This window comes from Thunnus thynnus, chromosome 8 (genome assembly GCF_963924715.1).
Source record: "Thunnus thynnus chromosome 8, fThuThy2.1, whole genome shotgun sequence".
Lineage (NCBI taxonomy): Eukaryota > Metazoa > Chordata > Actinopteri > Scombriformes > Scombridae > Thunnus > Thunnus thynnus.
Genome location: NC_089524.1, coordinates 5,864,920 through 5,970,767, shown reverse-complemented (window position 1 = coordinate 5,970,767; position 105,848 = coordinate 5,864,920). Strand labels below are relative to the sequence as shown.

At 39.9% G+C, this 105,848-nt stretch overlaps 6 protein-coding genes across 9 annotated transcripts; 3 read left to right on the top strand and 3 right to left on the bottom strand.

Annotated features, from left to right (window-relative positions):
* Window positions 1-2,014: 2,014 nt before the first annotated feature.
* Window positions 2,015-29,662, bottom strand: LOC137187377 (desmoplakin-A-like). 2 transcript variants are annotated; one of them, XM_067596223.1, is made up of 24 exons: window positions 29,418-29,662; window positions 26,626-26,710; window positions 25,383-25,504; window positions 25,120-25,270; window positions 23,408-23,533; window positions 22,956-23,015; window positions 22,692-22,859; window positions 22,251-22,355; window positions 22,044-22,139; window positions 20,308-20,433; window positions 19,480-19,632; window positions 19,145-19,299; window positions 18,858-18,984; window positions 18,185-18,371; window positions 16,824-17,176; window positions 16,518-16,696; window positions 14,909-15,047; window positions 13,925-14,118; window positions 13,338-13,500; window positions 13,149-13,232; window positions 12,949-13,056; window positions 12,632-12,730; window positions 10,488-12,314; window positions 2,015-8,920 (listed from the first exon to the last, which is right to left on the bottom strand). In XM_067596223.1, exons 1-24 carry the CDS (start codon window positions 29,660-29,662, stop codon window positions 2,594-2,596), a joined length of 11,379 nt encoding a protein of 3,792 aa, XP_067452324.1. In that variant the 3' UTR covers window positions 2,015-2,593. The 2 variants fall into 2 exon arrangements, with proteins under 2 accessions (XP_067452324.1, XP_067452325.1); XM_067596224.1 differs by having other exon boundaries at window positions 11,817-12,314.
* A 10,421-nt stretch (window positions 29,663-40,083) lies between these two features.
* LOC137187372 (solute carrier family 22 member 23) lies at window positions 40,084-64,695 on the top strand. Its single transcript, XM_067596215.1, has 10 exons — window positions 40,084-41,778; window positions 44,233-44,336; window positions 45,442-45,596; window positions 58,463-58,649; window positions 58,932-59,059; window positions 59,907-60,009; window positions 60,185-60,411; window positions 61,715-61,747; window positions 61,887-62,010; window positions 62,535-64,695. The coding sequence occupies exons 1-10, from the start codon at window positions 41,350-41,352 to the stop codon at window positions 62,953-62,955; spliced, it is 1,911 nt and encodes a 636-aa protein (XP_067452316.1). The 5' UTR covers window positions 40,084-41,349; the 3' UTR covers window positions 62,956-64,695.
* Window positions 64,447-67,796, bottom strand: psmg4 (proteasome (prosome, macropain) assembly chaperone 4). Its single transcript, XM_067596222.1, has 3 exons — window positions 67,497-67,796; window positions 65,585-65,660; window positions 64,447-64,826 (listed from the first exon to the last, which is right to left on the bottom strand). Exons 1-3 carry the CDS (start codon window positions 67,671-67,673, stop codon window positions 64,705-64,707), a joined length of 375 nt encoding a protein of 124 aa, XP_067452323.1. The 5' UTR covers window positions 67,674-67,796; the 3' UTR covers window positions 64,447-64,704.
* A 1,584-nt stretch (window positions 67,797-69,380) lies between these two features.
* Window positions 69,381-72,694, bottom strand: bphl (biphenyl hydrolase like). The gene is made up of 7 exons (XM_067596220.1): window positions 72,435-72,694; window positions 71,102-71,205; window positions 70,849-71,015; window positions 70,367-70,520; window positions 70,088-70,219; window positions 69,663-69,786; window positions 69,381-69,570 (listed from the first exon to the last, which is right to left on the bottom strand). The coding sequence occupies exons 1-7, from the start codon at window positions 72,515-72,517 to the stop codon at window positions 69,480-69,482; spliced, it is 855 nt and encodes a 284-aa protein (XP_067452321.1). The 5' UTR covers window positions 72,518-72,694; the 3' UTR covers window positions 69,381-69,479.
* A 3,591-nt stretch (window positions 72,695-76,285) lies between these two features.
* LOC137187375 (dual specificity protein phosphatase 22-B-like) lies at window positions 76,286-85,819 on the top strand. The gene is made up of 7 exons (XM_067596221.1): window positions 76,286-76,533; window positions 76,682-76,715; window positions 78,663-78,745; window positions 81,589-81,638; window positions 82,214-82,288; window positions 83,256-83,427; window positions 85,004-85,819. Exons 1-7 carry the CDS (start codon window positions 76,513-76,515, stop codon window positions 85,142-85,144), a joined length of 576 nt encoding a protein of 191 aa, XP_067452322.1. The 5' UTR covers window positions 76,286-76,512; the 3' UTR covers window positions 85,145-85,819.
* Window positions 85,820-87,399: 1,580 nt separating this feature from the next.
* On the top strand, window positions 87,400-101,210 carry LOC137187373 (interferon regulatory factor 4-like). 3 transcript variants are annotated; one of them, XM_067596216.1, is made up of 9 exons: window positions 87,400-87,559; window positions 87,771-87,970; window positions 88,736-88,922; window positions 89,278-89,354; window positions 90,600-90,744; window positions 90,868-90,969; window positions 95,983-96,360; window positions 97,467-97,579; window positions 100,246-101,210. In XM_067596216.1, the coding sequence occupies exons 2-9, from the start codon at window positions 87,773-87,775 to the stop codon at window positions 100,396-100,398; spliced, it is 1,353 nt and encodes a 450-aa protein (XP_067452317.1). In that variant the 5' UTR covers window positions 87,400-87,559; window positions 87,771-87,772; the 3' UTR covers window positions 100,399-101,210. The 3 variants fall into 3 exon arrangements, with proteins under 3 accessions (XP_067452317.1, XP_067452318.1, XP_067452320.1); XM_067596217.1 differs by having other exon boundaries at window positions 87,731-87,970; XM_067596219.1 differs by having other exon boundaries at window positions 87,400-87,634.
* The last annotated feature ends 4,638 nt before the right edge of the window (window positions 101,211-105,848 follow it).

The following is a 105,848-nucleotide window of genomic DNA, read 5'->3' as shown; positions in this document are numbered from 1 at the left end:
TATTCTGTACTGAAGATCTATACAAGGTGACACACATAGGCCTATAAACTTGCAAAAAATACTCAAAGATGTGTTGGCTATTTTAAATAGACTATTTAACTGTAGTATTAAGAGGTTGCCTATAATTTCAGTTAACACCTGACCAATACTGGATTTTTTGGGGCCCATACCAATATTAGTGAGTAAAAAAATTCCGATATCAATATATTGGCTGATAATCTTATATATACATAATATATACATGAATACACATTTATTGTAATGATGCCTCAAATGTGGTTATCAAACACTTGATATGTAATGGAGGCATGACATTTTTACAGTTTAACAATAAACTTTACTGTATAAAATGACATCAGTGAACTGAAACAGTAAACTTCACTGGGATTTTGGGATTTTAATAATTATAAATTATTATAAATAAAACACACATAGAACAAAAAAAAAACATATGTACGTATATATTAAACTTGAATTAAGTAAAAGCCTCAAATATACATGAAATGCTGCCTATATAACTTTAAAATATTTGAAAAATATCAGCAAATATTGGACAACATATATGCCGACACCAATATATCTGTAATAGGCCAATATCCGCCAACAGGGCTCTAATTTCAGTATTATTTAAAACCAGCTTAGCTACAATATTCCACCTCTGAAATGTCTTTCCCATGGCATACACAATAAAACTGGTGTACACCATAGATCAGGGGTCAGCAATAATGTAATAAATATTTTGGTTTATTTTTTATTTCTGTTAATTCATTTAAGAATACAATTGATAAATGAAGCTGTTTTATGGCTTTATCGAACAGCAAGTGTCATTTTTCCCATTAGTAGATGAGAACCAACAGAATAAGTAACTGTATAACTTATATTAATACAAATTTGAAAAAAAATCTCATATATGAAAATGTTTCCTCTATGTTGCACTACCAGACTAGAAATGTAATACTGTAGTAGATTTGCTTTCTATTCATAGTTAATTAATGAAAAATAACAGAAGTTGTGATGTAAACTACGAAAGTGAAAAGATTTCTTCAGGGGTCAAATGTTTTTGCTGGAGGGCCAGATTTGGCCCACGGCCCCATTTGGCATACCATCGCCATAGAATGTGCACTCACCAAGCACTTTATTAGGAACACCTCTGCAGTCTAATACAATCCAATACGACAGCTCTACCATAAATTTTACTTTTACAAAGTTAATACATTTTCAATTTTTGTTGACATTGTCAGAAATGTGATAGTTTATGTTTATTATTGAGGTTGTAGTGGGTGGTGATGGTTGTGTACTGGAGTGCATTATATTGAAAAGTGTTCCTAATACTGTATATTTGTCACCCTAATGTATATTAATGGGGTGGACAAAATATTAACACTTTTTACATTAGGAACCTCCAGACTTTTTATGTTACATACTAGAACTTTGATAATACCAACTATTCAGAAGAATGTCTGCTTTCTGAGGAAGCTGCCTTTACAACAACAATTATTTTAACGTATTCTTAACTCTCTTATTTTAATCTGCTCTGGTATTTGTCCTCAAGGAAGACTTATTGAATTTGCATAGAAAGTATTGGATGTTGAGCAAATTGTAAACAATTTGGTAATATCAATAATGAAAACCATAACATCAATAACAATAACAATTTGGTAACAACAATAGCATCATACCAATGGAGGTATTTTTTCAAGCAATTGGTATTTAGATTTTATTACAGGATTATTACTTGTCTTTAATAGTTGATTTGATCATTTATAACTCAAACAATCTGAAATAATATTTTCCCCACAATATCTTTATATGCGATTATGGGCTATATACCTTTTAGCCTATACTTTCATCAGTATTTCATAGTATTGTAGAATGAAGATCACCTTCAAGAGTTGAGCTGTTAAAACTACTACACAAATTAATGAATATCTTCTTATATGTTGTATCAATTCAAAGTGTTATGATTCTGTGTGACCGTGAATATATGAACAGTCATGAATCAATATGAGCAAAAGACTTAAAGGTTAGCCTTTATTTTGAGTTATTGAGAAACTTACAAAATTGGAAGCAAAAAACCATTGATAAACAACAAATTCGGTACGAAATTACAGTTATGCCAATATATGTAATCCAAGCTTGCACCCCTCCCCACACAAAATAGGCACATAGGCTATTTTAGATGTAAAATAAATGCAAACATAACACCATTATGTTACCAAAGCAAAGCTTAAAAATGAGATTTTGGAAAATATATTTGAAATATGTGTATGCAAACAAACAATATGGCAATCATTTTTAAGCCTATTCTAGGAGCAACAATTAGATTAACATACACTTGATTTTCAATCCAAATACCTTAAGATGGCTGCCGTTAAAATTTAAGTTCATTTTCACAAAAAAATATCTTTGAAGTGTTCATTATCATGATCCTTTGAACTATAGCATTTTTAAAAGCCTAGAAAGAATTGAAAACATCAAACTTGCATTTTTCACCTTGTACACAAAACACTCTTTCAAAAGCTCTTTTCAGAACATTCAAAATACCCCGACAGGTTCTGATTCATTAACAATGTGCAGGGCTTTTTTTTTTGGTTTATTTAATGGATCTGGAGGAGAAGGTGGGGCGGCTGTTGTGACTGTAGCGACTGGTTACTAAGGAGGTGGGGGAGCCTAAGTCCACGCTGCTCCTGCGAGAGCTTAGTCTTGAGCTACTCCTTGAGCCTGTGGTGGATCCTGGGGCAGAGGAGACGTTGTAGGGACTGCTGATGCCTCTGGAAGATACAGATGATGCCTGTAGCATTTTCACCCCAGTGTTTTCCTCCACCAGGCAATTGTCGAGAGCTTCCTTGTAAGAGATCTTAAGTTTGGTTTTGGGGCATGTTAGGTTCTTTGTGTGATGTCTGATATCATGGAGCTTCTGGGCTGCTCTCTCATCTAACCAGCCCATTTTTAAAGCATCTTCTATGGTTCTTCTACGGTTCAGTTCTGGGTCATAAAGCCCCCCTGTTACAATCTGGAACTCCATGAACCTCTGGCCTGCCTCATATGGCAGCCACATCTCCTTCATAGCCTCAGCAGCAGACATTTTCTTCCTGGTTTTTACATCCTCAAAGCCAATGTAGGCTTTCTGGGCGGGCTTGAGCTTAGTAACCATGTTGTCGTTTATTAAACCCATACGGGAGGCCTCTTGAATGCTGAATCTACGGCCATTTGTGGGATTGACAATTCCTCCAGTGCAGGCCTGGGCCTCCAGCAGTCTCTGGGCAGTGATGGAATCCACAAGACCACGATTTAGACCCTCAGTGATGGTTATCTTCTCCAAAGTCTCTGTGTCAAAGATGGCACCCACAGGTTCTTTGTCACCCACTGTTTCAACAGGGGAGGCCAGAGTAATAGAAACACTGGATATTTGCTTAAGGGAATCAGGTGAGTCTCGATCTACACTGCCGATTGCGGTGCTTCGCTCTGTGACAGTGGTAGTTTTTGTAGTGGTCATCTTGGCAAGTGTAGGTGATAGAGATCTTGACATGACTGATGATGATGATGTGATTGAAGATGGAACTGAGGCCTCTGATGTTCTTAAAGTTGATGATGATGTCACAGAAGATGTAACTGAAGATGTTGATGTTCTTGAAGTTAAAGATGATGATGTCACTGAAGATGCACCTGAGGCTGCTGATAGTCTTGAAGATGATGATGTTGATGATCCATGTTTGGTCTTATTGGTGATGATATCTGCAAATTGAGTAAGGGAAATGGTACGCGAGCGGTACTGATCAAAAAGTGATTGATCAATTACTCGCTTTTCAAGCAGATCAGAAATGTCATACTGCCTCCCAGTCTTCCTGTCAAGGATCAAAAACCGGGTGGAGCCATCAGGAGCAGTGATAGTGGTCTCTTCCCACTCACACTCCTGCTCAGACAGCTCCAAGAAGGTTTCGTAGTCAATATACCCTTTGTCATAGGCTTCACGTATTGTCATCTCTTTGTTAGTGTCTGGGTCCACAATTACCACTCTCCTCTTTCTCAGAGTGTTCTTCGAAGTTGACTCTTGCTTTTTCTTGTCTATGATTGGCAAAAGGATAAGGCCAGTCTTATCTGTGATACAGCGCTTCTTAAGCTCCAGATAGGTTAGGTTTTCCTCTGTGTTAGGGTCAAAGAAGCCCTTAGTATCATCACCCGGATCAGTCAGGATCTTGTTCATTTCCTCATCAAAGTAACCTCTCTTGTAGGCTACATTTACATCAATACGGTGACTATGTTGAGGATCAATAATACCACCGCTGGCAATCTGAGCCTCTAGCAGACGGATGCCATGACCTTTCTCCACTAAACCTCTCTCTATGGCCTGGAAGAGGGAAATAATGTTTTCTGTACCAAGCAGTTTGTAACCAGTCACAGCCCTCTCTGCTGATAGCAGTTTGTCCTTGAACTCTGGCCCAAACAGTTTTTTATTGTAGGCATCACCTACACTCAGGTAAAGGTTGTTGACAGGATCAACTATAAAACCTGAGGCAGCTTGTGCTTCAAGCAGTTCCAGAGTGGTCCCAGGTCGCAACAGTCCATCTTTCATGGCCTGATAGATGGGCATCACCTTATCACTGGCTTCATCATAAACTCCTGCTATGCAGGTGGAACCTTTCAGGTAGGGGCGCAGGCGGTCTTCAATGTCCTGGCTTGTTAATCTACCCTCCCTCAGTTGGTCGATATCAGACTGTTCGAGCAGGTTTGCATCCACCAGATCTATGACCGACACCTGGTCCCTGAGCCCTGAGACAGTTATTGGCTTTTTTGGTTCAGGGAGAAGCAAAAGACCGGTGCTTGGGTCTGCTTTGCATTTTCTCTTCAGAGACACATAGCTAGCTGTTTGTTGGGTGTCTGGGTCCAGATAGCACTCAGGACTCTGATTCAGGGTCTGGTATAGGTCCTCATCAATGAGATCCCGATCCATTGCAATGTCTTTGGGTAGGAATACACTGAGGGCAGGGTCCAAAATACCCCCTACAGACTCTTGAGCCTGAAGTATTCGTAGAACAGTTTCCTTGTCAATTAATCCCTTCTTCATGGCCTGGCCAGCTGACAGGAGCTTGGCAGTATTTGGGTCTCGGTAACCTATAGCAGCAGCCTCAGCTGCAAACAACTTTGATTCATCCTTCTTATCCACTACTCCTCTGGCACATGCTTCCTTTACTGTCAGTTTCTGATTAGTTTTGGGGTCAATAATGTAACCTGTGGCTGCCTGAGCATCCAGTAGCATGTCAGCACTATCGGAAGACATAATTTTTTGTTTCTTTGCCTCTGTAAAGGACATTTTCTTCAGAGGTCCAGCTGCAATCCCAGCAATTGACCCGGTTCCCTTCAGGAAAACCTGTTTATCCAAGGATACCTCTGGGACAGTTTTCTCGCCCTTCATTAGTTGGTTAAATGTTGGTTTGTCCAGAACCCCACAATCAAGCAACTGTTGTGCTGTGACTGGCTTACGGACACCATCAAAGGTCATTATGGAGGGGTCAAACTTCTCAGAGATTTGCAGAATTTGCAGACCTGTATGAGGCTCTGACTTGCACCTTACCTTCAAAGCCCCATAACTGACATCACGCTCAGTATCTGGGTCAAGGTAACATTCAGGACTTTGGTTTAGAGCTTGACGGAGGTTTTCATCCAAAAGGTTATGGTTGATCGCTGTGTCTTTAGGGAGGAACACACTGAGGTTTGGATCTAGAATGCCTCCCACAGAGTCCTGGGCCTGCAGCAGGCGTAACCCAGTCTTCCTGTCAATTAGTCCCTTCTTCATGGCCTCAAACACTGAAAGAGGTTTGGCTGTGCTAGGATCCTTGTAGCCCACAGCAGCAGACTCTGCTTTCAATAATTTGTCTCGATCGTTAACGTCAACCAATCCTCTGGCACATGCCTCCTCAACTGTCAGCTTCTCATTGGTTCTGGGGTCAATGATGTGGCCTGTGGCAGCCTGGGCTTCCAGTAGCAAATCTGCACTATGGGAGAGCAGGAGATTATGTTTCTTGGCCTCTGAAAAAGACATTTTTCCTTGACGTCCAGCTGCCACCCCAGCAATAGGTCCAGTTCCTTTCAGATAGACCACCTTTTCTGCAGACACCTCAGTAACAGTTTTCTCACCTTTCACTAACTGGTTAAATGTAGGCTTGTCAAGGACTCCACACTCAAACAACTGCTGTGCTGAGACAGGCTTGCGGACACCATCAAACATCAGTTTGGAAGGGTCTTTCCTCTCAGTGATTGGTAGAAGCATCAGACCTGTGTGAGATTCTGTTTTGCATCTTTTCTTTAAAGCCCCATAGCTGACATTACGATCAGTATCTGGGTCAAGGTAACACACAGGACTCTGGTTTAGAGCATGACAGAGGTCTTGATCCAAAAGGTTGTGCTTTATAGCTGTGTCTTTAGGGAGGAACACACTGAGGTTGGGATCTAGAATGCCCCCTGCAGACTCCTGGGCCTGCAGCAGGCGTAGCCCAGTTTTCCTGTTGATTATTCCCTTCTTCATGGCTCCAAACACTGAGAGACGCATTGCTGAGCTAGGATCCTGGTAGCCCACTGCAGCAGCTTCTGCTGCTAATAGTCTATCTCGATCACTAATGTCCACCACTCCTCTTTCACATGCCTCCTCTACTGTGAGCTTCTGATTGGTGCTGGGGTCAATGATATGGCCAGTTGCCGCCTGGGCATCCAGCAGCAAATCTGCACTGTGTAGGGGCATGCACATCTGTTTCTTGGCTTCTGATAAGGACATTTTCCCTAAAGGTCCAGCTGCTACACCATCAATTGATCCTGTCCCCTTCAGAAAGATCTTCTTATCCACTGATACCTCTGGGACAGTTTTCTCCCCTTTCACTAACTGGTTAAATGTAGGCTTGTCAAGGACCCCACACTCAAGCAACTGCTGTGCTGAGACTGGTTTGCGGACACCATCAAACATCAGTTTGGAAGGGTCTTTCCTCTCAGTGATTGGCAAAAGTAGCAGACCTGTGTGAGGCTCTGTCTTGCATCTTTTTTTCAAAGCCCCATAGCTCACATGATGCTCAGTTTCTGGGTCAAGATAACACACAGGACTCTGGTTTAGAGCTTGACGGAGGTTTTCATCCAAAAGATTGTGCTTGATAGCTGTGTTTTTAGAGAGGAACACACTGAGATTGGGATCTAGAATGCCTCCCACACAGTCCTGGGCCTGCAGCAGACGTAGCCCAGTCTTCCTGTCAATTAGTCCCTTCATCATAGCCTCAAATACTGAAAGAGGCTTGGCTGTGCTAGGATCTTTGTAGCCCACAGCAGCAGCCTCTGCTGCCAATAGTCTGTCTCGATCCCTAATGTCCACCACCCCTCTGGCACATGCCTCCTCTACTGTCAGCTTCTGATTGTTTCTGGGGTCAATGATGTGGCCTGTTGCAGCCTGGGCTTCCAGTAGCAAATCTGCACTGTCTAGGGGCAGGAGATTTTGTTTTTTTGCTTCTGACAAAGACATTTTGCCTTGAATCCCAGCTACAACCCCAGCAATCGGCCCAGTCCCCTTAAGATTGACTTTTTTGTCTACAGATACCTCCAGGACAGTTTTCTTCCCCTTTTCTAGGTCTTTAAATGTTGGCTTGTCCAGGATACCACAATCAAGCAACTGCTTGGCTGCGACAGGTTTCCGAACACCATCAAAGATGAGTTTGGAGGGGTCTAGCTTCTCGGGTACAGGAAGAAGCAGAAGGCCTGTGTATGGATCTACCTTGCATCTCCTCTTCATTGACATATAGGTTACACCATCCTCAATTTCTGGGTCCAGGTAGAGCTCAGGCCTCAGATTGAGAGCACGATATATGTCATCATCAATTAGATTACGCTCAATGGCTGTGTCTTTGGGAAGGAACACACTGAGTATGGGATCTAAAATGCCCCCCACAGACTCCTGGGCCTGTAGCAGGCGCAGTGTTGTGTTCTTGTCAATCATTCCATTCTTCATGGCCTGAAATACTGAAAGAGGTTTGCTTGAACCAGGACTACTATATCCAACAGCTGCAGCCTCTGCTGCTAGCAACCTCTCTCGATCCTCTTCATCAACCACACCTTGATTACATGCCTCTTCAACTGTAAACTTCTGATTAGTTCTGGGGTCAATGATGTGGCCTGTGGCAGCCTGAGCATCCAGTAGCAGGTCAACGCTATCTGATGGCAGGAGATTTTCTTTCTTGGCTTCAGTGAGAGTCATTTTGCATAGGGGTCCAGTAAAGGACCCTGGACCCTTTGGACTTTCAATTATCACTCCAGCTATTGGGCCTGTCCCCTTTAGATTGACCTTTTTCTCAACAGACACCTCAGGAACAGTCTTATGCCCCTTCAAAAGCTGGCTGAGTGTTGGTTCATCCAAAACACCACAGTCAAGCAACTGGTTTGCTGTGACTGGCTTGCGGACGCCATCAAAAATCACAGCGGAGCCATCTAAGGTCGGAGGCTCTTTAGCAATCTTCAGCTCATTCTCAATTGTTTGTCTGACAATGTTCAGCTCTCTCAGTTCTTCCTGGAGGAGTGTCAACTTACTTCTGTATGTCTCCTCAAGCTCCATTAGTTCCCTCATCAACCTTTCTATCTCACTTTTCAAAGAGTTCTTTTCCCTCTCCAGACATTCCTTGTCTGTTTCATATTGCGTGATCAGGCCCTGCTTACAATCATGCTGGTCCTTCCAGTAACTTAAATCTTTCTTCACTCTCTCATTCTCCTCCTGTATACATTGCTTGTTGCAAAGCTCAGACTCTAAGGATAGTTTAATGCGACTGAGTTCCTCCTCTAGCATTTGGAAGCGATCTTTGTCCTTTTCTAACAACTGCAGCCTCAGCAACAGAGCATCTCTCTCCTCCACAATCTCACTGTATTGGATCTGAATGGATTGCATGGTAGCTGTTGTCTGCAGAAAAATAGAGGGGAAAAAAGAGAGCAGAGAGACAAAAGGTTAGTCAACTTAAAAATACTTTAAATCTACAGTATATTGAGAACCATAATTTTTCTCAGCATTTTACATCACAGTATACAATCATACAATCAAAGGCAATGGGATAGAACAAGTCAGAATTGAAATAAAATTCAAACCACTATCAGACATTATCATAATACTAACATCATAAGCTACACCTCAACCCTAGTAAATTTGCACTGGTACTAGTAAACCTTAATGGTAAAATTTAATTCTATCAAGGAGGACAGCACACATACTTTCTCTGTTCTCTGTTTTTTTCTAGCAACAGAATACTGAGAGGAGATCCAACATTTGGCTCACAACTTGATTAGGAGCAACAGATGTGACATAACAAATTGAATGTTTCTGCTCTTGCTGATGTGGCTCCAGCCTTTTTGTGACCTGCATTTGTATCAATTTAAATTTTGAAAAAATAGGCTTAACCACAAGATGGCACAGTGTGTGTTAAATGTATGATAATTGAATAGACCAAAAGCTATAAGGGATAATAATTATGATGCATTGATGTAATCAACCTAATTCGAATCAATTATATTATGCTTTTCAGAACAGATACCCTTTTTGCTTAAATGTGGGTCAAAAGACCTAAAGAGGAAGTGTGTGTGCTTTTGGCCATAATACTATTGGCTTTGTTAAGTTAGCAATGTAATATGTGAATTGTTAATTCTCTCAGAAAACTAAAAATAAAAATAAGACAATGTATGCAAGATGGGGAAGTAACAGTATACTGACAAGAAATTACAAATATCTATAAGTTTTCATTAAATCAACCTCCCTTACACTAGCAACTACAACCACAACTACAAAGAAATGAAAAAGCAAAGAGCTTAGAGAACTATTAAAACTATTACTTCTTTCAAACTGTAATAGTCTACATTCTGTAAATGTGAAAAACAGCACAGATAGATAATGCAAATAGATGGTTGCCAATCTTGATCAGCTTGGTCTCAAAAGGCAAGAAAAGGTGCCTCAATTTTTTAAGCCATGGTGGATATTTTTAAGCGGACATTAATAAAAAATGTGCTGTTTTTACATGTTTGCAGATTGTATCTAGATAGTGGAAGATGCAACAAGATCATGAACAATAATCAAGATGATGAACAATAGTCAAACTGTATAAGACCAGAGGACCGGTGGTATTGATGTCATTGACTGTGTTGATAATTCTGGGAAAAAGAAGCAAAGGCAAAAAAGCAAGCAGGCTGCACATTTTTGCACAAATTGAGCAGGGAGACAGTAGGTTGGGGAGGTCGGCAGGCAGAGAGGCAGAGATTATACTTGCATACGAGTGATTGACATGCAAGGTCATTTAGACACATACAGATGTATGTGTTCAAATCAGAGTTACCAAGTGGGAGGTAACTACAAGCGATCTATAGGTGTTCAGCATGCAAGCAAAGGTTTGGCTACAGACAGTTATAACTACTTGATTGTTCCAAAGTAGGACTCTGATTTGAAAAGATGAGAACAGTCCAGGAGAAAGTGTTCTTCCATGTACCTCAGTGGCTTTCTTTCGTATTTTCTCAGTCTCCAGCCTGAGTTTCTCCTTCTCCAAGGAGAGCTCAGAGACCAGGTTGCGGTAGTCTACATTGCGGCGCTCACTGGCCTGCAGCTGTAGCTCCAGAGCAGTGATTTGGGAGGAGAGATCATCATCATTTTCCTTTTTGGATGTCATGATCTCCTCTTTATCATGTCGTGTTGCCCTTAGCTCCTCCTCCAGCCTCAGCCTCTCTTTGGTCTGGGTTTCTGTCATCTCTTTCAGCCTTTGGAGCTCAACAGAGTTCTCATTCAGTGCCTTACTTTTCTCCTCTATAGTTCTGTAAAGACCCTCGTTTCGGAGGTTTGCCTCTTTGACTCTTGTCTGCTCCTGGAGGAGTTGTTGCTGCAGGGTCTTCAGCTCAGCGCTCAGCTGTGTCATGTGTTCTGCAGAGGTCTTGTTTTGTTTCAGGCTTCTCTCCAGCTCCTCCTGCAACCTGAGACGTTCTCCTTCACCTCTCTTTTCTGACATGCTGGCTTGTTCTTGGCTCTGGCGTAGTACAGCAATGGTGCTGCTGTACTCTTTCATGGTCATAGTGGTGGTTTCAAGTTCTGTTTCCAGCTGCCTTCTTCTGGCAACTTCCTCTTGGTTGGCTTTCCTCAGATTCTCCAATTGGCTCTCCAGCCCATCTCTCACAGCTTGAAGGTCCTTGATGCGCCCCTGTACCCTGCTCATGTTCTGTTCTACTCTGCTTCGATCCCTGCTCTCTCTCTCCAGCTCCGAACGCACCTTCTGAAGCTCATCCTCGCAATCCCTCAGCTGGGTCACAGCCACTGATGAACTAGTTAGCTTCACTTGCAGCTGGGACAAACTCCGTTCAAGCACATCCTGCCCTTCCTCTGTGGTTCTTCTCCTGCGGGTCTCCTCATCTAGACTGTGTGTGACATAGGCCAGCTGCTCACTCTTCTCCTGCAGGCTCTTCATGACCTCAGCCAGCTCCTCCCTGTACTGGCTGCTTTCCTCGTCTCTCTGCCTAATCAGCAACTCCACCTGACTTTCTAGTTCTCTCCTCCTGCGTGCTTCCTCTGTGATAACCAAGCATTGACTGTGAGTTTCTTCCTCTGCCCTCTTCCTTTGTTCCTCAGTCTGGTCGAAAGACATCCTGAGCCTCCTGAGCTCCTCCTCCAGATTCTTCCTCTCTGTCTCCATCTTGTCATACTGGAGTTGGAGCTCAGCTGTATCCTCCTCCCTCTGAGTTGTCAGCTTCTGGATGTTCATGCGACTGACATGGATCTGGGATTCATAACTGAGTTTTATGTTATTGATCTCCGCACTGCATTGGCTCCTTACCTTTGAAATCTCCTTTTGCAGCTCCTCGATCCTCGCTGCTTCCTCATCCAGCTGCCGCCGCAGCTGTTCAATCTCATGGTCCTTACTTGCCACACTCTTCTCCACCTCTATCTTGGACCAGCTGACAGTCTCCAGCTCTGTCTCCCTCTTCTTCAGCACTGACTCATACTCCTCCTGCTGCTGAGTGTAGCGCTCCTCTGCCAACCTCTTCTTCCTCTTTTCCTCCTCGAGCAAGTAGTTGACATGTGTCACCTGATCGCTGAGTTCTGCCAGCTGGTCCTGAGTGCTGTCTAGGGTGCTCTTGGTGGCACTGCACTGCAGAACCGTGGTTTGCTTCACTTCCTCCATTGACAGCAGCTTTTCCTGTGACTGGGACAGCTGCAGCTGGTATCGTACAACGTCGTCTTCCAGCGATTTGTTCTTGGCATTGTAGTCTTGGATATCCTCTTTCAACAGGCGAAGTTCTTCCTCTAACAGGTCAATCCGGGTGTTACGAATCTGGAAGCAAGATAGAGTAAAGATGAATGTAGAGGTAGTTTTAACATCTTGAATCAAGTACATTTCAATGTACTTGTGTAATGAAAGCATTACACTTCACCATCAAATTCACCACCATTGAATTACCCAACACCTACAGAATATCCATGGGTTCTGTAAACCTGCATTATTGATTTTTTTGGCCACTTGGTGGCAGCGCAAAAAGCTGTAAAAACAGTACTGAAATATTATCACCTTTTAAAATTGATATGGTGCAAATCTTTGCCTATTTACATATCCACAAATATTTATAGAATTACAAAATACAACTTTAGTACCTTGAGCTCCTCCATGTTTTTGAGCAGCTCTCCCAGGAATTTGTAGTAGTCACCAGACAGGGTAAGCAACTCCATGTAACGGGTCTGCATATGAGTAGCCTGAGACAAAAACACAACAAACTCAAGGATTAATTTAGACATAACATCACTTAAATTCACAGATTTAGAGTAATTTAATCGCCCCACATCTAATGCCCTCCTTTTACCTACAAAAATTCAAAATGAAAAAATGCTTTATGATACTGGTGGGTCACCACATACCAAGAGTTGCTTCAGTGTTTTAATGAAAGGCAACATTTCCTCTTTTGTTTTATTACCTCTTGATTAAGATCCATTACTGGTGATTTCAGCATTGTCCTCTTGATGGGGATGTTGAGCAAAGTCTCTAAACCAGAGGTGTAAGAGGCAAGGTCCGTTTCATAGTCCTGTAAAGAAATATTGAGATGGATGTGGGAAAATAAAAAGAAATGCATTTGTTTGATGTGTTTGAAGTCTGTATACATGTAGGCCTCCTTACCTTGATGGAGTTCACACAGGCCTCATTGTCCTTCAGCACACTTTCTAATGTCTCCCTCTTCACTTTGATTTCTGAGTTCAGTGCCTTGAGAATAAAAATATAAAGATGTCAGGTCTCTGATGGCTTAACACACATGGGCACAGACTCTCAACAAGTTAATTAAGAGTAATAGAGGGCTGAGCAGGAGACCTTCTGGTTGTTTATATGGTCTTTCAGAGCTTCAACGCTGTCTATTTTGGTGGCCTGCAAGATGTCCTGTTTTTTCCGTGTGACATCAATCCAGTCAACGAAGGAGGTACTGGTTTGCTGGTAGTGCTGCAGCTGAGGAAGATACAACTGCAAATCCTGGAGTCTGAGCAAGAGAAGGAAAGAAAACAGAGAGCACCATGACTTCTGTAACTTTCTCAAGAAACACTTTGATACCCGTTGCTGATTGTGAGATACTGAGAAAAAGACTGAGAGTGGGATTTTCCTTTAAAAAAAAAAGCTCTAATTTGATGCAGGCTGGTGTAAATGAGTTCTCCTGTGTCTAGGGTTGTAGGCTATAGTCCCTGTTATTTTTTCAATTAATCAATTACCTGTTTAATCTATAAATTTTCAGGAAATAATGAAAAATTTCCATCACAAGTTCCCAGAAGCAGAAGCAGAACCCAAGCTAGTGCCAGCTTTGTTTCAAAATATCAAAAATTATTATAGACGATACAATCATGTAGAAGTCTGAAGTCTACCACTTCATTATTAGGGATGGACCAATACATGCAATAAAAGAGACATACCTGGTGTCAATCTGTCCCTGGATGCGTCTCCAGCGGTCTGACAGCAAGCCCACCTGCTCAGTGTATTTGGACAGCATCATGTCACACCTGTGGAAGGGCCCGCCCACCTGGTCATTCCAGTGGCTCACCTTAGTGAGCTCTGCCTCCATGGAGGTCAGGGTATCCTTCTTCTCATCCAACTCTGCCTTAATATTCTACATGTAAACACACAACATGCAGGAAAACACCAGTCAGATGTGGATGTGGTATGAACAGCATGATGGAACTGGCATGTACCTTAAGGGGAACTGCACTTATTCTATACATCACATCTGTTTACAGGTGTTGGGGGGTACTACTGTATATGTAAAAAAGATTGTACAAAGCCTTTTGTGGCTCCAGAGGGAGCTGCACAAAGTCTGATTAATTGCCTCAAGTGTTGTCATGGTTGGGGCTGAAGACTACAAGTTTGAAAATGAATGAGTGTGTGGAGTTAGAAAGAAGTCTGATCCTCATCTCTGCTTGAGGCTAGCCACTTGTGGCTACATTATCTGCTACTAGCATAGCACAACCGGTTCATCTGTACTGTAAAGTCAAGTGAATTGTATCAATGTGCATTGTGGGTAATGTAGGCACAACATTTTGACAAGGACGAAAAATGTGTGGAGCAAAAAAAGATGATTATCTCTGGTTCTGCTGCATCGATTTTGATCCTTTTTTAAAAACTGTCCATCGTGAGTCCAACAATGTTATAGGAGTGCAATGTTAAGTCAGTAGAGTGCTCTTTAAAAGCCACAGAATGCAACTCCCTGGCTTTCTCACACCAGCTTCTCTAATTCAACCTGATGGGTGATCACTGAGTCATGCACAAATATGCACTGGTATTCTGTCTCAGCTGCAGCTTGCCAAAGCTGCAGTATTCACAAGAGATTCTTTTTTTACTTCTGAAAAACCATATTAATTTTTGCACAAAGTGTAAAGTATATAATGTTTCTTATAAAATACCTGCAGAGTCAACATATAGTCGTCCACTTCACTTGGCAACAGAGAAGTGGTCTCTTTCTCTGTCAGTCTCGCCTCATGAACCTTCACTATGTCTTCAGCCTGTGCCACACTCTCCAGCAGGTCCCTCAGAGCCTGCAGTCTGATAAGAGAGAGAGAGAGAGAGAGAGACAGAGAGATGAAATTAAATAAAAGTCAGCTTCATAGAGATGAAGTTCAATACATTTCTTTCTCTAAATGATGTGTGAGAGCTGCATGTCAGAGTAGCTTCCTTATGATTTGGTGGTTTAACAGTGTGTGAGAAAGGAGAGGATAAGTCATAGCACCACGTTTCGCTCAAAGACATTTTCAGAAGTCTATAATGTACTAATTTAAGCATAAGAAAATCTGCTGGAAAAGACAACTTTGATCTACTCCTTTTTATGTTGCAGTGCTCCTGCTATTACAGAATAACTTTAACACTTTTTAATTCAACGTCTGCTAAAATTCCCTCATATAAATCAGCTCAAATTGTTCCACTGCATAAAAGTGATGAGAATGGGGACCTAAATAACTATCCGCCCGTATCTAAGCAGTCCTGTCTGTCTAAGATCCTAAAATTAGTGCTACTCTGTGCCTCCCTGGAGGTTGATAATGTGATGATAACTGCAGCCACTACTGTTGCAGATGACATTGTTAACTGGCTTAATATAAACACTGTGCTACACTCTTTGTGGATCTATTTAAGGCTTTTGATACTACTGATCACATGGTAACACACAGTCCTCCTATTTAGCATTTTTAAGGAGTATATAAACAGTTATTAAATATAACACACTTGTGGGCACCAATAACTGGAGGCTGAGGTATAAACAGAAAATGAATTACAAGATAGTAAAACACAGTTGTAATAACATAAAATACATGTTCATAGGGGAAATTATAATTACTGACAAATACCGTTTGTTAATAAACACTTAAAATATCCTGATATCTCATAACTACATTATAGTGTGTTATAAACCACTTGTTAAATGTTTGTATACTTCTTATAAATGCAAAATAAGGGAACACGAAGTGTTACAGATCATATTTTGTTAGATAAGTTGTGTTCCATGGATTTGATTGTTCTGCTTTCAGCTGCTTTAACTCTGTTGTTAATGGTGTCCCACAAGGATCAATATTGTGCCCTCTGCAATTTACCTAAAACATACAGCTTATTTATTTCCTAACTCAGAATTGTAATGTTCGTCTCTATGCCGATGATATCATCCTGTATATACCCCCCCTTGTCATTGCAAATCAGGCCAAATGACCAAATCAATACATTTTTACAAGAGTTTAAATTGTTGTTGCTCTAATACTGTACATGCACTCAGTGGTAATGTAAATTATATAGTAATGATACAGCATTATAATAGCAATGATGAACTGTAACACAACTTGAGGTTAAAGACATTTTTAATAATACTACTGATTAGTTTAAATAGTGTTGATTGTTTTGTGTGAGTGAATCATCTTAGCTGTGATTTTGTGTATGTATCTTTCCAAAAAGATCTTGATCTTAATGAGACTTCCTAAATGAACAAAGCTAAAAAAACCCAACAGTTTGAGTTTGTTCGTGTAGGTTTACCGCTGCAGGTAAGCTGATAAGCTGCTCTCCAGACTGGCGAGTCGTTGGTCGATGACCCCAACCTCACTGCGGAGGAACTGGGCTTTATCCGAATCGTTCATGCCTTCCAGCTCCTTCAAAATTCGCTCCTTCAGACGCAAGTACTCCTCACGTATCAAGTCTACATCACGTTGCACGGTCTACAAAAAAAAAACACACACACACACATACAGTTGTTGCAATGGATATGTAGACAGCGCATGAGATATGATGTGTTTTTAAAGCCACATGTCTGTTTATCTTGTATTTCTGAGTTTGTGTGTCTACCTCTAGCTGTGTAATCTTGAGGCCACAGTCGTGCATCCCGTCATCTCCAAGGCAGATGTGAACATGCTGACTCAGCGTGCCCTCAGCGGCCTCCAGCCTCAATCTGAGTGCATGCAGCTCTGACAAACTGCGGGAGGATGAGGACACCACCACCTTCTTCTTCTTCACGGGCTCCGTCTTGGTCACTTTCACTACATCCTTCTTGATCACCTGCTCTTTCTTCACTTCGGTTTTTCTTTTCAGCTCTGCTTTCTGTCTTTCGGCTTCCTCTTGCTGCTGCTGTATTACAATCAGCTGATATTGCTGTTGCTGCTCGGCTGCTTGCTGTGCTTCTATTTGTTCTTGACGTGCAACTGTGAGGGGTCACAAGGTATGCTTTTGTTATTTGAAGAAGAAATCAACTAATTCTTCCATATGTTGACTCAAGAATATAGAGACCTTTACTTGTTGCATTCTCACACACTTAAGCAATACTTTCTCTCACATCACAAAAAGTTTGGATTGTTAGAGGACTTGATATTGAAAGATTGAGTCCAGAACATAGAATTGGTTTTACTAAACTATATTAACATGAAAAAAGAACAATTTCTGAAATACAAAGGAAATCTCATAAACATGTTAATAGATTTCTTTTTTAAAAAAAAAAAAAGTCTACAAAACAAACAACAAAAGTCTTACAAAAGAATTAGAGATGTGGCCTGAATTTCTGCACTAATCCCAAAAAATCAGTTTTATTGATAGAGAACCAAGACTGAGATAACACTACAAATTTAGATCTCAACCCACAAATTGCAAAATATGATAAAATCAATATATAGTAAGTATATATCTAAGTAGAATATTAGTCACCAGAAATCTATTATTTTCTCAGGAACACTGTTCTTTTGTCCTTTGCTTTAAAAGCATTATTATTATTATAAAATAATAAATCAAAATATTATGATTTTTCTTTTCAAAAACATTCAGAGGGGGATAAGTAGATTTTTAGTCCTGAGTAGTGTCTGCAGCGCTTCCTGTGAGGTTTTGTATAGCCTCAACAAGCTCCACGAGAGATTGTAGTGAGTAAATCAAATTGAAACTGTAAAAGTATAGCTCTGTGCTTGCTTTGTAGTGCAAGAGTAAAAGAGTGCTTTCTGAGTACTTTATAGATTCAGTGCGATCCAGAGCTACTGCTTTTATCAAGCACTCAAAGCTTTTCCAAGTACCTGCGATGCAAATTAGGTGATAAAGGGTGGGTGTTTGCCCTAAAGAAAGTCTCTGCTGCTAAATCATTCTGCATGTTAGCCTTCAAAGAATCACAGGGCATGTACTAGACATTTTGAAAATACTTGTGGATATTGTATATTTGTTGTAATACTGACTATAAGTTGGCAGCTGCACCACCAGGTCCTCATAGTGAGCCTGGGCTTCGTTGAACTGTTTCTCAATGCCCCTCTTGTCCTCATCAGCAAACATCTGGGAGCCATGGCTGCTCAGTTTGAACTCCTCGTAGTGAGTCTCCAGGCTCTTGATCATTTGACGGTACTCCTCAGGACGCATCTTGGCCAGCTGAACACACACACAAACAATATGTATGACATCAGAAACTAAGAAGACAGAAGCTTTACCGTAACAGAAAGACTCCAATTTAAAGAATCCAAAATATTTGTTTGGAAAACATTCTCTTGGCTGTTTTGGATTCACATTTTTAAGACTTGCTGGGGATGGATTTATTAAATTATTGTGGATGGAAAATTACTGAATGGAGAGAAATTATTGTCAGGAAAGTGTAGACCGTGTTGCCCTGAAGTTTAGATGATGCTGAATTGTCACCAAACATAAATGTGGAATATGTTAATGTAAACAGGTCATGATAACCTGAAACACACCTGAGACATGTGATGTCTTCACTGCTTTGTTATGTTCAGATCTGATTTTTTACTTTTACATCAGATGATTCACATATTGCATGTTTTCTGCACTGTCTGCTTGGCTGAGTAAATAAATATATTCATCTAGCAGAGGCTGACTTCAGAGAGTTTATTCATAACTTACCATTGTTAGGGTGAGGGAGTTGGTGTGTTTGATATCAATGAGACAGTACTGCCAGGCGATGAGACTCTTCACGTTGATGTACAGCTGATTCCAGATTGACAGGATGGCCTCATAGTACTGGTCGTTCCTTTTGGAAACACAAAGAAAACAAAACTTTTCCTCAAAGCAGCCTTGTGTTCCTAATTTTCTTCTATTACAACAACTGCAAATAAATTGAATCTGCTCCTCAACCCAGAGTTATGAAATCACCACCATGTGTCAGGACCAAAAAACTTAGTGCATCTTACTTGCTGGCCATATTAATGCTGAGTGGATTGGGAGGTGGTACGATCAGGCACACGGAGGGCACCAACATATCCAGTCCTCCCGGGCCAGTAACCTCCCACTTGCTGCGCTGACTGTTGTCTTTCAGGATGGCCTCGTTGTCCTTACAGATCACCTTCTGTTGAGCCCAATAAAATGTATTTTATTAATAAACAGATACTTTTAAAGATCTGAAAATCTGACACACTAGACATGAAACAACAGTGCCCCTGCAGACTAGTTAAATGTGAATATATTAACTCACTGTGTGGCTCCAAACATGTATGTGAGAGACTGATATGATCATTAGGAAACTGACCTGGTCTTGTTTGAAGTCACACAGGGCCTTGACGATGACGGGGCTGCTGCTCTTCTCCTCTGGGTTTCTGGGTTTCAGTCTCACGATTTTCCTGGACTTGTTGACAAGATGCTGAACCTGCCTCTTGTTTTCCATAATCTTCTCCCTCTCTTTCTGGATATAAAAAAAACACAACTGGTTGACAGATCAATAATAATAATAATAATAAAATGAAAGTGTACCTTATTAAAGCAGAAAAAGAAGTGATGCGAGGAAAAATCCAATAAAAATCCCATAAAATATGGATGAAAGAGGATAAAACCTGACCATGGTCAGTCAGGAAGAATAAAATAGTGAGTAGACACATGACACAACAGAACAAAACACCTGAAGGTCATTAAGGTCACTGCCATTATATGAAAAGTTATTTCCATCCATATTTTAGGAGCTTTAGATGGGAGTTCTCTCCTTTAGTTTAATAAGTTGTCCACGACTTAAGGATATTCTTTATAAACTCTAATAGTGTTGAGATTTCTTTGTGTAATCGAGTGGATGTATTTAACTTTTTCCTCCTGTATTACTGCCTCACCGCAGATGAATGCAGTCATGCAGAATGACCTATTAAAAATTCCTGACCAAAACATTCTTGTGTGAACTCGGCCACTACTAATAGCTCATTTTGCATAACGAGACCATGAAAAGTAACCAGCTGTGTAAAGAGATCTTTATTGTCCAAGACCCATGGCGACGAATCTGTTGACTAATCGACTCATCGTTAAAAGGCCTCAAATGTGGTGTCTGCTAAATTTCAGTTTTACATTCGAGTTCTGCTGTCTGAAGCTGTCGTACCTCCAGTCCCTTGAGGAGCTCCAACAGATTCTCCAGTGACGTGTTCTTGTCGCAGGTGAACTTCTTACGGACCATCTCGTGTTCCTTCTGCAGGGAACTGTACGTCTCATTGGCCTCCTTAAAGAACTATTGAAAAACACACACTGTTACTTAAGTCTGAGATAAATAAGTATACAATATGTTATTTAGTGGAGGCAGTTTGACCACAAGAGATGAGAGACAGTACTAGTGTGAGGGGTGGGCTTGGTGGCTCCTACACAGTTTGTCAAGCCTGGGCTTTGTGTCAATCAGTGCCATACGCATGTCATTGTCCACATGTAGACATGCTCTGTGTTTTGTTTTAAGTACTTTTAAAGTTAAAAGTAGGTGGTTGCAAAAGGGAGAAGGCATTTCAGAGCCCTCTCAGGCAGGATTGGATAGTCATTTCTTACATGCAGCCAGTAGTTAAGGATGGAAAAATCAAATTTCATTTTTAAATCCTATGAGTCAAGTCCTGACTAGAACCTTCACCAGGGGCAAAGGGGTCCCTAACCCAGTTTAGATGGTTGTTTTCAAGGTTTTCAGGGAAATAGTCTCTGAAATATCCCTGGAGGGTGCTCCAGCTGGGACTGGATCAGTGGAGAATCAGTGGTGAATCAGTGGGAACATTTCTGTAACTCCCTCCTGGAGATTGTTTGACCATAGCTAATCTTCCTGGAAACAGCACGCACTTTGTCCTGCACACGCAACATGTACGTGTCATACCCTTGCATGCTTTGATTCAGTACATTTAGATGCTGGAAGATGTCTGACATGTATGCAAGTTGCAAATCCAGACACCATATGATAATTAAATGAATGTGATTATAGAGTTAGCTCTGTGGTCAGTTGGCACCATGAATTTCTGTCTTTTTTGATACTACCACTGGGGGGCGCCAAAGTCAGACTTTTTCAGGGTCTACAACAAGTGGCCTCAATTAGTGCAGCATGTCACCAAAAAAAAACCAGCAAAAAAATAAAAAAAAGCTGGGAAAAGTAGAAGCAAATGGTTCAGTTAACAGTCACCTATTTACACACTGAGCAGATAGGGAGCAACATTAGAATTTATATTGAGTTATTTTCTATCCATCCAGTGAGTGTAGGCCTAAGTCCAATATTCACCCTCCTTTTATCTCTATGTTTTCAATCTCGACTGACTCCTGAGAAAAATATCTGGCTATTCAGCTGTTAAATGCTCCACTATGTTCACCAGCTAGTCATCATCTTTATCTCTCTCCTGTCTGGTGCAGAGCAGGTAATGTACAGTTCGCTTTTAGAACTTGTTGGTGAAAACAGCTGCTAGAAACAAAGATAATGAGAGTGGTGGGAGTGAACCAACACAGAAAATATGCTGGAAAACCAAATCAAACAACTGAAAGTTGCTGTAAAGCTCTGTAGAACTAAGGGGAATTGCAGAGTCCCTTGATAATTATCTGTGGTTTTGTCACTAGGAATGAGCCCTTTTACATTATACGTAGTCATTTCATCCATTGTTAGTATAAAAATATTAATAAAAGCAGTGTAAAAACAGACTAAAAACAGTGCACTTGCAGAATAAACGATTTAAACAAACGTATCTACTAAAAATATAGGATTACTAAAAATATACTTATATATACTATAATATATATACTTGCACAAAGGTATAAAGGCCTTAAAATAGCAGCAAAGGTAAACATGAGTAGTGCAATGAGTTTGCAGCAGTTTTGTCGTGTTACCTGGCTGTATGCTGCATTCTCCTTTAGATGCACATCGATGCACTTGGTGATTTGAAGAAGCCAACTCCACTGAGTCTGCAGGGTGTCCATGTAGGCCTGAAAAAAAAATGTAAGAATGAGATGTTATAAAAGAAAAAGGCTCCCGGTAACACATGGATAAATACAGCTTTCTGAACAGATACACATAATAAAGGGATCAGTCCACACCTCAATCTTGTCTGAGGCCGGGTGGTTGTTCTTCAGCATGGAATCCGCTTTGGTTTTCAGTTTATTCAGGTCCTTCTCTTTGTCCTCCAGGGCACTCATCAGTTTCTGTTATATAAAGAGAGGTTTAATAATCACACGGGACAGAAAAACATGAGGATGCAGCTGGAGGAACGCTCTGTGGCTTCGCTTTAAGTGGATGACTGACTGCAGCTGCCAAAACCTAATCTACCAAAGATGATTGCTCCCTTATGAGATGCAGATTAACTTCATAAAGAAATGTTAGTGTAATTTAGGCTCACAGGATTGCCAAGAATGTTAATAGACTCTTAAAAATTTTAAATTAAACATGGATTTGTGTAGCGTCAAGGGATCAAAGCAAACCCAATCCTCTCCTGGTTCCTGTTGAACTTCTGATCTTTTAATCACGTGCATTTTACTAACCGAATAGCTCTCTTGCTTCCGTGGGATGTACTGGTCGATGTTCTTGTCTCCCCAGTCAAACATCAGCTCCTCCTCCTCCCTGTCGTTCACCCACATGATTTCTTTGGACATTTCCTGAATGATCTGCTCGAGGTCTCTCAGCTGCTGGGCCCGACTAAATGACATTTGCTGGCGAAGTAGAAGGAAGTAAGTTTAAAACACAAGCTCGAAAATTTACCTGAAAATACAAAACTCAAGTAGTGATGAGTTTTGTCTTTCTCTCACCTGCAGACTGTCCCACTCCTGGTCCAGAGCGTGAAGATTTCCTTTATCTCCTTTCTTAATCTGTGGGAAGAGAATCAAACCTTGATATCATGGAGCACTGAGATTCATTACAGACTGTACCAGGCCTTCACTCATCACTGCACGCTGCATGCTTGGGTTGGTCGGCCCTCTTTAATTTCTCAAAGACTTCTTGGGCTATTGCCAGCTATGTGTGTGCATGAAAAGGAAAGTTGCAAACAATTATACTTTGCTCACAGAGCTTCTTTTTGTTGACTGTACCTAAGGTTCGAACTGAGTTTGGTAAAAGAGCTTTAATGTATGCAGCCCACTATACGTGGAACCTTGTGCAAAATGAGTTAAAACTACAGTGAGTGGTTTCTCTGGGCAGATTTGCCAATGTCAGGGTGCTTGCTAGGAGGTTTTTAGTTGCTGCTGTTGTAAGCTGAACCCACCAGTTCGTCGCGGGCTCGGTCCACCTCGGAGCTCCTCTGGATGGAGCCGTGAAACTTCTGGTGGCTGATGAGCTGCTGCTCAATGGCTGCAGAATCATCTCCCCAGGGAGAAGTTTCAATCAGACGCTGAAACACACACACACACACACAAAAAATGTAATTCAATCAGCACACGGCGCTGCAGAGCAGAAATACACACTGAATGTGATGGTGGAGCTATAAACACACCTGACCCACAACCCATCATTATTAAACATTATATGCACTTCATTTCACCAGCAGGTGGCAGCAGAGAAACAAGTTAGATCAGGAGTGGAAACGTCTTATGAAAATTGGCCTGAGCATCAAAGGCAAATTTAAATTTCTCAAAAGTACGTGTGTGACATTGAATTATTTTTCTTTCCTTGTTGTTAATGTTAGATGTGGTTACCACAAGCATAACTGTCCAAACCCAGCGTCTCTGACAGCACACAGCAGGGGAACGCTTTCATGTCCAATCTCCTGCACAATGTTTGAGTTGTTCGTATGCAGATTATGGTACAGCTTGTGTGCACAGTATACTGGTTTAATGTGATCTGTCAATCAGTTTACTGACAGTGTTTACTTCATGTCGAGTTTTACTCCTTTTTTCCTTAAAGTGACTCTTCACCCTTAATCTAGTTTTTGAGTATCAAACAAGCCTCTGCAGGCTTGAAATGTGGCTGTAAAACGAAGCCTTTTTGATGTGAGGAGCTACATTCACAGTCCTTTTTATGACATCTGGGGTTTCATTTCTTGTCAGATGTCTGCAGTTTTCATACTTTTATTGCCAAAATTAAGAAAATAAGAACTTGAATTGATGAAAAATATCAGAAAATCTAAGAAAATGTTGAAAGAAAGAAAGTCTGGAGGCTGGTTTAAAGTCTCAGCAGGAAAACAGTCATTCATATTCAGTGTTTTGGTGTTGTCTTTGCTTCATGCTGTGTTTCTTGTATTGTTCTATTGCTGCACAAAAAATTGCCCTTTGGGGACTATTAAGTTGTTGACTCTTGTAATCTGAATTAATAAAGTTTTATGACGCTGTTAATGGTTTGTTTATTTCAGTTGTGCTCGTTAAACAGCAACAGATTTTGAATAGATTTTAGTAGAGAAAAAACACACTAATTTTACCTCTACAGCCTAAACTCTTCAATTATGCACATGAATATACTGTAACTCATGTACATACTGTATGGTCAAAAAAGTAACTATGTTATAGACAATTTAAGGCCTGGAATCTTAATTTCAGATATAAGACTTCCAGACGCCATGTTTTTATTTGTCCTCTGGGTTTGTTCAGTATTCAGCGTGAGTCACACCTCCTTCCTCCTGTTCTACACTGACTTGATGAACACTGATGACTTGTTTAGATGAAACACAAGAACACTTTGAATAAATTATGTTTTCAATTTTAACACTCCTTCTTATAAATGTGCTACGACATTAATAAACACTGGTGCTTGAAGTGATGTTCATAACTTTACAGTCTTTCTTTGGGCAGTACAGACTTACTACACTAAAGAGATATTTGAGGGTTTATACTTGGTTTTAGGTTTAAGGTTTAAGTATGACAGGGCTAGGGTTATTCATTAAGGTGTGTGTGTGTGTGTGTGTGTGTGTGTGTGTGTGTGTGTGTGTGTGTGTGTGTGTGTGTGTGTGTGTGTATGTGTGTGTGTGTATGTGTGTGTGAGCACCTTATGCTGTGCAATCCAGGCCATAGCATCATGGAAGCTCCTTCCCACCTCCTCCCAGGCTCCAGAGCTGCCTCTGGTGCTCCTTCTCCTCTGCATGGTGCCGTTGATGGCCATGTGGACGCCCTTCAGCTGGTCTTTACATATCTCCAAACTATAGATTAGGAAGATAGAAGGGACTTTTGGCAAGACTTGACTTTGTGGGTTAGAGACAAGAGACAAAAAATAAATGATAGAAATCACAAAAAGGAGGAAATAAAACTTACGTTCTGACTACGTTGTCATTCGGTTGTCCCATCTGTCTCAGGTCCATCGCACAGCTCTTCAGCTGCTCTATGATCTCTTTAGCCATCGCCATGTAGCGCTCTGCATCACCCGGGGCGGCGCCCTTCAAAGTAAAAGCACAACATTCAGAGAGCTGCACAGGAAAACTGATACAAGGAGGAAAATATATTAACTGGTCATGTCTGTGCTTGACTCCTTTCTGCCAAAATAACAATCCAGGAACTGACTATAGTTGAGTTCAATAACGTGATTGTAGTAATGTCAAACAGAGTGGTGAAGCTGCTGTGTTTTTGTGTGTTTTGTTAAGTTGTTTAAAATGAAAAAAGTGGTTCTGTATGTATTTTTGGCTGGATGGACACATGCAGATTGTTGATTATCAGAAACTCAATAAAGACAGAGAGAAAAAAAACAAAATATACATCTAGTTTTCTCAAGAAATATCAAACTCATTTTGTTAGATAAAGTGAAATCTTACCTGATAAAGGTCAACCAACTGGACCAAATAACCAAATAAAGTGAGTACAAGTGACTGACAGCGTGCAGGATTTTTGGTTTCTGTTTTGTTATGATGTTTTTCACTTTCTCTTTGAATCCTTTAGCAAGAACAGTTCTTTCATTTTACCCCAAATTTGTCAGATTTGAGTCGACATGCCAAAAAAAATTAAATCCTGAAGAAGAAATTCTGAGAAAGAGGATAATATTGGATAATTTTATTATTTTGGAAGTATGAGGAGGAGGCAAAGCTAACAATAATTAGTCAACAAGCTAATTAACTACACACTCAAGTCATTCAAGAATATGTCAATGAGTCTCACACTGCTGGTGAACTTTGCAGAAAAACAAATAATTCACAAGAAGCTGATCGACACGGAGCTCCGGAGGCGTGTGTGTTCTGTAACTTAAATGTTTGCAGAACTCACACTGACAACGTAAAACTATCAGCGGATTCAGTAACAGATGAAATATAGTCAGGGAGGTTTAGTTCCAGACACAGATAAATAAATTTAATTATCAGCTTAGTTTCTATTATGTTTGAATACACGTTGACTCATCCAGTTACTCAATGAACCACCCAACGACATCTCTGTCTTTTGTTGTTTTTTTTGGCATCAATTTTTCTCTCTCTGATAAAATCCTCCTGAATGACCCACACATGCTTTTATGTGCACCGGTTGTGGGAAAGAGCCCAAAAAAAGTAGCATTCCAAAGTCAACCTTGACTCACAGACTGAAGGGCGTATTCGGCTTTCTTCAGGTACTCCTGGCACTGGCCCTGCAGGATCATGGCCTTCTGGTGGAGGTTGGAGCCACTGCAGGAGGGGCGGCAGAGTAAACTGATCATCATCAAGTGTTTTACTATGAACATCTTCAGCTGCGTTATTAGAAAAACAGGCATTAGGACGTTGTCACTCGACTGAATGGGTGTTATCTGACACCTTGAAATGAAGCCATGTTTATTTCCCACACGTTGCACACATCAAAGAGTTGTAATTAGTTTCACCAAAGAGTGGTTTTCCCTTCTCAGATTGTTTCATTTGAATGTTTTTAGTGCCCTGAAGAAGTGAAACTGTTTAGTATTTTACAAAAAAGGCAAAATTTAGATAAAAGTCAGAAGAATTCATATAATTTTCTACAGCTGACCTGTGGTTTCTTATCCAGTTAATCATCTCGCAACCCTTAAAATTTAATGTCACCTCATGTAGTGGTGCTGACTAGAGCTGCAACAATAAGTCGCTTAATCCATTAGTCAATTGACAGAATATTTTTTAATTTCATTTTATTGTCAGTACCTATTTTGATAATCAAATAATTGGTTTTAGTCACTTTTTTTTTTTTGTCATATTTACTGACATTTTATAGATAAAGTGATTAATTGAGTAATAAAAATAATCATTAGTTGCAGTGTTGATTCTGATGTTTGGAGCCACTGATTTAAACCACACAGTTTGGATGAATGTCGTGGATCAAATACGGTGGTTTACGCCTTCTGGGTAACACTTCAGTTTCTGGATCACTGAGATTTTTGTTGTTTATATGTAACTGGATGCTTTTTTTCTTCTTTAAAAACAGACATGCAGTCAAAAACTTATAACAGTGAACATTGGATAAAAGAACAGTTGGCGTCGTTAATTTAATTAAGTCCTTCACAATTTATCTGACTGTCTAACAAAAAGCCATTTAATTATATATGATCAAAAATGAGAATGATTGTTTTGTTTGTTTACATTTGCTGAACTTGTCTTTGTGTTGTAGGTTACATTTCATGTATTTTATTGGTGGGAATTTGGTTTTTGACAGGATGGTTTAAAAATCTGATCATGTAAATTATTTAACTGGTATTTTTTTTATTTTTTTGAAAACTGTCATATAATTTCTAAATGTGTGTGATCTGGTTTATATTACAGTAATATGTGGTGTCATAAGCCTGGGGATGAAGGATGGGCACAGATGACATGTGACATAATCATCATCATCATCATCATCATCATCATCATACAGTTATAACATTGAAAAGAGAGAAGACAGGAGGTTAAATATGTGTCTAAGTTCCGTTCTTTCTCAAATTAATCATTAAAACTTAACAGCTACTGATGAACTCCATCAACATGATCTATTCCCCGTATGTAACTATGTAACTGATGTAACAATGGGAGTATTTATTATTATTAATGATAAGTATTGTGTTGCAGCACCGACCGATCAGAGAGTGACAGCACGTTGGACATGCAACATTTATTGTTCACCTGTTAATAAAGAGCCTGTTGATGAATTAATGGTTTAAATGTACATATTCTGTGGAGTCACAGAAGTCAGAAAAGAGCCGATACTGGATTTGATGCTGATTTAAATTTTGAGAGTTAAAGGAGAACCAATACTTTTTAAACATAAACACATCACAATCATAAACATTTTTGATCAAAATCTTTACCAAAAATGGTCTCTGGTGGACAAACTATACAATGGAGACTGTTTCCAAACCACATCAAACCAAACTGTCATCTCTGTATTACAATTCTTTATTATTTATCAGCCGACATACGAGCCGATACTGACAAATCCTCCACATGCTATATGGTATATGATAATAATAATTGCATGACTTCTCTCTGAGTTATTCTGCAGCTGCAACAACTCTACTTTCTCTCCATTTTCACTATAAACTGTACCTGTTAATAAAAATCTGAAACTCTTTAATATGAAGTAATAATGAAATTACTGGACCCAAAAACTAATCAGGAGCAACAAACTCTTGATGTCAAACAACTTCTATTCATGTCAGCCAGACGCTCGCTCTGCTCTTTCCTCAAGTACCACAGTGACATATTTTTCTCCGTGGGTGATACTGTGGAGGGTCTGAAACTGACACGCAGGTCTCTGGAATAAAGACTCAGTGTTAAGCTGCTGCAGCAGAGAGAACTTATCATTTCAATGTGAGCTATAAATCAAACCGAGCATTTCTCTCCGGAGGGGGAAGCTGCTGTGCAGGAAACATGAAAAACACAGAGGCTCGAATGCATTATAGGACGTTAAGACATTTATTATAATGGAGCTTTGTTTTATTATCACTGGGCTTTATCAGTTAATTTGGTAACTCCTTCAACAAACAAATTGAAATGATTAATCCACACTTGCCAAATTCTTTGTAAACAGTTAGAAAGTTCAAGCAAACTTACTTTAATTTGTGTGCAGATGATTGATGTAACTGGTTACAAAATTTGCACATTTGCACAAAAATCCCTGCAAATATGATCATGCATTTGCTTGGTAACTTAAGAGTTTGGTCTGCAAATGCCAGAGCTTTAGGCTTGTGTTTGCAGGGCTGAAATGAATACAGGGATAAAACAGGCTGAGTCATGATCAATATTTAATAGAAAGCAGCTTTTTAGACTGTCACGCATTACTCCCTGCAGTGAGGGCAACACAATGTCCTCTGGCTCGCAGAAACAGGCCACAGGTGGCAGCCAGGAGAGCGCACATTCAAATGTTGTAAACTTAACCCTTAAAATAAATATATACCTCATTCCACCTGACAATCCGCCTCCCATGCTGCCTGCCATCCCGCCTGCCATTCCACCCATAGACGTCCTCGAGATGGTGTAGGTGTTGTATCCGTCCATGAATTGTTCGTATCCATTACCGCCTCCACCACCGTGCACGACATCGCTCCGTGCGTACTGGTAGGTGCCACCGCCAGTCAGGTCGCCTTTGGACCCGATTCTACGGCTCATGTTCAGGGCGTTTTGGGACCCGTAATAACTCATTTTGACCAGGAAGCAACAGCTAAACCGACTCTGAGGAGGAAGCTATCGGGTGGGGAACTCCTGCGCGCAGACGAGAGGCGCATCAGTGACGCGGTCTGATCTCCACCTGTCCGCACCGGGCCCGCGGTCCCTCTGGTGCACACTGCAAACAAGCGGCAGCAGAGGAGAGTTTTTGGAGGCTGCTAACCACACCCTTCTCCAACCTACTGAGCCAAAAACACTTTTCTCTCTGTTCGGTGCCACTCCTATTCAAACTCAGCTGGAGGCAAAGTGTGTGTGTTTGTGTTCAGAACTTCTGCCTTTGTGGGGACATATTGAACTTTTGTACCAATAAGAACAATTTGTTACATGACAACATGTTTGAAAAGTTGTGGAGAAATTGGGGAAGACTTTCTTTGAAAACTATGTAATTATTGCAAAGTGAAAACTATTTGGAAGAGAGAACATTTAGGAAAAGTGGAGACCTTTTTGGAAAGTGGGAACTATTTGGGGAATGAGTAGCCAACATTTTGGAAAGTGAGGACATGTTTGGACAGTGAAGCGTATCAGGGATAATGAGGATATTTTTAGAAAGTGAGAATAACATTAAAAAGTGATGGGATGTTTTAACAAGTATGGACACTTATGTAACAAGTTTTGGAAAGTGATATGCACGTTTATTTGCCAATATATCCAAATGATACTTTGATCCTCCAAAATACATTTTCTCTAAATATATGTAAAGTATTTTAAAATGCACAAACACAGTTATTTGTTATTTTTATCAATATTAAGCAGACTCTTTCTCTAAGTGAAGGCTGTAAGTATCAAAGAGCTTTGAGGCAAACTGCTGAAAAGGCAGGTGATGCATCCACCTGACCAGGTGATCAATCCAGTGGAATTTACATTAGAAACAACTGACAGGTTGCATCTCACTGTTCTCCTCAAGTCATTTCAAACTTTCGCCTTAATCCTACACACGCCCAGCTCCTCCGCTGTCTTTCTGTCTCTTCTACTGACACTAAACTCACACAATCAAACACTCACACACTACTCGCCTCCAGCCAAAGGGTGAGACTCACAGGAAAAACGAGTTTGACAGCTCTTCTGCAGCTTTGGTTGAATTTTATTGTCGTTTTCTGAGATGCTCAAAATCACGTAGTCTGAAGATTGCACAATGTTCACATAAAATAGATGGATTAAGATGCAAGATTCTTGATTCATGCTTTATTTAGACATATTTTCACTCATTTTGTTCATATCTATTATCTTTGACGATTTGTTATCAGGATCAGCCAAGATGCCAGTTTGTGCTCAATTACAGTTACTAGAAGGATTTTAAAGGTCTGTTCTTACTAAAAGTCACTCAGAGTCACTGTTTTCCTCTAAATAAATCTCCAAATGTTATTCATTATGTCATTTATCATCCTGAAATAATGAAACGCAGCCAGGTGCAGATCAGTGAGAGTTACACAACTCTTCTGTAGTTTATGATACTTTATCTCGCTGTTGCCTGGGTGGTGCTTTATTATGGTCCCCATCACCCTGGTGAAGGTGAGATAGGCAACAATAATTGGTGAATACAACAGGGTTGCAAGTCAATTATTAAATGCTTCAATGTCTTTGAGCACCTGCAGAGTATTTCAGCATCATAAAGTACTCACAGTATCATTGTTTGATTCTTTGTCTGTCTGCAGGCAGTGCGGCCTTCTTGCAAGGATTGAAATTAGTTGTCATAGAAGAAAATTTCAGATGTACAGTGCTGAGAAATTGTCAAGTTGTCAAGTATGAAACTGCTGTAGACTTTTAATCATAGACAACTGAGATGAAATGGACCAACGCAAATTCAAAAACTTCCCTTTTCTAGTTTGTATTTGTACTGAGTAAACAGTATAACACAGCTGTGATCCTTCTTTTCAGCCACGCTAACAAAGTGGCCGTAGGGAAGTCAACATTGGACGGTCCGTCCACATCAACTGGATGGACTGACATGATGTACAGACATTACTGGCTTTGGTGACTTCATTGACTTTTCTTCTGGTGCCAACTAGAAAATAAACATTTGTCATTTTTAGTGAAATCTGTCCAATGAAGTATTGGATGGATTGGCAGGAAATGTTTCTATGTTCCCCTCATGATGAACTGTGATCACTTCCCTGACTTCATATCTTACACCATCATCAGGCCAAAAACATTTGGTTTATGATAAATACCTGCTAAACTAACGACTTTCCCATCAGCCTCAGCTGTACTTTGTCTTCAGTACTAATTAGCAAACGTTAGCATGCTAAACTAAGATGATGAACATGGTAAAAACATCAGCACGTTAATATGGTGACAGTAGCATTTACCTCAAAGTACAGCCTCATGGAGCTGCTGTGGTTGTAGATTCTTAGTCTTGTTATTTGTTTGACCTTTATTTCACCAGGATGTTGTAAGATGTCATAAGATCAAAACATTTTTTTCTTGGGGAAAAAAAAACCAGCAGCACAAATATGTGACAGAGAAGAAGCTGTTTGCACAAGGAAAAAGGAAGAAAAACAAAGAGTCAAATATCAGACAAACAGAATACAGACTAACGTTACCAGTTGGCATTTTTGCAGTTTTTGGGTCAAGACTCATAACAAACATTTCACAAGCATGCCTCTGCAGAAGACGCTCACTTGTAGGCCAGTATTTTCTTCTTATTTTGACCTGATAAAGTCCATAAATACTACTGTGATAACATTTAAAAGATGTTAAACTAAGAGCTGCAGTTCATGGACAGTCTCCCTACACCACCGTGTCACGCAATAAACTCTGCAACTATTGAGGAATGTAGCGTGTGCGTGTTTGTAAGTTTGTGGGATCAGGAGTTATGAACATGCATGCAAGAGTGAAAGTGTAAGGGAGCAGATATATAGTGGAGTGTTTTCTTGCAGTTTGTGATTTATTGCTCAAGCGTAATTGCAGACTCGGTGTGGATGACAGGGTGCAGAAGAATTTTTACCCATCATATTTTGGGGATATGATGATGAATCCAGCAGCTCTACACTTTTAATGGTATCAACGTAGTCTTGGAGTGTTGTGAGTGACTCATAAAGGTAATAAACTACACTGACATTTTTCTCGGGGGGAAAAACAAAAGTCCCACCTTAAAATCATGTCGTTCCCGCGGCAGATGGAATTCAAAAACACGCCTTTGCCTGCACATAAACCGCCACAGATATACACCTTCGGCCAAGACAGCATTCCAGCGCAGGTCTTCTTCTTCTTTAAAAGCTGCACTTTGCTTCCTAATATTCGGTTCTGAGAGCTCTGTTGACACTTGAGATGATAAAAGTTTTGACCTTGAACTCTTGAGTCTGTATGAGCATGTTAACTTTACCTCGGGGGGGTAAAATAATAAATTAAGTCCTCTGCACAAAAAAAAGTAAAAACTAATCATTGAATTCACTGAATTCTGTGTGTGTGTTTTTCTGTCCTCTGGCTGACTGAGTTAAATAACATCAGGGTGTGTATTCCAGGCGTAGTCCCAGCGTTCCCACCCTTTCCCATCTCCTTTCATTTGTGATTATTGGAGACAGGATAAGGCTTGCCCACGTTAATGGGTTTTCTATGATGGCCTGACATATCACGTTGTTTGTGTGCTGACAGCTCAGGGATAGGAAATGATAATATCATGTAGCATGAGAATTAAAGGTCTTGGAGTGGTATTTGATGAAGAATCAATGTAGAATCAAGTTATAATCTGGATCATTTCCCCACATCTGGCACTTCCTGTCAATCTCTGATCTGAGACAATCATTCATGCCCTCATATCTACTTTTAACTTTCTGTATTTAAGCATCACCGAACCATCTTTATCTGACCTTCAACTGGTCTAGAAAGCTGCAGCAAGACTAAAAGAGAGAGACCATGTTTTGTCCTGTCTCTCTCTCTCTCTGATTTTTGTCTATAAATGACAGCATGAACTTAACCCCGTCCATATTTCAGATGCTGTCCACATACCACAAGGCTAAAAAAAAACTGAGGTCATCTAAGCTTCTGTCTGTTCATCATTTTAAGAAAAACAGTCATGATTTGTGGTGACAGAGCTTTCTGAGTGTCCAAAACATACCTTTAAGCATCCTCTCTCTCCTTAAATTCAGTTATCTCAGCCCATAAAAAGCTCTACTAATCATTTATTTAAAATACTAACAAGGAATCACATCATTGCCTATAACATGAAAGGGTGACAAATCTATGCAGAATAATCTCCAACAGCTTTACTGAGCATTTTAGACTCTTTTAGCTTATCGTTTTGGTTTTGCTGCACATTTACTGTACTGCACTACTCATCAGTCCTGTTTCCAGCAGCATCAGTCAGCTGTTTTCAGTTGTTTTGCTGCCCAGAACTAAAATGAAATGGAAGATTTATCATCTAAAGAGGCAGATATTTTTCTCAGGAGTTGGTTGAGAGCTAAAAGTAAAGTGAATATTGGATTTAAAGTCATCAGGTGGACACGAGCACAACTCCAAATGAATGTTGCTCTGTGTCTGCTGTGTGTGTAACCGGTCACAACAACTTTATAAGGCAAGTCGGTATTTTTCACCTTGTTGTGATGTGTTTCTGCCCCTTGTTGCCAGAAAATCTATAAATGCAGATTCAAGAAGGAAGTTAAAACACTTCCTTTCCCAGATTTTTCAGATTTCCTCTTGTAGCTGTATGAATTCTGTTGCTAGTGTGACTTTCTATATATCTATAGGCGGCATGCTGGCTCAGTGGTTAGCAAGAAGGGCCTGGGTTTGAACCCCAGCTTTCCCAGGTCCTTTGTGTGTGTGGAGATTGCATGTTCCCTCTGTGTTTGTGTGAGCTGAGTGCTTCTGTTTCCTCCCACATTCAAAGACATGTATGTCAGGTTTAATACTCCTGTCAGTGACCAAGGCACCGGCAAAAAGAACTGGAGTGGGATCCCCCACAGGGATCAATAAAGCACTTCTTCCTCTTCTTCTTCTTCTTCTTCATATCTTTGTCTTTCACAATCCTGCAAACCAGTGGCTCCCAACCTGGGGGTCAGGCTCCCCCAAGGGATCCCAGGAAAAATGCTCGTTAAAGACAAAGGTAAGGAAATATATTTCTGTTACACAAAAATCTAATCACTAAGAGATGCATGTACAGCTATACAGTAAATTAAGTTAATATGACTTCATTAGTATTTTGGGGGTGTGCATGCTTTGATGCAGAAAACTGAAGGACATTTTCAAAGTACAATCATCTGTACTCATCCTGCTTGAGCTGTTTTAACCTTTAAAATGAATATTAATTTTATTCAACGCCCTGTGATCGCCTCCAACTTGGCTCCTGCAGGTGAGCTGAGAAGAAACTCCTGGATTAATACATGCTCCACACCCATGACCACACCTGGAATGAAGGGAGGAGTACTGCTCATTAATCCTGCTATCAAACGAACCCCCCCTATTCCAACACACACACACACACACACACACACACACACACACACACAGACACACACACACACACACACACAGATTCTTCTTCATGTGTTAGCAGTGCTGTGCTGACTCAGACTGTATCCCTGCATGTACAGACAGCTCTTTCACTTTTACACTCTGCAAGAGGAGGAGTGTTTTAATTGTTTTGTTTTGTTTTTTCACCGTCTGAGAGGCTGTCTCACCTTGTTACGTTCTTGGCATTTTCAGTCTGAACAATGTGTGTGTGTGTGTGTGTGTGTGTGTGTGTGTGTGTGTGTGTGTGTGTGTGTGTGTGTGTCAAGGGAAAGTTTTCAACCATAAAACAAAAGGATTAAATGTGGTGATGAGTGATGATAACAGCTTGTGTTCAGGGTGTGGCTGCTTCTATAACATTGTTCTCAGGGTTTAATAATATTAAATGAAACCAGGAACATGAAGACCATTTTTATGACTGCATTTCATTGTGTTGTGAGGTGCTTCAGTCACTCCATTGCTATTATATGCAAATCTCATCCTAATACAATTACCTTTTAACCAAATTTGGTCCAGTTGTAACCTTAAGTTCATCTTTTGATCTGCAAATCAGCAAATGAATGCGTGCCGGGATCTATTCAGGTGCGTCATGAGCGTAAGTAAGTTTATTTATTTAAAGTACAAAATTACAGCAGTAGAAACAATATTAAAAGAATCAAAGGAAAAATCAAAAGTGTGACTCCTGCACTAGGGAGACAGATTTAGTTGTTGTAGTTAAGTTCACACACATGAATCAAATAAGCATAAAAAAATCATTCATGCATTTATTACTACATTGTTGATTTAAGAGTTCACAGAATGAACATAGCAGAGCTGGTTTTGCACTCATGCATGGGCGTGGTGTTTTCTGTTCAACACCCTCAAGGCTAAAGGCCTGTCAGAATAAATTCCATGCCCGCACCCGCATAAGCAGGTGGTTCAGAGAGGACGAATGCAAAAATGAAATTATGTAACTAGCGGCTTAATTGCTTTAAAAATGTTAAATGTTTAGCAAAAACTAGCGCTAGCAAGAATTAGTTCAGTTTGCATTTAACTAAATCAGTCAATCTGAAATAATAAAGGCCTTGAAATGGTGCTGCAAGATTATGTAATAGCACAGGTGTTGCTGTAAAGGATGTGGCTATTCTGATGTGGATTTTCTATATTTTTTATTGGCAACAAATCAACAATGAACTGATCTAATTACAAGTATTGTGCGTGTATCCAAAGCCTGATACCGTAGACCTCCATTGTTGTCCAAAGACTAATAACAGCGCAGTTTCTAAACGGCTTAAAACTCTTTGAGATGAAGGAACATGTCACCCAGTGCAGCTGTTTGGGTCATTTCTGTGTTTTTAATAGTTTTTGGACAATAAAGTAGGTCTACGGCACAAAGGAATAAGATAGATAAGACAATGGTTTGGCTCTGCACATGAGATTTGTTGACAATAAGAAAAATATAGAAAATTGCAGCCAAAACCTTTAACAAACCTTTAACCTTTAATAAATAGACAAACAGCCAGAAATCATGAAGCCTACCAACAATACAACACCAAAACAACATCTCTACTGGCACAAAACGAAAGAAGCTTCTTAGAGACTCCATCAATATGACTCAGTTATTTGTTTTTTCTCCCTTATTGAAGCACCAGATGATTCTGTTTGCTTTGTATACACAGACGCTATTTGCACACATTTTAAATGTACTGATACAGTACAGTGCAGCGGAGGTTAGGGTGGAGCTGGGTACGTAGCAACCAGAAACCACAAGACATACTGACACACACACACAAACACAAACACACAAACACACTGGTATAAAGGGAAGAGTTGGGAGTTTTATTCTAGAGGCTTTTACAGCTGTAAATTTTTAATAAAGCGCACCGAATCCAGGTTGAATTGAAAAGACAATAGGGAGCGAGGAGAAAGAAAGAATGAGCTCTTATGCTTGTGTTTTGCACCTGCACAGGTGTGTGTATGTGTGTGTGTATGTGTGAGAGAGAGAATAAGACAAAGACAAGACTCATGCAGTGCCTGAAGGACTTTGCACCAAATGTGAAAGAGGTGACTGTGCAGGGAAACGGTGAGAACTGAGAGGAGCTGTGTTCACTCACAACATGGCTGCCCGGATCACCCATGTTTATTTTCACATGTGTTATCGCTGAAATTACAAGAAAACTTTAAATCCGAAGATTCTGAGCTGTTGTGAATGTGAGTTTTTGTCCGTTTCGTATCCGGCTGGCTGGACGGTGGAGCAGGCAGCTGTAACGCACCGATCCTGTGACAGTAGCGTACCTGTGCAGCAGGGTGACATGGATATGCCTCCTGGGGGTATGGAGACACAGCCAAGGGTGGGGAGGAGGGGGTGAATGGGAGGGAGGGGCTGTCAGATAGCTAGCTGTCACATGACACCTGAACCAATCTGGGTCACTGGTCTCATGGGAGACAAATGATGCTGCTCCACCTCCACGTACACAGAGGAATTCTTTCACTTCTGGCCTGACAGTGGAGATTGTCTTTGATGTAATGGCACTTTATTTGGACAGCTGAAGGACTACAGCAGTGTTTTTGCATGTTTGAGTTCACTAACAACAAATTATGTACAGCTTATGTTACATATCTGTTCTCCAATGCATGAAGACTTGAAAAATGAATGTCCAACAAAGTGAACATCATGTTCTCCTTCTACATTATCATTATCATTGCATGGCTGTGCAGCATTACCACACTATACCTACATAAAAATCAGAAGTACTGTAAGAGCAGACATGATGTTAATTGTAAAGCCAGTCTCCTGTGTGTGGAAGATGATTTCATTATTAATCATTAATAATTAAAAAGTAGTGAAAAATTGCATTTCCAGTTTCTCAGAGGCCATGGTGACGTCTTCAACTTGCCTGTTTTGTCTGACTAATAGTCCAAAAGCTTTTTATATGCAATTCACCATCAAATATGATGAATAAAAACAGCAAATCATCACATATAAGGAGGAAATGTTGGGTTCTTCTGCTTGAAAAATAACTAATGATTATAAAATGATTATCAGAATAGTTTGCAGATAAACTTTCTGATGGTCGACTAATAAATATATAAGATAAGAGTAAAAAATACATGCATGTACATATATTAAAACTACTTTAGGGTCAAACTTGATGGAAAGCAGTGGCTGCCTGTAGGGATTGTAAAACGCGTTCAAAGAGCAGTAATGTAAAATGAGTATTTTTTGCAATAAATGGGCTACAAACAACATGAGAAAACAGTAATATGGTCATTTAACAAGAGAAATAAGTTCAACATTATGGAAAAGTTCAAAAGTACAAACTACCAACACCTCTACAGCTCATATTGTTTCTCATTTGATATAAAAATGATCATTTATGGTTTTAGAAGTAGCTACATAACATTTCTTAACAAACTACAGTTTGCGTGCATGTCTTATTGTGGTTTTGCTTTTATTGTGTCAGACTAATTTATGTATTTTACATACTGTGCATGCTTTTTGTATCTGTGCTTCTGCTTTGCATGTTCTAGTTAGTGTCTAACAATGCAGCTCAGTGTGATCTTATGCAATCCACTTTTCTATTAACATTAATATCTTCATGTATTTATTGTGCATATCTTGTATCATGAGTCTCTGTGCGTTGCATGTTTTAAGGATGTCCTGAATGATGTTTTTATATTAATATTATATATGTTCTTCATTTTATTAATTGTTCCACATGCTCATAAAAGACTTCAGTAACTTTGTAATTTCAATCTCATTTTCATATTCTGTTTCTAGGGAGACTCTGTAACATCTGTCTAAGACTACAGATGAAAAATGGCCTCTTAGCTGACTCTGGCACATTTACAGCACTGTTTATTAATGTGCGCTGTCCCTGTTAAAATAAATAAAACAAATAAATCCATCCGCCTGGTGTATCTGTGCAGCTTCTCCGCTGATTACCTGGCAACCTCATCTGGCGACTGTCGGTATCAATCTTCTCATCTCACTGTCAGAAATAAAGTAAATATTTCCAAAATGTTGAAGGATTTCTTTTATAGTCGCACTTTATGATTGTGTCTTCACTGGCAAGTGCAGTATCATGTTGACGTTTTATAAGTTGTACTGGTTTTATTGTTTTCACTGGTCTTATTGTGTGTTTTTTAATGTATAAATGATTATAAGTATCTAAACATGTCTGGAGATGAATGTTCTGATGCAGGGAGGGTGAGACCTTCTAATCCTGAAGGGACAATAAAGTCTATTATATCTTATCTTTGAAGCTGCAACATGGAGCATCAACAAATCATTAACAAGTTGATGTAGACACATTACCATCATTACCATAAATTAATTAAACAATTACTGGAATTTAATCTAATAATTACTATTTTTTAAAACATTTTCATTAAGTGGTTTGTTTGTGTTTAGGGGGGTCACATTCTGTTCTGGGCCACAAGAATGCCTGAGCCACTTCTGGTATGTGCTATAATATGGGTGTGGTTGGCAGACTGTAACAGATGACACACACACACACACACACACACAGCCTCCTCAGCTTATTTTCAGCCTCCTCCTCCTGGATCTTAAAACTTATTAGGTCTCTAAGGAGGAGGAGAAGGAGGAGGAGGAGGAGGAGAAGGAGGAGGGCAGTGGTGGGGTGAGGAAGGAGGTGAGAGATGTGTGAGAGCTGAGCACCAGTTGTCACCTCTCTGTTACACTGTCAGCAGCACCATGAATACCAGCTCCATGTTATTCAGAGACATCAGGAGTAAACTGTTTGCTATCAGGTTAATACACACACACACACGCACACGCACACACACATACACACACACACATATACACTGACATTATCTTGGCTGCAGGCTTCTTCGGTGCCAGGGGAAAATCTGTCACTCACTTGAATCTCAAGGTCACTCACACTCAGTCATTTGGGACCAGCTGCAGTCACATCAACACCCACAACAATCTGATGCCTTTTCATACATTAAAATACGTCTTGCTTCGTAGCACCTGTGCTAATCCAGCAGAGATAGTTATTAATCATTTTTCTGTCTTGTTACAATGATGAAGGTTTAATTAATTGATGCAAGGACGCGCGTATTGTGATCGTTTAACGCCCCCGCGCGGCTAACAGGCAGCACATCATCCAAAAAACCCCCCTCTGACATCCCTCCATTGTCTCCTCAAACCAGTAACTAATACTGCCTATTTATATGACGCTCATGTAAAAAAAAATCATATGACGCACAACAGCCTCCGTGGGACGATCAGCAAACACACGAGCACAAACCGCGCAAAAAAAAAAAAAAAACAACCTAGGAGAACATCTTCACTTGATCGTCACATCATAAATCATCTGCAATCGATGGGAAAGGTGAATGATTGAGTAATTCTAACAAGCTTTATATTGAAGGGAGAGGGCAGAGGCTGCACAAAGGGGATCATTGTTGCCTGCAGATGCCCGTCAGTGGTGCAGTCGCCCTTTGAAGGCTCTCCAATCGCAGCGCATAGCGCGACCGGGGAGGGCGGGGTTTGTCCCCCCCCCCCCCTCCTCTTCCATCGCTGCTCCAAGCCCCGCTTTGGCACCGTGTCCCATTGACTAGACGGCGACAAACCAAGCAGCACACTCCACATTGTCTCTCAACTCAACAGACCCTCAGAGTGGACCGGCGATGAGAGGGGGCTCGGATATTCTGGACTTTAGAAACTAAGTGATGCGCACCTCCAGGACCAGGAGGTCACAGTTTGGACAGGTATGAGACCTGTGGCGCTCATGGATGAAGGACCAGCAGATGTTTAGATGATCCCAGTCTGGATGTAACTCCATAATCCACTTCCATACAACCTGCAGGCCTGGACCAGCTCAGCTCCACATGGATGGATCCCGCTGTGGGAGCTGTACTCATGGAATACAAAGCTCATGCTGGTGAGCATGCCTGCCTGTCCGAGTCCACTCCTCTCCGGGAGCTTCCCCACTGCCCTCTCCTCCTGACACTGCCTCTCTACTCGGACATCCCTTGGTCGCTTCGAGCCCCCTCGCCATGAGGGCGACTGCTCGGTGATTCGGTGCGCCTGCACGGACCGGAGACCCCCTTTTTTGGCTCATCTTTTGTTGGCTACACACAGGATTTATCTGCACTGTGGGCTTCCTTTGTGTCAAAGGGCTTAACGCAGAGTGCGCGGACGGCAACAGAGCGGGGGCTTTGCTTCACCCGCTGTTGCGCCCAGCTGCTCTCTTTGGGGCCGGGCCGTGATGGCAGCCGGCCGGCCGGAGGCGCAGGACCACCCGCCCGAGAACGGTTTCACCCCGCTGGAGCACCCAGTACCCCGGCTGCTACCGCACATCGACGGCTCGGTTCTGCCGTCTCTCGGGGGTTTCGGGAAACATCAGAAGCAGCTCGTGGTGCTGACCTGGATACCGGCATTGTTCATCGGCTTTAGTCAGTTTTCGGATTATTTCCTCCTGGCGCAGCCCAATGGCACGTGCGTGCAGCCCCTGGCTAACGAGAGTAACTGGACCGTGGCATCCCCGCCGGTGACCGTCACCAGCGGGGCGCCCGCGCTCCAACTCAAAGGCAACGGCACCGGGGAGGGATACGGCGACGGCAGCGGTATGCTGTGCGCCTGCAAGGAGTGGAGGCTGGAGCTGCAGACGGGACTTAGTCAGAATGTGGTTACCAAGGTAACGAGTGAGCAGCAGATAGGCCCACAGCACATCTCTTTGAGAGGGAAAAAAACCCCTCTCTGTTCACCATCATCATCATCATCCTCACCATCCTGTATCTTCATCATCACTGCCACTCAGTTTAGACCAGAGTCTGATTCAACTAACACAGCTGACTGACAACTTACCCACTGACCCCAATATGAGAGGATGTGTGTGTGTGTGTATGTGTGTGTGTGTGTGTGTGTGTGTGTGTGTGTGTGTGTGTGTGCAGTTGAGCTGCAGCGGGAGCATGTGTGTGTATGTGTTTGTGTTTTATCAGTGTATGTGTGTGTGTGTGTGTGTGTGTGCGTGTGTGTGAAGGCTGGACCATATGATTGAAATCAATATTACAATATAAAAATAGAGGTTTTCAACATTGGTAAAACACCGTGTGTGACACAAACATGAAATCTCACCTGAAATATTCAAATTGACGGTCAATGCACTGAAATGAACAATGAACTGTGTTCTACTGTGATATATTGCATCAGAGTAAACACTAGTTTGCGAAGCTGGATTACCAACTGGGAATATTTCCCAAGGGCCCCTGGGGGCTCTAGGGGTCCCTGAAAGCTGCAGGCTTAGTGTGTGTCAACTGGTTTGTGTTAATTTAACTGAAAATGTGACCGGGGATATGCGCTACTAAACCACAATAACTGACTTGATCTTGAAGCTCTGTGAAGAGAATCACTGAGTTGAAACCTTTCTTATTTCAGTTTTGTGCTAAAACTGTAGATGGACATCAGTATGAGCACCTCTTTCTACATATACAACAATGGACATTAATATGCTGCAGCCTTTACTCTTCTGTGAAGGTTTTCTATGATATTTGGCTCCCATTCAACCACAAGACAACTAGTGAAGTCCAACGATAAGGCCTGACCTGCAGTCTGTGTTCCAGTTCATCTGAAAGGTGTTAGACAGGGTTGAGATCAGGGTTCTGTGCAGACCAGTCAGGTTCTTCCAAACCAAACCGGACCTGGCTTTAGGAGCATTGTCATGTTAAAACAGGAAAGGACCTCCAAACTGTTGCCAAGTTAGAAGCATAACGTTGGAACATAAGGGCTGCAACTAATGATTATTTTTATTATTGACTACTCATATGGTCTATAAATCATCAGAAAACAGTGAAAAACGTCCATCACAGTATGCTAGAGCACAATGTGACGTCATTTAATGTGTTATTTGTCTGACCAACAGTCTAAAACACAAAAATATTCAAGTTACTATCATGTAAGACAAAGAAAAGCAGCACATTCTCACATTTGAGAACTTGTAATGATTAGATGTTTGGAATTTTTGCTTGAAAAAGCACTTAAACAATTAATCGATTCTCAAAATACTCGCAGATTAATTTTCTTTAATCGACTTATCGTTGCAGCTCTAATGGACTGGTTATGTATTCCTAAACTACCACACAGCAAATGCGGGACTAGGTTGTGGGCCTTTTCCTGCATAGACTAACCTTTTCTTTTGGTCACAGAGTGGAGAATCAGAGGGTTAGTGGGGTTAAGTTTTTCCCTGGAGGGCATCTAACAGGTTAATCCTGCCTTGCACTTGTGTAAAATTATATCAGATTTAATTGCAGTTTGCCAGGAATCTCCTGCATACAGCAGATTCTTAAAAAAAAATACTATAATTTTATCCAGTTAAAAATAGAAACGGTGTGTTTGATGTCTGTTTTCATAGCTAACGCCGGCGCTAACAGCCTGTACATAATAAACCCACACTGACTATGTTCCTTCGACACCACAGGCCATTTCACAACCAAAATCATCAGTCATAACCAATAATCATTCCCCTTCTATTCTCCCTCTCTGCTCCTCTGCACGGTCGGGGGCTCAGCGGGGTGTTCTGTAAATCATTGTTAAACACCAACACTATTTTCACTGCTGGGCTCTTGTAGATTTTTTCAGGGTCGTGCAACAAAATAGAGCACACATCGTGCTTCCACATGTGTCCTTGGCTGAGTTTCAGATGCTGAGAGCTGCAGCGGTGTGTTCACTGACCCGTGGGCTTAAAGGGAAGAGTGGAAAACTATTGATTTCTGTTATTATAGACACGCGCCCACATTCACACACACATGCTGCTTTCTCTCTTTCTCTCACACATGCATCCGAGCTCGAGTTTTCCCTTATTTTTCCCCTCAAAATGCACATCCGATTTGAATATTTCAGAAGCGCTCGTAGCATGTTTGCACACTCATCAGCCTTCATGAATTATCAAAACAGTGAGTCAGAGAGCATGAGTTTGACAGACTTCTGAAGGGAGATGCCCACGTTTCTTTTTTGTCTCAGTGCAGCTTTCAGATTAAAAAAAAATCAACTGCTGATGTTTAATTCCCTTTTATCTTGTTGTGGGTGGTTTTCTCTGAAAAGTTGACTAATCTTCTTCTTCTTCTTCTTCTCTCTGTCTCTGTCTGTGTTTCAGTGGAACCTGGTGTGTGACTCGGCCTGGAAGGTGCACATTGCCAAGTTCTCTTTGCTGGTGGGCTCCATATTTGGCTACCTGGTGATGGGTGTCATGGCTGACTGGTATGCTGCCTCCTCCATTTCTGTTTTGTGCCTCATACAGCTTGTGTTAGAAAGCCGAAAAGCGTTGTTTCATCCAAATTATGAAATACAAACAAATTATTTTTAATTTGCTTCTTGTTGTATCTATCCATGCAGATAATTTGGGTTTTATTCGGCCAAGTTTTCATCCGTTTTCGAGATTTCTGCTTCCACACAATACAGCCACGCCAGCAGCTCTACGACGCTGTATTTATGTCATGTTCACGTCATATAGTTATCGTAATTATGAGTTTCCGACTTTTAAATAGTGTTCTCGCCAACTTCCAAGTTCCAAATTACAACAGGGAAACTCTTATTCTGAAAGCACTGATGCCTCACATCAGCCAAAGTCCATTGTTCATGGTAATTAATTTTAACCATTACTCAGCCAACTCTGGAATCATGTCTGATGATATGAACATTTGCAAGCTGTAAACATGGGAATCTTTTCCGTCTTTCCCATCGATCCCATATGACGTGAATGCGGTGTCAGGCCCAGAGGTGCTCAGCTAAATGGTAACATGTTGGATTTTGCTCAAGAAAAACTTGTCCGTACAAGGTGTTGTCAGAGGGCAAAAGTGTTTACAGCCACACTGAAGGAAAAGCTGGCTGTACATTTTCAGACAGTCTCCCCTGGAAGGCATTCATAGTGTTGCACTTGTTTGTACACATCAAAAGCTGCGTAAATCCAACCAAAACTATTTGCATGGCTAAATACGACTGGCAGAAAATAAGAATATGTGTCTTTTTGTAATTGGGTGAACTGATCCTTTAAGTTACGCTGTTGTCCGCTCAGGTCATTGTGGTCACGTCTGCAGCCTGAGCTGCCTCGTGGGAAAAAAAGTCCATGTATTGTGTTTAGGATCAGTAACTATGGAAACAATGTAAAGAAATGTGCCGGCCAGTGAGGCCTCAGTTCTGACCTGACCCACTGACCTACTGACCCCCCCCTCAAACCAGGAAGTTCACAGAGTCCGAAGGAAAACAATGACGGGAATGATCCCTTTTGCCCCGACCACACATCTAAAGCTTCTGCTCTCAGTTTGTGACACATCTTTCTCTTTCTTCTTCTCTCTCTGTTTCTAAGGTTTGGTCGTCACCCAGTGTTGATTCTCTCAGTGCTGTTCATGCTGGTGTTTGGTCTGAGTGTTGCCTTCTCTGTAAACGTCACCATGTTCAGCACCTTGCGCTTCTTTGAGGGATTCTGCTTGGCGGGCCTCGCTCTCTCCCTCTATGTGCTCAGTAAGTACACGCCTGTCTGCCTTTCTTCTGCTTTCCCGCTACTCCTGTTTTCCCCATTCTCCCTCTGTCTTTGTGTTGAAGTCTGATGAGTGACACATTAAGAGTACAGAGCACTAGAAGGGACAAGGTGAAAAATCTTTTAGATGGGAGAAAAATACCGTTTTTTTTTGTCTCTTAAAATGCTTGCATTATCATGAGAAGGCTTTTATATTTCGCTCGTTGCCAGAAGCAACAACAATCCTCGCTGTTCAATATTTGTGCCTTGAATATCATCATTTAACTGTTTTCTTTTCTCCTTTTACCTTAACTGCTTCGTATGCCTTTTCTGCATGTTTTTTCTTTTCTTAGTTTCAAGTGTTTCTTTGGTTAGACATAGAATGCAAGTCTCCACCTTTATAAAGAGTAGCAGACTGTGAGACCAGGGACAACAGTTACCCAAAATCAAAACCAGTACAAGTAGCGAACATTCAATCTGTAGCAGTAGAGGAGAAAAAGCAGCCATAGTATCGTCTACAATGGTGACATTTTGAGACTAAAGTCCTTTTAATGTTAAACACAAGTCATGTGAAAATGGCAGAAGTGAAGTTCTACACGGGCCTTAAATTGAGACCCAAACCCAGACTGCACCCACATCTTTGGGACCTGATCCAACTGAAACTCCACTGGTCCTGCCAACTATGAGACCCAAACCCAACTCGAGACCTTAAGCTGCTGGACATAGATAGATGGATGGATGGATGGATGGATGAATAAATGATAAAAAACACAAAAACACACATAGCTTATAAAACCATGCACAATGAGGTGTGTGCGTGAATTACCAGAAATATACAAAAAGTACTATAATAGAAAAAGTTAGTAAAAGTAGAAAAAATAGAAAAAAAAAAAAGAATTTTATGCAAAATGTCCATTGTGCATTGAAAATTAAATGTAAAATGTCCATTGTGCATGTGGCACAGAGGGGAGTCATTGTAGATGCTGTTGCAGTGGGCAGGAATGGAGCAGAGCTGAAGGAGCCCCCGACTGAAGACACTCTGTTGTCTGACCAGAAGGTTGTGTAAGGGGGGTGTGTGTAGCGTTGTCCGTTATGTTGAGCAACTTGTGCAACATCCTTCTCTCCACAACCAACTCTAGGGGCTCCAGAGCAGTCCCCAGCACAGAGCCCACGTTCTGCAGATATGCAGCATCTTGCTGCGCACATCGAACAACCTAAGCTTCCTCTAGAAGTACAGTCTCAGCGTTATATTTCCAGTCTGCTCTGTTGTCAAGGTGAACAGCCAGGAATCTTTAAACCCTCCACCTCACAACTGCAGAGTCATCTGAAAATTTCTGCAGATGACAGGAGCTGTATTGGAGGTGTGAGGTATACAGGATGAAGAGAAAAGGTGAGAGTACAGTTCCCTGCGGTATTCCTGTGCTGCTTACCACCTGCTCAGACACATCCGCACAAGCTGTGGTCTGTCAATAATCCAGGAGGTTGTGGAGGTTTTTACCCGCATCTTTTGGAGCTTGTGTATGATTGGCTCAGGCAGAGAGATAAAGAGAGACAAAATTATAGAGCTGCAACTAATAATTATTTTAACTAATCTAATCTAAATGTCAAAAAATAGTCATAAATGTCCATCACAACTTCCCACAACTCAAAGTGACATCTTCAACCTACTTGTTTAGTCAGATTAACAGTCCAAACGACAGATATTTAATGTGTTTACATAAAACAAAGCAAAAAGCAGAAAATCCTCATATAGGAGCAACATTATTTCAGTTTTTGCTTGGAAAACAACTGAATCAATCGATCTATTACATAGTCTGTTAAAGTAGTTGTCAACTGACTAACTGATTTATTGTCTAATCGTTTCAGTTACATTTGAAAATAACCAAACCTGAACCCGACATGACACCAGATACTTTGTCAGATCTGGTTTGGGTTAAGTATAGCAGAGCTCACCTCACGCTGTCCTTTCATTTGTATAATGTGTAGTTCATGTGTATATTATCAGTCTATCAGCCTTTGCAGTTTAAAATGATGCATATTGTAATATTTTAATTTTTTTGTTTTTGTGGCACCAACATGTAATCAGTGCTTCCGATTATCCAACTACTATATACACTTTTATTTTTAAAGCCTGTGGCGCCACAGCAGTTGATTTGTTTTTCCTGCCCCGTCTCTTCCGGGGCTCCGTGTTCAAAATGACACATTATAGCTGACAGCGTTTTCATTTCTCATGAGAACGTCTTCATCCCACATCACAGTTCCCCCTCTCCCTTCTGCTGCTGTCTCTCTCTCTCTTTCTCACCCTCTTCTAGGCCTCTCTTTTCTTACAGGCCAGTGAGAGATTAGTCATACATTATGCGTGGAGTGAGTGCAGACTTTGAGCCTGGGTGGTGTTGGTGGTGGTGGTGGTGGTGGGGGGTTTGTCCCTCTCTGCGGGGGTTCCTGATAAATCTTTGTTTAACTGCTTCTAAAAACAAACAAACAAAATGCATGTCTCTGCCGAGAGTCTTCTGAAAGTGGAATTTAATCTGTGATGTATACAAACAAAACACAGACCCTGTTCACGCCTGGCATTAACATGTGTCTTTGGTGATACAATCACAAGTGGACAGTACGTCAGTTCACACCTGGTGTTAGATCTCACTTTCCTGCTCTATATGCAAGTAAACATGTGCATCTTTGCAAATGCATTGTTTGTTTTTAACTGGTGGGAGGGAGTGATAGACTTTCTGTGCCTAGTCTGCCGGAAATTAAAAGAAGAAGAAGAGGTTTGCAAAGACCTCGGCACGCGGGTAAAATAAAAACTCTTCAGCCCGAATGGAAATCAGACAGCGTGTCTCATGTGTACTACATTCACAAGAATCCATTTTGCCTGTTGTTGTGGCCTTTTCTTGTTTCACACTTCAATACGACGCCGTTGGCGCACAAATGACTACGTTCTTCCATTTATGCAAACAATGTTAGTTGAGTAGGCGGTCCTTCAATGTGGCCCAAGACACATTTGCGTACACACTGCTACAAGAATGTGGCCATATGCCCAGACCACCTCCAAATGTGGTCTGAGCAATCGTATCTCAGTGTGTTTTGGGTGAATTCACACCTGCACGTAGAGCTGTACACTTGTCATCGGATCACCCAAGATGCTTTTTAACGCCAGGTGTGAACAAGGCCACAGATAATGTTGTAATTTGCGGTGTCTGCCCTTTAACTCACAGGGAGTTGTGAATGTAAGAGTGGAATGAGATTTATTCACACAGTGTGTGTTTGAGGAAGATGAAGAGAGAACTGTAACAGAAGAGTGGTGGGAGTGTTTTTTTACTCTTTACAAATACAAATAATAAAATCTGCAGTAGGTGATGAAAGCTCAAATGGCAAAAATAATTAAGATGACTGATAAAATTAGTGTATTTGTTAAGTAGAAACCCATTTAAAGCTCTCTGTTTTGCGTGTATGCTGAGTTGAAATCATATTTGGATGAATAAACATGACCTAAATAAAAAGAGAAAACATTAGCTCAAATTCTTGACTAAGAATCAACAGCCATGCGAGGATCTGTGAGGTTGTATTTAGGCTGTTTAGTGTGTTATCATGCTACAATTTGCTAATTAGCACTAAACACAAACTACAGGTGATGGGAATGTCATTAGTTTTACATGTATTTGCCCATAAACCAAAATATTGGATAAAATTTTGAAATTTGACACTAAATTCATCCTGTGGGGAACTTGAATGTTGAAACCTAATTCCAAGACAATCCATCATTATAACACATTTCACTCAAAATGGCAAATGTCAACCTCATGGTGGCGATAGAATAAAAGTCAGGATATATCATCTGGGAACCATGAATGTCTGTACAAAGTTTAGCACTAATCCATCTAATGTTGATGAGATATTTCACTGGATGAGTGAAAATCTTGACCTGATGTTGGTGTTATATGAAAAGTCAGGGGATCATCAAAATCATTAGGATATATCCTCTGGACACCATAGATTTATGTATAAAAATGAATGACAATCCTTCCAGTAATTGGCAAGACTTTACATTAAAAACCAAAAATGTCAACTTCATGTATTCAGGGATCAATGACAGTTGGGTTCATCCTCTGGAGAACATGAACGTCTGTACAAAATGTCATTAGAATCCATCCAATAGTTGTCGAGATATTTCAGTCTGGACCAAATTGGTGGACCGACCAACCAACAGACCATCATTAGCATCCCTGGAGACATGCTGCTAGCCTGACAAAACATTTATTTTTATTAATGACTACTAATGATGAGCATAATTTGAATTTTGAATAAATAACATGAGTCACCTGAAGATTAGTTGAAGATGATTGCAGAGTAGGTTGTGTGAGGGTGTAAAAAACTCAATTCAATTAGCATTTAATTACCTTGAAAGACAAAGGCATTCATGTCTGTTTGTATTATTTACTGACTATGTAATCTACATTAAAATCTCAGGTCAGCCATGAAAGGCATGTCTGGGCCTGAGTGTTGTACTCTGATGGGACAAATAGGAGGCTGACAAAAGCTCTTTTCACATTTTAGAGGTGGAAACTCAAGCTCGGCTAATTTATCTTGATGTCATTGATGAGTTTTTAAACAGTGGACATTCCCCCTGTATCTTCCTACGGTTTGCTCTTTTTTCTCTTAGTGTATGACAACAGTTAACATATATTTTGCATATACTTTTCTCCCTGCATAGATAGGAGAGTTTCTGAGGATCAAGGAGATGGATAAACCTCTCTCTCGGTAGGAAGCGAGATTCTGTATCAACCTTTGTTTTATGACAAAGTGAACTCAGCCGGGCCTCCCTGGGTTGCCTGTTCTGCCGGTGACATCCTGTTTCTCGATTTGATGATTTATTTGTGCCAGATTGTTTCGGTGTCCATCCTGAAACCCTGATGTGCGTGGGCAGAACCTCAGGACCAGCTGGCAGAGAGGAGACTCTTATCTTTGTTCAACTCTTCATTTTCTTCTCTCATTACAGTCAGTTTGCCAAACAACAAATACATACTGTATAATGGGAAGCAATTTCTCTACATTTCACTTGTGTGTGTGTGTGTGTGTGTGTGTTGACAGTGATAGGGAACTGTCTTGTGTTTTTTGCCATGTGTGTGAGAGAACAGATTGTATGCATGCACTTTGAAGTGAAACAAAAAAAAAAAAAGGTGTTTATGTGAGGTGTTTGCAGAGCATGTGAGGTGTAGATGCATACAGTAGGTGGAACAGTCAGCTCACTGCCACAGAATGACTCTCTTTGAAGTGAACTCTCACTATGATTGCAGATAATAGACGCTGCCATCCCATTAACAGTAAAAAAAAAACATGTAGCTTCCCAATAAACACATCCTCGAAAGGCTGAATACGTACCAACACACGAGCTGCAAGGAATAGAAACTTTATTATACCAAACCAAACCAACACAGATGGAGAGAAGACACTGAATATGAAATTTATCATTACTGTACCATGTTTGCCAATAGAGACTCAGCGCAGTCTCTCAGTATTTGGATTGTGACATATTAGTTAGTTGTGTTGGCTCTATACTCCCAGCACATTGGATTAGAAATGAAAACATTAGTATGCACTGACTTTTCAGCTTTAATTTGAAGGTGCTCACATCCATGAGACAGTGTAGGAAGTGTTTTTTTATATTCAGTCCCTCAAATCAGGGAGCCAAAAAGTAATTGGAAAAGAAAAACATACATAAAGTCAAAACCTTTAAAAGGAAATTCCAGTTTATCACAAACTACTGGGTCTTTTTTTTTTATTTATGTCGATTTGGCTATTATTCCTGCCGGTAATGATAATACTGTAATCACCGAGTTAATTGCTGAGATCTGAGGACATAATGACAACACTAGAAACAAACAACGTAATCAGACAGGTTGTAAGCAAACAGCTGTGTGGAAACAGTTTTCCAGTGCAATGAGGGATTATTACCGACATTTTGGGTGCACTCACTATCTCCAAATTCAGGGTTTTTTTTAGATAAAATGGAGTAACTGACAGCTTGTTTACAACCTTCCTGACCGTCTGACGGCTTGTGTTTGGACTTTGTTTTGGCAAAGTCACCATGTTCTCGGTTATTACTTACTTTGGTGAGTACAATGTTATTATAACCAACAGAAGTGGAAAAAAAAACAACATGTCAGACACAGTTTATTGTTCTAAGCAGAGTATTTTTTTATGTCTTTAAAAAACGTCTGGAGGAGATCTTTAATATTTAATGTCAAATCTTTGCAGTGAACATGTGAAGTCTTTTCCCCAGACCTATACTGCAGCCAGCTTCCCTTTCATGCTTGTTTCAGGGTTTTTTTTTTTTTGCCTTCAGTAGGTGAAATACATGATCAGATGGATTGAGGTCATGTGACTAATTTGGCCAGTCAAGAGCAATCCACTGTTTGGCTTCACAAACACTGTTTGGTTGCTTTGTCTTGTTGCATCGTGTTTAAACAAGGGGACTGTGTAAAAAACAACAACAGATGTTTACATTCATTATGGTTCAAATTAAGATTGAAAGTCAGCACTTTAATCCCAAAGTCCTGCTTCATTTTAAAGCAGAGATAAAACAACAGAAAATACTATACAGTTAAAAAAAACATGCTGAAACACAACAGAGAATAATTATTGTTACATCTGTTTGGCAGCTGAGTGCTAAATAGACTGCGGCAGGAAGCAGATCAGAATGAGAATCAAAAACATGCATGTAGCACACATGTGCTGTATTATGGATGATTATACATATATATATATATATGTGCATGTACGTGTTTCTGGTTGCAGTGTTCAATCTGCATACTTGTATATGATTCATTATGTGTGCTACAAAAATGCTGCTGCTTTTTTTTTTTCTTTCCTTTCACCCTCAGCCACCATAAAAGCAACGCTGAATTTCTATTTCTGAATCCAGCAGCTCTCTGGCACTTTCCATTTTCACTCCACGCTTCCCTCGGCTCTCCTCTGCCCCATTCATCCCCCTCTTTTCTCTGTCTCACTACCATTTTTATTACTAACAGCACTCACACCCTCACTTGCTCATATTCTCGAGGCTCATTTGAAATCTCTCATCGTTCTGTTATCTTGCTGCAGCACGCAGCGCATAATAAACTCCACTGGAGCTGCCAGCTGAAGCTTTAGTTTGTTCTGCTAATGTAAATGTGTTAATGTGTGTGTGTGTGTGTGTGTGTGTTCTGTGAATGTTTGGTTGTTGCACCAGTTCTGCACAGGTTTATTACTTTGTAATTTAGCACCTTCCTCAGGGCCATCCTGTGGGGGCTGTAAGGATTCCTTCTCATGCTTTTTTTTCCTGTTTTTCTTTTCATTTGATGATGTTATAATCTCAGTTTGTGGTCATGTCTGCTTATTACCCAGCGGACAGTGTTTGTGTTTTGTTTATGGTCATACAAGTATTCATTGAGATTTAAATGCATCTTTTCAGGATTAAAGCACTCACCAGGCTGGAGAGGTGGCTTTGAAAAGTTTGTAACCTACTTCTTAATGAAGGACAGCATGACTGTAGTCAGCTTGAATTAACAGCAGTTACATTAGATTTTAATTGCAACCCAGAGTCACAACAATAACAACACCCATCAAAACATCCATAGAGACGTTTCAAATCACACCTGCAGCATAATTTACGTCTCCACTGTTCGTAGGTTCAGTATCAGTAGAAGAAGTGTATTTAGCTATGTCAGTCAGTCTTAAAGCTTCTTTAAAGGGGGCCTATTCTGCTTTTTGTGATTTTTTTGTCATTTATATACTGTTATGATGTTGGATGTTTATGTTAAATATGGTCAAATTTCCAAAAACTTGAGGTGAAAAATGCTCCCATAACAACAAGAGTCCAGGTGTCAGCCTGCTCTGAACGCGTCATTTGCAATGTTTTTTTGTTTTTTTTTACTGTTGTTGTTCCACAGGCTGTTCACGTTATCCACTCGCATCAGATTCAGGCTCGAACATGTTCGGATATATCTGAGAAGTTGACATTTCGAGTAAAGAAATTCGTAAAAGACAGTAGTAAGAATTATTACTGTTATTGTTTGTTTACGTAGCTTCTGGAGCCGGTGGAAGCTGACCAATCAGAACAGAGTGGGCTCATTGGGATGGGGGGGGGGGGGGGGCCTTAAAGAGACAGTAGCCTGTTTCAGACAGAGGCTGAACTGAGGGGCTGCATAAAGAGCCAGTATAAGATAAATAAGTTTTTTGAACCGTAAATCATGCAAAGATATTCAAGTAGGGCCCCAGAATAAAAATATAGAAATATAAAAATATATTTATGTCATGAAAATGAGACTTGATCTAGACCTGACTACTGAGAGACTTTTTTTGAGACTGGAAAGTGCCCTAAACTACTTGAAAACATTTCTTGTTTGAGACATTCAACATCATAAAAGTGGATTATTCTGCAAGAATTATTTGAGAAGTTTCTGTGGACATTTTTGGTATGTTTTTTTTTCTGTCATGAAACTGGGTCAACATTGGAATCCGTTGTACATGCTGTGAATCCCAACTGACTACAGCCGCTGTTGCATGCTTCAAACTTTTTAGATCCACTTCTCAAGTCTACAGGGGGTGAGTGAGTATTTGGCACTCAAAGGATAAATTTTCAGTTGAGTATCTCTTTAATCATGACGTTTGCGTGGACCCAAAGGAATTAGGCTGCAGTCACTTTTCCAACAGTGAGCCAAGGTTAAAAACTTTGCTTCTTCCTCTGCTCCTTGGAGACTGTTAGATAGTGACAGAGACATGCAGTTTATGTGTGTGTGTGTGTGTGTCTGTGTGTTGTTTTGAGCTGGGGGGGATGACAACTGCTGACTCAGCTGGGGAAACGTACTGTTACACTGTGCCCTTGTCGAGCCTTTTGTTCTGTCTATTTCCTATTACTGCTTTTCTATGAAGTCATCCACCTAAGGCTGCGACTATGATTATTATGGCCAATTATTGTGATATAAAACAGAGGAAGCAGCAGTCTGGAACAAGGTATTTTTGGAGCAATTTGTCTCTATAAATTACTTTAACAATTACTTGCTCATCTAAGTTGATGGTAATTCACTAGTTTGGTTTGACTTTCAGCGCTACATCCCTCTTTTTTTCCGAAATGCATATCACCTATTATTACCATCTGCTACCTCTATACATTTACATCACACACACAAACACAGACGGTGGTTCTGACTCTGAACTCATGCTGTTACAAAGCCAATTGTCTCTTCACCCTGCTCTCATGCCCCAGGCAAGGTTAGCAAGGGTGCAAGCAGACAACAGAGAGTGTGTGTGTGGTGGTGCTGTCAGCCATTTGTCATCGTGGATCAGTATGGCCATTAGATCAGCTGCTTTTTGTTTGTTGCCTTCTCTTTGTTTTTAGTCTCCCTTTCTTCCATTATAGTTTTTTTTTTCTGCAACTGTTCACTTTCAGATGTAAAGGCAGTGGAGAAGCTGCTTGGTGAAAGGAGGAGGGAGGGAGGGAGGGAGGGAGGGAGGAGCAAGGGGGTAAGGAGGGTGGGTAGAGGTGGGGGATGGTGGCTTTACAGAGGGTGAGAGAGCCACTTCAGCCATGATGAGCAAGAGGGGAGAATGGGCAGGAGGGGGGTGAGGGGTGCGGGAGGATCAGCCTGGGGGGGGGGGGGGGGGGGGTGGAGGGGGCACAGTGAGATAATCAGCACAAGGAGAACCATTCTCCCACTCAGCTGGAACAAAAGGTCCTTGCCAGCATGTGTGTGTGAGTGTGTGTGTGTGTGTGTGTGTGTGTGAGTGTGTGTTGTTATCCCAGTAGAGTCGGCAGGATCAGACACCTCCCCAGAGAGTTGGGGAGTGGTTTTTGTTTTTTGCGAGGTTGATTTAGGCATGCATTGCCTTTGCCAAGGTACAGTTGATTTCTTTAGTCTGTCTTTTCTGTGTGTGTGTGTGTGTGTGTGTGTGTGTGTGTGTGTGTGTGTGTGTGTGTCCTGCTCAGTCTGATACATCCCTATTGACTGCTGTGGACAGAGGTACCACATACACACAACGCTGTGTTGTTTGTCAGAACAGACAGACGGGGTGTAGTAGAAGTATTTGAAAGAGTACATTTACTCAAGTACTGTTTTACACGTACACCATATTTTCAGGGGGCAATATTATACTTTTTTTCTCCACCTTTTTTATATTATTATTATAGATTTAGGTTTTACATTTAAAACATACTGTATATTCATTTTATAAAATATGACATGTTCTTAAACTGACAACCAGTGTATATCAGATAAAATTTGTTCCACCTTGACCAGCTGCAACATTAAAATACTGCTAAGTAATAATAATGCAATAATACATGTAGGATAATATAAGCTATATTATAAGCTGCATTTATGTAAATTTTGTCCACTTTGGGCAGCAGAACAAGCTGTAAACACAACATTCACATATTATCACCTTATGATGTTATGGTGAATGTGTTGCTCCACTATGTTCACGAGCTAGTCGCTAAGGTTGTCTATCTGTTGTTTGGTGCTGAGCAGTTAGTGTACAAACAATTTATCTGAGCTTTTTCACCGAAAACAGCAGCCTGAAACATCTGGAAACAGGGTTGATAGGTAATTACACATCTAAGTGGACAAAAATGACGTGGAGTTCCCCAAGGCTCCGCTGTGGGGCCTCTTCTGTTCAACATCTATATGCTTCTGCTGGCTCAGATTATGGAAAACAACAAAATATGTTACCATAATTATGCAGGTGACACACAAATTTACATAACCATATCACCAGGAGACTTTAGTCCAATACAAGCACTGAGTATGTGCATTGAACAAATCAATGATTGGATGCAGGAGAATTTTCTTCAATTAAACAAACACAAAACTGAAGTAATTAAGAGCCGAGGAAGAAAGATTAAAAGTCAGAGCCTATTAAACCAAATTTGAGAGTTAATGTCTTACAGTGCACTGTAATTTTTATTCTCCTCGTCTTTTATGTCTTATTCTATTCTAGCTTTTTTATTTCTAATGTAATTCTTTTTAAGCGTATTTAAATGTCTTTACTTATGGCCTTGTGTTTCTTTTATATTCTGTCTTGATGCCTTTCATGTGCTATACAAATATACTCGCCTTGATAAGCTTTACAGACTGGAAAACCAAAACAGTGAGCTAAAAGAGGCTAAAAAGCTCTCCAGAGCTGAGAAGAACTGTTGAGTTAGGTATTAATTCTCTGTGACTTAGTCATTTGATCCACTGTTTTATGAAAATGTTGCAACTTTAAAGGATAATTCCAGTTTTTTACAATTGTATTTTATTTTCTAAGTTTATGGGTGTGCGGCAATATAGCTAAAAAGAACGGACATGAGGCAAGAAACACGAGCAGTCAAGGGGAAACAAAACTGAACGGAAAAACATCCATCAAAGTTTATAGACCGACTTCCAAGGTCGACTTTGACCCAGGAGGTCGGTCTGTTTGAGCTTGCAGTTTTGCACCATTTTCCTGTTCAAATAGGGATTAATACAGACAGTTTGGGTGTGCTAAGTTTGATTTTGCCTCCAAATAAAATGGTTTACATAGTCTAAACTGTTAAAACTTGTAAACAAACCAGTGTTTTCATGTTTCTTGTTGGACTTGGTTGTAGCCATGTTGCCTTGTTTCCATATCCTAACAATAACTTGCTGAGACAAAACTATGTAAATAAGATCAAGTTGTAAATATCCTTTACATAATATACTGAATGCTGGAATTCTACTTTCATTGGAGTATTTTCACAATGTGGTTTTGCTTCTTCTACTTACTTAAAAGATCAGAATATTTATTCCACCACTGGATGACAGACAGACTCTCTCTTAATCCTGTGATACACGTAGTCAAGCTAGAGAGAAGCAGACAGGCAAGTTCAGGATTATGGGTCAATGTAATTTCCTCCATGTGTTTTGGTTCCTTCAGGAAAGGTTTGTGGAGATTAACTCCCAAAAAGTGAACATCTACAGAGAGGTTGGGGGGGACTTCCAGTAATACCTTTAATATTTTTCTTCCTCAGAACCTCTGTGTCACGCTCTAACTGAATCATTTCCTAATCTTTCTCTTATCTATGAATCTCTGTTTTTCTATCCTTCCCTCTTCCTTTTCCCTCCTTGCTTTTTCTCTGCCTCTCTCTTGCTAGTCTTTATTATCATTCTTTCGGTGATTCCACTGATGAATGGAGGGACTTTTCCGTGTCCTTCAGAGGGAAAAGTAATTGGTATTCTGCTCCTCTCTTCCTATTTTCCTCTCTCTCTCCTGTTCCCCTCTCTCCCTCTTTTTCTCTTCTTCTCTCTCATTTCCACAATAAGAAGTAATGGTACATGAGTCCAGGTTAGTGAGTCTACCCCCCCTCCTCCTCCTCCTCCTCATCCTCCTCATCCACCCACAATGGTCACCTTCAAAAAGACCTTGCCATATGGGCCAGGCCATCTGGACTGTACCATGTTACAAGCAGTAGGGGAGGGGATGGGAACCCAGTCAGGGGTGGAGTGGGCAGGGGTGGGGGTGGGGGGATTTACAGCAAAACACTCAAAGAGCAGTTGAACTCTCTCAAAAGGTTCAACGTGTTGTCCATCTTAAGTTTATAAAGAGGTCTAGTGTTAAACTAGTGCGTTCTCAGGGGAAGGAACAGTAGTAGGAGTCCTCAATTATTCAGACAGGAAAATCAGTACTGGTCCCACCATTAAACAAACACATATCACACTCTTTCAGGCCATTAAGGCTGCTGCTTTGTTTATAATGGTAACCACATCCACATGCACACAAATACAGCTTATATATTATTTACTTGTCTCCACTGGTGCACCAACACTACAAAAATCTATATTTTCTATCAAACTAAATGTTCCTTTTCTCTCTGCACCTCTTTGTGTCTTTATTTTAGGGATCGAGCTTTGTTTGCCAGGCTGGCGCTTCTCCATGACCATGGTGGCCAGTTTTTTGATGGTAGGCGGGCAGCTACTGATGCCAGGGGTGGCCGCACTATGCCGCAATTGGCCGGACCGCGATGACTGGCAGGTCCTGCAGATTGTCATAATCAGCCCCTTCGTTTTGATGCTGCCCTACGTTTGGTGAGTCCCACCCTCTCAGGAAACCCACTGCAGGGGGGGGGGGGCAGATTCTTTTTGCGCTGAGCCAGGCGACGGCTTGTACAGTACACACTGCGCTACACAGTACTGAGCACATTCGGCCAACAAACAATACTCTCTTTCTCTTATTGTCTTCTTTCCCCCTTTCTGTTCGTTTCTTCTTCTTGCTTTCACAACAAATTCTGTTCTCATCCTTCTTTGTCCGCTCTCTCCATGTCCTTCCCATCTATCTTTCTGTGTTTCTTTCTCTCTCTCTCTCTCCAGGATTTTTCCCGAGTCGTTGCGCTGGTTGCTGGCCACCCAGCACTACAGGCGGTCCAAAGCCATGATGCTGCGTATAGCCAGAAAGAACCAGGTTGACATGACAACCGAGCCCAGTGGAGTTCTTGCAGGTGAGAAAGATTTCACGGAGGGACAATAAACAAGACGAACGATCCGAAATCCATTTTGCTACAAATGTTATACTTTCTTTTGCTTTATTCACTTCATTTTGCAAATTATTTTAATTCCTCATACGTTGCAGCTGCTTCTTGTTATGTGATGAAATGAACATGCAACAAACGCACAGACTCGAGGTTGCCCTTTTGATGCGTGCAAACACGTTTGAGTTTTCAAGCAGCATTTTCCCCAGCTGTTGATATGATGAAATACATTTGCAATCAGATATACACATATGTGCCCCTATAGAAAGATCATAAGTGATTTCTCACTGGAAGATCAATAACGTCAGACCTCTTTCTAGGGCTGTCACTAGTGATCACTGGCTCAATTATTTTTATGTTACGTCTTCATGCCATGTGTCGTCCAATCAACAGTCCAAAACCCAAAGATAGTCAGTTAACAATTATAAGTCAATCCTCACATTTGACATTTTTGGAACTTTTCCTTGATAAACGACTTAAATGATCAATTAATAATCAAAATAGTTATGATTAAATGTCCCGTTATTGTCCAGTCCTTAAAGAATTGCCATACTGGTGATTTCCTTCACTTACACCTCTCCACTCTCTGCCACTGCCCCTTCCTCCTCTCCCGAATTACTCTTTGATTCATTGTTTCTGCCTGTCCCAGTGGCCGAGCAGACAGATAGATGATGAGAGTGGGCAAAGTGTGTCCTATATCTATCTAAAGGCCCCACAGCACATTGGGTTCTCTGAACTAAAAGTCCCTTAGCAGCCGGTCTCTCATTACCTTCTGAAAGGAAAGGTCTCAAGGTGTGCGTTTCATGTTTCCTACCAGAGCTGGAGCAGGAGCTGCACAAGAAACCCCAGAGGACCTGTATTGTCAAGATGATGAGCACCAGGAACCTGTGGAAAAACATTGTGGTGCTGTGTGTCAACTCGTAAGTGTGTCGTGTTTGTGGCTGAGCTTGTACAGTTCCTTTGCTAATCAAAGCCAACATCCGTTGTGTTGAGGGAACATGAATTACACATGAGCTCGTCACTCGCCCCGTGGCAGACGCATGTCTCAGGTATCACCTCCCTATCCTTACTGTATGTTTGTGTGTCTTTGTGCAGTCTGACAGGTTATGGGATCCACCACTGCTTCGCCCGCAGTATGATGGACCCTGAGGCCCAGCCCACTGCTTTGTGCCACACGGACTATTACACTATGGCTGGCATCGCCGTGGCAACCTGCCTGGCGCTTTGCCCCATGGTGGGGTTGATGGGTCGGCGTGGAGGGCTGCTCACCTTCATGATCATAACAGCTCTGGCGTCACTGCTACAGCTGGGTTTGCTCAACTGTGAGTAATCGCACAGAGAAATAAACCAGACAGTTAGTTAACTGTTCGGTAAGCTTTAGATCCTACCGATAAACCTGTCGAAGTTTGGATTGTAGCACAACACTTGTGCAGGTTAAAATGACAAAGTCGCAGATTTGATGATTAAAATTTGTCATTTGTGGTCTCTGACGTCAAACCGAAGCAAAACAGAAAGCAGGCTTCTCATTTTAGTCGGCCATTGTTGATCTTGTCTCAAGGTCTCTGGAAGATGTAGTCAGCTGTTGCTGGCTAGATAACAAATATTAATTCTGTGAGTGGTTCGGAAAATAAATCTCTGGCTGACTTTTCAATGTTTTTGGCTGACTCATCTGAAAACGAGAACCCTATAAAAGTATGCACTTGATGGCTCCAAATTTGAGATTATGCTTACTCAGTAGTGCAGTGATGATGAAAAAAAAAAAAAAAGGACGAGGCAAGTTCCAGATGAAAAGTCAGCATCTTCACCAGCTGCTGACCCATGTAGAAGTCTGATAAAAGAAAGTAAAAGAGCAGCTATTATTCTTCTTTTGTGGTGTAAATCTAGATGCTGCTAGTATTATAGTATGGCATTATAAGGAAAATGGGCCAAATAATAGATGTTATGTCTTGCTAACAGCCCCATTTGGATACTTGCTGCAGAAAAACACACTTGACCAAGCTACAATAATGTGAGATTTATGTTACAATGTCGGATGTTCATATTAAATGTGGCTTAAGTGTCAAATAATGAGGTAAATGTATGTAGAAGTAATCCCTGTGAGCAAAAAGTACCAGCTTCAGACTGCTCTGAATGAACGAACTGTTGAATTCATTCCTTGCACTTGTGGTTGGGCTTTCTGACCTCCCATGCCAAGTGAGTCAGGGTTGTTAAGCTATAATTGGACAATTGCTGTTCGGGGGGAGAAGTTTAACAAAGGTTCAAGTCAGTGGAGAAAATCAGCGTTTAGAGTTTAGAAAGTTATATAACACTATCTCGGACATATAGAACAGAAAACTGAAATTAATCAGCAAACTGAGTCGTACTTACAGACATTGTGCGCTGCCCCTTGTGCCATTAAAACAGTACAGACAGCAGTTCAACTCCTGGCTAATAGGAGCCTCCTCTCATTTTCCTGTTTCTGACCTACATCCGCAGTTTGTGGTCATTATTTCAGGCTTCATTGGAGAACTCTTCGGAGTTCTCCTGAAGGCTGTTCTGCTTGTTTGTGTCAGCACCGAGCAGCCTGTTGTGCTTACTCATGTCATGTTTTCTCCTCTTCCTCCGATGCTCGCTAATGGAATCCAGTAATTGGGAAGTACAGCCTTCGCCATGACACAGGTACAGCTGTCCACCTCTTAGTGTTATTGTAACCTTATGATGCCTTTGGGAATTTGTCAGATTAGATATAAACTAAAGGATGTTGTTGTATGCTGGGTGTTGTTTGGTTGCTTACATGTTCTTGTCATCTTCTCGATAGTTCTGCGAGACACTCTGAACAGGAAGTTCTCAGTGGCCTTCTCCATCATTGGCATGTTCTCGTCTCATGCCGTCAGCACCCTCAGCATATTCTTTTGTGCTGAAATCACTCCGACTGTTATCAGGTGAGCCTGGATGATCATAAACACACGTTGAGACACTTACAGGAGCCTCTTGACTTACATTTCATGATCACTGTCAAGCAAAATGCCAAGAATTTGCTAGTTTTAGCTTCTCAAATTAGAAAATTTGTGGCTTTTATTTGTCTTATATGATATTTTTCTGAATATATTTGGGTTTTAGATTGTTGGTTACACTAAACAAGCAATTTGAATATGTCACCTCAGGCTCTAGGAAAGTAAAAACATCACTTTTCCCTATTCTTATGTTTTATAGACAAAATAATTGAATGTTTAATTGATTAATCAAGTTTGTAATCATGAAAGTAATTGATAATGACAGTTGTTTGATGGAGCTGTGGATAAACTACTAAAATCTATGAAATGTTGGGTCACAGCTCCAGTTCTCAAGTTGCCGTTTGGCGCCATCTTGTGGTACAATTAGTACTTACGCTGTTGTTAGTTTAATTCATGTCAGACTGTCTCAATAGTGGATCTGCTATACTCCTTCTTTTTCACTCCTCGTGCAGGGGTGGAGGTCTGGGCCTGGTTCTGGCGAGTGCCGGCTTTGGCATGCTCACTGCACCCATCATGGAGCTCCACAACCAGAAGGGCTACTTCTTGCATCATGTGATCTTCGCCTGCTGCACCCTGCTGTGCATCATCTGCCTGCTGCTGCTGCCCGAGCCCCGGGGCCAGCCTTTGCCGGAGAGCCTGGCTGACGGAGAGACCTTCACCCGTCAGACCCTGCTCCATCCCGGAGAGCAGCACCTCCTTCTTGCCAAGACTGACAGGGATTACTCCCGCGTCCACGACACACCGTTACACCTCTCAGCCACTGGGGGAGCTACAGTGGCAGCAGCCACCGCTCTGGCAGCGGTACCTGCCTCATACTCCCTGGCGACTGGTGGGGAGGTGATTGGCAATCGTGCCATAGCCAATGGAGTATGAGCGTCATAGCTGTCTACTACTGTGCTATTAGTTGCATTAACGTGAATGAAAGGTCATTGAACTTGTGACCAAATAAAAAAAAAAACACTTTTAAGGGAAAAAATAATTATTTGGATAAACCAGATGAACTCTTGTCATGGTTGAAATGGTGATGATAGTAAATTTGTGTAGTTTGTAGTGACTATGATTCATTCAGGAGTTGCCAAAAATATTGTACTGGACTGCGTTTATCTGAAGTAAGTGTGTGTTGAATAATATGAAAGTCTTCAGTGGTGTTGGTGATTTCCTTGCACTGCCGTCCGCTCTTTCATGAATGATTCACAGGTTAAAAGAAGCAGACACGGGGCAAGTAAAGAGGCAAAGTAGAGCAGACTTAGCTTTCAATAATGAGCGCTCAGTGAGTTTTTTGTTTGTAGTTTTGACTCGTTGAGAGAGGATTTCACTGCATCTTATAATTCTTTATAAGTTCTTTTGCACTAAATGTCAGAGACACAATCAAGTGTTTGTGATTTTTAGCCAACACATTGGAGATCCAGGGATTGGCTAAACCACTACCACTCTTTTGCATGAAAGGGCACAAATGGTTTTACATGTATTTTCTTCTTATTTGTGGTCCCTCTACTAGAAGTCCAATGTGGCACTTTATCCTCAGAGGTGAAGTCAGTGTAGACACTGATTTTTTAAAGTAAGCATTACTGCTGTTGGCGTGGGTGTATGATGGTTGTCTGATGTGACGGAACAGCCGGAGACCTTGGCAGACCGTATGTGTAGCCTGTAGAGACTGTGGGTAATGCTAAACAAATCTGAGAGTTGAACGGACATTCGTGACCTCGTCGGGTGTACTACTGTATGTCTTATGATGCGTCTCAGCATTTAAATGGCTTTATCATGGTGGCTCTGTTCTTTTAAACGAAACAGAGGAGATACAATGTAATTTAAGAAAACCAGTATTTATTTTGTCATGCTGCCAAGGGCAATTTTGTTGCTTGAAATACCTCCTTAACTAGCAAATATTCCACTCCCAACTCTCACTCCTTGTTCTCTGTACTGTGGTAATGTTGTAATCCTGCTCCTAGGATGTGTAACTCTAGCCAGAAAGCACAATATTTTACAGTTTTTGAAATAAACATTTGTGAAATTAGAATAGTGCAGCGTAGCCTGCATAGACCTGGCCTAGTCGTGATTAGTGTACATTTATACACTTTAGTATGTAAGTGTCCCTTAGGACTGCATAAAAATGTAAGGTATGTGTTCATGTGCCATTCAATGATATAATGTATGGACCGTCAACCTTACATTTATAGGATATAAGCACATTAAATAGATAAACCATCCCATAAACAATTTTTGTCATAATATACCAAACATCTTCCATTTTTAAAAATCATATTTAGTACGCAATACGTATTTTGAACACACTGTATGGTTTGCTAGTCTGTATGTTTTCAACACTCGGAGAAAGAAAAAAAAAAAAAACTCAACCACTAATGCTGTTTTCTAAGTGTTATTTTTTTAATATGATGCATTTGTACAAAAAGCCATAGGCCTACATGTTTTGATAATAAACCACTTAATTTATTATGTCAATAAAAGAACACTTGATGTGACCGTTTGTGGTAGCTTTGTCGGAGTATCGTTATGGCATCAGAAGGAGTCCAAAGAATACGAGAAGGACCTGCTGTACTTTTCCTCCATCCCAGGTGTCCTCAGTTACGTACAAAAGAAGCTCGAAAAAAGGATCGAATGTGTTCAAAAGTGTTCAGGGTGAAGCTCGAGCTCCTTTTTGATCCTGTTTTCCACGAGAAGAGAGTGGCTGGAGTCTGTCATTGGAAGACTGTAACTCACAAATACTTGCTTTTTGGTCTTCTTTGCTGCAAAATAGACACAAACAGACAATTATTTCAGTTTCAGTTTGGATAATACTGAGAATGGTTTTGCTACTCTGTACCTCTAAGGCTAAACACACTAAAAATATCATAAAATTTGTCTTAACAGTCATGAATCTGCAAGAGAATTGGTCTTTTTCTGTCAATATTTTGTTGGTTAATGGACTTTTTTCAGTGTGTTTGCATGTTTTTAGCCTCTTTACTACAAATCCTGTCAATGTTTCAGAACTGCCAGCCATTTTCCAAAGTGTTGCAATGGTTTTTGATTTTTTTTTCCCACACCTTTCAGGCAGCCTCTGCTTTTAATTACACTCTGTAAGGTAGGAAAATCAACTTGTGGAGACTTGAAACCTGTTTGACATCCGTGAACATCATTATCACTTTTATTTCTGTCAAACATGGGTTATCATATGATGGTTACACAATGCTGACTTTTCACGTCAATCTGCATTTGCAGCTGCCATTAGCACACAACGGTAATGTTACTCTGACAGTCAAAGCGGCTTCAAGTCTCTGCATACTGACTTTTATATTGTCCACATATTTGAAAACCTGAAGCACTACCAGGCTTTGAATAGCTGTTGGCGGTCTTCTTTATGAGTGATTTTTGGCTAAAACATACAAAAACTCAGATTTATTCCTTTCATATCCACAATAAATGACCAGCTTTATAAAAAAGTACAATTTCCTACTTAGGAGAAACAGTAAGACACATTAACTCATGAAAAGTCACACAGCGTTACCTAATCTCTGTGCCAAAGTATTTGGAGCAGTATTGGATGGGTCCCCCATGACTAATGTAGATAATGGCATCGAGTCCTGCAGAGAGAAAAGGAACAAGAACAGCAGCAGTTAGTCTTTTTACAGGCAAGTAAATGATTAACCTTAATATCCAAAATAATGTTTTTTCCTCTTAATGTCCGTTTGTTAGCCCAGGTTTTCCCAAACCTTTTAAACTAGGGACATTCAATCCCAGATTTTGACCATATTTTCTCCCAGTGACTCCTATTGGAGTATAGTTTAGTTGTCTCTGTGGTTTGTGGTATAATCAGATGATGTCAAAGAAAGAAAGGTTCTTTTGTCTGGGCAGCAGATTTATTATATTTTGTCTTCTAGGAACCTATTAACCATCCAGTGGCCCTGTGCTGGAACAGTACTGAATGACAGGGGCCTTAAAATAAGATTATGACACCGGTCCATGCGACACAACAGAGCTTCATGACAACATGATGACGCCTCTCTCTTAAAGGGGACATATTATACTTTTCCTTATTTTCTGTCATATATGTAATGTATGCAATGAATGCGAGGTAAACGTATGTAGAAGTAACCCCTGTGAGCAGAAAGCTCAGGCTTCAGACTGCTCTGAATATTAGGTTTCCAACGGTTTTTCTACTTTCGAGACAAGCTGACGTCGGCTCGTGACGGATTTCTTTATATGGTCATCTGCTCCACGTACAGCACGCCAACAAGTGCTGCAGGGTGTGTTGGTCAGCTGCTCTTGTTTGTGTGCTGGATTTCACTGCTCTACTAATATTATGGCGTTTCTGTGGCTGTTTCTGCTCATACTATTCCTCCCTGCATTACTTCTAACTGATCTGCTGAACAAAGAGCTCCAAAGATCTGCAGATCTTGTCGTGCTGACGTAGCGCCATTAACGAAGCTCTGCTAATTCAGTGAGGAACGCATTTCCTATTCCTCACAACAAAAGTCTCCTGTTATTTACGGCTTGATCCCGACGGGCACGGCTGCGTCGCATTCCAGCTCCGACGCAGCTGCCGGAGCCGATCGCAGCCGCTCTAGTTGATGCTTGTGATCTCACCAGACACACCGCAGCATGTTTCAGAAGTCTCCCTGTTACTGAAACTTCTGCCATCATAAAAATGAATCACATGGAATATTATTTTTGGCCACAAATGGACACACGAGCACCAGAACTCAAAACCGCTGAACAATAAATCACACACACACAAAACCAACAGAACAAAACAACTAAAACTGTAATCAATCTTTCTAAAAAGTGTCCAACCTTCTTAGGATAATCAAATAAAGAAAATGTAGGTCTCTGTGAAAACTGTTTGTAGTGTTGAATACTACATAAATTACCTGCATGTTATCCCACTTGACCCTACTGAGATGTCTTTTATTTATTACTATATGGACCAAAACTGTGGCGCAGTCTGTTCATAAATATCCAAAATGCAACTTCTGTATATTCCTCAAGAAACATCTTGCTTCAGTAATTTTATTTTGTTGACTCTCCTATTTTCTTGAATCTTACTATCTTTTATTTTGTATTTTGTTTAGTTGTGTGGACACACTGTGGATTTTGGCTCCCATCACTTACATTTAAAACGCATTTAAAGGGGATTTTTTAATAGTCAGTATGAACAGGGGGAATAATTACTGCGAGGAAAACCTCTTTCAGTGTTCATATGAGCACATGACTGTTGTTTTAAGACAGACTCGAAAAAACTGTGAACCCATCCTTTAAAATCCCTAAATAATATCACATCATCTGGTTTAAAATGAAAACCATCTCAGTTCACCCCTTCATACCGCAGTCGACAAACTGGTCTACACAGTTCATACAAAAATGTGGCTCCAGCAGTTTTTCTGTATTATTATTATTAATCTAACGTGTGTTTTACTTACATATTTGCTGCTCATTGAAACAGCTAAGTTGGACAAGACTGGAGTCGAGCCGACCCAGAGGAAAAACCCGCCGCTTAGCTTCATGACGTGAAAATGTACCGTCTGCTCCAAAATCTTCTCCGAAAAATTGTGCACCGAAATGGCATCAAACACCGCTCCATTCTGTGTTTCGGTCATTTTTATTTAACTTTAGTTAGTTGTTTTAACTAACAACCGCTTGAACTCGTGCTAGCTGTAAACAGAAACACCAACTTCCGGGTTAAATCGAAAATGGCAGCCCGAAGCAATCGATCACCAATTGTTCAGATCTGCAGCACCAGAGCAACAGATCTTTACCTGAGCAGTGCTGAGTATAATTACACATTTAGAATAAACCTGTTAAGAAACTACTTTCTAATAACACATCCTTAATAAGAAGCTTATAAGCTGTAAGTAAATACTATCAATGATTAATAATAATGTGTTATAGATCATGAGCAATATCAAATTTGGGGTTTCCATGTTGTGAAAAATCCCTTTGGCAGGTGTTTATCCTTTCTATTTGATAATAATTCAGTAATAAGTGTTGGTTATCCTTTAATAAAAGCTCATAGGTTTCTCGCTTTCTAACAAGCCATCAAGTTTGCAGTTATAACTGTTCAAAGTTGATGAAGTTTTAGTCAAATGAAGTTTTCATAACTTGATAAATAATTCCTTAACCATTAATGAAATGAATGAATTCAAGATAACTGTCATATTTCAAAATGAGACTTGAAGTTTTTAGCATCACAAAAAATGTCTCCATGAGGCCCTCTCACAGGAAACAGTCAAATTTGCAAGACATTTGCAATTCATATCAGTTATAAAATTAAGCACTCAACAGTTCATTAACGTTAGCTAATGAAAATGTATATAAGTTGTTGCTTCATATTAGCCTTGCAATTAAGTTATCAGCTAACGTTAATGACATTTTATAAAATCCAAAAGTAAGACTTCTGGCTGGTAAATTAAGCAGATTAGAGATTTTTATCAGTGTAATTTCAGATTAATGATGGCCATAGCTAGCTCTAATGCTAATGTTACTGTCATTTTACCATTTTATCTAAACAGCTTTGTGATATTATGAAAAATGTTATCATATCAGCCATGTGATGGCAGAAGACAGCAGCTGGTATGTTATGATTTTTTATATAAACATTAGCATTGTGATGGCCAATTTAGAGATATACATGATTTACTTAATATGAGCTTAGTTTAAAATTTAGCAGCTAATGTTAATAACATATATTTAGATGAACCTTTGCTTTGTGATTGCTTAACTTGAGCAGCTAATGTTATATTATTATATTAATATTTGCAGCTAATTTTTTTTTCTTAATGATAATGTTGTGAATATTAAAATAAAAGTTAGCGCCTAATGCAACAGACATCACCCGCCAATATTACTCAAATTGTATAATTTCATCCTAAATAGTTTATCATACATAAAATTAAAAGGTAAACTTTATGACATTTTTATCTTACTGACAACTGTGGGATGGCCAAAAGCAGCAGCCAGTGTTGATTGAATGTTTATTTTGGAAATATTATCTTTGTGATCACCAACATTAGCAGCTAATACTACTGTTTTATTAAGATTTTATTTTAATGCACGTGAGTGTTGTGATGGACAAAGTTAGCAGCTAATGTTACTGACATGTCATCTTATGATATCTAAACCACAGCCTGGTGATGGTCAGTAGCCAAAGTTACAGCTAATGCCAGTGAATCACATAATGTAGGAAATAATAAGTCACCCACTACTGGTATCAAAAAAAGTAATCATGGAATCATTTTAGAGTAAAATGATTAAGTATTCAGTATTTAACAATTGTTGTATTAATCATGAGCTTTGTGAAAACAGGATAGAAGAGAAATAATTCACAAAGTTTATTGTCTTTATGTAAATATTTGTGATGACCTATTAGTCACTGTAGTTCTCCTTTCGCTGAGTTAATTAATCAGTCAATTGTCCAGAAAGTCCTCCACCATTTTGTTGAATTCATCAGCAAACCTCAGGTGGAGGTTGTGTTTTCCCTCTGGCATCAGGTGTAATCTAGATGTGGGAAGGAAAATAGATATTATAGCATATGTCTTTTAAACTGAATTTCATGAATTTCATATTATTATATTGTTGTGTGGTCTCACCGTGATCCTTTGATGTGTTTGAGGAGGTACTGTGGGTGGACGCCGGGCACCATGGGGTCTTTCTCTCCATGGACGATCAGGGTCGGACAACTGATCAGGGGCAGAAGCTCAATGCAGATACTCCCTAACCAATGGAAATTAAATGCTTTATCTTTGCTCTTAAATGACATGTATCAGAACAGTAGAAAACATGGAGTATCTCAAATTTATTTCCATATGTTCCTAAAAATAGCAGCTTGTATGACAAATTCCATCAGTCCAGAACCATACCGTACCAGCCACATTTACTAACAACACACTTCCTCCCCAACTGCATGGTAATAACAAAACATTCCCCTTCATCTCTTCTAATTTCTGATGTTGTTCAGTTTAAGGTTGCTCTACTTGACTTGTGTAATGAGCCTGTAGCAACATGAAGTTATCACCTTCTGGTCTGTGTGCATATTGTGCGATTCCATCCACCCAGGCTTCCCAGGTTTTAGCAAAGACTTCTGCTCCATACACCTCCTCCATGGGCTGCCTCATCCTCGCACTCCACTTGGACACATCTCGGACCGCTAGGTGTCCCCATAGAGACACATGCACACACAAACACAAACAACATGCAGATAACAGAGATTATGTCATGCACATTTACACAAAAATAACCCAAGGATGGCTACATTGGTGGTAACCAACAACATTGAAAAGCAGAGTAGAAATACCATCGTAAAGGTTGAGGTCATGCTGGGAAACAAACGCATTGGATCCCCATACGACCATCTTGTTGATCAGGTTGGGGTTTCTCGCTGCTGCTATCAGAGCGGTGATTCCTCCATCGCTCCACCCCAGCAGGGAGAACTTGCCAAAGCCCAGTGCCTGCCAAGGAAATGAAAAATACCATTGAACAGTAGCAAAGTGTACTGGCCTGTAGTTTTATTTACTGCAGCTGCAAAATGCAGTCTGTGGAGGCAGTAGGTATTCAGTAACTGGATTATAGTCAGGGGGAGTAAAGGGGAAAGAATGCACCAATTTTTCTAGTCAATTTTCTGAGTTAATTAGCTGTTTTACTCTGTGCATGAATCTTAGAGGTTTCTTGTCTGCAGCAAATGCAGTAAATAATAAACATAAAGAGAAATAAGCTGGTCAAAAACTGTTCAGTTTGGTAATAATTATCATCCTTGGCTGTTAAACAGATGGATCAAACCTTCATCAGATCCACTGCATCCTTTGCATCCCTTTCAAAGAAGTCAGGGGGGAAGTCTCTGTCTGGGGGACGGGATTGTCCATAACCACGGGGATCCCAGCCCACTACAGTGAAACGTTCCTTATTCAGGGACTTAAGCTGAGGTCCAAAGTCTGTACGAGTGCTTCCTGTCGTAGAAAAGACAAAAAGGGCTTTAACAAGCTTATAAAATGCTTAAAGAACAAGAGAAGAGGAGGTGTGTTGTTGTATTTACCCAGTGCTCCAGGAAACAACAGCACTGCGTGTTTCCCTCTGCCTGTCTGCTCGTAGTACAGATCCACTCCATTAACACGCTGCCTGCCGGAAGCCACTGAAGAGCTGCAGGGAAACAGAAAGGTAGACTTAAACAGCCATAGTGGTGGAAAAGAACAGAAAAGCTAGTGATAAATATTAGTTTTCATTTGGCAGTCACACCATTACACAAAACAATCAGTCCCAACAACTACAGAAATCAAACTGCAATTTTTTAAAGGAAATTGTAAAACCAGCCATTCAGACAGGATAACAGACAAAATTAAGTTTGATCAGAGAAGGCGATACAGGTTGAACACCGTGGTCCCCATAGCCATCAATGACAACTCCAGCTTCTAGCCATTCTTCTAATTTGTGGCTGAATCTTGATGTATGACATTTTTCCTGTATGAAGTTGTTCAAGCTGTTTTGTTTGGGTCTACTGTAACTGTAACAGTATTTTGTCTTTCGTTTATTTACTTGCTGCTTGTTCTAGTTTCAAAGTTTGCACATCCAGGTCTTTGCTCGTGCTGTAAGAGGGAGAAGGGCCTCTGACCTGAATACATTAATCAAACAGGAAGCACTGACAAGGACTGCAACCGCCTTACTACTACTACTACTATTACTAAGTGTAATAACTCTTTAGTAGAGAGAAGGTTTTGTGGATTTATGTAGGTATTGTGCAGATGTTCAAAATTTTCTGCAAGATAAGAATCCTGTTGGATTTTGGCAATCCTGCAGGATATTTTGAGATGTCCTATAGTTACACTCACTGTCCTGCAGATTGTAAAAGTTGTTAATTCATCAGAGTAATAATCAAATGGACTATTGATTGGTTGAAAAACTACTTAAAAATCAAAAAAATTACACCAGTCACAGTCCAAATGTTTTAAATGCGGTCTTATCTTCTTCTATATGAATGTAGAATACTAAAATATACCATATTATCATATAATAATACTAGCCTAGTGCTAATGATATTAAATACCAGCATATAAGTGCTTACCAAAACAGTGAAACAATGGGAGTTATGGGGTTTTCCCTACAGATCATATGAATTTCTGCATTATTTCGTGTATACTGTTGTTGAGTGCACTCCCTGGAGACACTACGCCATCTAGTGGACTATAATCACACAAGCCTTCAGAGAAAATACTCCTGCATGAAGGCGAGGCGGGCGAACATGCTGCTGAAAAGCAGAGCAGACATTTCCTGCTTTGACACTGCAGCGCTCCGCAATCAGGTTAAAGTCCAGCTCTTTAGAGTCGTGCATATAAACAGGAAAATTACGTCGTTAATACACTGAAAACAGTTACCAGTACGTCTGTGTGGCTGTCATGGCTCTCTTGATGTTAGGTCTGCACTTTAAGAGACGTCCTCCGAGTAAGAACAACGCCATTCTTAAGAGGTGCAGATGGACGCAGCAGTCCTCGCCTGCAGGTTCCCACTTGGTTTAAAGATTGAACAAAGTCTTTATCAGGCTGGTGAACATGTAATCCTGCAACGCAAGTTTTTTTTTTTTTTTTCAGGGAATGCGGGAAGGTCGAATCGGTTTGGCACTTTCCACCTCCACCTTGTCAAGGAAATTTAAAGCGAAAGTACGCAAACAAACCCAAATTTAATAGTAATATAAAGTTTAATATAATGCAAGATATATTATTGAATATCTCTGTAAGGCTTTATTTTACAGTTTCCCGAATTCCCTAAAATCTTTCATAATGATAAAACACTGAAACTGCATTTTAGTTAAGTTTGGTTTTACAAGCACTTCTTGATTTCCAAAGGGATTTCTTGGAAGAGCTGCTCCAAAAAAATCAACTTTCCAATTCATATTAAAAACCACATCCTCTATAGTGACTTGTATGGTTGCCTATACTGACAAATTTCACATTTCTACAGTTGACTCTTTGTATATTGACTAAAAGACTTTGTAGGTTACAATAGCAATTAATAGAAATTAATGTAATAGTGTAGTTTATCAAAGTTAATAACATCAGGGACCATATACAATATGCATTCAGTTCAAACAAAGAGAAAAGATGCTTTGCACCAGATACAGCTTCTAGATAATTTCCATCTGTAGTCTCAAAACATGTACCTACTGGAAACTGTCTTCATTTTCCATGTAATTAGTACCAAATCACACAGTCGTTTCCTACAAACATCCTATGAAGACAGTTACTCATCAGTTTCTTCCTAATAAATTAAAGGAAACTATGTGAACTGTGAAAATAAGGTCACCAGTATTTCTGCCCTATTTATGTCAACTCCTGCATGTCTGTTGTACACAAGTATGAATTAATAGAAACCTTATTGACTTCATGGATTTATGGTATCACTATAATATTCCTGTACCATTAGGGAATATAGTAGAGTTGGAACATTAGCTGATTAATCGATCAGTTGGTTGACAGAAAACTAATTATGCAACTGTTGTGATGATGAATTAGTCATTTAAATCATTTTTCAACCCAAAAAACAAACATTTTTTCAAATGAGAGGATTTACTGCTTTACTGCTCTGTTTTACATCACTTTATATTGAATATCTTTGGGTTTTTGGATTGTAGTTTGAACAAAATTTGAAGAGAGCACATTGGGCTCAAATTGCAATGTTTTTTTTCTCACTATTTTCTGATGTTTGAAGAATAGTTTGACATTTACACCATTATTACAAAATTATACATGTATTTGCTTTCTTGCAGATAGATGAGAAGATCAATACCACTTTCATGTCTGTTGGATGAATATGAAGCTACTGCCAGCAGCCAATTAGCATAGCTTAGCACACAGACTGGAAACAGGTAGTTTTGCAGGTATCTGATTATAAACCAAAATATTTGGCAAAATCTAATTTTTGATTTGTGGCGCCACATGGAAAGTCGGGGCATTATTGGAATTTCTCGTCTACTGACATTTAATATCTGTAGTTAATTTAATGGCAATCCATCCAATAGTTGTCAAAACATTTCACTAAAACCGAACAATGCCAACCTTATGGTGGTGCTGAAGGAAAAGTGAGGGGATCACTAAAGTCATAAGGATTCATCATTTGGAGACCATGAATGTCTATACAAAATGTCATGACTACCCATGAGGTGGTGGATATACTGAAAGATTGACATTCCCATCCATACAGCTAACGTGGCTAAAGCACCATTTTTATTAAATGTGCAGTGGCATCTAGCAGAACAGACTTGGAAGAAATGGAATATACTATTATATTATATATGTATTATATATAATAAAGAAAAAATATGTTTTAATTAGTGTATAATCACCTGAAAATAAGAATTGTATTTTCATTACCTTAGAATGAACCCTTTATATGTACATAGGCAGCAGATCCTCTTTCACCGAGCACGCCATGTTGCACTGCCATGTTTCTACAGTAGCCCAGAATGGACAAACCAAACACGGGCTCTAGAGAGGGCCTTTTGTGTTTCGCAGCCACCGCAGGTTCTCCTACATACTTGGAAGGGGGCGGCGAGAGGGAACCTCAACGCTAGATGCCACTAAATCCTACAAACTGGTCCTTTAATCTAGTTTCTCAAACATGAAGACTGGCTTCTTTTCTTTGATTTGTAAAATTGTAAACCTCTTGTCAGTCAAACAAATATATGCAATTTTAAGACATCACTTTGGGTTATGGGAACTTGTGATGCGCACCACTAGACCAAAAAACCTGATTATCCGATGACTATTTTCTTGCTTGCTAGAAGAGATGAGAATGATCGTTAGTTTCGGCCCTAGAATGCAGGGACTTTACAATGTGGTATTGGTTTTTTTTTTGTTGCAGACCAAGGCCTAGGAGTCTTTTACAACCTGCTATCAAACTTGAAAGTAACTCCTCAAGTAATGTCTCCTCTTCCCCTTTTTAAAGATTGACTCAGTCATCAACAACTGACATCCTTTACTATCTATGCAGCACAGCCCCCACTCCCTCCTCCCACACACACATACACACTCCTACACACTCCTAGTGCTCTGACAAAGGTGTTTTTTTTATGCATCATCCTATTCAAAAAGGCCCCTGTTTCTAATGTGTCTGTTTATCAATGGTTTTGACCCACTGCTGCGAGTTGTTCAGACCTAGTTCTAGGCAGGCTGCTTTTTGTAAACGCCTCCACTCACGTCTGCTTGTCAGTGCGTCTGAACTGTGCCACTCTGTGAACCACACACAGGAACACAAGACAAGACGACAAAGCCGCGCTAAAAATATCTCGATCACCTCAGAGCAATGTGTTGAAGATGCAGTAGAATTTACTGGAAATGTTGTGACTGATGTAGATTCCAGTGGATGTCCATTGAGAATCAAAACAAAATTTAAGCTGAATGGAGGAAGTTAGGCTTAAGACAAAATCAATTTATAAACAATTCTTGTAAAATAAGGGGAAGTCAATAAGTAACAAACTGATAAAGCAATGTTTTTGGAGTGATATAACTTGGTAACTATTGAGTTGATTGCCATGACATTTAGTACAAACATCCATTGTCTTCAGATGATGAATCCTACTGACTTTGGTGATCCCCTGAATTTTCCTTTAGCGCCACCACAAGGTTGACATTTTTATTTTGGAGTGACATAACTTGGCAATTACTGGGTTGATTGGCATGACATTTGGTACAAACATTCACAGTCCCTTGATGATGAATCCTACTGACTTTGGTGATCCTCTGACTTTCCCTTTAGCGCCACCAGCTGGTCAAAGTTTTCATGTATTCAAATACCCTGACATCGACTGACAGACATAAAAATACCTTTAAACCCTCAGAGCAAAGTGTCAAACATGTAGAAGAATTTACTGTGAATGCAGTGATTGATGTTGAGTCCAGTCATAATTTAAGCTAAATGGGGGAATTCTTAGTTCTAAGACAACTGCCATGTTATATACACATTGACACTGATATCTAAATTGTGACTTACTCCAAGTGGCATGTATTTTAAACCTGTCGTGCTCCTTGTATGGTGTAACACCTCAGCAGATAGTTAGCCAGAGTTTAACCCGCTGTTGGATCTGTTCTCCTATGCCCTCTGGCCCTCAACCATCTTTGTCTGTTTGGTATGTGCCTGTCTACGGTCTCATGACCCACTCCAGGTCTAAATATAAATATCCAAGCAGGGTGTTCAACTGCTAAGGTCACATTACGTCATCCCAGGCAACATATTCTCAATCAAGTTGCACATGGGGCATGAGCTGTGGACATGTTGGGGGCTTTATGATCTCTTGGGTCACACAAAGAAGTCATCAGGGGAGGCTCGTTGATGTATTTTGTTGTTGAAGGGGCTTGATGCTGCTGGAGCACTGGATTTTATCATTTGAAAAAAATCAGATTGTAGTCTTAAATTTGTCCTAAACTTGAATTGCTTTTTTTTTTTAGCTTTTTAGCAGACATGGGTAATGGAATAAACAAGGTACATCATAATGTAGGATGGATTTAAATGTCTACACTTTAAAGCATAAAAACATTCAAATCTTAATTAACCTGTCATACTTGTGCATTGTTGATTTACTTTGACACTTCTGCATGCTCTGTTTAACTCAGTTTCTGTCTTCCTCTAGGTCCTGCCTGATCTTTATCTCGGAAATCTCAAAGGTAAGATATGTCCTGCCTCTTGTCATTTGAGTAAAAAATTGATTTATTGTCAGGACAATGTAGTAGTGTGTGTTTCAGTTCCTCATATTAAGGGGCATGTGGTGAGATGCTACACTGAGTTCAGTTTCTATAGAGTGGAGAGGTCACAGTGCAGGAGAGAATGATTGAAACCGTGTATTTTGATGTAAAACGAGATATTTCGGTATGTTTGTGCCTCTTTGTGCAGGGGTAGGAGTATAACTCTCTCAGCAGCTGGAGGAAACAAATTATTTTTGTGAGCTGCTTTGAGTGGGTGAGGGTTAGTGTGGGAGGGGATGCCCCGCAGTGTGGGGGTGTCCCCAGCGTGAACTGTATTCCACATCTTTCCATACAACAGCAAATGCAATAATTCAGTTGATGCGGTTTTAAATATTTGTGCACACATGAAATTGTGACTTCACAGGAAATGTGTTAAAAATATCAATCACTTTTTGTAAACATGACATGTTCAAGGAATCACTGACAAATAGGAAATGCGACATCTTTCATGTTAATTAAGGCCTTTGATCTTCGTAAAGCCGTGTTGCTTCGCATATTTTACATCTCAAACTGTGAACATGTACGAGTAGGAGTTTCACTCTTTATACCTAAAAATGCAGATATTCTGCATTTGGAGAAAAATCAGTTGTTTCAGCTTTCTTGTCCATTTAATTTTGTTTAAGAAAATAAACATTTTTATTATTTACGGCCCATTGTTCATAAGAACTAATTGTATCTCTGTCTGTCTGTCTACTGGTGTTTATATTGAAATCAATTTAATATATCATAAATTCAGTAGTTCAAAATATGTAAATTAAAAGTGGCTTACCAACACCAATTTTATGAAATACACTTGGGTCAAGAGTTGAGATGGAAGTTGCTACTCTGCTAGTTACGTTACCTTTAGCAGGAGATTATCATTCTGCTTCCCTAACAGCTAGGGAAATATCATGAAGTAAATTTACTTTTAGTTATAACTAATGCTAACTGGCTAGCCATGGATATCTGCATGCTAGATTTATCACTCGAACTCTAAAAGGTTTGTTCAGAGTTGCTGGTGTTTGGCCTGTTGTTTTTTTTTTTTTTAGCTCCGTGTCATAATAACTGCAAATCTCACATGCTGGTTTTATACTATGGCATAATAATTTTCATGTGGCAAAAAAGATGCTAAAATATACGATTTTGGTCTTTTGACCAAATGTGTAGTGACTGTGGTTTGGCTTTGTAGGACGGTGTCTTTGCTCAGTAGAATGCCAGTTCGTTGTTTGCTTTAAAGGAAAAGTTTGATATTACATCAGTAAATACTAATAATCATCTCATTTAACTAATAGAGCTAAATGAGATGATTGATACCTCTCATGTGTTTGTATGGTAAATATGTGCATCATCTGCAAAAATCATAAACATTTAAATTAAGTGTTCTAATATTTATTAATTTTATGCTGTAAGCTGTCATTTCTTTCTCACAGTCTATGTGAATTCTCAGATGATATGTGAAATTACATTTGTTTACTTGATTTGGCTAGCTGGAGGGTCCAGTGCTTTAGACTCATCTTGGTCTTGTATAGCATCATGAGCATCCTGTAAACTTGCAAAGCATGAGAAAAAATGCTCAAAGCACATCTGTCCAAGCTAGAAAACATTTGGCTTCCTTTTAAAGAACAAAATTTGATTAAAACAATTACTGTTTCTTGCTTTTGAGCCAAGCTGTTGGACTGTTTTAGAAACATTGGTTTTCCGGTTTTTCTTTCAGTTCAAAACAAGACCAAAACTTTTAAGCTATATGGCCACATTGGTTTTGGAGACATTTGGGGAGGGTGGTTGTTGGTGGGTAGAAAATGCTTTATTTAGGTTAGATCCTACGTGGGGTGATTTGTGATTGGAGGGAAGGGATATTTGCGATTTCTTGGTTTTCTTTGTGATCCACAGATGCACGCGATAAGGAGCTGCTGGCACAACACAACATCACCCACATCCTGTCCATCCATGACACAGCTGCACCCGTTTTGGAGGTGAAAAGTCTTCTGTGTGTGTCTTAGCAGCATGCATGACCCCTTGACCCTGACACCAGTTCAGCCAAGAGTCTATAATTTCGTATGAACTCAACAGTGTTGTTTCCCTCTCATTGTCCCGGCTGCTTAATACTCATTCTGAAAGTGTGTAAGGTAGCAGACGTGCTGCTCAGCTATATCCTGACTTGATATTTCATCAGCGCTGCGACTAACACATATTTTCACAACTGATTAATCTGTTGTCCGATTTCCAAATGTATTGATTAATTGTTTAGTCTGGAGAAATTACAACAAATAGTGAAAAAAAGCCCCCTCAGAGCCCAAAGTGACATCTTCAGATTTATTGTTTTTCCATACAATAGTCCAAAAATCAAAGTAGTTTAGTTTCATATAAAACAAGGACAAGAAGAATGTCCTCACATTCTAGGAACTGGAATTAGCAGCATTTTTGGAGCATTTTATGCTTGAAAAATGATTTAAATGATTAATCAGATAATTGTCTAGTGATCAACTGATCGATTAATCTACTGATTGTTTCAACTCTAATCTTCACTTCAGTATGACCTCGTTATCCTTTGAGGTATTTTGTTTATTTTGATCTCTTTTATCTCAAGGATAGTCTCTGAAGACTGTATCATCCTCTACAATCTGTGTATTATATGAGGTCATTGTAGTTGTGTTCTGAAAGGAGAAATAGGAAGAGAATAGGATGTCATATGTTAAAATAAAAGTCATATTTTTATCAAGAGGATACTGAAATGGACAACTTCAATAGATATGAAAGTCAGATGTTCTTATTCTCAATTTTGCCTGGAAAGTCCTTTTTGTCTTGTATCAGTCACAAGACGTGGAATTCACCAGGTTTCACCAAATAAGCATTTTTCTGACTGACTCTGATGCTCCAATATCGTGTTATAGGACCCCTGTGAATATCTGAAAATTTGTATGTTCTTTTCAGTTGGTTTGTCTGTGATGCAGCTGTGATGCAGATGCAGGCCAGCTTGCTGTAGGATATTTTTCACGCAAGATGCTTTTAGCTCAGCAGCTTGAAGTCCATAAAGTCTTGAAAGTGCAACTGCATTAACAAAGGTTTCTGGCTTTTTCATCGCTGCATTTAGACGTGGCGATTTGTGTATGAAAGAGCGGGAAATGTGTTTTTCTTTATGTGTACGTGAGTAAGGGAGTGAGGGTGTGAGTGAGTGAGTGTGAGGAGGAGAGAAAGAGCTGATTCTACCATGAGAACTTGGTGGGTTGACAGTTGAAATTTGACTCTCATTGATTTCCATTTAGTAACAGATGCAAGTATATACTTTCCTTGCAACTGAAGTATATAAGTAATTTAAAAAAGTTAATTTAGTGGTTTTCCTGTGATGCTATCCTCTCAGTACCATTATGAAGCAGCAGTAAGCTAAATATTGCACATTTTTGGGTATATACACGTCCAATGATTTATCTTATGCATTTGAAATGTGATTTCTTCATTGTCACTTGATTTCAGCCCAACAAACACATTGCATTGTGATATTTTCCTCCCTTTGTCCGCGATTGACCCGCCTTTGAAAATCTTGAGTTTGTTTGAGATCTTCAATGTCCGCTTTCACAACTTTCATCTTTTCTTGTTGAAAGCGAACATGAAAAGTGCTCAGAGATTTCTGTACACTTTCTCCATCCATGCTAGTATTTTCATTACACTGAAGAGAAACAGCAACTTGTATTACAGTATCACTACCCAAACTGGTCAACCACCAAAAGGTTTTGGGCTTGAAATTATGTCTGAGCCTGCAGACCGTCTCTGAACTTCATTCAGCAATCTCGGCCGCTGTACAAAGCATAGTCTTTATCATGGGATTGTTGGCTGCTTTGTGTGCATGACACAGCTTTTTGAGTTCAGTATCATTATGATGACTCAGGTCTGTTTTACTGGTGTAGGCCAAATGGCCAGATGGGATGGTATATTTGCATACCTAACAGTCAACCCTCTGAGTGATTTATTTCTTGGAAGACAGCATGATGGTTACTGACAGAGGAAGATATAAATTTGCAACCAATTCTCTGAGGTCAAATGTGTCACTTAGCATATTGTGTAACGAAATAACGAAGTCAGTTTTACAGAACAAAATCTTGAAAAATGCCTGTATGCAAGAAAAAAATGCATTTCAGCACTAATCCACAATTTGCATGCACACTATTTGGAAGAATACTTATGATTTATGTATTTTGTAGGTACAATTGTACAAAAAGGGCAACTGAGTCATGGTTATGATGAGTTTTGAGAGCGATTCTGCAAAGATACGAGGAGTTCTCAGTATTTTTTTTTTTTTTTTGCATAATATGACTGTCTGTCAAAAATTAAAAGTCAAGTATTATGTGCTTCTCTGATATGTGCATTAGTAGTGTAAGCGTGTGCATGCATAAGTACTACAGCATGTCTGAGGTTTGCATGTGCAAGCTAACCTGTTTGGAGCCCTTCCAGAGCTCAGGGTGTCCCAGAGGGCTCAGGGGCTTTCACAGCAGTGCAGTCATTACGGGACAAGGTGGTTTCTGGGGCCTTGTATGTACCATCAGCTGCCAGGTGCACTGTACAAAACACACACGCAGAGGCACACATCGTTATGTCATGACCTATGATTCAAGTGCTGAGCAGCAGGGTCAGAGGGGCAAGGTTTCAGGGGACGTCCCATACACAAAAAACAGGAAGTGAACTTAGACCCAGTGCTCAAACAGATGACCTGACCCTTGCTGCAGCTTGTTCGCTGTTGTTAATATTAATTCATTGTTACATCTGCAGAGTATATATTCTGTTGTGTCATTGCAATCTAAATTATTCCCTCTCTCCCCTATAGGACATGACATACCTTTGTATATCTGCTGCAGACCACTCCAAGCAAAACCTGTGAGTACTTTAGATATAATATATGCATATCCTAGAAACACTGTAATATGGGAAATAAAAATGCAAAAACAAAGATAAAAGCAGAGGAAGAATAAGAAAAAAAAGGTCCAACAAGAGGATATTGTAATCTATTGTAATTTTCACAGTTTATAGATATATAATGTTAATGTAAAATTAACTTTTTTGATATCTTAAGAACCTAGTTTTTTGAATTTCATACAGAAGTAACCTCATTCAGTGCATTTATTGAGAGAAATTTACAAACACAGAATAAATCATGTTATTTATTATGTCTCCTGGTTGTAAAAAGTTCAACAGCTAATTTTTGATTCAATAATATATTATATATATTATACAATATATATCTAATGCATCATATTAAACTGAATTGGGTGGATTTGAATAAATACATGCAATTATATGAGTGTCTCATAGAGGTTTGAAAACAAAATAACAGATATTTTTGAAATATGACCTCACGATTTTCTTTTTGAGTCTGTATTACCAATTTTTACTTTAAACATGTTTTATTTTAAACATTTTAATTCTGTATTTATAATGTCATAATTTGCCAGGATGCAGTACTTCAGAGACAGCATCATGTTTATCCATGAGTCCAGGATGAAAGGAGAAGGCTGCCTCGTCCACTGGTGAGCGACAGTAAACTCGAAAGATCCTGTGGGTTGGTTTGTTCCTTTCTTGTGTATTTTTGGACTTCATTTTAAAGTCATATCTAAAACGATACTTAGTCCTACTTGGTCTTTTGCATATTTTTTTGACCATTTGAAATAAAACATTTTACATATCGTTTGTGTTTTTCACCCACTGTGTGGTTTCTTACATAGTTCTATTGTATTTAATTTAAAAATAGGTGACATTAAGTCGATGCGATGCGTAGTGTATCAAAGTAACAATCTGGTGTTATTTATTAGTGGGGATGTTGAAAGGAAGGAAGGATTAATAGCAGTGTAGATTTTTATCTATTTAGGTGATTTCTGACTGGATGTTTCCCCAATTTACTTTATCCACTACGTCATCAATCAGGACATGTCTCAAAATCTGACAAAAACGTTGGTTACTGGTAATTTGATATCTTCAGAGCCCCACTAAAGATCTAGAAATCTGTGCAGACGGTTATAAACTGCTCTGCTTTCTGATTCGTAATCCGTGCCCTTGAATTACAAATCCATGTTCACGGATTCACAGATTTGTAAACTGTGCCCTAAAATTTAAGTATTACAATTTTTTTAATTTTTTTAAATAATTTTTAAATTTCTAAATTGCCATCACCCTGTTTGATGCTTCATAATGGGACAGGCAGTCGAACTGTAAATGGAAGTCTCTCACACCGTCTTGACATAAAGTTCGGCTAACAAGTAAGCTTGGGAAGCTAACATTAGCTGCTTCCGCGCTAGCCTCAAACTGAAAGGTTGGTTTTGGAGTGAAAAGTCTAGAAGAAAAAATAAAATCTGTGTGTAAATCTGTACTTCTTTTTAGAAATCTGTGCGCACTCCGTAGATAATCACAACTTTAGGAAAAAAGGGTGTTTTTACTTGTTTTTACACAAAATAATCAGAATATTTGCGGATTACTACAACTGACGCTCTGTGCTCTCAGTGTGGCAGGAGTGTCCCGCAGCGTGACCTTGGTGGTCGCCTACATCATGACGGTTACGGGCCGCGGCTGGGTGGAGTCTCTGGCGGCGGTGAGGGCAGCCAGGCCGTGTGCGGGGCCCAACCTGGGCTTCCTGCGTCAGCTGGAGGAGTTTGAAAACACAGAGCTGACACAAGTGAGTCACACAATGCTGATCTCACTGATAATGCTGATGATTTTCATTACACCAAACCCCATTTATAGAGACTGTTCTCCCGAGAAAAATGACACAGTAGGTCGCAATATCAGTCACCAACAAATTAATAGTTAGATTGGACTGACAGATGCCTTCTAGCTGTCGTAGTAATTATGACCCAGAGCAGAGGTGTAGTTGAGAAGACGTGCATGTACAGTATGTTGATATGTTGCCAAATGAGACTGCTGTTCATTTCCTGTTTCTGACTGCGAGTGTCACATTTTCATTTGGGACTTGGGACAGTTTCTTATAAACTGTAACTATGATCGTCCCCTAACCTTAACCCCATGGTTATTATTGTAGATATGACAGTGAAGGTCTCCTAACTTCGATGTAGTAACTTTAACCAAACAACATATTTGGTTGTTTAATTGGGAAGACTTATTGCCTTTATGATACTAGTTATGGTTGACATTTTTTTCAGGAATAGCCGTTCAGTGTATTTCCATTAGTAATTGCTCTCTGTATAGTAGCTTGTATTATTACTGGTGAAGTCTGTGTTTGTGGAGAGCCAGTGTATGTGGAAGACAGTATTTGATCATGGCCTCAGTATTAGTGGTCAGTTTGCTTCAACCGAAGTGCCGAAGGGCAAAGATTGGAACGTTGCCTGAGATGTTTCCTCTCCCGACACCTTCCTGATGTTTGATTTGGAGGTTTGACATTTTTTGTGACTTTGTGAAATTGACCTTGCGACGATGATTTACCAGGTGTCAGTAAGCAGGATTTGAAAGTCTCTCTCAAGCTTTCTTTTTTCATTCTTCATGCACTTACTTTCTTCTTATACATTTTCAGTCTGTTCAAACAGCTGCAACATTATGAAGACCCTTCAAAGCCTCTAAAAGTTGTTATCCCCATATTTTAATACATCTGGAAGGAACGTGTATGAACACTCCTGTCTTTAGATGTGGTCGGAGGATGTCATATGAACTAGTCTGGTACCTTTAACACTAAAGGACGGATATGCTTGACACAAACTAGTTCAAACGACGTGTTGTCAGACCACGTCTAAAGGAAAAAGTGTTTATAGCTGTTCTGAATGGCTGCACTCTAAGGCGGAGTGAAAAGCCGTCCGTCATAGTTAAGCTCGAGATGCAATAATCACCACCACGCACTTGTTTGTACACACGAAAAGTGATAGAAGTCGTTACGTGAGGTTGAGAGAGAAGCACATCCTGATGAATTTTTCACCTCTAGACACCTGGCTAATTGTTCTGAGAAGTGTTTTTTTTTAGTTTAAGACAGTTATAGAAATTGTCAAATGCAGAACCCGCAATTCAGATGTCAGAAAAGTGAGGTAGAGGTTTGACAATCTGACAAGCACTTAGTCTGAAGCATACTGACCCCTTAAAAAGCACTTACTGCTGCCAGGTGTCACCAAATCAACCAGGACTGAAAATCTAACTTGAACTTTCCTCTTGTCTCTCTTTACTCTCTCACAGCTGGAGACTTCCTCCGTCTCTTTGATTCTGTTTCAGCTTTTATGTAACTCACTTTTACACTCTCCTCTCTCTTCTAGTATCGGGCCTGGTGGAAGGAGCGGTACGGGAAGAACTCATTCAGTGACGACGAGGAGGTCGGAGCTCTTTTGACTCGCAAATCCAACGGCAATGCCTTGACAACCGGCGTCACACCGGCTCTGGCCACAAGCGGCACCTGAGCAAGTCATTACTAACTTCTTACATCAGCACAAGAAGAACTGTGGGAGTGGCTGCTGTTCGGGCCACGAAACTCACAAAGACCGGCAGCTGCATGAGAAAAGAGGATTTCTGCCTTTCATTATCAATCCTGACAAAAAAGTTATTGATCTCCCCCCCGGTTCAGAATCTCCCCAGGCTGAGAACGGCTGGACTCGGGGGGAATTTTAAATGCCAGTCTATCAGTCCCCTTTGACATGATATGTTCTTGCCCCTAACTGTCAAAACAACATGCAAGGGCAGTCAAGCAAGACCACAAGAAAATATGTACATACTGTCCACAGTGTGAACACACATTTAGTAGTGTGCACTCCCCCTGTCAGTTATGTTATGCTGTGTCTTGTACTTGAAATATGAGTATTACTTTCTGTAGAAACATACAGTATTTTCCAGTAAAACTGTATTGGAAGCGGTGTTTCTTTATTTATTGCGTTATATATTATTGAAAACTAAAAAAAATTGATTTTTGAGTTTTATGTTTGATTTTTGTGTCGTTAAAGTGTGCATGTTCCAACGAGGACTACAAGAAACGATGATTCATTCTTTTTCATGTAAACAGATGGTGGATTAAAGATTCACGCCTACGTTTCTGATCCAGCAAGTTTGCATTGTGCTTAATAAAATGTTTACTGACATAAGATATAACTCATCAAGTGAATATTTCTGTATCTATATAGAGAACTGGTTCCTAACCTGCGGGGTCGGGATCCCTACGAGGGTCACATGGTTATTAATAACGTATAGAAAAGCAGAGAAAACATCTCTGCTGTACACAAAACTATATTAATTTCATTATATTTTCCTCTGATCTTCTTTTTTAGCTAGTTTAAGTCATTTCAAGTCTTTTAAAAATTTGAAACAAAACAAGAAAACAATCTTATCTTTGGTTGATTGTCAGTAAAAGTTCTGCATTCAAAATTTTACTTAAAAGAAAAGCAGAAGAGTATCATTAGTAAAATGTACATAAAGTATCGAAAGTAAAAATACTCATTATGCATTAAAATGCTCCCTGAGAGAGTCTATAATTGAACTGTTAATGCTGATGCCTTAATGTGTAAACTGTATCTACTTTATATACTCTTAGGTAGTTTAATCTGTAACAATCCATCATATTTGATAATCTGATTATATAAACATTGTAATCAGTTAAGGAACTAAAGCTGTCAGATAAATGTAATGGAGAATAAAGTACAATATATACTGTATGTAAGTAAAAAGGAAAAAATGGATGGAGAAATGATTTAAAAATGTTTTCTTTGCTTATTACCCCAATGAACTTTTTTGTTATTCTTAATATTCTATTTTTTAGTCCGTATTTGGAGAAGCTGTATTTCTGCAGGAAAGGTGCAATTAAAAAAAAGTTATTATAAGTAAAGTATAAACACCTTGAAACTAGTTAATTACAGTACTTGAGTGAGTGTACACTTTACTTCCCACCACTGCAGCTGGTGCCAGTGGTGGGAGAAGTATTATTATCTTCAATATGTAGAAGCATCCATTCATAATTTTACTGAAGTAGGCAGCAGAATCATTCATGAACGTTATATTACTACCATTGTATTATTATTATTATTATAACTGATGCATTAACGTGTGGGCAGCATTTTAATGTTGCATCTGGTTGAACTTAAGGTAATTTACTTGATACATTGATGGGTATTTTTTTAATCTATAACAATACATCACATTGTATAAGCTGATTATATGTTTAGGACATCCAAAACATATAATATAATATAATATAATATAATATAATATATAATATAACTAAAGCTGTCAAATACTGTAAATGTGGTGGATTAGTACAATTTTACTGAATATTTACTTCCCAAAAACGTGTTTGGAACTTTTAATAATCCCGTCGTATGACGTTTTTTTTTCTCTGTAACATATTTATTAGAAGCAGATATGACACACAGTTTATAATAATCTTATCTGCTAGGCTGTTCTTGTTTGTCTATCGTCGCACTAATCTTCCAATGGGATGTTTTTGTGCATCACTTCTACTGTAGGACCACTCTATAGTTATTTTTCGTAAGGCTTTATCGTTTCAAAGAATTGTTTTCGTCTCTGTCCCATGATTTTCCACGTGCGGGTGTGTGTGACACTTGTGACTGACGCCGGCAGGGTTTCCCCCGGTCGGTGTCTTACTGGAGATCTGCCGCTGTGTGCGCTGATAAGCTTCGCAGGAGAGAAGCGCGCAGGCAGCAGCAGCAGTAGCAGCAGCAGCAGGTGCGTCCTTTGAGCATCCCCCTGATCTGTGTCTCCGCCCTCCTGCTGCGCGCTATAGGCTGGAGAATTTAAGCGGGCGCGCCGTAATGATGAGGGCTTTCTGAGACTGATTGATTTCAAAACTTGACGGGTTTCGAGTTTCACAGGTAAGACCACTTCGATCCGCTGCCGGGGCGCATATTCAACTTTTCTGCGTGGGAGATCAGTGGGTTTAACCTTCAGTGAGTCTTACTTGCTTGGGTAGACTCATCATTTTCTTCTTAACTTACAGCGCTTTCTAAAACACCCATGCATGCGCACATGGCTTTGCATTACAGGACCTAACTGTGGACTTGTTGCGTGCGTCTTTTTGGGCAGAGATGAACCCCGAGGTGGATTACGTAGGCTCCGGGAGCAGCGGGAACGGAAAGCTGCGCCAGTGGCTGATCGAGCAGGTGGACTGCGGGAAATATCCCGGTCTGGTGTGGGAAAACGACGAGAAGACCATCTTCAGGATACCGTGGAAACACGCCGGGAAACAGGACTACAACCGGGATGAGGATGCCGCGCTTTTCAAGGTACGAGACCCGCATCCTTCATCATCCAGCCAGAATAAAACACATGACTTTGAGAATGAAAGAGGGCACGAAGTGACAAAAAACATCTTACAAAGATCCAAAATGATAAAAAGGGACAATATGAGAAATGAGACAGTTTATATATATATATATATATATTTAAAAATCCCCTTCGGGTTATGCAAGATTTATAACTCAATCATAGACATTTACCAGTTAGAGTTTCAGTGGCTTATGCTGTGTTTCATATTTAATGCATTATGTAAAGCACGTTTCATTGCCTTTGGGTATGAAATGTGCCACATAAAGAAGGCTGCAACAAACAGTTTTCATGATTGATTCTTCTTGCCAAACACTTTGTCGATTCATCCTTTGATCTACAGATTAGGGCCTTTTTAAACAACTTTCTGACAGTCACAGAGCCAAAGATGACTTTAAATTATGTGTTTTGTCTGAACAACAATCATAAAACCCAAAGATATTCAATTTACTATAACAAAAGACAAGGAAAAGCTTGAAATCTTCAAATATGAGGGGGCAGGAACTTGCACAATTTTGTCATATTTCCATGAAACGTTTTCTGAAAAAAACGATCTGCTGATTAATTCTCTATTGATGACTAATTCTTGATAAAGTGCCTATAGCCTTGTAACAAATCATTTCTGCAGGCTTTGCAATAAGCTCAGTTAGCAGACCTGATTGTCTCATCCTCTCAGGCTTAAACTACAGTAAGGTTTTAAAGTTGTACCGGTGACCTGTCTGCAGGCCTGGGCGCTGTTTAAAGGCAAGTTTCGGGAGGGAATTGACAAGCCAGACCCGCCGACCTGGAAGACGCGCCTTCGCTGCGCCCTCAACAAGAGCAATGACTTTGAGGAACTTGTGGAGAGAAGCCAGCTTGACATCTCAGACCCCTACAAAGTCTACCGCATCATCCCCGAGGGCGCCAAGAAACGTCAGTCCCATCTCAAACTCTTTTAAAATGCTGTTGGTTTGTACACAGGTGGTGCTTAAAGGCAATGTGTTAAAGTTAACCAAACTGGTTGAAAATGTTTGAAATTTATGTTTTAAAGTGTTTTGAATATTAGTTTTACTTATGATTTTCACTAGAGTTGGAAATTTTGCTGAATCCACCTTTGTGTGATTGATAAAGGTCACTGACTCCTTGCTATAAAATTACCACCAGTTAAGGTCATGCTTTGTGATGTCAACAGATGTGGACTTTTTCTGATTCAAGTGCTACAACTGCTAAGAGGTCGTTTGCTCAGGCTTACTGTATTTTTGAGTAATCTTTTCTGTGTTGCATTCAGGACCCAGACAGGAGGACAGTCCTCTGAGTCCAATGAGCTACCCAGTGCACCCTTCCTACCCTGCCCTGCAGAATCAGGTGATTTTCATACATATGAAAATGAGTGAGGTGGGAGGAGATGAAGACAGAGAGGGAGGGAGAGAGAGAAAGAGAGAGAGAGAGAGAGAGAGAGAGGTTGGATGAGCAACAGAAGCAGTGTACGAGAAAGCACACTGTGCATGCATGAATGACCTTGGATACACCAGATGCTAAGTGGACTCACAGATTCATGAGTTGCATCCCAAAGTTTTACCAATGTTGTTGGAAATGCCTATATTTTGAGAACATCTCTATGAAAGTGTATACTATTTATATTTATACTATTTATATATAAAGTTTCCCAGATATAAAAAAAAAAGTGAAAACCATGTCAGTAGCTGATGCTAAAAATAGATTTACATTGAATTTTTTTTAGGGAAGTAACCAGGATTTTACACACTACACTTCTAAGAAAGTCATGACTAGTAACCAACAAAGGTTACAAAACTTTTAGTGTTGCAATCTTCATGATCGATTAATCTTACTTTCTCAAGTAATCGTTTGGCTTATAAAATGTCAGAAAATAGTGAAAAATTGGCCATCACAATTTCTTAAAGCCCAAGGTGTCTTCTTCAAATCACTTGTTTTGTCCAACCAAGAAGCCTAAAACCCCAAAATATTCAGTTTACTATCACACACAACAAACAAAAGCAGAAAATCTTCACAATTAAGAAACTAACAAAAACTAAAATGATACTTTTGACAGTTATATTATGCATATTTACTACCTTTATAAGTAAATATGGACAGGAATCTAATTGTACTATATCGACTATTCTGTATATACACAAATTCCTTTTTTGTTTTTGTGTATAGTTGTAACAACTGTCCCTCATGTCATTAAAATCCCCCCACATTTCCTGGCAAGATACTGGGGCTTTTTTAAACTGATTTGGCGTTGAATAGACAACAGCCACAAATTTGTTTAACTAAGAGCAGAATTGCTCACTTGATGTGCCACTGAGGTAATGGGAGTTTTCTAAGATAGATGTATTAAATATTAATATTTCTGTAAGAAATACAGCTACCTTTTATAGTTTACAATGCACCACTATATTGTTTAATCCTGCTGTGGAGCCCCCTCCATTGTCGGAAAAAAAAAATCTTCAGTTGCTGAGGTCATGAAAAACAATAACCACCATCATATTATTTACAACTTCACAGTTGGAAGTTGGATGGCAGCATATCTCATGTACAGAAATGTATAGTTGGCTAATGTTGAACTGTTTTTATCTCCGTCTGTAGATGTCACAGTACCTCCCCAACCCAGAATGCAGCTGGAGAGACTACTGTCCGGAGCAGCCCTCCCTGCCGGAGCTGTCCTTCCCTCAGTGTCCCTGTCCCTCAGTGCCCCGCAGCCTGCCGTGGCAGGGTGCAGCCATGGAGAACGGTATGGTAACTCAGTATTCATATATAAGCAGTAGCATCCTTGGCGGTTTTCGTGTTGTGCACACAATTTGTTTTCTCTGCTTGTGTGTTGAGCTCTTGTATGTTGCTCTGTGTGTGTGTGCAGGATATCAGCTCAGAGCCTCAATTTACTCTTACGGTCCTGCTGATAGTCAGCCGTCGCCTTTTACACTGGACGCCAGCATCAGATCAGCGGAGGCACTTTCAGGTAGACAAAACACTTTCATTTCACCTTTTTCTTCACACGCTATACAGTTAAAGGAGGGGAACTGTGGATCCAGGTCACATTTAGCCTAGAATGTCATAAATTAAGACCAAGCAGTGAATACATCTTTACATACAATCACATGGGAATATCATAATAAATAATATATACTTTTAAACTATGAAGCCAAATTTTAGCCTATGTCCATTTAGACATCTTTAAAAAGGCTAATCAATGCAAAATTGCAGAGTGGCCATGCATACCGCTGCTCTTAACTGGGAAAACCTGAAAGATTAATGCAATCTTAAAAAATATAAAGACTGACCTAATGAGGGCACTATACTTAAAGTAAAAAAAAAAAATCTTAAAACTGCAAACACAGCTCAGATTTTAAACCTTTAAAACATTTACCAAGACAATTATTTGGCATTTTTGAGAGACAGGGATCAGGTAAAGAGACAACAAAACATAAACTGCTACACAGACACTACAGAGGAGAGGACTTTAGCGAGTAAGATGGTGTATGTGAGTTGAATCAGTGGTCGCAAGTGTGCCCTTACATCAGATAGTGTTTACCTGCCTGTTTAAAGTGTGTAATAGAGGTAATTGCTCTAATGTAATGTGGGAACTCGTACCAGATTTTAGTGTATGTATGAAAAAATTATCTCTGACTATAGTTGTTTTTGTGAAGCGGTACTGGAATAAGTGCATGTGAAATTGATCTAGTGATCTTGGAAGTAGAGCAGTAAGTGTTGGAGGGGAGTTATTATTCTGGATCTGAAAGTAAAATTTAATGGCTATTTAATGTCCTAGATTATTTGAGTAGTTCTGAAAAGTCAGGGCATTAGAGTATGAAAGTGTGGTGCAGTGGTGAGTCCAAGGGCAGAGGTTGCCATGGATCTTATAAGCTCTATTGTATAGTCTTGCTATTATTGATTCAATGGTTTCCTTTGTGGTGAGGGACCAAATTTAGAGAGAGTAAGATATTGTTGACAGAATGATTGCATGTAGATATGTATCTGAGACAGTAGGGGTGAGATATGGTCTGGTCTTGTTATAAACACACAATTTCTGACTGAGCTTCTTTGTTAAATTATGAATGTGGTTTCGATAGAGATGAATTGAAGAATACTCCAAATTATTTGTAAGTTTCTGTGATGGTTCGTGTTTGATTTGCAAAATGAATGGGGTCAGAAATAGATATAGATTTCTTAGGGGGATGAAAACACATACATTCTGTTTTCTTGACATTGATAGTTAAATGATTAGATTTCAACCAGTCATCTAAATAGTGAAGATCAGAAGAGAGTTTTGGGTTTATGACATCAGGGTTTGGATCAGAAACAGAAGTTACAGTGTCATCAGCATATAGTAGACTATTGGAATATTTACACACATTGATATACAGAAGAAAGAGTAAAGGACCCAAAATGCTGCCTTGTGGAACTCCCAGAGATGTTATAAAGATGTTACATGACTGATTTTAACCACTTTGAACCTGTTTGTTAGATTTAAGGAGAGCAGCATTACCACAGGGGAGGGACATGGAAATGGGCTGTTTGTTTAGCAGAATCTGATGAGTCACTCTATCAAAGGCTTTATGAAAAAATGGCTTTGGTGACATGACCTTTGTTGAGTGAAATACATATTTGTTCAGTACATAATGATGATGCAGACACGGTTTATCGGGTAGAGCAGAAACCATACTGAAAGTCACTGAGAAGGTTATTGCATTCAAGATGGTTGTTTAATTGGCTAGAGAGAATTTTTTTCCAATAATTTTGATATTACTGGGAGAATAGATATCAGCCTGTGGTGTGAAACAAGAGTTGGATCCCCGTGGTTTGAAAATGGGAGTGATTTGAGCAGTTTCTAGCCGGAGGGAAAGATAGAAAGCCTGATACAGAGATTGATCAGATGCTGGAGGAGAGGCATAAAGCTGTCAGCATGAGCCTTTTAAAACTGCATATTTAAACCATAGATATCACAAGCATGAGAATTTTTCAAAGAGTTCAAAATATCAGACAGCTCATTCTGTGTAATCTCACAGAAAGAGAACTGGTGGGATGTAAAATAAAAGGTGTGGGATAACCTTTAGATGCTAGTTCTTTAACAAAATAATCAATGAAAGAGCTTGCAATCTTTTCGGTGAGAAGAGCACTTTGTAGAGAAATTCGATTCTTTTTCTTCAGTTTCACCAGTGATGACTTTAAATGTCTGCCGTAATGTTTGAGGTTTAGAAACAGTTTGAATAATTTGCTTTTGGAAACAGACAGCCTCAGTAGTACATTTGTTTCTGATCTCTACAAAATGTATTTTACTCCCCAGTGTTTTTGAGGATCTATACATTTTGAGAGAGAGAGAGAGCTTCCTGTTTAAGTAATTGTAGAATTTCCATTTCCATGGTAATTTAGTGCTCCAATCAATATCTCTAATTCAGCATTAAACTGAGGTAGTTTTGAAATTGGTATTTTAGAGACAAAGCAGTGAGTGTAGCTTCTTGGGGTTTTGACAGTTTTCTTAACAGCATAAATTAGTGAGTGATCTGATAATGTGGTATGAATCACTCCTGACAATCCATATTTAGAGGGTTGCTCTATGAATATAAGGTCAAGGACTGAACTGTGAATGTTCCCAATTCTAGTTGGCTCTTTGATTAATTGATAGAGACCAAGCTTTATTGCAGTAACTTTCAATGACTCTGAAGAGCTGTTATTCCATTGCAGATTGATATCACCCAATATAACAAGCTCCTTTGTTTTTACTGATTTTATGCATAGACTATAAAAAATAATGGACATGTTGGGCACCACTGTCACATCACCCATTGGTTTGTGGACTCCCATTTTGAAGCCTTGAGTTTGCATTTTGACTGTCGCTGTCTTGGATTTTTGGAGCCAGAAGTGACAATATTTGGATGAGAGGGTGGAGCTGACCCTAACGCTAGCTGCTAGCTTGGTTAGCACGGTGCATTTACAGTCTATGGTTAATGTGATAATGCTAATGCTAATTTACGCTAGTGAAAAACAGGCTTAAAACCATTACAACAAAATGTACTAAGCAGAAAAACTGAACATCCAACTCCTTAGAGAGTCCACCAAACACTGAACAAGACTTTTTTAGGTGAACAAAATGTTACAATTAACTTTCATGAACTGAAAACACACCGAAATAGCGACGGCTACAGCAACGCCTATACTCTGTGTGTGAATCTGGGGTTACACCATGGTTACGTTACCTAACCAACGTTGTCACCATGGTAGCGACTTGCCTGTGACGGCACCCATCTGTTGCTCAAAGTGGCCAGGCTGTAAACATGTTTATTTCTGCTGTAAAGTTAGGTATTTTAACATGGGGGTCTATGGGGATTGACTCGCTTTTGGAGCCACACTCAAGTGGCCATTCAAGGAACTGCAGTTTTTTGCATTTCAGTGTTGGCTTCATTTTTCAGCCCCGGCAGTTGCTGCTTGATATTATGACATCAGTGAGCTGCAATAAATAGACACTTGCACTGATATTTTGGGGCTTAAAGGTGACAATAATTCTAACTGCATGTTCACATGTGAAATTTAAAACTAGTTGCAAATTCTCAGTTTCAGTTTCAATTTGTGTTATTGAATATACATATTTCTGACTCACATAAAAGGTAACTTCACATAACCAGTCAGAGAGTCAGAAATTGCCATTATATGTGTTTTTGACAGCACAAGCATAATCTTAAATTTTGTCCATTTTTGGGGGCAAAGAAATTTTAAAACCTCAAATTTAATTTATGGTCCAGTCCCACTGCTCATGATAACCCCACAGGAAGCCGTTTTGAGCTAACAAACTGTGACAAACCCACTCTACACTTACTGTGTAGAGTGGGTTTACTAGCATGTGAAGAGAGTGGAACATGATGAAGATTGCCAACAACTTAACTTTAAATGAATGCTAATGTTTCTGCATGTTTGCTGGATATTAAAGTAGTAAATCTTACGGCTTCTTTTGGTTTTTTGCCTCCTAGTAGCTAAAATTATAAATGCAGCTTTAATAAAAGTTAAAGGAATGTCGTACAATTGTCAATACAATAAAATAGGCCTTGTTCAGACTTCCAGCCCAAATCCATTTTTTGGCATATCCAGATTGTATCCAGATTGAATTTAGAAAGTCTGGACAGTAAAAAATCATATGAAATGCGACTTTTGGATCCAAGCCACATTCGGAGGTGGTTTGAAATGCAATTCCAATTGGATTTCTACTCATGCTTTTCAGTCTGGACGCTCAAATAGGATTTCAAAGTGTCTTTTGCGTCACTTGTCCAATCCAGAGAGAGGGAAGTTCATCAGAGCGACTGAGCAGAATCCATGCTGCTACTAGCAGTATGAAGGACAACACAGACGCTGTCATAAATTGTCTGCTGGCACTTTGGGGGGATGATGGATCTCCATTTCTCATGCTTCCGCTTTGGAAAGTCGCGTCAACATCGGATGTAGTTACCGACACCTACGTCCATGGTCACCCATGCAGATAGGTTGGCGATGTGACAAATCTGATCTGATTACTTGCAAATAACAATGCAGACAGTCTGCCTTAAAGATTTGAGAAACAAATCTGATTTGCCTGCAGTCTGAACAAAGCCATAGAAACACCAATTTATGGTGCTAATATGAGAGCCTAAAAGCCTGAAGTCTAAATTTACTGCTGTGAATCAATTCTCACTTCTGCTTTTGGAGGTAAAAACACACAGTATAGTTAGAAACAATGACATCATTTAAGACTTTATTCAGGAATAAAGTAGCATATAGGCATATAAAACAATTCTACATCTAGATTAAGAAAAAGGTGAAGCCTTTGCTGCAGCTATATTTGGCACTTTTAAAGCTAGACTATGCATGTGCACATGCTAAAGTTAAAACATGCTACAGTGCAATTGAAGATCAGTGTCTGAAACATGACAGATAAATCCACAAAGACAACACACTACACTGAGAAACCTGAGTGACCTTTACATGTGTCCCTTTGTCCTCCACATAGATTTCCGCCTGCATGTGTCTGTATTTTTCCGGGACACTCTGGTGAGGGAGGTGACCACCTCCAGTCCGGACGGGTGTCACATCACTCCGTGCTCCCCAGAGGACAAGCACTACCTGCCCCCTCAAGGCCCCGAGCTGGTGCCGCTGCCTTTGGACTGCTTCTCAGCTCAGAGGAGAGCGGAGGAGTGTCCCCCGAGTCCTCCGTCCGCCCTGGAGAGGGGAGTGCACTTGTGGATGGCCCCAGACGGACTCTACGCCCGCAGACTGTGTCAGGGCAGAGTGTACTGGCAGGTAGGACTGTCACCGTACGGAGAGAAGCCCAACAAGCTGGAGAGAGAGGTCACCTGTAAACTCCTCCACACGCAGGACTATCTCACAGGTGAGACAGCAGGAACAGAACTAATAGAACAATCATGTTAAGCAACAAATCTTCACATTTTAAAAGCTGGAACCTGCAAATGTTTGACATTTTTGCTTGATAAATGACTTAAAGGATTAATGGATTATCAAGATTGTTGTCAATACATTCTGTATTGTATGTACGACTGGGTATTGTTCGAAATGTTACCAAAACAGTACTCTTTTATATATCTTACCTTGAAATTTGAAAGATGTGGATGTTTACAGAGGGGGGGTCTAATGAAAGATGCTACCAAGTTGCATTATGGGAAGTGTAGGATCCAGTGTTTTTAGAGTTTGACCCATACGAGGGACTAAAAGTCAGGATATCTCAACCTCCGCTGCCTAAATTTCTCTCTCTCTTTTGAGTTCCCCGACTTTATAAAAGTGCAATACTAAATACTAAATCACTGGAATGACACTTTAAATCACAAATTATCTGATCAAAGAATAAGTTAACAAGACTATGAACCTGACAGTTTGATATTTGGTGTTATGGACACATTTCGGTTGGTACCAAAAGACCATTAAGGTTCTATTCCCATCCATACAATCAAGTAATTGATAATTTGACTAATGATTTCAGTACTAAACAGGGACACATTTAAACAGAGTGTAAGGCTAAACTTATTACCTCAGCAGGACCGTTTTGACTTCCGCAAAATTCAAGTTTGTGTCTTTCTGTTAAACTGTCTTTGTGAAAACTCCAAGCTCATTTACAGTAAACCAGTTTATGAAAAATGTTATCTAAGAACAAAACTAAAGAGAGACAACCCCCCCCCCCCCCTCAACCTCAAAGTCTATATTAGTGAACACACTTTTTAAAGTAGTATTTCACAAGGAGGTGAGTCACATGACTTCAACACATCATCCCACCCACATGAACAGACAGCCCCAGCTGTGTAAGACTATGACACCTAATTGTATTTGCATACATGGTGTGACCAGGACTTTCCATTCGAATCACCCCAAAGGTCATACTTCTTCAAATGAAATTCTTCTGAATTCATTTGAATCTGTCAGTTCAGATGTTTTTCAGATATCAAACTAATAATGATGTGACCTTATCACCCTCCTGACTATCAGAGATCCAGAGTTACGGGCTCCACAGTCGGCAACTGCCTCATTTCCAGGTCCTGCTGAGTTTCGGAGATGAGTGTCTGGACCCACAAAGACAAAGAAGGACCCTCACTGTCCAGGTTTGTACAACTAGCTTCTAGCTGTTCCTATCCCTGCCTCATGTCTCCTTACAATCAACTTATGAGTCCATGCATATTCAGATTACTTTCATTTTTGAGACATACAACATGAAACACAGTATTGACTTTGAGGGTCTGACGTCAAGTCAGTATCACAATTCATACAATCAAAAGGAAGATTTGAAGGCTTGAAAGTTTGAAAGATGGTTTCAAAAGTGAAAAATAGGATTTCAAAGTTAAATCCTAAGTTTTTTTTTTTTCAAAAGAGATATTCACACATCCAACTACCTCAGATGCAGGCGTGTTGGAAAATATCACTTCAGTCTTGAGAAAGGAAGATCCCGCACGCCGCTCTTGCTCAGCGTCAATTTATTGATCATACTAAAGTTTTGGTCCCTCTGGACCTTCGTCAAGAGTATTTTAAATAATTCCTGCGACAATGATCTTAAATAGATGGACAATTATTCTCCTGTGGGAGTATCTCTCAGTAATTGACACTGACATGTGTATCTGTCACATTATAGTCCACACATAAGAAAAGGAATATAAAAACAGAATAAGAGACATCACAACACAATTTTACCAACATAGGCTGACCCACAAGAATATTTTATCATACACTCACAGGCCACTTTATTAGGTACTCCTTGCTAGTACCAGGTTGGACCCCCTTTTGCCTTCAGAATTGCCCTAATTCTTCATCGCATAGATTCAACAAGGTGCTGGAAACATTCATCAGTGATTCTGGTCCATATTGGATCGATGACGTCAGGTAGTTGCTGCAGATTTGTCGGCTGCACATCCATGATGTGAATCTCCCGTTCCACCACATCCCAGAGATGCTCTATCAGATTGAGATCTGGTGACTTTGGAGGCCGTTTTAGTACAGTGAACTCATTGTCATGTTCAAGGATCCAGTTTGAGATGATTTAACGGAAGTAGTCATTAGAAGATGGGTACACTGTGGTCATAAAGAGCTGGACATGATCAGCAACAATACTCAGGTAGGCTGTGGTGTCTAAATGACCATCACTAGCCTTAACCGTTGATACAAGGCAGGATGGATCCACGCTTTCATGTTGTTAACACCAAATTCTGACCCTACCATCTGAATGTCGCAGCAGAAATCGAGACTCATCAGACCAGACAACATTTTTCCAGTCTTCTATTGTCCAATTTTGGCGAGTCCCTACGAATATTAGCCTCAGTTACCTGTTCTTAGCTGACAGGAGTGGTAACAAGTGGTTGTTTGAGTTACTGGTGCCTTTCTATCACCTTGAACAAGTCTCTTCGTCTGACCTTTGCGATCAACAAGTCATTTTTGCCCAGAGACCTGCCGTTCACTGGATATTTTCTCTTTTTCGGACCATTCTCTATAAACCCTAGAGATGGTTGTGTGTGAAAATCCCAGTAGATCAGCAGTTTCCGAAATACTCAGACCATCCTGTCTGGCACCAACAAACATGCCACGTTCTTCACCATTCTGATGCTCGGTTTGAACTTCAGTAGATCGTCTTAACTATGTCTACATGCCGAAATGCCCCATGATTGGCTGGTTAGATATTTGCGTTAACCAGCAGTTGAACAGGTGAACCTAATAAAGTGGCCAGTGAGTGTATAATGATCATATAATCCTAAAATTTGAAAGTATGTAAGAACTTCATTGTCACAATGTTTGCAGGATTTCAAAATGTAAAATTCTGATTCAGCTGGATAGTCAGGCTAAATCTATCGCCCATTTACTATTGTTAATGTTATTGTTGTTATTGTTATTTTGCCCTAATATGCAAGTGACGTAGTGACTGCAAGGAGCAGGATTTCAACCGTGCTTGTTGCCATTTTTGTGGCAATTTTTCTGGTTCAGTCTCAGGAAGACAACATCCACACTATTAATCACACCTACAAAGGTCCAATTTGCTTGTTTGTTTCTCCAACTAGAGAAACAGCCGTCAATGAGCACAACACCAGACACATTTAAATCTCTGAGAAAAATCTGATTTTTGTGAACAACTATTCAGAGGTTGCTGTTGAAATACGTTTAAGCACACAGTTAGTTGACCATCCAGTAGCCCGGCATCAGAAATCCCAACTTGCTTCAAGCTAAACAAGTCTTTTGAATCACTGAAAGGAGAATGTTGAATTTCCACTACTCAGGTTTGGAAACTTGGGAGTTTAAACTGAACATAAAAGTTCACTCTTGACCTTGAAAACATTCACTTCATTTACCAAAAAAAATCTTAATTTACTGCAAGGTTCACTTACTAGCTTCTCTCAACGGATGGAGTTTGCTCAGTTGTCAGTATTAAACCTGAGTCACACCTGTACCTGTAATCATTTGATTGAAGCTCCATAGTGAAGTCGCACGATGACAAACTGAGCAGAGTCTCAGGAAGACTGTGAGATGTAGTTGAAAGCTCTGGAAAAAGCTAGGAAGTGAACCCTGAGTAGTCTTTTTATAGTTATGAAACAATGCTAACGTTACACGCATGAAGCTATTCTTAGACTTTTACACTTTCAAATCCTATTTTTCACTTTTCAAACTTTTAGAAACTTATTTAGAACTTTTCAAATGTTATTTTTGATTTTTGCGATACCGCTTTGAGCTCTCAGAAAGTATCTGCAGTGTCAAATAGTGACTGACTCCTGTCACCTTCCACCTCTTGCAGGTTGAGCCCCTCTTCGCCAGACAGCTCCTGTACTACGCCCAGCAGACGGGCGGCCACTACTACCGCAGCTACGAGCACCCGGATCACATAAACACCTCTGAGGACTACCAGAGGGCCATCACACACCATCACAGCAGCAGTCTGCAGGAGTGATCGGAGTGAGTTCAAGTGACTGTTTAAACTTCCCGGGACATCAGATATCCAGCGACAAATCCTTCACACAGGAGACCAGGAGACTGAGAAACAAACTTGGACAGTGTTATACAAGTATATCAGATGGATCTTTAGTGACAGATACTGTTTATTCTGTAGGATTTTGTGTGAGTGTTTCCATGAGAGTGTGTGTGTGTGTGTGTGTGTGTGTGTGTGTGTGTGTGTGTGTGTGGCTGAAACCAAAGTTGTAGTTGTTATTTTCTTTTTCTTACTGTATTTTCAGGGCACATTGAATATTTTCCATACTGCTTATGCGAAACAAAACTGACAGCTTAGGTGATTGTACTCTAGAGAACTGAGGTGATTTTTAGTGCCTTACAGGAATATTTTGACATTTTGGGAAATATATTCATTTACTTTCTGTCAGAGGGTTAGACAAGAAGTCTAAACTCTCTGCCAGAAAACATATTGCCCAAAATGTTGAACTATTCTTTTACTGTTTGTAGATTTTTCTTGTATATAATTTAGACTTTTCTGTTACTAGGAGACACTATCACCACCATTTAGTAAATTATGAAATGTCTTGGGCCTGGCTGGTTGTTTAAGAAACTCTCAGGGATCTGATTTTAGATAAGCTTATTGTATCTCAACTCAACTTTGTATCTCATTGAAATATATCATGTACCTGTAACTAAGTGTAAGTGTCATACATCGAATCTGAGAATGAGTTGGAATGACTGTTTTGAGCTTTTTTGTGTGAAAGTCGACATTTCTGTAAAAAAATACCCAATAAATGGCTGAAGTGTAAAGAGTCACGGCCTCTGTTCATAACTGTATGAGCTCTTCTGGTAGCATCAGTACTCTGTGTGTGTCTATGTGTGTGTGTGTGTGTGTGTGTGTGTTAGAGTGTCTGAACAGGAAGTGTGGTTCAGATGCAGGATGAGGCTGGTTAATCAAACACTTCGTTATCGCAAACAATGTGATGACATCACGAGGGGAGGAGAGAAAGGAAGAGGTTGGCCACGCTTTCCGCGCTGCGCAGGAGAAAAGCCTTCCTGGCTTCTACTCACAGATTAGAGTCTTGTTTCCACTTCCATGGAAAACAATCACAAAATACCCGCAAAATTTGTTTCACAAAACCGCCGTGATACAATTTACAAGAAAAACAAGGAAGATGTCGTCACTTGATAAGGTTGCCTATAGAAAAACAACAACTTACTCTGAAATCCACTGATCAGTGACTTCTCAGCAGACAGAAAGCTTCAAATATGTGACATGAACCCTCACACAGCTACGAGGCTTTGTAAACAGCACATCAGAGTTGCACTTCATGAATATTTTCATCATCAATTGATGTGTTGATTATGATTTTAATGAGCAGATTGATCATTGAGTACATAAAATATGAGGAAATAGTAACAAAAATTACTATCACAACTTCCCCATGGCTTAAAGTGACATCTTCAAGTTGCTTGTTTTTCCCAAAAAGCCAAAGATATAAACATTTATCTCAATATTAACCACAGAGAAGCAGCAAATCCTCACAGTTTAATATCTAGAACTAGTGAATGTTTGTTGTATGCAGTTACAAATTATGAAAGCGATTATTGAAATGGTTGCCGATTAATCTCAACTCATTAAATCATCGATTAATCATCAGTTTCAGTAATACATGCTTAATGACCACATGCTTAGATTTAACAAATGTAAGTTAAAGCGTGAGTCTATATTCTACATATTTTTTTTTTATTGATAACATATCAAATCTAGTACAGATCTACTTACAAGTATTATGTGTGTATCCAAACCTGTAGACCTCGACTTTTATCTAAAAACGATTGAAAACACATCAATGAGCCGCATTGTTACACTGGGTGACATGTTCCTTAATCACCATGAACACACACACACACACTATAGTTTATTCTGACTCACACACACACACACACCGTCCTGCTGCTTGAAATAACTTACAAGAACACCAAATATGGATTAATCCGCCGCTGAATATAGTCCTTAACAAATTCATTATTTACTCATCTTTGAGCAGTTTTTGCTAAAAAAAAAAAAAACTACAGTGTCCAACTGTTTTGGGAGTCACTGAAGCCTTTTTAAAGAATGAACTTATCTAATATATCTGTGACGTGTTTATAAAGATTGACATCTTCAGTGGTAACCGAAAGGTTTGAGGCTGAGTACATCAGACAGCGGTTAGGACGTCTTGTGAAGTATTGAGAGATGGACTAAAGCATTGTGGTTTTTTCATAGAATTTGTTGAGAAAAATGTAGAATATCGCCAACTTTATCTTTAAAATGCAAAGAATTCAAGATACTAACATTTCTGAGGATATATCCAACCTCAATTATTTAAGGCGCTAATGTGTCTAGAATCCACTTGTGAGGTTTATTAAGTTACAGTTTAAGAATCTGCACTTATTGAAGATTTAACTGAAGATTGCTTAAACTCAAATGTGACATTTACCTGTATTGTGGCAGAAAACTCAGCTGTTACAAGAATAAAAACATGTTTTTGCACATTTCAGAAAAGGGGAAAATTTGCTCCATTCCATCGTTGCAGAAATGTACAAAAAAGTCAGGTATGACTGTAATTTAAGCCATTCAGCATTGATAATTGTTTCATTTTTACATAAATGTTAACGACACAAGGGTGTCAAAATTATGGCAAAAAGGTTTGAGTCACTGGTTACACAGTATTTTAACAGCTACTGCCTGTGGCGGCTCTACAGGACACAACCTTGTCAAAAACCACAAATTTCCAGTACGTGCCCTTATACGTTAACCGCTGCTGTGTTGTTGTTGTTGTTGTTGCTACACCGAAGCATCTTTTACAGTAAAACAATGAAACTGCTCTACATTCAAGGTGGGCACGGTTTAATTCTCTCACACGTGTCGAATTTCTCCATCCTTTTGATTACCCACTCACTGAAAAGAAAAAGTCACATCAAAGTCTGGATGTTTTTACAGGTCTTGTCATTTTGCCTCCTGAATGGAACAGAGTGCTGGCGAGTAAAATATAAAAAAAAAACTCCCCTTCTCACCTCTGTTACTGTAAACAGAGAACGGATAAGGCTTTGGGCTTTGAACTTATTTTGTGAATGAATCCGTGGGAGGACAGAGAGCTAAGTATAGAACACAGAGAATCAAAACAACTCCTGCCTGCCCTGTATGGCTTTCCCCTACATCTACATGGGAAACCAAGACAGAAAAAAATGTCTGAGGTTCATGAATGTAGACAAAACAGAAAGCTGTTTCTGTAACTGACATGTTCAGGGGCAGTTCATACATCTGGAAGATTCAGTCTCAAGCCAAGTATTAAGGGGTCAACTGCTGCTACAAGACAGCAGCGAGTCCACGTTGTCCTCGCTTAACCCTTCATGCCTCGTCAAACTTTCTCATGTGAGCCGTGGGAGTGCCGTTGTCTGTCTCCTCTGAGTGAGTGACTAGACCTACCACAACCGAACCGCTCGCTTTGTAGGTCCCTACACCCACGACCATAATCGCACTTTCTGTTGTCACCATCTTCCTCTGGGATACAATTACAACCACTTCTTGTTTGCTGCGCTGAATAATAACGGCAACGCGGCGTCCCCACCCTGCATACGCCCTTTACTCACTCTCCTCCCAGTAAACTAGACACAACAGGCCAGACAGCGTGAGTGAACTGGTGAACAACAGCTCCAGAGATGAATGGCTTAACCCGCTGGCTTTTGAAGAAAAGCGCATACAAACCAACTGTCTGCAAAAAAATGGTACATTTGAGTGTGACACATCTAGACAAGTATATGGACTTAGATGGAAACCACTCAAACTGATTATTTCACACATATTTCACAGGTTTGGAAATATGATCAACGCATTTACAATCTAACAAGTCTGCAAAGAAAACTCATGGTTAAAGGGCGGGTTCACGATTTTTTCAAGTCTGTGTTAAAACAAGGTGCCGCTTGCTATAATCATCCCTCCTGTTCATACTGACCATTAGAAGATCCCTTCACCTTTACAATGTAAGTGATGGGGGCCAAAAACCATCCAACAATCCTCTTTATGTACAAAAATATGTAAATTGCAGCTGAATCAGATGCTTCTCAGTTTGAAGACAACAAACTTCCAGAGAACAAATGAGACTGGAGCACATCTATTAAATCACAGCCTTTAATTGTGCAAACAGACTAACATTTCCACACTAGTGCGTCTTCATCAGAGTGGACACAGACATGAGGCAAACAACCAATGTAATCAACCTAGACCATATGTGCAGCTGTCTTTCAGCTGTTTCAAATCTTATTGGATAATGAATTCATGGTGTAAGGGGAGAGGCGCTTGGACACTGACTATGGCAACTCCCACCCGTTGATTCGTTCATGTCTTTAAAGGCTGTGAATTAATCAGTGTGCTCCAGTCCTTTTTTGTTCTCTGGGTGTATAAAAGTTTATCTGAAGCTAATATGAAGCTTCAGCCGCCCAAATGAGTCAAATCAAGTCTTTTTAGAGTCAAAGTTCCTCTTTTTGTTACTAAACTTCCACCGCAGCTCGACAGGGAAACACAAAGAGGGAATTTGATGCTAAAAAGACTGTAAATGTGTGATGATATCCACTTGATGTGACTAACTCAGACTGCTGAAGCCTCATATAAGCTTCACATCAACTTTTAAATGACTGTATGGACACACTGTGGATTTTGGCCTCCATCACTTCCATTGAAAGCACTTTTGAAGGATCTTTTAATAGCCAGTATGAACAGGAGGAAAGATTACAGCTGTCAGTGTTCATATGGACACCTGGCTGTTTTAAGACAGGTACTGTACATACAAGTGTAGTTTAGTGTAGTTTAGTAGTAGTTCAGTTCTTAAGTTACGATTTCTTTTTGCACCTTCAACCCTGAAAAGCCAGTTTTGCTCGACTTTATATAGATGAATGACATGAAACATTAAATATTTTCAGGTACAAGCTACAATGCAATGAAAAATAAGAGCAGTGGAGTTAAATCAGCATCTCTTTGAATGAGATTAAGACCTAATTGAAGGTCAGAATTGTTGAATTTTAGGACATGCAACAATAATAATTTTGTGATTTTTACATCATCTTTAATGATATAAATATATCTCTGTGTTCACACATTGACACAGTAATATAGAACTTCTGGTGATAACTAAAGGACAACAAGCTGTATTGGAATAAAAGTCTGAGTCTTGCTGCTACAAGAGCTGTAAGAGATCATATCAGTTTAAATATTTCCACCGAGATTAAGTTCTCGGAAATGTACATTTGGCTCTGACACCACATTAAAAATCTCTAATATTTTTATGTAAACAGTTGAGGAGCACAGGAAGTAATGACATATAAAATGAAGAAGAAATATTTAAGATTCTGCACTATTTCCAGGTCAGCAGACATTTTTTCACTATTCAGTATGATGAGTTTCTTACATTG

What these genes read in the sequence shown, in the direction of transcription:
- LOC137187377 (XM_067596223.1), bottom strand. Translation starts at nt 29,662, where the DNA reads ATGAGTTATTACGGGTCCCAAAACGCCCTGAACATGAGCCGTAGAATC. An exon ending in CCGAATACGCCCTTCAGTCT is followed by an intron (nt 25,505 to 26,625) that starts GTGAGTCAAGGT and finishes TTTACTTTGAAG; the next exon opens with GGCGCCGCCCCGGGTGATGC. An exon ending in TACGAAAGAAAGCCACTGAG is followed by an intron (nt 8,921 to 10,487) that starts GTACATGGAAGA and finishes ATTTTTCTGCAG; the next exon opens with ACAACAGCTACCATGCAATC.
- LOC137187372 (XM_067596215.1), top strand. Translation starts at nt 41,350, where the DNA reads ATGGCAGCCGGCCGGCCGGAGGCGCAGGACCACCCGCCCGAGAACGGT. An exon ending in ACAGCTGGGTTTGCTCAACT is followed by an intron (nt 60,412 to 61,714) that starts GTGAGTAATCGC and finishes AATGGAATCCAG; the next exon opens with TAATTGGGAAGTACAGCCTT. An exon ending in ATCACTCCGACTGTTATCAG is followed by an intron (nt 62,011 to 62,534) that starts GTGAGCCTGGAT and finishes CTCCTCGTGCAG; the next exon opens with GGGTGGAGGTCTGGGCCTGG.
- psmg4 (XM_067596222.1), bottom strand. Translation starts at nt 67,673, where the DNA reads ATGACCGAAACACAGAATGGAGCGGTGTTTGATGCCATTTCGGTGCAC. An exon ending in TTTCAATGAGCAGCAAATAT is followed by an intron (nt 65,661 to 67,496) that starts GTAAGTAAAACA and finishes TTCTCTCTGCAG; the next exon opens with GACTCGATGCCATTATCTAC. An exon ending in TACTTTGGCACAGAGATTAG is followed by an intron (nt 64,827 to 65,584) that starts GTAACGCTGTGT and finishes TCTATTTTGCAG; the next exon opens with CAAAGAAGACCAAAAAGCAA.
- bphl (XM_067596220.1), bottom strand. Translation starts at nt 72,517, where the DNA reads ATGGCGTTGTTCTTACTCGGAGGACGTCTCTTAAAGTGCAGACCTAAC. An exon ending in TGACCTCAACCTTTACGATG is followed by an intron (nt 70,220 to 70,366) that starts GTATTTCTACTC and finishes GGGGACACCTAG; the next exon opens with CGGTCCGAGATGTGTCCAAG. An exon ending in ATATGCACACAGACCAGAAG is followed by an intron (nt 69,787 to 70,087) that starts GTGATAACTTCA and finishes TCCATTGGTTAG; the next exon opens with GGAGTATCTGCATTGAGCTT.
- LOC137187375 (XM_067596221.1), top strand. Translation starts at nt 76,513, where the DNA reads ATGGGTAATGGAATAAACAAG. An exon ending in TTATCTCGGAAATCTCAAAG is followed by an intron (nt 76,716 to 78,662) that starts GTAAGATATGTC and finishes TGTGATCCACAG; the next exon opens with ATGCACGCGATAAGGAGCTG. An exon ending in GAAGGCTGCCTCGTCCACTG is followed by an intron (nt 82,289 to 83,255) that starts GTGAGCGACAGT and finishes CTGTGCTCTCAG; the next exon opens with TGTGGCAGGAGTGTCCCGCA.
- LOC137187373 (XM_067596216.1), top strand. Translation starts at nt 87,773, where the DNA reads ATGAACCCCGAGGTGGATTACGTAGGCTCCGGGAGCAGCGGGAACGGA. An exon ending in ATCAGCGGAGGCACTTTCAG is followed by an intron (nt 90,970 to 95,982) that starts GTAGACAAAACA and finishes TCCTCCACATAG; the next exon opens with ATTTCCGCCTGCATGTGTCT. An exon ending in CACGCAGGACTATCTCACAG is followed by an intron (nt 96,361 to 97,466) that starts GTGAGACAGCAG and finishes CCTGACTATCAG; the next exon opens with AGATCCAGAGTTACGGGCTC.